The sequence below is a fragment of the Cetorhinus maximus genome, chromosome 26, assembly GCF_964194155.1.
Source record: "Cetorhinus maximus chromosome 26, sCetMax3.hap1.1, whole genome shotgun sequence".
Taxonomy (NCBI): domain Eukaryota; kingdom Metazoa; phylum Chordata; class Chondrichthyes; order Lamniformes; family Cetorhinidae; genus Cetorhinus; species Cetorhinus maximus.
The window spans coordinates 15,420,245-15,543,387 of NC_135904.1; the positions used below are offsets into that span (position 1 = coordinate 15,420,245).

At 43.9% G+C, this 123,143-nt stretch overlaps 2 protein-coding genes across 2 annotated transcripts; both read left to right on the forward strand.

Moving 5' to 3' along the window:
* The first annotated feature begins 1,062 nt into the window (after nucleotides 1-1,062).
* LOC144668328 (aminopeptidase N-like) lies at nucleotides 1,063-72,401 on the forward strand. The gene is made up of 20 exons (XM_078530215.1): nucleotides 1,063-1,918; nucleotides 3,927-4,069; nucleotides 12,282-12,418; nucleotides 17,637-17,763; nucleotides 18,842-18,996; nucleotides 21,308-21,421; nucleotides 24,780-24,923; nucleotides 25,019-25,084; nucleotides 25,185-25,250; nucleotides 31,191-31,363; nucleotides 32,045-32,121; nucleotides 40,801-40,934; nucleotides 50,365-50,420; nucleotides 52,544-52,691; nucleotides 57,490-57,581; nucleotides 63,557-63,667; nucleotides 66,513-66,680; nucleotides 67,622-67,762; nucleotides 68,200-68,281; nucleotides 70,760-72,401. Exons 1-20 carry the CDS (start codon nucleotides 1,239-1,241, stop codon nucleotides 70,940-70,942), a joined length of 2,997 nt encoding a protein of 998 aa, XP_078386341.1. The 5' UTR covers nucleotides 1,063-1,238; the 3' UTR covers nucleotides 70,943-72,401.
* An 11,914-nt stretch (nucleotides 72,402-84,315) lies between these two features.
* mtfmt (mitochondrial methionyl-tRNA formyltransferase) lies at nucleotides 84,316-114,231 on the forward strand. Its single transcript, XM_078530212.1, has 9 exons — nucleotides 84,316-84,638; nucleotides 85,084-85,299; nucleotides 86,277-86,399; nucleotides 88,181-88,283; nucleotides 90,600-90,675; nucleotides 93,177-93,268; nucleotides 94,047-94,128; nucleotides 110,723-110,799; nucleotides 113,973-114,231. The coding sequence occupies exons 1-9, from the start codon at nucleotides 84,421-84,423 to the stop codon at nucleotides 114,159-114,161; spliced, it is 1,176 nt and encodes a 391-aa protein (XP_078386338.1). The 5' UTR covers nucleotides 84,316-84,420; the 3' UTR covers nucleotides 114,162-114,231.
* Nucleotides 114,232-123,143: the final 8,912 nt, after the last annotated feature.

A 123,143-nucleotide genomic window follows, 5' to 3' on the forward strand; every position in this document is an offset into this window, starting at 1 on the left:
CTTGGTGAATTCCTGCAGTGCATCTTGTAGATGGCACACACTGCTGCTACTGTGCGTCGGTGGTGGAGGGAGTGAATGTTTGTGGATGGGGACTTGGAGATGCACCTGAAATGCAGTAACCTAAAGGCTAGGAAACAAGAGCTGGAAGGTGAAATTAGATTGGACAGCACGGACACTCAGGATCGAATGGCCTTTTTCTGTGTGATAAACCTTCCCGCGTTTCCACGGGCAGGTGGAGTCTTGATGCATCGACCTCTAGTTGTAGATCAACCCATCTTGGCGATCACAAAATGTTCACTAGTCAAAGGGCAGCTGGCTGGGTAACAGACAGGGCAGCATTTCAAAGTCCAAGGTTATCTAAAAATAAGTAAAGCAAGAATTGCAGAGACTTTGGAGGCCCCACTGAGGCGATGAAAAGAAATGGGAATTTTAAGGGAGGGTGTGGGATCCTTCAACAACAAAAAAAACCTACAAAATCTGAAAAGGATTGGGATGAAAAGTTATTCCCGAAATGAGCTTTAAACGATCCCAACACCAGGATATAAAAGTTGGAGGCTGAAACTTCAATCTATCTATTCCGAGTTTGCTTCGCTCTTGTTTGAGCTTCGCTGAGGCGGGAGCTGGGAGTTTGGGGAATGGTTTTGGTTCCTGAGTGGAGGTGTCACAATAATTATTAATAAGAATTAAAGCAGGAAAGCAGGTAGTCAGACCGAGTCCCCCCACCCCCCCCCCCCACCTCTCTCTCTGGCTGCACAGGGTTGACCAGTTTGCAATGATGTGAATTCCAGGTTGTTCCTGTTGGGGGACCATTGGGGGCGGTGCAGATACAAAACATCTGGATTGTATCAAACTCTTAATATTGAAAAGTAACTCCAGCAAGTACTGAGTTTTCCAGACTCTCGTTTTAAAGAGACGGTTCCCCCTCTCATTGGGGGTTGGCGCCTGAGCCGAGCCGAGCAAGACCCCACCCCACCCCCAGGACCACCCCGGGACCACCCCACCCCCCGGGGGGGCTTTCCTCTGGCGAACTGACATTTCCGGGGACCCGTTTTCCGTTAAACTTTGTTGGCACCGAAGTGGTTCCAGATGTTTCAAAGCGTCAGCCGAGAGGAGACTGGTCGCTCCAGTTAATACTTCAACCATTAACCCGCCTGGCAATAAAAGCCGAGTCTCCGCTTGAAAAGCGCTGCGCCGCTGGATCCTGGTCCCGCTTCACCTGAGTTTCCTGAGCTGCCGACATGGCGCAAGGGTTCTTCGTCAGTAAAACGCTGGTCCTGGTGGGAGTCCTGGTCAGCGCCGCTGCCCTCGCCACTATCATCGCCCTGGCCGTGGTTTACGCTCAGGAGAAGGGGAATAATTCGGGGTGTGACCCGCCCGAAATTCCCCACACGGATTCCCCGCCGCCCAGCGCCCACCCGCCCGTCTCCCACCCGACCGTCTCCCACCCGACCAGCGCCCACCCGCCCGTCTCCCACCCGACCAGCGCCCACCCGACGCCTCCACCTCCGCCCTGGGACAAATACCGACTGCCCAAGACTCTAATTCCCGAACATTATGACCTGTTCCTCTGGCCCCGGCTGGATAAGGATCCGCAAAAGAATTATTATTTCACCGGTAATTCCACTGTTTTCTTTCACTGCGAACAAGACACGGATCTGATCCTGATTCACTGCAACAAACTGACTTTGACCAAGTTTCAGAACCAATTGGCCAAACTGCAGGCCACAGACGGTTCAACCCCCCCCCAAATAGAACAATCATGGCTAACAAATGATACCCAATATCTAGCGATCAAACTGCGCTCCAAACTGTCCACGGGTAAAAAATATTCCCTGTACACAGAATTTGAAGGCGCTTTGGCGGATGATCTCTCGGGATTTTACAGAAGCGAATACCGCAATGAAGCCGGACTTACCAGGTCAGTCAGTTTTAAAAACAACAAATAATAATATACATTTTATGTACAAAATATAAGGAAAGATTATTTTCACTGATTTGTTTTAACAATGTTCTAAAAGAAGGGAAGTACAAGGAATATAAAAACATCAGGATCTGTACAGGGAAGATTCACTCGACTGACTCCTGAAATGAAAGGATTATGACCCCGACCAGTGGAGAGTTTCCCCCCCTGATTCCCATTGACTCCAGTTTTGCTGGGGCTCCTTGATGCCACACTCGGTCAAATGTTGCCTTGATGTCAAGGGCAGTCACTCTCACCTCACTTCGGGAGTTCAACTCTTTTGCCCATTTTTGAACCAAGGCTGTAATGAGGCCAGGAGCTGAGTGGCCCTGGCGGAACCCAAACTGGGCATCAGTGAGCAGGTTATTGCTGTGCAAGTGCTGCTTGATAGCACTGTTGATGACCCCTTCCATTACTTTACTGATGATTGAGATTAGACTGATGGGGTGGTAATTGGCCGGGTTGGATTTGTTCTGCTTTTTGTGTACAGGATATACCTGGACAATTTTCCACATAGCCGGGTAGATGCCAGTGTTGTAGCTGTACTGGAACAGCTTGGCTAGGGGTGTGGCAAGTTCTGGAGCACAAGTCTTCAGTACTATTGTTGGAATATTGTCAATACCAATAGCCTTTGTTTGATTGTCAGGTTTGATAGGTCAATGAATGGTGTCCTAGATTCGTTGGACACTGCCTGGTTAGGGTTAGTTAGACTGATTAGTTATACTCTACCTTGCTTGTTTTATGCGGATGATATTTTTCCACTACTTTTTACGATAAATGGAGAATGTTCCAGTCCCCTATACAGAGCAAGCAACTGTGCCTCCTTAACCAATCAGATCCAAAGGATTGTGAAATTAACAGCTTAAAGCTGAACAGGGAAGTGTAATTTAGTGTGAATTTAATGTTAAATCAGGTACAAAAAGATAAATAAAGAGAGGGAAAGAAAGGTTTGATTGTGGGAGAGAGAAAGGACTGATGGATTTCAAAAATATTATCTCCACACAAATACTGCAACTTGATGCAATTTGATGCCTGTCAATGATGAGGCAAACAGTGAAATCCCATTTTCACAAAGATAATGGTGGAGCACTGAATCTCATATGGAGGATCTCAGGGAACAGATTTCAGATTAACCACAAACCTGTGCTGACCTGAGTTTACAGTTTGATTTGTGCATAAATAATGGACACCATTAGCCTTTCTATCATTGTGACAGAACATTACAGAGTGCACAAGCACAACAACAATGACTTGCATTTATATATGTAATCAAATGTAAAATGGGGATGGGCGGGGATCGAAGGGGTAGGGTTGGAGGCGGGGGAGGAGGAGGGGAAGGTGTGATTGAGAGAAGGGAGAAAGTCTGGAACTTGGCCTGGGGGCAGATGAAGACTGTCTCGAGTGTCTGGGTGGGTGGGGATGGGAGACTCCTGGTCCACAACCAGCTCTAAAACAGACCCTTACCTCATAGGTTATTGCATCTGGCAAAAATCTGCAAAGTTGGTGATTTGTAAACACTTAGAATAGCGTTTGGCCTGAGTAGCAATGCACAAAAGGTCCAGGTTGTCTCAGGCTATTGCAGGTTGTCCAGGAATAAAACTAGAAATTGTATTTCAACCTTGACCATCCAAGTTCAATATGGCTGAACTGCATTGCTATTAATCCCTGCTTGCCCTGGCCACCAAGGCTACACAGAATGCCAGCAACAGGCTTCCTATAGGAAATGAACCATAACCATTCAGCCGATCATCAAGCAGCTCATAAACTGCTTGGGGTCAGTTATAAAATGAGTCCTCAAACAGCCTCGTCCAGCCACTCACCCAGTGACTAACTGGTCATTCAGCAAAAATAATGAAACATTGGGGAGAAAATGATAATTGAAAATGAAGATGAATATTAAAGTGCAGCATCATCATTTTGAGTTTCTCTGTGATTACTGATGTCTGATCTGTTCCTTTGTTCTTAGAGTTATTGCAACAACTCAGATGCAGCCCACGGATGCTAGGAAGGCATTTCCATGCTTTGATGAGCCAGCAATGAAAGCAACATTCAACATAACTCTGAAATATAAAGAGGGATACAAAGCAATCTCCAACATGCCATCACTTGGTCAGTGTCACAGTTTCATTCACAAATTATTAGTGGTTTTAATCAAGTACCTCAGATAAAATTAGTATGTGGCGAGGATGAGGAGTTGTGAGGGATGGGTAGGGCACAGGCCAAGGTGGCCATTAATAGGGGCATTGAGCAGTGGGGAGGTTATGATGAACTTATATAGGACACTGGTTAGACCTCAGCTGGAGTATTGTGTACAGTTCTGGGCACCACACTATAGGAAGGATGTGAATGCATTGGATAGAGTGCAGAAGAGGTTTACAAGAATGATTTCAGGGATGAGACACTTCAGTTATGAGGAAAAATCGGAGGAGTTGGGGCTGTTTTCCCTGGAGAGGAGAAGGCTGAGAGGAAACTTGATTGAAGTTTCCAAAATCATGAGGGGTCTGGACAGAGTAGATAGGGAGAAACTGTTCCCGCTTGTAAATGGATTGAGAATCAGAGGGCACAGTTTTAAAGTGCTTTGCAAAAGAAGCAAATGTGACGTGAGAAAAGACTTTTTCACACAGCGAGTAGTTAGGGTTTGGAATGCACTGCCTGGAAGTGTGGGGGAGGCAGGTTCAATTGAGGCATTCAAGAGGGCATTGGATGATTATTTAAATAGAAACAATGTGCAGGGTTATGGGGAAAAGGCAGGAGATTGGCACTAAGTTAAAATGCTCAGAGATGGTGCAGACACGATGGGCTGAATGGCCTTCTGCACCGTAATAATTCTGTGATTCTGGATGTGGCGGGGAGAGAGGTGTTAGTGCGGGGACAGGAGAGGAAGCGGCAGGCAGGGGTGGGGCAGGTGCAGGGATAGGAGGGGGTGGAGCATTTCATGTCTGACCTCCCCCAAAACGGATTTTCTCTATTGCTGTGTTCAAAAAAAAAGGAGAGAAGGATAAACGTGCCCAGTCAGTTTAATGTCAGTGGCAGGGAAGCTTTTGAAAATGAATCCAGAAGAAAATGAACAGCTACTGGGCAAACATGGATGAATAGAGTCATAGGGTCTTAGAGTTTACAGCACAGAAACAGGCCCTTCGGCCATTGTGTCTGTGCAGGATCATCGAGCCCCTATCTATTTTAATCCCATTTTCCAGCACTTGGCCTGTAACCCTGTATGCTATGGCATTTCAAGTGCTCATCTAAATACTTCTTAAATGTTGTGAGGGTTCCTGCCTCTAACATCCCCTCAGGCAGTGAGTTCCAGATTCCAACCACTCTCTGGGTGAAAACATTTTTCCTCAAATCCCCTCTAAACCTCCTGCCCCTTACCTCAAATCAATAACAATAACTTTTCTCACAAGTCAGTTCTGTGGCACTGTATCAAATACCTTTTGAAAGTCCATGTACACCATATCAACAGCATTACCCTCATCAACCTTTTCTGTTACCTCTTCAAAAAACTCCAAGTTAGTTAAACACGAGTTCCCCTTTAGAAATTCATGCTGGCTCTTCCTTTTCAACCCATATTTTTCCATGTGACTACCAATGCTATCCCAAATAATTGTTTCTAGGATCTTGCCCACCATTGATGTTAAACTGACTGGTCTGTAATTGCTGAGCTTATCCTTACAACCTTATTTGAACAAGGGCATAATGTTTACAATTTCCAGTCCTCTGGCACCCCCCCTGAGTCTAGGGAAGACTGAAAGATTCTGGCCAGTGCCCCTGCAATTTCTACTCTCACTTCCTTCAATATCCTTGGATACATCTCATCCGGTCCCGGTGCCTTGTCAACTTTAAGTATCAACAATCTATTCAACACTACCTCCTTATCAATTTTGAACCCTTCTAGTGACAGAGTTTCCTCATCTGTCACCATGGCCTAGGTAACATCTATCTCCTTGGTAAAGACAGATGCAAAGCATTCATTTAATACCTCAACCATGGCTCCTTTGTCCGTGTGTAAATTCTCTTTTAGGTCCCTAATTGGCCCTACTCCTCTTTTTACCGCCCTTTTACTATTTATATGCTTATAGAAGACTTTGGGATTCCCCTTTATGTTGGCTGCCAGTCTTTTCTCATAATCCCTCTTAGCTTCTCTAATATGCTTTTTCACCCACCCCCACTCTGAACCTTCTGTATTCCTCTTGGTTCCCAACTGTATTTTCCACCTGACACTTGTCACAAGTACACTTTTTCTTCTTTATCTTAATTTCAATCTCCTTTTTCATCCAGGGAGCTCTGGATTTGTTTGCCCTACCTTTCCCTCTCGATGGAATATACCTTGACTGTGCCCAAACCAATTCTATTTTGAAGGTAGCCTATTGTTCAGCTATAATTTTTCCGTCAATCTTTCATTCCAGTCTATCTAGCCCAGCTCCGTTCTTGCCTCATTGAATTTGGCTCTTGTTCAGTTAATTATTTTTACTCTGGAATGCCTATCATCCTTTTCTATCATCATCCTAAAACGTACAATACAATGTTCACTGTCTCCTAAATGTTCTGCCACTGACACTTGATCTACTTGGCCCACCTCATTTCCAAGAACCAGATCCAACAGTGCGTTTTTTCTTGTTGGATTGGAAACATACTGCTGTAAAAACTTCTCCTGGACACAATCTAGGAACTTTTTCCCCCTATCCCCCCTTCACACTACCACTGACCCAATCCACGTTTGGTTAATTAAAGTCACCATTATAACGACTCTATAATGCCTGCATCTCTCTGTAATTTCCCTGCAGATTTGTTCTTGTACGTCCTTCTCACTAGTTGGTGGTCTATAGACTACACCGAGCAATGGAATTGCACCCTTTTTGTTCCTTAGCTTTAGCCAAATTGAATCTGTCCTTGAACCCTCTGGGACATCCTCTTTCTCCAGCACTGCAATGTTCTCCTTCACCAATACCGCCACCCCTCCTGCTTTCCTTCCTTTCTTAACTTTACTGAACACCTTGTGCCCGGGAATATTTAACACCCAGTTCTGCCCTTCCTTGAGCCAGGTCTCTGTTATCGCCACAACATCATATTTCCACATGGCAATCTGTGCCTGTAACTCCCCAATCTTACTTACTATACTCCATGCATTCACATACATGCACAGTAACCCTGATTTAGATTTTCTTACTTTCTCCCTCACCCCGACTTCATCTATTAACTTACTATTCTCTATACCAGTGCAATCTGTCCCTCCCAGTATTTTGTTCACCCTGTTATTCCTCTCTAATAGTTTCTTCTGGTTCCCACAGCCCTGCTGAGTTAGTTTAAAGCCCCCCCAACAGCACTAGCAAAACGCCCCCCAGGAACTCAGTCCCAGCTCTGATCAAGTGCAACCCGTCCGGCTTGTACAGGTGCCATCTCCCCCAGAGCCAGTCCCAGTGTCCCAGGAATCTAAAGCCCTCACTCCTGCACCATTTTTCCAGCCACACATTCATATGCCTTATCCTCCTATTTCTTTACTCACTGGCATGTGGCACTGGGAGTAATCTGCAGATTAATACATTAGAGGTCCTGCTTGCTAATTTTCTATGTAGCTCCCTAAATTATGATTGTAGGACTACATCCCCTTTCCTACCTAAGTCATTTGTCCCAATGTGGACCATGGCCTCTGGCTGATCACCCTCCCCCAGGAGAATGTCCTGCAGCCGCTCTGTGACATCCTTGACCCTGGCACCAGGGAGGCAACATACCATTCAGGAGTCACGTCTAAGGCCACAGAAATGCCTGTCTGCTCCCCTAACTAATGAATCCCCTATCACTATAGCTCTTCCTTTCTTCTTCCTCCCCTCCTGTACAGCTGAGCCACTTGTGGTGACACAAACTTGGCTCTGACTGCACTCCTCCGAGGAACCAGTGCCCTCACCAGCTTCCAAAACAGAAAACTGATTTGTGAGCGAGACCCCAGGGGCCTCCTGCACTTCTTGCCTACTTCTGAGGCAGCATGGATTATCAAGGACAAATCTTGTTGGACTAATTGAGTATTTTGAGGAGGTTCTGGTGTGAAGTTTATCTTGGTGTCAAATGACACCAAGATTGCAAACTGCCTGGGTCAACCTCAGTCAGTTGCCCAGGACAGGGATGGAATCGGTAAGTCGGAAACTGAGTTTGCAGGAGGGACCAGAGACAATGGAACCGGGCAAGAGCAGTTTCACCCAGCTGGACGACAGTGGAAAAGTGTTGGAGGAGGATGATTTGATCAACCGTGTCAAAGGTTGCAGAAAGATCCGGAAGGATGAGGAGGGAATGCTTACTTTTGTCGGTCACATAAGATACCTTTTGTAATTTCACTAACGGCCATTTCAGCATTGTGGCAGGGTGGAAACCTGACTGGAGGAATCAAACAAAGAATTCAAGGGGAAAATGAGCATGGATTTGGGAGGTGACATCACATTTAAGAACTTTTGAGGGGACAGGGAGGTTGGAGATGGGGAGGCAGTTTGCAAAGACCATGGCCTCAAGGATTGTTTTTTTTTTGAAGGGAGGAGCAATGAAGTCAGTTTTGAAGAAGAGAGGGATGGAACCTGAAGAGAGTTGGTAACAATAGCAGCTAACATGGTGATCAGGAGGGTTCGGGGGTCAGCACTTTAGTGGGAATAGGGTTAAGGGTGAAGGAGGTGGGTCTCATGGACAGGATAAGCTCAGAGAGGGCATGAGGAGTGATAAGGGAAAAACTAGAGAAAGATGTAAGCTAATAAAGCAGTTAACAAAGCTTATGGGCCCTGGGTTTTATAAATAATGGCACTGTTTATAAACAATGGATATAGAAATATTAACAATCTGGATCCCACTTTCAGTTTTAATGGAAGTATAGAAGTTTGACACCATCCAGGACAAAACAGCTCGCTTGATTGGCACCACATCCATAAACATTCACTCCCTCCACCACCGATACACAGTAGCAGCAGTGTGTACCATCTACAAGATGCACTGCAGAAATTCACCAAGGCTCCTTATACAGTACCTTCCAAACCCATGACCACTACCATCTAGAAGGACAAGGGCAGCAGATAGATGGGAACAACACCACCTGGAAGTTTCCCTCCAAGTCACTCACCATCCAGACTTGGAACATCACCATTCCTTCACTGTCGCTGGGTCAAAATCCTGGAACTCCCTCCCTAACAGCTCTGTGGGTGTACCTACACCACACGGACTGCAGCGGTTCAAGAAGGCAGCTCACCACCACCTTCTCAAGGGCAACTAGGGATGGTCAATAAATGCTGGCCTAGCCAGCGATATCCACATCCCATGAATGAATAATTTAAAAAAATATATTATACTTAAATGACTTCCTGGGAGTGGATTGGTAACAAGCTCTCCACTACTTGGTGGTGTTCCCATGTATCTGTTTTAAATTTGACCCTAGTCAAGGCTTTCTGAAGAAGCTGTGACGGTTGCTGAATCCAGCTCATCTGGGCTTAATCAATAGAAACATAAGAATAAAAAAGCCGGGATTTTATACTAAGCCTTTCTAAAAGACTCGCTTGGTGCCAGCTGGAGTATTGGAAGGGTGTGAAGGCTGTGGAGAGGGTAGCAAAGAGTTTTACGAGGACTGTTCACAGCAGCTGAACAACTATTTAACACTCCGAGGGATGGTAATTGGCTGAAGATGGGACTTCCGCCCCCCCCACCCCCACTCAGGTGGAAACCCTGCCTCAGAGCTGCCAGCCAACCTGATTGGCCAGCAGCTCTGTTGCCCTGGCAGCGCCAATGGCAGCAGTGGCCAGATTCTAAGTTCTGGATTCCAGGGCCAGGTAAGCGCAGGGGGTGGTCTCACGGTGGGGAGGGGAGGTCTGGTGGGGGGATTTTTATTATTCTTTCATGGGATGCAGGCATTTGTTGCCCATCCCTAACTGCCCTTGAACTGAGTGGCCTGCCATACCTTTTCAGGGGGCAGTTAACAGTTAACCACATTGCTGTGGGTCTGGAGTCACATGTAGCCCAGACTGGGTAAGCAGATTTCCTTCTCTAAAGGGCATTTGTGAACCAGATGGGAACTTATGACAAGCAACAATGGTTTCACGATCACCATCACTGAAACTATCTTTCAATTCCAGATTTGATTAATTGAATTTAAATTCCACCAGCTGCCGTGGTGAGATTGGAACCCATGTCCCCAGAACAGTAGCCTGGGACTTTAGCTAAAGGTGACATTACCAGTACACCACCGTCTCCCCAGCACTTGGGGAAATGGAGCTTGGGGGTCTTAGAGAGGCCTTGATGGTGAGGCCAGTGGGTGGGAGTAACCATGGATAGGGGGGATGAGGTGGGGAGCACTGGGGGTGCAGACCCCAGGGGTGGGAGGCTGATGTGTAAATGGGGCCTTTGAGGCCAGTGCAAACCCCCCACTTGCTGCCGGAGGGCTGAGCAGGGTGTCACGCCTGCTGCCCTCCACCCTGAACTCCAGCTTCAAAATTGAGGCCGGGCCACTCGATGTGAGGGTGGGCGGACTGCCCTAGACCTTGACCATCCCACATAAAATGGTGGACAGGTCAGGGCGAGTATCTGGAAGAGAATTTTGCCCTGCTCCACCTGCAAACCTGCCAGCAATGGACTGTAAAATTCTGCTCTGAATTGCCCACTTCAGGGTCTCAATTGTTATGGGGCTGGGAGACCGACCATGAACCTTCCCTCCCAGATTTGATTGGGCCAGGAGGCAGGAAGGTGGCAGGGCCCCCAGCTGGTACCCTCCTGCCCAATTAAATGAGCCCCAACCTCCAGGCTTGCCTTAGAAGGGGGCATTAAATTCTGCCCATTAACTCTGTTTCTCTCTCCACAGATGCTGCCAGAGTATTTCAAAGATCTTCTGTTTCATTTCAGATTTGCAGCTTCTGCTGGATTTTGCTTTAATGACATAAAGAAAAATCTTCAGATACAATGAGGGTTAGGATTTGGAAATTATTGCCTGAGTGGATGGTAGAAGCAGATTCCGTGGCAGCTTTCGGAGAGCAAATGGATAAATACTTGAAGGAGAAAAAAGTTACAGGAAAATGGAGAAAGAGCGAGGCAGTTAGACTAACCGGGCCATTCCCTGAAAGAGGCAGCACAGTCTTAATGGGTTGAATTACCTCCTCTATGCTGTACAATTCTACAAACATAAAATTGTAGCCATATAAACACTGTGGCTACAAGAGCAGGTCAGAGGCTAGGAATCCTTCAGCAATTAACTCACCTCCTGCCTCCCCAAAGCCTGTACAGCATAAAATGGCAGCAGGGCTCTCGGAGTTGGTGGGATGTGTTCCACATGGTTTACAGAAACACTTGATTTTCCTTGAACTTGAAATTCACCATAGCCATTTATTACTGCCCACACAAGTTACGAGCCTAAATATTTAATCAGACTTTATCTTCTTTTTTGTGCGATTCTTTCATGTTTGACATAAACAACAAAAACGTTAAATATGATTGCCCTAAATTTTAATTAGCAAACTATGTATTTTAATACCCAAGTCAGGAGTGTGATGCAATACTCCCCACTTGCCTGGGTGAGTGCAGCTCCCACAACACTCAAGAAGCTTGACACCGTCCATGACAAAGCAGCCCCTTGATTGTCACCACATCCACAAACATTCACTCCCTCCACCACTGACACACAGTAGCAGCAGTGTGTACCATCCACAAGATGCACTGCAGGAATTCACCAAGGCTGCTTAGACAACACCTTCTGAAACCACGACCATTACCACCTAGAAGGACAAGGGCAGCGGATAGATGGGAACACCACCACCTGGAAGTTCCCCTCCAAGCCATTCACCATCCTGACTTGGAAATATATCGCCGTTCCTTTACTGTCACTGGGTCAAAATCCTGGAACTCCCTCCCTAACAGCACTGTGGGTGTACCTACACCACATGGACTGCAACAGTTCAAGAAGGCAGCTCACCAACACCTTCTCAAGGGCAATTAGGGATGGTCAATAAATGCCGACCTAGCCAGTGACACCCACATCTCGTGAATGAATAAAAAATAATTGAGATACAAAAGATAGTGAAAATCAAATCAAATAAAACAAATTAAATGCAATTAAATGATTTGTAGGAAATTAAATATAACATTGGGAACAATATGAGCAGATTATATTAAATTGGCCAGGACTCCTTGCTCAATCAATTCCATTGAGAATGAATGTTGTTCCATCCTAGAGCTTCTGGTGGGATCTTTGTGTGTCAAATGGCTACTGCGGTACCAAACTAACAGAAGTGGTACTTCAGACTAATTCTTTAAGCATCAAGCACTTCTGAGTTTTTCTTGAGATACAATGAAGTTCTTTGTTTTATTGCAGAAAATAAAACCACAACAGAAAATAAAATCAGTTGGACAGTTACTGCATTTAGTCAAACACCCAAGATGTCTACTTATCTACTTGCTTTCATTGTTTCTGACTTTGACTTTCTGGCTGAAGAAGCAAATGGAACTTTGGTAAGAGATCAGAACTTAGTTATCCTTAAATTTGAAATTTGAAATTTCCTTTGGGTCCTCATGTGGCAGGAGTTGTTCCACCAGGATTAGTGAACTGATTACTGAGAGCCTTTGATTCTTTGATATAGGTGAGAGCAATTCTGTGTGACTTGCCCAGTGAGATTCTTCACTCTACATTGTGTGGCAAGACCAATGCTCACCATCTGGGAATCAAAGGTAGCATTTGACATGATAATCAGAAACTAAAATGGTGTCATTCTCCCAGCAGCACTCTGCAGGGAATGACAAAAAGGACAATCATGTTGTGTCATATGCTGCATGTTCAGTAGGTCTCACAAAGAGGTTCTGTCATGATTGGTTAAACATGAAGTGTTTATTGATAACACCAAACTATGTAGATATACCCAGGGTATAGTCCAAGCTAGGAGCTAACCCCATGCTGGCTTCTAAACCGGTCTCTGTCCAGTCCATAACTCTCTCTAGACTCTGGTCGTGTGTCTCTTTACATCACATTGTGGGTGGAACTGTACCCAGTCTCACATTAACCTTTACTATACCAGATACTCTTATACTACATACTTTACATAATCCCTAATCTTTGATATGCTCAAAAATGGAACATTGTCCCTCGAGTCTCATTACCTTGGGCTTTAAGTCTTGTGATGGGATAAATCCATATGTAATAGTGACCTACCCAAGGACAGGTCCTCTGCTCATTTCTCCACAATTCACGTTTTCCTCTTCAGCTGACTGCATTCCAATAGTATTTCATTGGCCGTGAAGTACTGAGTTGCCTGAGGTTGTGAAAGGTGTTACAAAATGCAAGTTCCTCATTACTCTGTCCTGTAGTAATGAGCTGCCCAAAGGCAGGTCCCCTGCTCAACTCTCCACACCTCGTTGTCCTGTGTTTTCCTCTTCAGTTGCTGCTCCCATTTTCAATTTCAATGAGCAATATGACAAAGGGAAAGAATACATGACAAAAACAAAAATAAAAATACCTGGAAAAACTCAGCAGGTCTGACAGCATCTGTGGATAGGAGTTTCGAGTCCGTATGACTAAGGAAAAAAGTTTTTTGTTTTTGTTTTTGTTTTGGATTTCCAGCATCCGCAGTTTTTTGCTTTTATAAAAGAATACATGAGTTGGTTTCCTGTTGCCTTCCTCACGCACTTAAAGGAAACACAAGTCCTCTTCCTGAAGAATCCTCCGCCTGTAAGCAGCCCACGTCCCTCGAGGTTCCAGCCATTCCACTATTTACTGTTTGCACCATTGGCCTTGACGCAAAACCCTGAGCACGGGACCCTTCCCTGGACCTGGGGTAATTGCAAAAAGGTGGGGACAACCATCGTCTGAGATCTTGCTTGAGCCAGCTACCCTACAATCCATATATCACAATGCTCAGATCCCTATGCACTGGACACTGAAGTATGGGTGCAAAACTGGGGGTTGGGAGCTGGATTCTAGCACTCGGCTTATATTAAGCAGCTGTGAGCCTGAACCCAAGAATCCAGAGCCGATGGGGCGGGGGCATTGGGGAAGCTTCACATTTCAGAACGGGACAATCTCCAACCCCCAATCCTGCTCCTTCTGACCTCACAGAGCTTCAAACAAACTGGCAGGACCTCTGCTCTGGTCCAGCAGCTCCTACTGGCTTTGAGGTGTGTGCTCTGTCAGCTGCCTGAATACCTGAGGGACAGTTTGGTTTAAACACCAATAAAATGCTATCACATATATATGCAATGCTAACATGTTAGCTAGCATTTGTTTAACTGTGTTGTATGTGGCTTCACGATCCTCTTGTCTTTTTTAGATGACTTTCCGAACACCGGATACAGAAATTGGGAAAGGGAAACAAACTAGAATAGTGAGATCACAAGCTGTGGGTAGTTTAGAAACATACAAAATAGGAGCAGGAGTAGGTCATTCAGCCCTTCGAGCCTGCTCTGCCATTCACTATGATCATGGCTGATCCTCTATCTCAATGCCGTACTCCCACACTCTTCCCATACCCCTTGAAGCCTTTAGAGTCTAGAAATCTATCTATTTCCTTCTTAAATATATTCAGTGACTTGGCCTCCACAGCCCTCTGTGGTAGAGAATTCCACAGGTTCACCACCCTCTGAGTGAAGAGGTTTCTCCTCATCTCAGACCTAAATGGTCTAGCCCGTATCCTGAGATTGTGACCCCTTGTTCTAGACCCCCCCAGCCAGAGGAAACATCATCCCTGCATCCAGTCTGTCCATCCCTTTCGGAATTTTATACGTTTCAGTGAGATCCCCTCTCGTTCTTCTAAGCTCCAGTGAAGACAGGCTTAGCTGGCCCAGTCTTTCCTCATATGACAATCCTGCCATCCCAGGAATCAGTCTGGTGAACCTTCGCTGCACTCCCTCTATGGCAAGTATATCCTTTCTTAGGTAAGGAGACCAAAATTGCACACAATACTTCAGGTGTGGTCTCTCCAAGGCCCTGTACAGCTGCAGTAAGACATCCTTGCTCCTGTACTCGAGTCCTGTCACAATGAAGGCCAATATACCATTTGCCTTCTTAACTGCTTGCTGCACCTGCATGCTTGCTTTCGGTGATTGGTGTACAAGGACACCCAGATCCCTTTGTACATCAACATTTCCCAATCTATCACCATTTAAATAATACTCTGCCATTGTTTTTCCTACCAGAGTGGATAACTTCACACTTATCCATGTTTTACTGCATCTGCCATGTTTTTGCCCACTCACTCAACCTGTTAAATTGCCTTGAAGCCTCTTAACATCCTCCTCATCGCTCACCTTCCCACCAAGTTTCATACTGTCAGCAAACTAGGAAATATTACATTTGGTTCCCTTTTCCAAATAATTGACATCTATTGTGAATAGCTGGGGCCCAAGCACTAATTCCTGCGGTACCCCACTAGTCACCACCTGCCACTCCGAAAAAGACCCATTTATTCCTACTCTCTGTTTATTGTCTGCTAACCAATTCTCAATCCATGCCAATATATTATCCCTAATCCCATGTACTTTAATTTTACACACTAACCTCTTAAGTGAGACTTTATCGAAAGCTTTCTGAAAATCCAAATATACCACATCTACTGGTTCTCCCTTATCTATTCTGCAAGTTACATCCTTAAAGAACTCCAGTAGGTTTGTCAAACAGGATTTTCCTTTCATGAATCCACGTTGACTTTGTCTAATCCTGTTGTCTAAGTGTCCAGTTATCACATCCTTTACAAAGATTCTAGCATTTTCCCTACTACTGATGTTAGGCTAACCGGTCTGTAATTCCATGTTTTCTCCTTCCCTACTTTTTTAAACAGTGGGGTTACATTTGCCATTTTCCAATCTGCTGGGACTGTTCCAGAAACTACAGAAATTTGGGAGATGACAACCAACACATTCACTATTCCTATGGCCACCTCCTTTAGTACCCTGGGATGTAGATTACCAGGCCCTTTGAATTTATCGGCCTTCAGTCCCATTAATTTCTCCAGCACTATTTTTAAAAATAATATTAATTTCCTTCAATTCCTCCTTCTCACTAGACCTTTGGTTCCCTAGCATTTCTGGGAAGTTATTTATACCTTCCTCTGTGAAGACAGAACTAAAGTAGTTGTCTAATTGCTCTGCCATATCCTTGTTCTCTATTATAAATTCTCTCGTTTCAGACACTTCTCTTCACTAATCTTTTTCTTTTTACATACTTCTAGAAGCTTTTACAGTCTGCTTTTATGTTCCTTGCAAGTTTACTCTCATACTCTGTTTTCCCCCTTAATCAATCTCTTGGTCCTCCTTTGCTGAATTCTAAACTGCTCCCAATCCTCAGGCTTGCTACTTTTTCTAGCAACTTTATATAACTTCCCTTTGGATCTAATACTACCCTTAATTTTTTTTGCTAGCCATGGTTGGGCTGCTTTTCCTGTTGTGTTTTTGCACCAGAAGGGAATGTATAACTGTTGCAATACACAAATTCGTTCCTTAAATATTAGACATTGCTTATCCACCTTTTAATGAAGTTCCCCAATCTATCTCAGCCAACTCACACCTCGTACCTTTGTAGTTTCATTTGTTAAGATTTAGGACACCAGTTTCAAATCGGACTACTTCACTTTCCATCCTAATGAAGAATTCTATTATGTTATCGTCATTGTTCCCTAAAGGACCCCACACAACAAGATTATTAATTAACCCCTTCTCATTGCACAAAACCAAATCTAGGATAGCCTGTTCCCTAGTCGGTTCCTCAACATACTGGTCTAAAAAACCATCTCGTACACACTCCAGGAATTCATCCACCACAGTATTATTGCTAATTTCGTTCGCCCGGTCTATATGTAGATTAAAGTCACCCATGATTACTGTAGCACCCTTGTTACATGCATCTCTAATTTCCTGTTTACTGCCATCCCCTACCTTATCACTACTGTTTGGAGGCCTGTAGACAACTCCCATTAATGTTTCCCACCCCTTGTTGCTTCTTAGCTCCACCCAGACTGATTCTACATCTAGATTTTCTGAGCCAATATCCTCTCTCGCTATTGCACTGATTTCATCTTCAACTAACAACACCACACCACCTCCTTTTCCTTTTTGTCTGCCTGTCCTAAATATTGAGCACCCTTGGATATTCAGTTCCATAAGATCATAAGACATAGGAGCAGAAATTAAGCCATTCGGCCCATCGAGTCTGCTCCGCCATTCAATCATGGCTGATAAGTTTCTCAACCCCATTCTCTCGCCTTCTCCCCGTAACCTTTGATCCACCTTACCAATCAAGAACCTATCTATCTTGGTCTTACACTCAATGACCTGGCCTCCACAGCCTTCTGTGGCAATGAATTCTACAGATTCACCACTCTCTGGCTAAAGAAATTTCTCCTCATCTCTGTTCTAAAAGGTCTTCCCTTTACTCTAAGGCTGTGCTCTTGGGTCCTAGTCTCTCCTACTAATGGAAACATCTTCCGCATGTGACAGTGACATTCCTAATGTAAAGCCATGACACAAGTTGTCATACTCCTTTCCTGGTAAGAGGTGAAATGTTTATCACTTCCACAGAGAGATTGTTTTGTACAGTTTGGAATGTTCTCACTATCAGGAAATGGCTTTGTACCACGATGTAAGACCAGAATTATTCTTCTGGGCTTCAGTTCCTTCCATGCAGGAGACTGTATGAAATGAACCCTTGAATTGATATAAGATTTCTAAACAATGTAATCTTTTTAAGATCCGCATTTGGGCGCGAGCACAGGCAATTGCTGAAGGACAGGGAAGCTATGCATTAAACGTTACTGGAAAAATTCTACAGTTTTTTGAAAGTTACTACAACATTACCTATCCACTTCCAAAATCAGGTCTGTTTTTTTTTGAACATTTTCTCTGATAACAGTGTTTTATTCAACTATAAATGTTTTCTGTTGTTTTCGCAATATTCAGCAATTGAGGCGATGTCGATTTTCCTTCAATATTGGTTTTCAATCTGACGTAGGAAAACTCCAGTTTTTAAACAAAATTCTCTTATGCATCAATTTCTCCAATCAGTACCGACTGTTTTAGGAGCAATTATTCTTGAAGCCTGTGTGATTATACTTTGTTATTTCCAGAATTCTCTCAGAGCCCTGGACTCAACACTGAATTTAACTATTTCACGTCGTAACCGCTGTACCCATTTGTTCAGAGCGCGGAAGGGAAACTCCAGCAGGGTGAAAGGGAAGAGAGGTTAAGTGTAGCGCTGCAGTCATTCAAGAAGGCAGCTCACCACCACCCTCTCGAGGGCAATTAGGGATGGGCAATAAATGCTGGCCCAGCCAGCAACGCCCACATCCCGAGAATGAATAAAAAGTAATGATTCTGCTCTTGTCATTTTCTGCTTCTCCAGACCCATTTTCTATTTCTTTTAATACTGCCCCCTGTCGCTTTGCACCATCATCCCTTTCACCCTTTCAGAGTGTCCCTTCTGTTCTTTCCCATCCCCCCCCCCCCCCCCCCCCCCCCCCCCCACCCAACCACCCCCTTATTTTGTACTTGTTTAAAAGCAGCTACATCTTTAACTCACCCTAGTTCTGATGAAAGGTCACTGACCTGAAACATTAACTCTGCTTCTCTCTGCAGAGAGACTTTGCTTGGCTCAAATTGAACTCCCACATCTGGGAGTGTCAGTTAGCTCCAGTTATCAACTGTTATCAAATTGGTGGCAGCTCACCACCACCTTCTCAAGGGCAACTAGGGATGGGCAATAAATGCTGGCCCAGCCAGTGATGCCCATATTCCATAAAATAATTTTTTAAAAATTGGTATTTGTAGAGTAATTGTTAATGCATCAGAGAATTTATAACTGTAGCGTCAATAACTGGACACTAATGAACACAACGTTGCCTGCGTCACCCATGGACTTTCGACAAAGATTATGATGTTCGTGTTTCATGTTTCTAGACCAGATCGCACTTCCTGATTTTAATGCTGGTGCGATGGAGAACTGGGGCCTTGTCACCTACCGTGAGACAGCACTCCTATATCACCCCGACCTGTCATCTGCTGGGAACAAGGAGAGAGTTCTAAAGGTCATTGCACATGAACTGGCCCATCAGGTACAAATATGATATTTGGTTCCATCAGACTAGATTAATCAAGTGTAAGTTTAACTCATTTGTAGCACTTATACTTCTAAGTTGGAAGGTTGTGTGTTGAATCAGAACTATCAATTTTGGCACAATTCATTGCAGCACTGAGGGAGCGCTGCACTGTCGGAGGGTCAGTACTGAGGGAGTGCTGCACTGTCGGAGGGTCAGTACTGAGGGAGTGCTGCACTGTCGGAGGGTCAGTACTGAGGGAGTGCTGCACTGTCGGAGGGTCAGTACTGAGGGAGTGCTGCACTGTCGGAGGGTCAGTACTGAGGGAGTGCTGCACTATCAGAGGGTCAGTACTGAGGGAGTGCTGCACTGTCGTAGGGTCAGTACTGAGGGAGTGCTGCACTGTCGGAGGGTCAGTACTGAGGGAGTGCTGCACTGTCGGAGGGTCAGTACTGAGGGAGTGCTGCACTGTCGTAGGGTCAGTACTGAGGGAGTGCTGCACTGTCGTAGGGTCAGTACTGAGGGAGTGCTGCACTGTCGTAGGGTCAGTACTGAGGGAGTGCTGCACTGTCGGAGGGTCAGTACTGAGGGAGTGCTGCACTGTCAGAGGGTCAGTACTGAGGGAGTGCTGCACTGTCGGAGGGTCAGTACTCAAAATACCTTTCTCCCAGCTCTTCTGCCGCCACCCTCAGTGCCTCTTCACCCCTCTTCCCCCCACCACCCACCCCCGTCTCCCATTCTCCAACGCTCCCTGTCCTTGCCTCTGCCCTCCTTTCTTACCCTAGTCCTTGGGATCTGTTCTTCTGGCTTTGTTCCTGGCTTCACTCGTGCTGAACTCGCACTGAAGTCCTGGACTCCATCTTGTGGTAGAGGTTGGTCAGTGCAGGTAGCTCTGGGACTTCAGGTGAAAACTGCACTGACCAACTTCTGCCACAAGATGGAGCCTGATCATCATAAAAGAACTGTGAAAGCAGACACTGCAGATGTGGGAGATCTAAAATAAAAACAGGGTGTACTGGAAAATTCAGCTGCCCTGGCAGCAGCTGTAGAGAGTGAAACAGAGTTAAAGCCCATATGACTCATCTTCAGAACCTGAGTTTCAAAGATGAGTCTTACAGACTCGAAATGTTAACTCTGTTTCTCTCTCCATTGACACTGCCAGACCTGCTGAGATTTCAGAGATTTTACAGCACTTTCTGTTTTTATGACTAAAGCGCAAGACCTGTATGGTGTGGTTTTTATTGTATACTGTGTTGCCTTTCTTTTCTATTTTGTGATGTATTTTATTTTATAAGTTACTTCAACTAGGAATTCACAGTGCTGAACATTTATGGTACAGAAGTTCAACTTGTATGTTGATTTTTCCAGGGCAGAAATGTCTGAAGGGACCTAACTCCAGCTTTAACATTGATTCCTATGGGGAACCATGATTCACTTAAAGTTGCTTCACTTAAAGTAGCTATTTTCAGGAACGCAGTCACAAGTTTAAGTGAGGACTTACTGTACTGAGGGAGCGCTGCACTGTCAGAGGGTCAGTGCTGAGGGAGTGCCGCACTGTCAGAAGGCAGTACTGAGGGAGCGCTGCACTGTCGGAGGGTCAGTGCTGAGGGAGCGCCGCACTTTCGGAGGGCAGTACTGAGGGAGCACTGCACTGTTGGTGGCGGTTGGGGGGGGTGGTGGTGGGTGGTGGTCAGACATTATAACAGAGCACTTAGAAAAATTCAAGGCAATCAGGCAGAATTAGAGTTTTGTGAAAGGGAAATCATGTTTAACCATTTATTGGAGTCCTTTGAAAAAGTAACATGTGCTGTGGATAAAAGGGAACCAGTGGATGTACTGTACTTAGATTTTTCAGAAGGAATTTGATAAGGGCCACATCAAAGATTATTGCAAAAATTAAAAGGTCATTATGTAGAGTGTAACATATTGGCATGGATAGAAGATTGGCTGACTAACAGGAAGCAGAGAGTTGGAATAAATGGGTGTTTCTGGTTGGCGGGATGTAATGAGGGTGTGCCACAGGGATCAGTGCTGGGATCTCAACTTTTTACAATTTATATAAATGACTTGGATGAAGGGGCCAAAGGTATGGGTGCTAAAGAAATAAAATTGATATATGCTTCTGCACTGACATTCTGGTATAGAATACTTGTTTGAAATAACAGTTTTTCTTACAGAATGAAACTGATACACTCCTGAAGTAACAGGCTGTTGTACAATGGGATAGAGAATCACCCTATTGAAATAACTCTGTTAGAGAATGAAGTATTACAGCAGTTTGCATGAGAATTGATAGTTTCTAATGTTAAACTGTGTTTCTTTGTTTCAGTGGTTTGGAAACCTGGTAACAATAAAATGGTGGAATGACCTGTGGCTGAATGAAGGATTTGCCTCTTATGTTGAATACCTGGGCGCAAATGAGGTTGAGAAAGGGTGGAATGTGGTAAGATGATCAGTCAGAATTGTAAAGGAAGGACTGGTATAATAAGTTGTTTAGAAGAAAGAAGATAAAATAAAATCAACAAGAAAGCATTCTCCTGATTTAGCTGTTTTATTGAGATCTGGGACTGATATTTCGCAAACTTATCAGTCAATATATAAATTATTTCTTTCTTCTATTGTAACTACTGGTGTGACTCATGCTAATTATTTGCTAACATTACAGTCAATAACTGAAGTTCAAGATTGATGAGTAGGAATTGTTGCCATCTAGATATCCAATAAATGGTTCACACTCTCATGTCAAATTCCTTTCATTGTTACTTTGTAATGTTAACTTGTGCATTAATTCTTATCCCTGATACTGTTCTAAAATGTTTGTCATACAGTATTGCATTCCTGTCTTCACTCTCAGTGACTGAGTCTCTAGAATAATTCCTACCATGAAATTTTTAAACCAGTGATTACATGAATGAGCCTATTAGTTTGAAGGGGTTGAGTGGTCATGCAGCTTATAGACTGCCTTCAGTGCTGGAATGTGAACTTGAAGCTATCTGCGCTGATAAGCTGAATGCCGTAATGGTGAGTCTGAAAGCACTCATCATTACTTGTGCACAAATTGGAGAGCAACTTCTGTTGAACAAAAACAACTTATAGTCACTTGATAGTGCAGAACTTGAGTATTGTTGCAAAAAGGGACTTGCTGTCTAAGATTTTCATCTTGCAATCAGCAGGACAGATACAAGAATGCCAAATTTCAAAGGGAACAACAATTTATACTGGTTGAGAATATGGTACTGATAAGGTAGCAAGTTATTGGTTGAGGTGTTGCCATGGCAAATGCACAGGGAACTTCGTCCCCAATGCTTTAGTTTGATCAAAGCCTTCTTCGAAAGCATTGGGGACAATAGTTTCCTGGTGCATTTGCCATGGCAACACCTCAACCAATCAGCACCCTTTTCTCAACCAATATAAATTGTTGCTCCCTTTGAAATTTGGTATTTTTGCATCTGTCCTGATGGGTGCAAGATGAAAAGCTTCAATGGCCTGGCTCTTTTTCAGTAAAAACCACTTTTATTTATTTAGTGCCTTTCATGTAATAAAACATCTTAAGATGCTTCACAGGATCATTATAAAACAAAATTTAACACTGAGCCACATGAGATATTATATCAGATAGGTAGGTTTTAAAGAATGTCTTAATGGAGAAAAGCAAGGTAGAGCGATGGAGAACTGTAGGGAAGCAATTCCAGAGCTCGGAGCCTAGGGACGTGTGGATAAATGTGAAAATCAGGAAGCTGCTGTCCCAGATGCAGATGTTTGGAAACTGGATCAGTGTCTGGCTTCCCATGGAAACACACTGACCAGTGTGACATTCCTATACTGGTGTTATAAGTTTAGACTAAACTTGGCACAGGATTGGACTAATTTACTCCAGTCTAAGTATCCTTTTGATGGTGTGGCAAATTCCAATTGCTACCAAACAACCTTCTCTGACTCTAAAAATCAACAAGTGTCGAGTCTGATTCCTTCATCTTTTAATTATTGTTAAAGATTTTGAGAAAATTTTAAAATCTTTTTTGTTTAAAAAAAAATGTTTCTTTATTCTCTTTTCCCTTCATCTAATATTTCTTTCCCATCCTTCATTTTGTTTTCCCTACTTGATTTGACATTGAATATTCTAACTGGTTTCGACTCTGTGCACCTCATGAATGATTGGTTAAGGAGATACAGTTGTCTACGCTGTTGTTTGCATTGTTCCCAGGCGATCTGTAGAGCATGCTGTGCTGTTTGCATGTCCCTATGACAGCAATTTGTAAATCCCTACAGAAAGCTTATGGGCAAGGACAAGTATACCATGGTCACTGCTCACAGCAAATTCTGGCCTAGGGTCCTGAGCCTGAGAAGACACAATGTAGTTCTCAGTGAATGTGAACCAGTGGCTTAAAGCTGTTCCTGTTTTATTGGTGTAACTCAGAGAAATCCATTGGATGCCTGGTAGAAAATAAAATATTCCCAGTGCTGTGGCTCTGAAGATGGTGTAAAGGGGCAAGGTTGGTAGTGAGTGTGAGTGATGCAGTTGTTCAAATGTTTCAGGTAGTGACATTTAATTCTGTTAATTTAACGGTGACATTAGGTGATTAAAATAATTAATAACAATTTCTATTTATATGGCATCTTTAATGCAATGAAACATTACAAGGCCCTTCACTGGAGCATTATAAAACCAAATATCTCATTGAGCCACATAAGGAGATATTAGGATAGGTGACCAAATGCTTGTTCCAAGAGGTAAGTTTTAAGGAATGTCTTAAAAGAGGAACGTGAGATAGAGAAGTGAGGGGATAATATTCCAGAACTTGGGGCTTAGGCAACTTGAGGCACAGCCATCAGTGGTGGAACAATTAGAATTGGGGATGCACAAGAGGCCAGAATTAAAGGAGTGCGGATATCTCCAAGGTTTAGGGGGCTGGAGGAGATTACAGGGATGGGGAGGGGGCAAAGCTACGCAGGGATTTGAAAACAAGGATGAGAAGGTTAAAATTGAGACGTTACTTGACCAGGAGCCAATGTAGGTCAGTGAGCACAGGGTGAAAAGAGAACAGGACTTGGTGTGAGTTAGGACATGGGTAGCAAAGTTTCAAATGACCTCAAGTTTACAAAAGTGGAATGTGGGAGACCAACCAGAAAGGTGTTGGACTAATCAAGTCTTGAGGCAACAAATGATGAGAGCTTCAGCAGCAGCTCAGCTGAGACTGGGCTGAAGTTGGATGATGTCACAGAGGTGGAACTGGGCGGTCCTTGTGGCGGCGAGAATATGATGTTGGAAGCTCATCTCAGGATCAAACGTAACACTGATATCGTGATCAGAATGGCTTAATCTCAGCCTATTGCCAGGGAGGGGGATGGAGTCTGTGACCAGAGAATGAGAGAGATACTTAATACTGACAAAGTACACCCTGACAATATCCTTGTTCTCAGTGTAGCACTGTAGCCTGTAGCACTAAGCAAGTTTTACTCCAGGGTCAACCTTTTCAGTTTTGGGACACATTTTGCCATTATATGGAGGGCATTCTGTGTCCCTACACTGATCTCTCTCACCAGGACCAATACAAATAGGCATTCAAAATATGAAATATTTTAAAGAAATAAAGCTTTTCTATTCTTCTCATTTGAAATATAATACATTTTCCTGAGTCAGAATGCAATTTACTAATCCTTTAAAATCATCATTTGAAACAAGTTTGTTACATAAATAATGTTTAAAGTGATCCCCAGGAATCCTCTTTTCCATTGTGCCAAGGTGACAGATACATCTGTTTTCTTATTAATTGGCTCACAATCGTTTTCCCTTTCCACAGAAAGATCTAATTGTCCTGAAAGATGTTTACAGAGTGTTTGCTATTGACGCTTTAACTTCATCTCATCCTCTTTCTTCCGATGAAAATGAGATTAACACACCTGCAGAGATCAATGAGCTTTTTGATGCAATTTCGTACAGTAAGGTAAGTGCCCGGTTGAATCTATCTTGCAGAATGTTGTAGTGTGTGTAACTTGGGCATTGTCATTCTAACAAATTTTTGAATGGTTTTCCTTGTAGGGAGCATCTGTCCTTCGCATGCTTTCTAATTTTCTCACCGAACCTGTGTTTGTCAAAGGGCTCAATGTAAGTCTGAATGTTGAATTTCATTTGATTCTGTCAATTAATCAGAGATATTTCAGTTGCTGAAGTTTCCATAATTTCTTGGCTTTTTATTTCTTTTTAGATCTACCTTCAGAAATTTTCATATCAGAACACAGTATATACAGATCTCTTTGAATGTCTACAGAAGGTGCGTATCTTAAGAGATTTAAATAAATGATTAAAACAGTGATATTTAATAATAGGTTTGACAACCTTGAACCTATTTTCAAGAATCTTTTTGCACCCTCTCTAATGCCTTCACATCCATTCTAAAGTGTGGTGTCCAAAATTGGACACAATACTCCAGTTGAGACCGAACCAGTGTTTTCTAGATAAAATATTTAAAAATTCAAATCTGCCCCCTTCTAGTTTTAATGGGGGTGGGATGAATGAGGGGTTAGGGGATGAGCAACCTGTTACGAGGAGACAGTAAAAACTCATTAGAACAAACATATTATTCTTAAAAACCACAGGACAGGCTATTGCCCATAGCTCTCACCTGCTCTGAACACAAGGAGCTGAATTTGTCCCAGGTTTGCACTAAGTGCAGTAGCGGGTGGGAAAAACAATGTTTTACTCACCGCCCACAATGGCGGCTTTTCATGCCGTATCGTCCCAAACCTACCCGCTGGTAACGCATTCCCAGAAACGCACCATTTCCCATGGTGGGCGGGCTCTCATTCACCCGCCATGCCATCATCTCGCCGCTTCATCGCGCTGGCCGCCATATTTAAATTGCAGCTGTGCGCGCACCTCTCAGCACTTCCAGACCACAACCTGCTACAAAGAAGACATGGCCCTGAAAGGCAAAAAGACTGCAACCCCCAGCTTCAATGATGCGTCCCTCAAGTGCATTTTAGATGCAATGGAGATTCGCAAACGGAGTGCAGTTGACTAACTGATTGAAGACTTGGAGTTTGGTGAGAGGGGAGCTTTAAGTGTTAATTTTGCTCTTAAATTTTGCCCTTAAAATCTGTTCTCATCTGTAATTAGCAGTAACTGGAAAGTAGTGTGTCAGCAGGCTACATTTTTTCTTGCAGTTTAGACAGGGTAAACTCACTCTCAGCTGTAGGAGCTGAGTGGTTAATGAGCTAACTGGCTGGATCTGGTTACTGTAGCTCCAGTTCAGTTTACTATAAATTCAAAGTTCTTTAGCGCAGCCTTGGAAAATGGAGTACAGTCAACTAACTGAGTGAATACTTGGAGTTTGGTGCGAGGGGAGTTTGGTGAAGGGGGAGAAGGAGGTGTTTGTTTCTGCTTTCTTCCTATCTTACCCCATAGAAATTGGTTCTTGCTCTCCTAAAGGGGAAGGAGCTAGCTGTGTGGTGAGTATCTGGTAAGTGGGTAAGTTCTATTCTGTCCCTAAGGTTTAAAATAATACACAAATTGGTGGTAAAGCTAATAAAATATATAAGAAAGCAACATAAATAACTGATTAATATAATTAAGTAATTATTTAAAACACGTTAAAGATGGCAGGACAGGTGATGTGTCAAGGCTGCAGCATGTGGGAGCTCCTGGACAACATTGTGACCCAGGGCAAACACGTCTGTAGTAAACGTTTGCAGCTTGAGGAACTTCGGCTGTGAGTCATTGAGCTGGAGGCTGAGCTGCAGACAGTGCGACACATCAGGGAGGGGGAAAGTTGCCTGGATGCTTTATACCAGGAGGCAGTCACACCACTTCAGATAGGGTCTTCTGATTTGGTCAGTGTCCAGGAACAGGAGGGTGTGACTGCGAGTGAGGTAGGTAAGGGCACCCAGAGGGCAGGAGTGCAGGAATGTCAGCCTCTGCAATTGTCCAATAGGTTTGAGGTTCTCTCAGCTTATTTGGATGAGAGTGGGGGCTGCAGGGTGGATGAGCTGACTGACCATGGCACCGTGGTACAGGAAGCCATTCAAGTAGGGGGAGCACAAAGTGGTAGAAGGGGACAGTACAGTGAGGGGGATTGACACTGTTCTCTGTAGCAAAGAGCAAGAGTCTAGAAGGCTTGTGTTACCTGCCCAGTGCCAGTGTTTGGGACATCTGCTCAGGGCTGGATAGGAACTTGCAGTGGGAGGGGGAGGATCCATTGGTCATGGTCTATATGGGTACTAATGACATAGACAGAATGAGGATGGAGGCTCTGCATAGTCAGTATGACGAGCTAGGCACCAAATTAAGAAGCATAACCTCAAAGGTAATCATTTCTGGATCATTACCTGAGCCACTTGCAAGTTGGCATAGGACAAATAAGATTAGAGAGATGAATGTGTGGCTCAAAGGCTGGTGTGGGAGAAGTGGGTTCTAGTTTGTGGGGCACTGGCACCAGTATTGGGGAAAGTGGGATCTGTACTGTTGGGACGGTCTACACCTGAACCATGCTGGGGCCGGTGTCCTCACGAGCCACATAACTAGGGAAGTAGAGAGGGTTTTAAACTGAATAGTGAGGGCAAGGGATCAAATTTGGGAAGATGTGGTAAACCAAAGAGTAGAGACAAGGCAAGAGAAACAGGTATTAATATGGGAAATGATAAACAGACCGTGACAGGAAGGGACAGAGTACAAAGCTAAGAGTAACTCAGCAGATAAAGCTAGACACCACAAAAATAATAAAAGGACAAAACTAAAGGCTCTGTATCTAAATGCACATAGCATTAAAAACAAAACAGATGAACCGATATTGTATTTATTTATTCCTATTTGTGCTTTGATAGCCATTACAGAGACATGGCTACAGTGTGACATAGAATGGGACCTGAATATTGAAGGGTACGTGACATTTAGGAAGGACAGGAAGTTAGGAAAAGGTGGATGGGTGTCTCCGTTAATTAATGATGGTGTTAGCACATTAGAGAGGGATGACCTACATTCAGTAAACCAGGATGTACAAGCGGTTTGGGTTGAAATGAGAAATGATAAAGACAAGAAGTCACTTGTGGGAGTGGTGTACAAACTCCATAATTGTAAATACATGGCAGGACAGAGTGTAAAAGAAGAGATAATGTGAGCTTGTCAAAAAGGTACAGTAATAATCATGGGTGATTTTAACCTATATATAGACTAGAAAAATCAGACGGACAAAGGTAGCTTAGATGAGGAGCTCATAGAATGCTTTTGGGATAGTTTCTTAGAACATTGCATTCTGGAGCCAACCATAGAGCAGGCTGTACTAGACCTGGTATTGAGCAACGAGATAGGATTAATTGCTAACCTCCTAGTGAAGGCACCCATAGTTAGCAGTGATCACAATATGATTGAATTTTACATTCACTTTGAGAGATAAATGAATGTGTCCAAGACTAGTATTTTAAACTTAAATAAGGGCAATTATGAGGGCATGAAAGTAGAGCTAGCTAAAGTGAACTGGCAAATGAGGTTAAGGTCAATAGAGGTTCAGTGGCAGAACTCCTCTCCCTGTAGTTGAGCAAGAACCAATTTCTATGGGGTAAGATAGGAAGAAAGCAGAAACAAACACCTCTTTCTCCCCCTTCACCAAACTCCCTTGCACCAAACTCCAAGTATTCACTCAGTTAGTTGACTGTACTGATAGTTGATAGATCCTAACTTTTATTTGTTTGTTTAGATACGTGGATAGGGGCTACTGAATAGAGTCACAGGAGTCAGCTGATTAACTTTTATCTAAAGAATAAAAAAATTATTAAACATTATTACAATGCTCCTTCACCCACAACTCTACTTTTACAGATATATACAGATTTGTAAGGATAACACCAGCTACAACAGCTAACTTTTACTCTCATGTTCACAGTACATAGCGCATGTAAACCTATGGCACCCTGTGGTCAGATGCACCACACTCTGAAACCAAGTGACAGATGCCACCTTAACCAGATGCTATGATCTCTCCTCAACTCCCCCCAGAAGCTTGTCACACCGTGAGCTAACCAGTCTCACTGAACTCCGTCTTTCACATGGGGGTTTCCAATCTCCACTCTCCAAGACCTCACCTTGGAATCTTCTCCCAAACTGACGCTTTCTCTCAGACCCCTTCTGCAAGGGTTCACCTCCAGGGTTTCGAACTCTCCTTCTGATGTTGCTCTTCCCTGGGTCACCACATGCATTCAAGCTGTCTTCCATGCACTCTCTCTCACCAACCGAGCCATCAACAGTACACTCTGCTTCACATGCCCATAGCAAAGAGTTACAGACCTTCAGCCATCTCTTTGGACCTTCTTGCCTCTTGCAAGCTGTTCTCACTTTAAACCTGCTTTCTGCAGCTTGAAGCTTTAAACTTGAAACTTGGAGCCTTTCTCTCTGCCCCCTCACTCTTAATGTCACTTAACAGGACCTTTTCCAGGCTCCTGTTCTTCCTATAATTAGAAGGTCTTCTTGCACCTTTCTCTTGTTCCACTCCCCTGGTTTTTTTGGGGTCTTTTCTTTAGCTTGGGACTAGCTATGTCCTCTTTCCAGGTTGTTTCTGTTTGGCAGCTGTCTTCCAAACCGGCTGAACTCCAACAGCTTCCAAATCAAAACTGCTGTTTCTCTTCTTGTGTGTGATATGCCTGTCTGGTCCCTTGTTGCTAGGCAACAGCCCAATTTTTCTATCCTTGTTGCTTACCTTTTCTTTAGGAGCTGTAAAACTTATTAGAAATGCAGGCACCCTTTTAAAGTGAAACTTAAACTCAATTTGACCTTAACACACAGATACAGAAACACAAATTAAACTTAAAATTAAAGCTAAAACTCATTCCTGACACCCACAAATACAAGAATAACTTACTTAAACTGTATCTATTTCCCCACATCCTCCCTTTGGAGGGGAGAAAGCTTCACAACATTGCGAGGGGCTGTGAGTGCCTGCACCAGTGACTGCTCCCAGCCAGCTTTAGCGAGGAGATTGTACAACGTGCCCAGTCGTCCAACTGTCTTGCAGTCCTCTAAAACGCACTTTAGTTAGGAGTCTGTGCCCGGGAGGTGAAAAGTTCTGGGGCGTTTGGTGGCTCTTTGATGACTCTGCGTTGCTCGAGTCGGCAGATAAGCTAGAGACCCAACTCCAATCATATCAGTGTGGCTGCGTCTGAACTGTCTCAGCTGCAGAGGAATGGTCACTTTTTATACAAGGTTTCACTAATGCATGGCCCCTTCCCTGCCCCCACCTCCACCATCCCCCACCCCGCACATGCTTGTGCACTACCCTCAACCACAGGGCAGCTCTTGCCCCCCCCAACGCGCCTCAACCTTGAAGCCCAACAGACGTCCCTTGCGAGCGCTCCACAACATTACTCATTACTGTGCACTTGCCTCCGACTTCCCCTCAAAGTGCAGCCTGCCAGAATGCCCACCTTTTATATGCTGTTGTGAAACACATTTGCATGCAGTTACACTGACGTGGGCAGACGATCCAGCAGTGTGGGATGAGTCCGGCAGGCTGGCCTTATAATGATATGCTGATGTATTACAATGAGGTCCCCGATGTCCGATAGCATCAAACGTGGCCTGCCATCGATGGGCTGAGTGGTCAATCACAAACTGGTTTCACAACATTGTGAAACTGATTTTTTGCCGTCTCGCCATATTGCCTGCTCATGCCACTGCACACCCTAGCAGGCACAGAAAATTCTGCTGAAGGTTTCGCAAATCTGTTTTAGTGATGTTGATTGAGGGATAAGTATTGGCCAGGGTACCGGGGACAACTCCTCTGCTCTTCTTCAAAATAGTGCCAAGGGATCTTTTATGACCACCTGAGAGAGTAGCTGGGGCCTCAGTTTAACATCTCATCTAAATGACAGCACCTCTGACACTGCAGTGCTCCCTCAGTACTGACCCTCCAACAGAGCAACACTCCCTCAGTACTGACCCTCCAACAGTGCGGCACACCCTCAGTACTGACCCTCCAACAGTGTGGTGCTCCCTCAGTACTGGCCCTCAGACAGTGTGGCACTCCCTCAGAACTGATCCTCTGACAGTGAGGCGCTCCTTGAGCACTGACCCTCCGACAGCGCGGCGCTCCCTCACTGCTACACTGAGGTATCAGCTTTGAGTTTTGTGCTCAAGTCCTGCAATGGGATGTGAGCCTTCTGACTGAGAGGTGAGGATGCTGCCCATTGTGTGACAGACAATACTGATCACTAATTTTCTTTATCAGGCTGTGAATGAGTCTAACTTAAAGTTACCTGAAACAATTGACAAAATTATGGGTCGATGGACGCGACAGATGGGTTTTCCAGTCGTTACTATAAATACCATATTTGGACGTGTCTCTCAAAAACACTTCCTTCTGGATCCAAATTCAATTGTGACTCGTCCTTCAAAGTATAAGTAAGTCTGTTTAGTAAATTGATGGCCAGTTAAGGCCATATTGTAATATTTTGATACCATATAATTATTTAATATAATATTGTGAATGTCTTTTTATATGAAGATTATAAATGATGGTGAAACAACAATTAGCGATTTTCTAGTAGACACTTTCTGAATGTTAAATTCACTATTAAATGGTGTTGAAAATTCTGGGATTTTTTATATTTAAGGAGTAACACAAGAACTTCTATTTATATAGACTTGACCCGCCTCTAAAACTCATTAGTTCCATTGAATTACTGTGAAGTGTGTGAACTTTGCTGTTATTTTAAGAAATGCAGCAGTCATATTGCACACAGTAAGATTTCAAATGGAGCAATGAAACAAATGAAACAGCTCCTTTGTTCTTATGTTGGCGACTCCAGTTCTTTTTGAAATAAAACCATTGGATAAATGCATCGCCCGACCAGAGAAGGTGTCAGTTTAACAAATCATCTGAAGGAAGCCAGAGGCAGTGCTGCATTCTCTCATGCATCACCTCATGCTGTACTTTGTCCACTCAATCGTCCTTTCCCTCGTGCAGACACTCCCAGGTGTATGGCTTGTGCCCCAATCAAAGATAAGAAAGAGTTGTCTTAAGAACAGAAAGCTATCCCACATTGTGTCTGTACAGTTCATTTCATTCTTTGTGTGTTTCAGTTATACATGGATTGTGCCAATTACATGGATGAAAAGAAATTCAACACAGAATACGACTTGGTTATTGGGTTCCCGAGGTATGAATTCTGAATTTTAATACTTATCACCCTGAGAGATAAATAACAGTCTGAGAAAATTGCAAAGACTTTAAGCCCTTTGGATTTTGGAATCAGGGCAATTGCAACTTGGCAATGCTGGAAAATGTCTAATAGCGATATTCCTGCCTAACTTGGGTTTCTGCAATCTCTACCCTCCCTTGCCACCACCTCTTCCTGAGCCCTGCTGGACCCCTGTCCATGTCAGGGCCCCTGTCCATGTCACAGATACCAGTTTTCAGCCAATTCAATACACTCCATGTGATACCATGTGTTACCATGTGATATTGTAACACTTGATATCACATGGTATCACTCCATACCATGTGATCCAATGCTGAAGGCACTGGATACTGCAAAGGCTATGGGCCCTGACAATATTCCGGTAATAGTACTGAAGGCTTGTGCTCCAGGACTTGCTGGGCCCTGAGCCAAGCTGTTCCAGTACAGCTACAACACTGGCATCTACCCGGCAATGTGGAAAATAGCCCAGACTTGTCCTGTCCACAAAAAACAAGACAAATCTAATCCGACCGATTACAGCCCCATCAGTCTACTCACGATCATCAGTAAATTGATGGAAAGCAGTGTCAACAGTGCTATCAAGTAGCACTTACTCAGCAATAACCTGCTCACTGATGCTCAGTTTGGGTTCCGCCAGGGTCACTCAGTTCCTGACCTCATTACAGCCTTGGTTCAAACACGGACAAAGGAGCTGAACTCCTGAGGTGAGAGTTACTGCACTTGACATCAAAGTCAAAAAATAAAATTCAGGAACTAGTGTATGAGTGAAAGCTAGCTTGAAATATAAAAATGGATAGTAAGACTTTCTACAAGTATTTAAAAAGGAAAAGAGTAACTATAGTGAGTGTTGGTGCTCTGGAGAATGACTCTGAGGAACTGATAACAGAAAACAAGGAAATGTCTGTGTCTGTCTTCACTGTAGAAGACTTAATATTTGGGCATGGACTGCTTCAGTATCTGAGGAGTTGCGAATGATGCTGAACATTGCAGAATCATCAGCGAACATCCCCACATCTGACCATATGATGGAGGGAAGGTCATTGATGTAGCAGCTGAAGATGGTTGGGCCGAGGACACTACCCTGAGGAACTCCTGCAGTGATGTCCTGGAGCTGAGATGACTGATCTCCAACAACCACAACCATCTTCCTTTGTCCTAGGCATGACTCCAACCGGTGGAAAGTTTACCTTCTGATTCCCATTGTCTTCAAGTTTCCCAGGGCTCTTTGATGCCGCACTCAGTTAAATGCTGCCTTTATGTCAAGGGCAGTAACTCTCACCTCCCCTCTTGAGTTCAGCATTTTTTGCCCATGTTTGGACCAAGGCTGTAACGAGGTCAGGAGTAGAGTGGCCCTGGCTGAACCCAAACTGAGCAGTCCATGTCCAAATGCAGCAAGACCTGAACAATATCCATATTTGGGCTGAAAAGTGGCAAGTAACATTCGCTCAACACAATTGCCTGACAATGACCATCTCCAACAAGAGAGAATCTAAACCTTGCCTCTTGACATTCAATGACATTACCATCACTGAATTCCCCCACTCTCAACATCCTGGGGGTTACCATTGACCTGAAACTGAACTGGACTAGCCATATAAATACTGTGGCTACAAGAGCAGGTCAGAGGCTTGGAACTCTGCAGCAAGTAACTCACCTCCTGACTCTCCAAAGCCTGTCCACCATCTGCAAGGCACAAGTCAGGAGTGTGATGGAATACTCACCACTTGCCTAGATGAGTGCAGCTCCAACAACACTCAAGAAGCTTGACACCATCCAGGACAAAGCAGCCCACTTGACTGGCACCTCATCCATAAACATTCACTCCCTCCACCACCAATGCACAGTAGCAGCAGTGTGTACCATCTACAAGATGCACTGTAGGAATTCACCAAGGCTCCTTTGAGAGTACCTCCCAAACCCATGACCGCCAACATCTAGAGGGATGAGAACAGCAGACGGATGGGGGAATCACCACCTGGATGTTCCCCTCGAAGCCACTCACCATCCTGACTTGGAAAGATATCATCATTCCTCCACTGCCACTGAGTCAAAATCCTGGAACCCCCTTCCTAACAGCACTGTGGGTGTACCTACACCAGATGGACTGCAGCAGTTCAAGAAGGCAGTTCGCCACCACCTTCTCAAGGGCAATTAGGAATGGGCAATAAATGCTGGCCCTGCCCAGCCAGCGAGGCCCACATTCCATGAATGAATAAAAAGAAAAAAAATGTTACCCTGTACACCAGGTGCTATTATTTTGTGTAGCCACCTTTGATGAGGTGTCTTATCAAATGTCTTCCAGAAATCCAAGTAAACCATATCTACAGGTTCCTCTTTATTGAAATCGTTTGTTACTTCCTCAAACAACCCTAATAATTAGTTAAAAATGATCTTCCTTTCACAAAGCTATGTTGACTCTGCCTGATCCCACTGTGATTTTCTCAGTATCCTGTTATAACCTCCTTAATAATGGATTCTAGCACTTAAACTAAGACAGATGTTAAGCTAACTGGCCTGTGGTTTCCTGCTTTCTGTCTCCCTCCTTTCTTGAATAAAACTTTTATATTTGCCTTTTTCCAATCTACTGGGACCCTTCCAGAATCTAAGGAGTTTTGGAAGATTATAACCATTGCATCCACTATCTCTGCAGCCACTTCTTTTAAGACCCTTGAATGCAGGTCATCTGGTCCTGGGAACTTGTCAGCTTTTAGGTCTAATAATTTTCCCAGCACCTTTTCCCTGGAGACGATGATTGTTTTAAGTTCCTCTCTCCCGTTCACCTCTTGATCTGAAGCATCTTTGAGAAGTTTTCTAAGTCTTCTAAAGTGAACAGACAGAAAATACCTGTTCAACATCTCCACCATTTCCTTGTTTTCCACTATCAGTTCCTCAGAGTCACTCTCCAGAGGACCAACACTCACTTTAGTTACTCTTTTCCTTTTTAAATATTTTTGAAACTTATCATCTGTTTTTATATTTTTAGCCAGATTTCTTTCTCTTTTTTTAGTCATTCTTTGCTGGTTCTTAAACTCCGTCTAATCTTCTGACCCACCACTAACCTTCACAGAATTGTACAGTATTTCTTTCAATTTGATACTATCCATAACTTCCTTATTTAGCCAGGGATGATGCATCCTTCTCAAAGATTCTTTCTCACTGGGATAAATCTTTGCTGAGAGTTATTAAATGTCTCCTTAAAAGTCTGCCACTGTATCTCTATTGTCCTACCTTTTAATCTAATTTCCCAGTTGACATTAGCCAACTCTTTCGTAACTCTTCTAGCTTTCATAACCTTATAATACTTCCATTTATGTTTAAAGCACTAGCCTTTGACTCATACTTCTCACCTATAAACTGAATGTGAGATTCTATCATATTATGATTGCTGTTGCCTAGAGGCTCCTTGACTTTGACGTCGTTAATTTATCCTGTCCCATTGCACATTACCAGCTCTGGAATGGCATGTTCTCTGGTTGGATGTGCAATGTGTGGCTCTAAAAAATCTATCCTGAAATCACTCTATGAACTCATCTTCTGTCATGATAACTGTAGATTGTGGTAGTGGACTCCAGTATAAGATACTATATGCTACTCTGTACTAACTAGGGATGTCACCTGACATGGGGGTTGAAGGTCAGATAGCACATTTTGGAGCCTGTCTTGACAGAGTTCAGTTACTGCAGATATGTGTTTATGTTAGGAAAATATGTCATCAATAAAGTTAGCTCAGCTACAATGTCGACGGCCTGTCTGCATCATTAAAAAAAAAGCAAGACATGATGTCAGAAGTAAGCTAAATGCAACAACGGAAGTTCTGAAATCACTGACAGAGCTCAGTTTGGAGGGAAATCTTGCCAAAACTGGAGAAGGTTTTGGCAGTGATTCGAGCTGTACCTCACAGCAATGGGCAGTGATTAAAAAAAGACCCTCAGGTACAGTCTTCCATTTTCCTTCATGTAGCAAGGGAAGCAGCCCTAGAAGTTTATAACACATTCACGTTTGGAAGTGATGAGAAATGAAATGGCTTGAAAGAAATAATGGAAAAATTTGAAGCCTACTGCAGCCCTAAGAAAAATATTGCTTATGAAAGATACCGATGTTTTACATGCCTGCAAAGCAGTGACAACATTAGTCAGTACGTAACTGAGCTGAGAAAACAAGCTATATTATGTGAATTTGGACAGCTTGATGAACCGCTCATCCAGGAAAGAATAATTTCCGGACTCGTAAATGACACTCTGAGAGAACAGCTTTTGAGGGAAGTTAACCTCACACCGGAGAAAGCAATAAATATCTGCAGAGCGGCAGAGACATCGAAATGCCAGATTAAACAGATGACCGAGGATTATAAACTGCCCATGGTCAAGCAGTTGGATACAGTTAAACAGAAACAGCCCTGGGAAAGAAAAAATAGACAGCCTGAAGGTAAAAGGAGTAAATTTGCTATCAAAACATTTAAATGCAGCCAATGTGGAACAGAACATTTACCATGTTGTCCAGCCTATGGAAAGCAGTGTAAGAACTATGATAAACTAAATCACTTCGCTAAGATGTGTAAATCAAAGAAAGTGCACACAATTGACACAGACACTGAAACTGAACTTTTCATTGGTGCAGTAACAACAAATTCCAAAGAAGACGAATGGAAGATTGATTTAAAAATTGCCAACATGATGGTGAATTTCAAGCTTGACACAGTTGCACAAGCAAATGTAATTCCCATAAGCCTGTATCGTAAGATAAGGAAAGTAAAACAACTAACTAAAACAAAAGTGAAGTTATCTACTTATATAGGTGAAAAAATTGCATGTGAAGGCCCATGCATACTTAAAATGAACTACAAAAAACAGTCTGAAGCATTTCCATTCATAGTGGTGAAAACTGATGCAAAACCCATTCTTCAAACCCGTTCCAAAGCTTGTGAAAATCTGAAGCTAATCAAGAGAATAGTGACTGTCACCAATGATGACATCCTGAGCGAGTATAAAGATGTGTCCCGGAAATTGGTTGCCTAAAAGGAGAACGCACAATCAAGATTGATGAAAATGTGATACCCAAAATACACCCACTCAGGAAAATGCCAGTAATACTGAAAGCAGAGTTGGACTGAATGGAGAAACTTTACATCATCAAGAAAATTGAAGAACTGACAAAGTGGGTTCATCCAATTGTAATTGTAGAAAAATCAGATGGGAATCTGCGAGTCTGTCTGGATCAAAGAGACCTAAATCAGGCAGTAGAAAGAGAGCATTACCAGCTACCCACAGTAGAAGCGATCACATGTAAGCTAGCTGATGCTAAATACTATTTGGTCTTGGATGTGAGTTCAGGCTTCTGACAGGTCAAGCTGGATGAATGCAGCTCCCATCTCTGTACTTTCAACACACCGTATGGGTCATACAGGTTTTTACGCTTAACTTTTGGTATTAATTCAGCTCCAGAGGTGTTCCACAGAACAGTGAAGCAGCTGTTTGAAGGGTTAGAGTGCGTGGAAACCTATGTCGATGATGTGCTGGTCTGGGGAGCCTCACAAGAAGAACACGACCACAGACTGAGGCAGGTGCTGGCCAGAGCTAGAGAAAGGAACCTCAAGTTGAAGAAGGAAAAGTGCAAAATAGGTCTCCATGAAATCAAGTACTTGGGACATGTGCTAACAAGTGAGGGACTGAAGCCAGACCCGAGTAAAATCGAAGCAGTCATGAACATGCCGACCCAGAATGTAAGAAAGATTTGGAGAGGTTTTTGGGAATGGTGACCTATCTTGGGAAATTCATTCCGCACATGTCAGACCTGACAGCACCTCTCAGAGAATTTCTACAAAATAATGTGGAATGGCACTGGGAACAAAGTCACCAGGAAACTTTGAGCAGTCTGAAGAGAACACTGACCCAGGCACCAGTGTTAAAATATTACGATGTCAGTCAGCCTGTCAAGATCTCAGTGGCCACTTCAAAGACTGGCCTGGGGGCTGTTCTCTTGTAAAATGAGGCACCAGTGTCACATGCTTCAAAGGCAATGACTGAAACACAGCAGTGGTATGCCCAAATAGAGAAAGAAATGCTAGCATTGTGTTTGGCCTAGAACGTTTCCACCAGTTTGTCTATGGCAAAGACATGGAGATAGAATCTGATCATAAGCCTTTGGAAACTATACTTAAAAAGCCCCTGAACTGTGCACCACCAAGAATCCAAAGATTACTAATGCATCTGCAGAAGTACCAGGTCAGAGTTAAGTACAAACCGGGCAAGGAAATGTACATTGCAGACACTCTGTCACATGCTTACCTACCCATTATGGAGGAAGAGGATAAACAAATGGAAGAACAGGTCCACATGCTGACAAAGAACTTAGCTGTGGCTGTAACCAAACTGGATGAGATCAGGGAAGCGACCAAGAATGAACCACCCTGAGAAAACTGCAACAGATTGTGCAAACTGGCTGGCCCACACATCGGAGCGGAGCCCCTTCTGCTGTACAAGAGTACTGGAACTTTCGTGAGGAACTTTATGAGGCAGAATGAATACTTTTCAAGGGAGAAAAGGTCATAATTCCTGCAACACTGAGGGAGAAAAAGCTGCAGCGCATATATGAAAGTCACCTCAGCATAGAAGCATACAGAAGAGCTCGAGATGTAATGTATTGGCCTGGAATGGGAAAACAAATTGAGGAAATGGTGAATGCGTGTGCAGTGTGCTAAAAGTACTGTAAGTCGCAACAAAAAGTGCCACTTCAACCACACAAGCATTCCAGAGAGGCCCTAACAGAGCATTGGACTAGACTTGTTCACATTTGACAACAGTAAGTGCCTACTAGCAGTAGATTATTACTCAAAGTTTTTTGACTCTGAGCTGCTGAGAAATGATAGTAAAAGCATCACCGTAATTATTTAAAATCAATTTTTTCTCACCAAGGCATACCTGAAGTGCTCATCTCAGATAACGGTCCACAATTCTCAGGCACTGAGCTTCTCAAATTGGCACAGGACTGGGAGTTTTGCCACACCATGTCAAGTCCCAAATATCCACAGTCCAACAGAATGGTGGAACGTACCATGCAGACCCTAAAACACCTGTTGAAGAAGGCAAAGGTGGACAGAAGAGACCCCTACCTGGCTCTGCTGGATTTCAGGAATACTCCATTAGAAGGGATTGGATTATCTCCAACACTGCTCCTGATGGGGGGAAGACTAAGAACTAAGCTCCCAACTGTTATTTCCACATGAATTTTTTTTCCAGTGAGCTACAGCGTGTAGGATCTGCTCAAACTGAGACAGCGGAAGCAGAAACAGTACTTTGACCGAGGGCCTGACCTCTGCCTGACCTGAACATGGGAGAGACAGTGAGGATTCAGCATGAAGGGATCTGGAATCCTCCTGTTGTCACGGGAATCACAGGAGAACCAATGTCTTACATAGTGCAGACCCCAAACGGACAACAGTACAGGAGAAACCGGAAATTCTTACAGAAAACAAATGAAATGCAATCCTGCCCTGAACCAGAAAGAGTAGCTGAAGATCAAAAACCAGAATGTACCGCCCTGAAAACTATCGAAGGGGTCAATAGTGACACAGAGCTGGAGAAGGCCCCTTGTCCTTTCAAAAGAAGAAGAAGAATTGTGAAAAAACCAAAGAGATACAGAGATGAGTAAAAGACAAAACAGACTGATCAAAACAGAGTGAGAAAGAATAGATAAGAGACTTTGTGTACTCGAGTTGTATAAAAGTTTTTTTTGGAAAAAAAAAAGGAAATGTCCATGATAATAGATTATTGTGGTTGTGGACTCCAGTATTAGATAGTATGCGGCACTATACAGTACTCTGTACGAGATAGGGGGTCACCTGACCTGGGAGTTGAAGGTCAGATAGCACTTGTTGGAGCCTAACAGTAGTTATATGGTAGGATGGGGTATAAGGAAGAAATAATGGGGGCTTGTGAGAAAGGTACGGCAATAATCATGGACGATTTTAATCTAGATATGGATTGAACGAATTCAGTTACTGCAGAGATATGTGTTTTTGTTAAAATGTGTTATCAATAAAGTTAACTCAGCTACAATGTCGACAGCTTGTGTGCATCATTGAACCAAAAGACAAAACATCTTCCAGGCTACCTTGCCAATCTGATTTGTTCAATCCATATGTAGATTAAAATCACTCATTATTATTGCTGTACCTTTCTCACAAGTCCCCATTATTTCTTCTTTATACCCCATCCTTTATGTATCTACTGTTAGGAGGTTTATAAACGACTCCAAAACTGACCTCTTACCTTTCCTATTTCTTATCTGTACCTAAACTATTCTGCATCTTACTCTTTCTAGCTAAGGTCATCTCTCACTATTTTATTAATGTCATCCTTAATTAACAGAGCTACCCCACTACCTTTCCTAGCTTCCTGACACTCACTCTAGTTTTTTGTTGTTGGGAAGTTGAGTATTGGACGAATGTTGTTTTTTCTGTTAGGTGTTGAGGAAGCTTTACTTGATATTTGCTGCTACCCACAGTTCCACAAGATGTGCAGATAGAATTGGTATCACGATGACATTTCATCAAATAAGTAAAAGAATGAGAATGCTTACTTTGCCCCAATTGCACATGAAGTCCTTGTCCTAATAAATTTGTTTTAAATCCAACAACAGAAACCATTCCAAGTATGAAACGTCATGGAGATGAGTGGATCTTGGCCAACATTAATGTTACAGGATATTACAGAGTGAATTATGATGAGGGAAACTGGAAAAAACTTGTGAATCATTTGTTAACAAACCACACAGTGAGTACAATCTTTACCCTTTGCTTCATTGACACCATTGTGCTTGTTATCGAAGAGTTGACAGAATGCTTGATGCCTTCAAAACTAAACTTCAGATGGGAGAAACGAGAAATTCCTTGGTTAGGTAGCTAATAGATTCAGATCTGGTCATGTTACAATAGAGATATTTAACCAGCTTGTTCTGAATTCTTCTAGAGTAAATTACCTAAGACATCAATGGGATTTCAACTTGAAGCAACTTACCAGCTTGAAACTGCTCAAGCGAGTTAGTTCCTGCTTGTCCAGGGGCAGCAACAAAATCTTCCTACAAAAGCAAAATCACGTCGATCTGAAATGTTAACTATGTTTCTGCCCACAGATGCTGCATGATCTGCTAAGCATTTCTAGCATGTTCTATTTCTATAGAAAACTCTTCTTCTTGAGAGAACTTTCCAAGGACCTCAAAGAGCTTCATCATCCCTTCCCCCTCAGGATCAGCTTAAAATGTAATGAGGGCCCCAATGACCCTGATTTGAATATTCATGAGGACCCACTGGCTTTAGACAGGTGCCTCATTTGCATGCAAAACTTGCTAGCAATATCAGGAAAGTCACAAGCAGGAAAGAAAGCCTCTCATTATTAATTATCTACCTGTCTGATTTCTGCTGTTTGGATTTGTTTAAATTTAACTGCATGGGAACATAGGAACAGGATTAGGCCATTCAGCCCATCGGGCCTGCTCCACCATTCAATTTGATCATGGCTGATCGTCTACCTCAGTGCACTTTCCCGCACTATCTCCATATCCCTTGATGTCATTGGTCTCCAGAAATCCATCGATCTCTGTCTTGAACATGCTCAATGATTGAGCTTCCATAGCCCTCTGGGGTTGAGAATTCCAAAGATTCACCACCCACTGAGTGAAGAAGTTCCTCCTCATCCCAGTCTTAAATAGCCTTCCCCTTATTCTGAGACTGTGCCCCCGGTTGTAGACTCACCAACTGGGGAAACATCCTATCCACATCCACCCTGTAAGAATTTTGTAAGTTTCAGTAAGGTCACATCTTATTCTTTGAAACTCTAGAGAATACAGGCCCAGTCTCCTCAATCCCTCCTCATAAGAGAATCCCACCATCCCAGGGATTAATCTGGTGAACCTCCATTGCACTCCTCTGTGGTGAGTACATCCTTCCAAATAAGTGGATCAAAACTACACACAATACTCCAGGTGAGGTCTCACCAAGGCTCTATACAATTGCAGCAAGACACCCTTACTCCTGTACACAAACCCCTTTGCGATGAAGGCTAATGTACCATTTGCCTTTCTAATTGCTTGCTGCACCTGCGTGCTAGCTTTTAATGACTCATGAACAAGGACGCCCAGGTCCCTTTGGACATCAACACTTCCCAACTTCTCACCATTTAAGAAATATTCTGCCTTTCTGCTTTTTTTTTCTACCAAAGTGAATAACTCCACACTTACATTATATTCCACCTGCCATGTTCTAGCCCATTCACTTAGCTTGTCCAAGTCCTCTTGAAGACCCCTTGCACCCTCCTCACAACTTACATTCCCACCCAGCTTGGTGTAATTAGTTTAATGTAGCATTGTGATACATGTTACTTGCATAAACTCAGGGTAAGAGTAAACAGGTGGAGGACTTTCATTATTTGAGCAAATTTAAAGAAAGATTTATTATGAAAGAAAGAGTGGTGATTCAGTGAAGAGCTATACCCTTGTGATGTTTCATTTTGTGAATAAATCTAAGTTCAGTAAAGGTAGACTTCTGATCTCCCCCTTCACCAAATGGCTGTTAGAAATTTAACATTGTAGCAGAGAATAGTTGCATGAAGGTCAAGGTTGGAAACTTGGACATTTTTTTCAGACAGAAGATTACAATCTGAGTAGCTTTTGTGAAGAATGGCTGAAAGAAAGTGTAAATAGTCAGGATATGATTACCCGCTGATGTTCCTTATGACCAGTAGCAGGATGATGTGGATATGTGAACACGGGTTACATCCCTAACACAGAGGAAACGATGTATGGCCTTGGCATTGTCACTTGCTAACATAAATAAAATTAGAAGCAAAGAATTTTATGAGCCTTACCAGAAAGATGATCTATTGGATGCGCATGAGACATGATCAGGCTCTGATAGATTTTGAAAGATGGAAGGTCATCCCATAGATTTTAACAGACTGTGTGAAAAATTGCAGAAATGCAATATGGAGAATCCTTGTTCAGTACTTGCATTTAAATTACTGGATTGTGCTAAGGTGTCACATCCAGACAAACTCCTAATCTTAACTTGCGTTTGGTTCTGGGAAAGAGATTCCCTTTTGGAACAGGTGCCTGCTGCTTTGCAAAGATTCCTGGAGATACAGCCATTTCAAGAAGCCCTGATAGCACATTCCAAAGTGTCACAGAAGATGGAGGATTCAATGATTGTGGTCTTCCAAGATTATCCAGATACTGGACGCAAATGCTAGTACAAGGGAAGAGTTACAGACAGAAGGAATGAGGATGAAAGCACTTTTAGCAGATTTGGATACCACAGCAGATGACAGGATTGGAGCAGTAATAGTAGGAGAATGAACCCCAGGAATGTCCAAGGAAGAGTTAACCGGTGCCTCAGGTGTGACTCAAAATATTATGCGATGAACTGCCCAAGCGGAAAAGTAGTGTTCTTGAAGTGACGTGTGACACAGAATTTGGAGACTGAAGATGATGATCAGTCCGAAGGAATTGCAATTGTCACAAGCTTTAGTCTGGTGATGAGTGTATTAACTGTGCAGTGTTAGCTAGTGGGTGCACATCGACAGTGTGTGGAACAGATTGGCTAAAACGTTACCTAGATTTCATTCAGTGTTTGGATTGACATAAGGTCAGGGATTATGAAAGTTTTTTAAAAATTAATTTACAGGATGTGAGCTTTGCTGGCTGGGCCAGCATTTATTGCCCATTCCTAATTGCCCTTGAGAAGGTGGTGGTGAGCTGCTTTCTTGAACCGCTGCAGTCCATGTGGTGTAGGTACACACACAGTGCTGTTAGGGAAGGAGTTCCAGGATTTTGATCCAGTGACAGTGAAGGAACGGAGATATATTTCCAAGCCAGGATGGTGAGTGACTTGGAGGGGAGCTTCCAGGTGGTGGTGTTCCCATGTGTCTGCTGCACTTTAGAGGTCATGGGTTTGGAAGGTGCTGTCTAAGGAGCCTTGGTGAGTTTCTGCAGTGCATCTTGTATATGGTACACACTGCTGCTGCTGTGCATCGATGGTGGAGGGAGTGAATATTTGTGGATGGGGTGTCGATCAACTGGGTTGCTTTGTCCTGTATGGTGTCAAGCTTCTTGAATGTTGTTGGAGCTGCCCTCAAACAGGCAATTGGAGAGTATTCCATTGCATTCCTGACTTGTGCCTTGTAGATGGTGGGCAGGCTTTGGGGAGTGCGGAAGTGAGTTCCTAGCCTCTGACCTGCTATTGTAGCAACAGCATTTATATGACTAGTCCAGTTCAGTTTCTGATCAATGGTAACCCCCCCAGGATGTTTGTTTTGGGTTTGAGGATGACAACACACTGAGGTCACTAAAAAGAGTGGTGATTCTATGCAAAATAGCTGGAATAAGCCTCTTTATTAGTACTGATGTTGTCTCTAGTCAGATACCTTTGCTGTTAAGTAAGGCTTCCATGAAAATGCCACAAATGAAACTGGGCATGGATAATGACAAAGCAATTGGATTTGGAAAGTCGGTAGATCTGCTCACCCTTCTTGTCAAAGATTAAAAATCCTTCTAAAGCATGCATGTGTGCTTGATGAGTTTACAAAGCTCATTAAAGAGATTAGTGCAAAATGTGAAATATATAAAAGTAGCAGAAGCCACCGCCAGGTTCTGATGTCAGCCTTCCATTGGCATGTGACTTTATTGAAGTAGATGTCATGGTTCTGGAGGTATGGGACAAAGACAAAAATATTTTAATTTTACTTTTTATAGACATGGCAACGAGATTTAGTCTCTCCACAATATATGACAAGGACAAGAGGCTGATTGTCGATGAAGTCATAGAGAAATGGATAGGGATAAAACTTAGGACACTGGCTAAGTTTCTGACTGATAATGCAGGGGAATTTGCTAATGATGAGTTTAGAAATGTGTGCAAACATGAACATTGTGGTCATAAATACCTCAACAGGAAGTCCTTTCAGCGATGGGGGTGTACCTACACCACATGGACGGCAGCGGTTCAAGAAAGCAGCTCACCAACACCTTCTCAAGGGATGGGCAATAAATGCTGGCCCACCCAGTGACACTCACATCCCGTGAATGAAAAAATAATGGACTCTGTAAAAGGAATACCAAAGTGATAAATGAAAAGCAGTATCAAATCTTAGCAACTGCATTGGGCAGTTCATGCAAATAATTTTCTTGAGATGATTGGAGGATATGATCCTTATCAATTGAGAAACCCCAAATTACCTTCTGTGCTGGGTGACAGTCTCTGTGCCGTAGAGGGGATTACAATTAGTTCCATTTGTTCAGCACATGCTTTACATGCAGGGAGAAAGGCCGAGGTCTCATAAAATTTGCAGAGTTCTAGCACCTCGTTAGCAGAGCGTCTGAGAGAAAGATTTTAATTCTGGGGATATGGTGTATTATAAAAAAGAGGGTCACAGGGAACGGTAAGGTGCTAGTGAGGTGACAAGAGGAGATGGGCTGGCAGAATGGGGTAAAAGAATGAAAAGTACGAAAGTGCAGTGCGAGTTCTAGTGGTGGGTTTGAAAGTGATCGAGCATGACCGAATGAGAGGGAGACTCCGATCCTGTAGTAGTCATCCTGAAAGACATTGAACTGCATGTAGAGGCTGCAGTTCGAATAGATTACACAATGAAAGGAAGGTTACAGAACAGTGTCAAGATTGGAGGAGAAGCAGAAGTCCTAATAGCCGTGAAGTTTTGGTGGCTGGCAATAAACGAAAGGGTAAACTAACGAGAGGCAAAACGAAAGGAATTAGATAATTGGAAAGAATTTGGAGTTTATTCTGAAGTACTGGGTTGGGGACAGCCAACCTTGCGCAGAAAAGGTTCTCGCAGATGGGCCTTTATAAAGATAAAAGTGGGGCTAGTTTCTTGGGGTTTTGAAGCATGACCAGGAAATACAGATGTTAGGGTGGACTCCCCCACAGCTGGAAAACTAATCCTGAAAGTCTTTTTAGTTCTTTTGGCCACATGCTTGTGGGAGTGTAGATTAATTGACATGAAAGCCACATGTCTGCATGGTGAAGAATTTCAAAAAAGAAGTGTTTCTGGAACCACCTAAAAGAGGCAAAGCGATGCAGAAAGGAAACTATGGAAGCCAAACAAATAACTGAACAATATCTCGAGGAGTGTGGTATTATTCAATGAGATATGTCTTGCTGAAAATAGACTGTGTTCAATTAAAAGCAGATCCTGCAATGTTTTATTGACATCAAAAAAGGAAACTTTCAAGTATCTTCATGCTGCATGTTATGGGGTGGTGCTGTGGAATTTGAGAAATGTATCATTAATAAGATTAGCAGGAATTTAAGATTGCAATTCAGGCTTCAGGGGCTTTTAAATATATTGGTCTAGACTCTAAAGGGAATAGTTCGGGAATAACTTTGAATGAGCAAATCCTTTTTAGAGAGGGTTACCCCTATCTCGTTTAATCGTGCTCGGTTATTACAGAAAGATGGTGAACTGATGAAACTAGTATTAGTAAAAAAGCAGTATTGGAAAAATTAATGGAACTGGAAGTAGATTAATCCTTGGACCTGATGACCTACATCTCAGAGTGTTGAAAAAGGTGGCTGTGGAGATAGTGGATGCATTGGGAACTACAGACCTGTTAGCCTGACATCAGCAGTAGGGAACATGCTAGAATCTATAGTAAAGGATGTGATAACTGAACACTTAGAAAATAATGGTAGGATTGGGCAGTGTCAACATGGATTTATGAAAGAGAAATCATGTTTAACAAATCTGTTGGAGTTTTTTGAGGATGTAACTAGCAGAATAGATAAGGGGGAACTGGTGGATGTGGTGTATTTGGATTTTCAAAAGGCTTTCTGAATAAGGTCCTACATGAGAGGTTAGTAAGCAAAATTAGAGCATGTGGAACTGGGAGTAATAGTGTCCTGGAGTTTACAGCACGGAAAGAGGCCCTTCGGCCCATTGTGTCCATGCTGGTCATCAAGCACCTATCTATTCTAATCCCATTTTCCAGCACTTGGCCCGTAACCCTGTGTGCTATGGCATTTCAAGTGTTCAGATAAACGCTTCTTAAATATTGTGAGGGTTTCTGCCTCTAACACCTCCTCAGACAGTGTGTTCCAGATTCCAACCACCCCCTGGGTGAAAAAATTTCTCCTCAAATCCCCTCTAAACCCCCTGCCCTTTACCTTAAATCTATGACCCCTGGTTATTGATACCTCTGCTAAGGGGAAAAGTTTCTTCCTATCTATGCCCCTCATAATTTTGTACACCTCTATCAGGCCCCCCCTCAGCCTTCTCTGCTCCAAGGAAAACAACCCTAGCCTATCCAGTCTTTTCATAGCTGAAACGCTCCAGCCCAGGCAACATCCTGGTGAATCTCCTCTGCACCCTCTCCAGTGCAATCACATCCTTCCTATAGTGTGGCGACCAGAACTGCAAACAGTACTCCAGGTGTGACCTAGCTAACGCTTTATACAGCTCCATCAAAATTTCCCTGCTCTTACCTTTATTAGTCGAGGCATAGAATATAAGTGTCCATTATGCCTTCTTAACCACCTTACCTACCTGTGCTGCTGCCTTCAAGGATCTATGGACATGCACACCAAGATCCCTCTGATCCTCTGTACTTCCTAGGGTCCTGTCATTCATCGTGTACTCCCTTGCCTTGTTAGTCCTCCAAAAATGCATCACCTCCCATTTCTTGGGATTAAATTCCATTTGCCACTGTTCTGCCCATCTGACCAGACCACCTATAACGTCCTGTAGTCTAAGTCTTTCCTCCTCACTGTTTACCACACCATCAATTTTTGTGTCATCTGCGAACTTACCGATCATACATCCTACATTCACATCTAAATCATTAATGTACACTACAAACAGCAAGGGACCCAGCGCCGTACCCTGCGGTACACCACTTGTCACAGGCTAAGTGCTGCCTCAAGGAGATCGCTTCCACTTCGAAAAATATTAAAAATAGAAAAAAAAAAATTCCCCAACATGTCCCTCTCATGTGACAATAGATTCATCACTCACTCACTGAAATAATGGGGTGACTTTTAAGCTCCAAAAATGGGTGGTTTGGGGTGAGCTATAAACATTCTTTAAATCTCAAACTTGACCCCGATCCACCCCAATCTTCCAGGTTTAATGGAGTCAGCCAATCCACTCCTGATAAGGGCACTGACATTTTGAATATTATAATAAGCTGAGAGTCACACATTACTACTACTTATAGGATTCGTGCTGGTTGGCTGGGATACTAGAGCATTAAGGGAGGCGAAGATAGATTTGGGAAAAAGCAAGTGCCATACAACATTTCTTGTGGGCAAGGGGTATGACTAACCCCACTACCACTCCCTCCCCAACAGCAACTCCCCCCCCCAACCAAGCCCCCAACTCCTAGGGTGGCATTTAATGTAGGTGATGGGGGGGTGGGTCTCACCTGCTGGCTAGAGAGTCAGCGAGAGTTCCACCTCACTTATTTTAGGGACCCAAGGTATGATTGCTAAATTTGTTGATGACACAAAGATAGGTAGGAAAGTAAGTTGTGAAGAGGACATAAGGAGGCTACAAAAAGATATAGATAGGTTAAGTGAGTGGGCAAAGATCTGGCAAATGGAGTATAATGTGGGAAAATGTGAAATTGTCCACTTTGGCTGGAAGAATAAAAAAACTATAAAATTATCTAAATGGTGAGAGGTTTCATGAAAAATGCAAAGTCTGCCTGGTTGGGTCGCCTGTCCGCCAACTATAAGGTTGGACGGACCACGAAAAATCAGGGACATTTGCACCTTTAATTACTTTAATTGACCTCTTAATTGTTGGCGGGCGCACTTCCGACTCTTGCGTGTGCCCACCGACCGAAATATTGCGCGAACATGTGATGACGTTTGGACACTCGCCCAACGTCATCTTGCGCGATTTCATGTCCGATCGGGTCAGGCATGCTTCCATCTGCCAAGCTAAAAATTCTGCCCTTGATCTACTTGGCCCACCTCAATCCCGAGAACCAGCGCTAGCAGTGCCTCCTTTCTCATTGGACTGAAAACATACTGCTGTAGAAAATTCTCCTGAACACACTCTAGGATCTCTTGCCCCTCTCACCCCTTTACACTACTACTATCCCAGTCTATATTCAGATAATTTAAAATCTCCCGTTATAACTACTCCATAATTCTTGCACCTCTCTAATTTCCTTGCAAATTTGTTCCTCTGGTTGGTGGTCAATAGTCAGCACCAAGCAATGTAATAGCATTTTTTTTGTTCCTTAGCTCTAGCCAGACAGATTCTGTCCTTGACTCCTGGGGCTTGGGAGTGGTTGGTGGTGGGGATGGGAGGGAGCGGGGGTGATGGTGGTATTGTGGTAATGTCACTGCATTAGTAATCCAGAGGCCCAGGCTAATGCTCTGGGGACCTGGCTTCAAATTCCACCATCTCTTGCACTCTCTTCTGCTTCTTTTCTCCCCACTGTGCCCTCCCCTCTCCTGCTGACCTTGCAGTGACTCTCTCATTCTCTCCGCCACTCCTTTTAACCCATTTTATTTTACAGATATGTCATTATGGTCACATGTTAACATCATTGATGTCTCCATCCAATTTGTTCTATTTGGTATTCTTGAACTGACCTTTACATCTATTGCAAATACATCTTGCAATTAACACAGCAAAGTCCAAAAAAAAGCTAGATTCTGATCACAACCCACCAATAAAAGGCTAATGTTTCAAAATTCATAGAATAGCCACAACATGAACCTTCCTGTGAAGGATAGTGGTTACAGCTAAATATTTAGGGAGAATTACAGCATAACAAGCTTACTTCCCTTATAATATAAAGACAGGAGCTTATAATGAAATCTTTACTGGAAGTGCTTTCTGGTGTAAGATCTTAAATATTAAATTCACAAGGTCAAACTTGAAAGAAAACATCTATATTCTCAAATTCATTTTGGAAAACATAATATTTCTCAACCTTTGTCACAATGCATTTGCAGAATGAAACGACATAGAAAAGTAGATTTTCCAAATCTGCATCTCCCATCACTTCCTTACACCCAAAAATCATCTGGATGTACCAGCACTAGTCAAGGACTCAGAAACCATTTTTGTCACTGCTATTTGCCACTGTTCCATCCCAGTTTAACACACAATACCAGCTCTAGAGTTACAATTCAACTTTAAATGTGAAATTGCATGTGCTATATTTTAAATCTTTCTTTTATAGGATTTACCAGTCATAAACAGAGCCCAGATAATGGCCGATTCCTTCAATCTTGCAAGGTAAGTTACTGATAACTTTGATGTAAGGGACTACTTGTGTGCCAAACAGCATAAGCAGCAAGAGATAGACAGAGCTAAGCGATCCCACAACCAAACGATCAGATCTTAAGCTCTGCAGTCCTGCCACATTCAGTCGTGAATGGTGGTGGACAATTAAACAACTTGTTGGAGGAGGACACTCCATGAATATCCCCATCTCAATGATGGGGGAAACCCAGCACATCAGTGAAACAGACAAGGCTGAAGCAGTTGCAACAATCTTCAGCCAGAAGTGCCAAGTGGATGATCCATCTCGGCCTTCTCCAGAGACTCCCAGCATCACAGATGCCAATCTTCAGCCAATTCAATTCACTCCACGTGATATCAAGAAACAGTTGAAGGCACTGGATACTGCAAAGGCTATGGGCCCTGACAATATTCCAGCAATAGTGCTGAAGACTTGTGCTCCAGAACTTCTCGCACCCCTATCCAAGCTGTTCCAGTATATCTACAACACTGGTATCTACCGAGCATTGTGGAAAATTGCCCAGATATGTCCTGTACACAAAAAGCAGGACAAATCCAACCTGGCCAATTGCTGTCCCATCAGTCTCCTATCGATCATCAGTAAAGTGATGGAAGGGGTCATCAACAGTGCTATCAAGCGGCACTTGCTTAGCAATAACCTGCTCACTGTCGCTCTGTCTGGGTTCCGCCAGGGTCACTCAGCTCCTGACCTCATTACAGCCTTGGTTCAAACATGGAAAAAAGAGCTGAACCCCAGAGGTGAGGTTAGAGTGACTGCCCTTGACATCAATGGAATCAGGGGGGAAATTCTCCACTGGTTGGAGTCATACCTAGCACAAAGGAAGATGGTTGTGGTTGTTGGAGGTCAATCATCTCAGTTCCAGGACATCACTGCAGGAGTTCCTCAGGGTAGTGTCCTCGGCCCAACCATCTTCAGCTGCTTCATCAATGACCTTCCTTCCATCATAAGGTCAGAAGTGGGGATGTTTGCTGATGATTGCACAATGTTCAGCACCATTTGTGATTCCTCAGATAGTGAAGCAGTCCATGTCCAAATGCAGCAAGACCTGGACAATATTCAATGGCACTACCATCACTGAATCCCCCACTATCAACAGCCTGTGCGTTACCATTGACCAGAAGCTGAACTGGACTAGCCATATAAATACTGTGGCTACAAGAGCAGGTCCGAGGCTAGGAATCCTGTGGTGAGTAACTCACCTCCTGACTCCCCAAAGCCTGTGCACCATCTACAAGGCACAAGTCAGGAGTGTGATGGAATACTCCCCACTTGCCTGGATGAGTGAAGCTCCAACAACACTCAAGAAGCTTGACACCATCCAGGACAAAGCAGCCCACTTGATTGGCACCACATCCACAAATGTTCACTCCTTCCACCACCAACACACAGTAGCAGCAGTGTGCACCATCTACAAGATGCACTGTAGAAACTCACCAAGGCTCCTTAGACAGCACTTTCCAACCCATGACCACTACCATCTAGAAGGACAAGGGTAGCAGACACATGGGAACACCACCACCGAGAAGTTCCCTCCAAGTCACTCACCATCCTGACTCTGTTCCCTCACTGTCGCTGGGTCAATATCCTGGAACTCCCTCCCTAACAGCACTGTGGGTGTACCTACACCACATGGACTGCAGCGGTTCAAGAAGGCAGCTCACCACCACCTTCTCCGGAATGGGCAATAAATGCTGCCCTAGACACCGACACTCACATCCTGTGAAAAGAATAAAAATAAAGAATGGGCCTCTTTATTGGTTATTTATTTTATTGATTACCCTTTTCCCCTCTTTCCTTATGATTCTGTGAAACATCTTGAATGTTTAATGTATGCAAGTTTTTTTTGTAAAATGATCAACAGGAAGAGACCCATTGGCCTTCCCCACAGTGTCCCGGTGAAAGGTCAGCTTGTTTATCAGAGGGTATGCTTTTGTTTTGAATATTTTGCCTTGTTTTACAAGTAACTCCACTGGAGGTCAATTCCGTATAATTACTCCAGCAGCGATACAGTGAAAAGAATTAGAGTTAACAGCAAATTGTTTTTCAAAGGCCTTTGCTCCTCATTCAATGGACAAATGTTTTTTGTCCCTGACAGAGCCAAGTATCGTACCACCGTAAAGGCACTGGAAACAACAAAGTACCTGGTCAAAGAGTTGGAATATATTCCCTGGGAGGCAGCTCTGGAAAACTTGGCTTACTTTAAGCTCATGTTTGACCGTAATGAGGTGTTTGGACCCATGAAGGTAAGGAATATTCTGGAAAAGTAATTTATAGATGTTTTGAATTCTGTCAGTAATTGTGAGCTTTTGTCATTGGAATCTCTTTGAACAATTGCCCCTTTACCATTTGTATGAAATGGATTTATCATCACTGCAATGGAATACATTGCAGAAAAATGTGAATGTAACGAATTAAAGGAGGGGTGTGTCCCATCACTTTGCTGATGGTTGAGAATAGATTGATGGGCTGTAATTGGCCAAATTGGATTTTTGTGGACAGGACATACCGGGATAACTTTCCACTTTTTCCAAGTGGATGCCAGTGTTGTACTGGAACAGTTTGGCTAGGGGCATGGCTAGTTTTAGTACAACAGTTCAAATGTTGTTGGGGCCCATAGCCTTTGCAGTATCCAGCGCCTTCAGCCGTTTCTTGAAAATAGTGAGTGAATTCACTTGGCTGAGGACTGGTATCTGCGATGTTGCAGGTTGAGATGGATCACCATTAGGCACTTCTGGCTAAAGATGGTTGCAGCCTTATCCTTTGTACTGACAAGCTGGGCTCTCCCATCATTCAGGATGGGGATGTTTATGGAATGTCCTGCTTTTGTTGTTCAATCATCCACCGCCATTCACAACTGAATGTGATAAGATTACTGAGCTTTGATCTGATAGTTGATAGTGTGATTGCTTAGCTCTGTCTATTACTCGCTGCTTCTGCTGTTTGGCATGCAAAGTAGTCCTCTGTTGTAGCTTCATCAGGTTGACACCTCATTTTCTGGTATGCCTGGTGCTACTCCTGGCATGCCCTCCTGCACTCCCCATTGAACCAGGGTTGATCCCCTAGCTTGATGGTAATGGTAGAATGAGGGATATACTGCGCCATGAGGTTACAGATTCTGGTTGAATATAGTTCTGTTGCTGTTGATGGCCCAGAGTTCCTCATGGATGCCCAGTTTAGAGCTACTAAGATCTGTTCTGTATCTATCCTATTTATCACAGCAGTAGCGCCACAAAACAGATCGGAAAGAATCATGTGAAGACAGGACTTTGTCACCACAAGGACTGTTGTGGTCTTCAATTCCAGAAATGCTGTCGTTGACAGATACATTTACAACAGATAAATTAGCGAGGACAAGTGTTATTCTCCGCAGGCCCAGTCTGACAACCACATCCTTCAGAACTTAACCAGCTCAGTCAGTCGTGGTGCTACTGAGACACTCTTGATGATGGACATTCAAGTCCACCAGGCAAGAGTACGTTCTGTGCCCTTGCCACCTTCAGTGCTTCTTCCAAGTGGTGTTCAGCATGGAGGAGTTATGATTCATCAGCTGGGGGTGTCATGACTCACTGGGGATAGTGCGCTGTAATATCAGCCCCACTGTCCCCCGAGCCACGACAAATGTGAAAAGTTTGACCAAACCACCAGATTGCTCCAATTCTACCTGTTTACTTTAGATTAACAGAATATGAGCAACAGATTTGTGAACTTAATAAGTAAATAACTGTTTATTTAAATAATTGTCTTTAACCAGTGGCAAAAGAAAGAAATATGAACTGCTAATTTCTAACACTATAACTTAAACTCTACCCCCTTCTTAAATCCCTATACACACACACACAAACACACACACATACACATACACACACACACACGACACACACGACACATAAAATCATGGATTTTAAGGGTGGGATAAAACAGTTCAATAACACCAATTCCGGAGTACAGGATTCATTGGGTTGATTTTGATTGATGTCTTCCAAATTCCTTTGAGTTCTTGTTGATGACACGAGGTGGTCTTCCAGCACTTTCAGTATTTAGTTCAATGGTTGGGCACTTGCCTTTCAATGTCTCTAACAGTGATTTTCCCCTTTGCCTCGTGACAGGGGTTTTCAGAGAGAGAGAGCAGGTTACAGAGATATGAGAAGAAAAGCCAGCTAGCTATTATTGTGGAATTACTGGAATCTTCCACATACCGGAGAAAGAAATTTTGGGTCTTGTCCCTTTCAGGCTAGGAGCTATTCAACTGAATTCCCCTTACACAAAACCTGGTCACCTGGTTAGGAGCCAATTAAAATGCTGTTGTCAGGCAGCTCCCTTGCTCCTAGTACCCCTTTCTGGTACCATCCTGTCTTTCATGGCACACTCTGTTCCAGGACTGCAACAATGGTATATATCTCTCATCCTGTCCCAGAGGGCATGTCTCTCAAACTGCAGCCATTGTACTTTTAATCCACAGTTCAACAGAAAATAAAAATATATGTTCCTTACAACAGTCCAACAGAAATAAAAAGATATGTTCCTTACATGGGGGCGGGGTGGATAGGTGGGTAGGTGGGTGATGGTAGGTGGTAATCAGTAGGAGGTTTCCTTGCTCATGTTTGATCTGATGCCTTGAGATTTCATGGGGTCCCGATTCAATGTTGAAAATTCTCAGGACAACTCCCACCCAACTGTATGCCACTGTACCACCACCTCTAGTGGGTCTGTGCTTCTGGTGGGACAGGACATACTCAGGGATGGTGATGACATTTGAGATGTTGGCTGTGAGCTGTGATCATGTGAGTATGACCGTGTCAGGCTGTTTGACTTTTTTTTATTCATTCACGGGATGTGGGCTTCGCTGGCTGGGCCAGCATTTATTGCTGATCCCTAATTGTTCTTGAGAATGTGATGGTGAGCTGCCTTCTTGAACCGCTGCAGTCCATGTGGTGTAGGTATACCCACAGAGCTGTTGGGAAGGGAGTTCCTGGATTTTAACTCAGCGACAGTGAAGGAACGGCGATATATTTCCAAGTCAGGATAGTGAGTGGCTTGGAGGGGAACTTCCAGGTGGTGGTGTTTTCATTTATCTGCTACCCTTGTCATTCCAGATGGTAGTGATCATGGGTTTGGAAGGTGTTCTCTAAGGAGCCTTGGTGAATTCCTGCAGTGGATCTTGTAGATGGTACACACTGCTGCTACTGTGCGTTGGTGATGGAGGGAGTGAATGTTTGTAGATTTGGCGCCAATCAAGTGGACTGCTTTGTCCTGGATGGTGTCGAGCTTCTATAGTGGGAGCTGCACTCATCCAGGCAAGAGGGGAATATTCCATCAGACTCCTGACTTGTCCCTTGTAGATGGTGGACAGGTTTTGGAGATTCAGGTGTTTTACTTGCCACAGGATTCCTAGCCTCTGACCTGCTCTTGTAGCCACAATATTTATAAGGCTAGTCCAGTTCAGTTTCTGGTCAATGATAACCCCCAGGATGTTGATAGTGGGGAATTCAGGGATGGTAATGCTATTGAATGTCAAGGAGCGATGGTTAGATTCTCTCTTGTTGGAGTTGGTCATTGCCTGACACTTGTGTGGCACGAATGTTACTTGCCACTTGTCAGCCCAAGCCTGGATTTTGTTCAGGTCTTGCTGTGTTTGGACAGGGACTGCTTCAGTATCTGAGGAATCACAAATGGTGCTGAACATTGTGCAATCATCAGCAAACATCCCCACTTCTGACCTTATGATGGAAGGAAGGTCATTGATGAAGCAGCTGAAGATGGTTGGGCTGAGGACACTACTCTGAGGAACTCCTGCAGTGATGTCCTGGAGCTGAGATGACTGACCTCCAACAACCACAACCATCTTCCTTTGTGCTAGGTATGACTCCAACCAGCGGAGAGTTTTCCCCTTGATTCTCATTGACTCCAGTTTTGCTAGGGCTTCTTGATGCCACATTCAGTCAAATGTGGCCTTGATGTCAAGGGCAGTCATTCTCACCTCACCTCAGGAGTTCAGCTCTTTTGTGCATGTTTGAATCAAGGCTGTAATGAGGTCAGGAGTCGAGTGGCCCTGGCGGAACCCAAACTGGGCATCAGTGAGCAGGCTATTGCTAAGCAAGTGCCACTTGGTAGCACTGTTGATGACCTCTTCTATTGCTTTACTGATGATCAAGATTTGACTGATGGGACGTTAATTGGCCGGGTTGGATTTATCCTGCTTTTTGTGTACAGGCCACACCTGGGCGATTTTCCACATAGCCGGGTAGATGCCAGTGTTGTAGCTGTACTAGAGCAGCTTGCTGGGTGTGGCAGGTCTGGAGCACAAGTCTTCAGTACTATTAAATACTATTGTCTAGTGTCTGTGGACATCTTGACTAATAGTAGCACATGTCCCCAGATGTTAGAGTGGAGGATTTTGCAGGGTTTATGGGGCTGGATGTGCCTTCAACCTTCCCAGTGCCTAGGTCAATACTGGCTCAATACCTTCCAGTTTTATTCGGCCCATTGACCCAATGCCAGCTCTCTGCAAGAGCAAGGCCACTAATCCTACTCCTTTGTCTTTTCCCCTTAGCCTTGGATGTTTTTCTCCACTTTACATTACATTAAAGAGGCAGCTCCAAAACATAACAATTTTATAAACTTCATATTTGTAGCAATTGGGCTTCAACTTTGCTGATAAGCCTGTTTTGTGGCACTTTATCAAATGCCTTTTGGAAATTCCTCTACACAACATCATTATCCTCATTGAAAGACTTGTTCATCACTGTCATTATTTGGGAGACTTTTGTACAGGTTATCGAGATGCTTCTGGTGCAAGGTAAGTTATAATGGACTTTTTATTTGTTTGTTTGTGGGATTTGGGTGTTGCTGACAAAGTTAGTATTGATAGTCCATCGTTAATTATCCTCAAGAAGTTGGTGGTGATTCACCATCTTGAACTGCTGCAGTCTGTGTGCTACATTTATCTGAGGCATTACATTTGGTGTATCTGTGGAAGTAGCTGCCATTCGTTATGTTTGTGTATATTTTATGACTAACACTTTGTTATTGTGTGACTAATAGGGCTACATGAGGCAACAGGTGGAACATTTGTACAATCATTTCAAAACGGAGACTAAGAACTGGACATATTTTGCCGACAGTCTCATGGACCAGTGAGTATCACTTTCAGTAATTACCAAATGACCTCGACATATAGAAAGGGTCAGGATTCATTTATCCTGCAGGTACCTATAGACATTCCAAAGTCACAATGCCCTCAGCAAACATATCAGGCAGTTCAGCACAACCCTTCATCTCAGCAAGTGGGATAAGGAACCATTGAATGTTGGGGGAGAGGAATGTGTGATAGTGGCGATATATCCCGTGCATATTAACTGTCTCACTGACCTCTTCATTTACACTATTCTGATCATGGATAGTATGACTCAAGCTCAAGTGTCCTGTGTTACTCTAGCTTGTATGGAGACTCTCACTCCTTCACTCACTCGCTCAAGTCATTAGAACATTTCCAGTTTGTTTGGCGCTGGTGGGGTGGATGATTGGCCTAGACTGTCTGCCCCTCCTCTCTCCAGACTGTCTGCCCCTCCTCTCTCCAGACTGTCTGCCCCTGTTGGCATTTATTTCGAGAGGACTAGAATATAAAAGCAGGGATGTGCTGCTGAGGCTTTATAAGGCTCTGGTCAGACCACATTTAGAATATTGTGAGCAATTTTGGGCCCCGTATCTCAGGAAGGATGTGCTGGCCTTGGAGAGGGTCCAGAGGAGGTTCACGAGAATGATCCCAGGAATGAAAGGCTTAACATATGAGGAACGTTTGAGGACTCTGGGTCTATACTCGATGGAGTTTAGAAGGATGAGGGGGGATCTGATTGAAACTTACAGAATACTGAAAGGCCTGGCTAGAGTGGACGTGGGGAAGATGTTTCCATTAGTAGGAGAGACTAGGACCCGAGGGCACAGCCTCAGAGTAAAGGGAAGACCTTTTAGAACAGAGATGAGGAGAAACATCTTTAGCCAGAGAGTGGTGAATCTATGGAATTAATTGCCACAGAAGGCTGTGGAGGCCAGGTCATTGAGTGTATTTAAGACCGAGATAGATAGGTTAATGATTGGCAAGGAGATCAAAGGTTACGAGGAGAAGGCGGGAGAATGGGGTTGAGAAACTTATCAGCCATGATTGAATGGCGGAGCAGACTCGATGGGCCGAATGGCCTAATTTCTGCTCCTATGTCTTATGGTCTTATGGTCTCTCCAGACTGTCTGCCCCTCCTCTCTCCAGACTGTCTGCCCCTCCTCTCTCCAGACTGTCTGCCCCTCCTCTCTCCAGACTGTCTGCCCCTCCTCTCTCCAGACTGTCTGCCCCTCCTCTCTCCAGACTGTCTGCCCCTCCTCTCTCCAGACTGTCTGCCCCTCCTCTCTCCAGACTGTCTGCCCCTCCTCTCTCCAGACTGTCTGCCCCTCCTCTCTCCAGACTGTCTGCCCCTCCTCTCTCCAGACTGTCTGCCCCTCCTCTCTCCAGACTGTCTGCCCCTCCTCTCTCCAGACTGTCTGCCCCTCCTCTCTCCAGACTGTCTGCCCCTCCTCTCTCCAGTCTGTCTGCCCCTCCTCTCTCCACACTGTCTGCCCCTCCTCTCTCCACACTGTCTGCCCCTCCTCTCTCCACACTGTCTGCCCCTCCTCTCTCCACACTGTCTGCCCCTCCTCTCTCCAGTCTGTCTGCCCCTCCTCTCTCCAGTCTGTCTGCCCCTCCTCTCTCCACACTGTCTGCCCCTCCTCTCTCCACACTGTCTGCCCCTCCTCTCTCCACACTGTCTGCCCCTCCTCTCTCCAGACTGTCTGCCCCTCCTCTCTCCACACTGTCTGCCCCTCCTCTCTCCACACTGTCTGCCCCTCCTCTCTCCACACTGTCTGCCCCTCCTCTCTCCACACTGTCTGCCTTTCCTTGCTATTTCTGCCTGCTCATCCTCTCTCCGGACTGCCTGTCCCTCCTTGCTCCAGTTTGTCTGTCCCTCCTCTCTCCAGACTGTCTCTCCCTCCCCTCTCCAGATTGCCTGCCTCTCCCCTCTCCAGACGGTCTGCCCCTCTGCTCTCCAGGCTGCCTGTCCCTCCTCACTCCAGATTCTATGTCCCTCCTTGCTCCAGACTGCCTGCCTAACTTTCTTTACCCTTATACAGTCCAACATTACCCACATTGGCCACAGTTCACAGACCTGATGAGATTTCACGTCAGCCTGTTCTCCTCTCACTGTTTAGGGTTAGCGTTAGGGTCAGGATGATGGTTAGGGTTAGGGGTATGGTTAGGGTCAGGGTTAGGGGTACGGTTAGGGTCAGAATGAGGGTTAGGGTTAGGGTCAGGATGAGGGTAAGAGTTAGGGTTAGGACTTCCACCTTTGTAAAAGTTAAGGACCTAAAATTTTGTTCACACTCGACCTTTCCAGAGGTCTTTCCATCATCTGCACGTGGTTTCAGGTAGGATCAGATTTCTGATCTACAATATCTTCTGGTTCTGGTTATATAAGCTCAATAAATTGTGATTATGAATTTCATTGCTTGTATTTATAAAGGATTAAAGGAAGTTAAATGAGGTTTTTTATTTCAAATAATTAATTCATCAATAGACACTCAAGAACTTTATTTAATCTCAGCATGACTCCTGAGATCTGCCTGTGGTGGATATTGGGTGAGAATCTGAGGATTGTATCAAATTGAAAGAAATACTGTACAAATCTGCAAAGATTAGCAGTAGGTCAGAAGATTGATCAGATTTTAAGAACCAGCAAAGAATGACTAAAAAAAAAAATCAGAGAGAAAGCAGAGTATGAAAGAAAGCTAGCTAATAATATAAAAACAGATAGTAAGAGCTCCTACAAGTATTTAAATAGGAAAAGAATAACTGAAGCTAGTGTTGTTACTCTAGAGAGTGAGAATGGGGAATTGATAATGGAAAAGAAGAAAATGGCAGAGGTGTTGAACAGGTATTTTGTGTCTGTCTTCACTGTAGAAGACTTAGAGAACTTCCCAAAGATACTTCAAAATCAAGAGATGAATGGGAGGGAGAAACTTTAAACAATCACCTCAACCAGGGAAAGGGGACTGAGAAACAATTAGACCTAAAGGCTGACAAATTCTCAAGACCAGATGACTTGCATCCCAGGTTCTTAAAAGAAATGGCTGCAGAGTTAGTAGCTGCATTGATTATAATCTTCCAAAACTCCTTAGATTCTGGAAAAGTTCCAGTGGATTGGAAAATAGCAAATGGTAACACCTTTATTCAAGAAAGGAGGGAGACAGAAAGCAGGAAGCTACAGGCCAGTTAGCTTAACATCTGTATTGGGAAAATGCTAAAATCCATTATTAAGGAGGTTATAGAAGAATACTTAGAAAATCATAACGTGGTCAGTCAGAGTCAATATGGGTTTGTGAAAAGGAAATCAGGTGTAACTAATTTATTAGAGTTTTGTGAGAAAGTAACAAGCAAGGTGGATAAAGGGGACCTGTTGATGTGGTGTACTTGGATTTACAGAAGGCATTTAATAAGGTGTCATCAAAGGTTACTACATAAGATAAGAGTACACAGTATGAGGGTAACGTATTAGCATGGAGGCAGGGAGTAGGGATAAATGGGTCTTTTTTGGGTTGGCAAGATGTAATGAGTGGAGTGCCACAACAGTGCTGGGGCTTTAACTATTTACAATCTACATCAATGACACAAAGATAGGTAGGAAAGTAAGTTGTGAAGCGGATATAAGGAGGCTGCAAAAGATATAGGTAGGTTAATTGAGTGGGCAAAGATCTGGCAAATGGAGTATAATGTGGGAAAATGTGAAATTGTCCATTTTGCAAATTATCTAAATGGTGAGAGAATGCCGCACTCTGAGAAGCAGAGGGATCTGGGTGTCCTAGTGCATGGATCACAAAAGGTTACTATGCAGGTGCAGCAAATAATTAGGAAAGCTAATAGAATGTTATCGTTTATTGTGAGGGGAATTAAATACAAAAGTAGGGAGGTTATACAGGGCACAGTAAGACTATATCTGGAGTACTGTGTCCAGTATTGGTCTCCTTACTTAAGGAAGGATCTAAATTCATTGGAAACAGTTCAGAGAAGGTTTACCAGACTAATACCAGGAATGGGTGGGTTGTCTTATGAGGAAAGGTTGGACAGGTTTGTGTCCACTGGAATTTAGAAGAGTAAGAGGTGACTTGATTGAAACATATAGGATCCTGAGGGGTCTTGACAGGGTGGATGTGGAGAGGATGTTTCCTCTTGTGGGAGAATCTAGAACTAGGGGTCACTGTTTAAAAATAAGGGGTTGTCCATTTAAGACAAATGAGGAGAAATATTTTTCTGAGGGCTGTGAGTCTTTGGAACTCTCTTCCTCAAAGGGCTGTGGAAGCAGAGTCTTTGAATATTTTTAAGGCAGAGCTAAATAGGTTCTTGGTAAGCAAGGGGGTGAAAGGTTATCGCGGGTAGGCAGGAATGTGGGGTTGAGGTTACATTCAGATCAGCCATGAACTTATTGAATGGCGGAGCAGCCTCGAGGGGCCGAGTGGCCTATCCTGCTCCTAATTCATATGTTCAATAACTTGGATGAAGGAACCAAATGTATGGTAGCTAAATTTGCCAATGACATCAAGATAGTTAGGGTAGCAAGTTGTCAAGAGGAGGTAGAGAGTCCGCGGATGGATATTGACAGGTTAAGTGAGTGGGCAAAAATTTGGCAGATGGAGTACAAAGTGAGTAAATGTGAATTTGTCCACCTTACCAGGAAGAATAGAAAAGCAGTATACTATTTAAATGGAGAGAAATTGCAGAACTTGGTGGTACAGAGGGATCTGGGGGTCCTGGTACATGAATCACAAAAAGTTAGTATGCAAGTACAGCAAGTGATGAGGAAGGCAAATGGAATGTTGTTGTTTATTGCAAGGGGAATGAAATATAAAAGTAGGGTTGTTTTACTGCAGCTGTACAGGGCCTTGGTGAGACCACATCTGAAATACTGTGCACAGTTTTGGTCTCCTTATTTGAAAAAATATATATAATTACGTTAGAAGCAGTTCAGAGAAGGTTCACTCGACTAATTACTGGGGTGAATAGGGTTACTTTATGAAGAAAGATTGAACAGGTTGGGCCTATAGAAGAATGAGTAAGGGAAAAGATATGTTCCTGAGGGTGCTTGATAGGGTAGAAACCTGGAGGATGTTTCCTCTTGTGGGAAAGGCTAGAACCAGGGGACACAGTTTAAGAATAGGAGGTCTCCGTTTTAAGACGGAGATGAGAATTTTTTCACTGAGGGCTATTGGATGGTGGAATTCTCTTCCCCAGAAAGCAGTGGAAGCTGGGTTATTGAACTTATGCAAGGCTGAGTTAGACAGATTTTTCTTAGACAAGGGCTATGGGGGGCAGACAGGAAAGTTGAGTTGAGACCACAATCAGATCAGCCATAGTCTTATTGAATGGCAGGGCAGGTTTGAAGGGCTGAATGGCCTACTCCTGCTCCTAAGCCCTGTGTTCCTGTGAGTGGCATTGTAGGTGTAAGGGTAAAGGATGGTGGGTGGGGTGCATGGGTTGGCATGAGTTGGCCTTAAGTTGGCTTGGGGGCTATAAAGGTGCATGTTGGGCGTGAGTAGAGGGCCAAAGGTTGGCATGAAGGGTATGGAGGTGATGGGGGGCATGAAATGGCATGGGTTGGCATGGATGGGAGGTCAGGGAGTGTGAGGGGTGTTTTTTGATTTATTCATTTTTTTTATATCTTTGACAAAACTCCCGAGCACCAAGTCCGTCTTTTTGCCCAGTCCACCTCTGCGCCTGACAGTCTCTAAACTCTTTCTGGGATTGCCTGCCACAGTCCACTTTTCATTGCCCCCACCCCAGACTGAACATCCAAACCTCTGGGGCACTTTTTCCCGGGCTGGATTTGCGGAGCTGGGAATTGTCCCGACTCTGTGCTCCTGACACGGGATCGAAATTCGGGCCTTACTTTCCACCCTAAAATGTAGGGATCACCAAATTTAAATGCTTTTGAATTGCACCTTATCAATACTGTAAAAGCTGTGCAGTTTATTTGAGCTTCTGTGTAAATCGATCCCCATTCAGACTGAGTTACTGATACAAGCTGTTTTGCAGGTATAGCATGATCAATGCAGTGAGTGTCGCCTGTGGATATGGCGTCCCGGACTGTCAAGAAATGGCACAAGCATTTTTCAGAAAATGGATGAATGATTCTACGGTTAATCCGTGAGTGTTTTGCATGAAAAGGGGAATATCAAAGTGGAGTTTGATAAAATGTAATGATCATAATGTAGAGATTCACGTAACAGGCTCAAATCCTCTGGTATCCAGAACGTTGGAGATGGGATGTAAGTTGGGAGATATGTGATGGGACCCTGCAGTTGTCCTGACGCACACAAATGCCCAGGAAGTTTAAACTTCCAATAGGCTGATTTCCACTGCTTGGGACCCTCTGCGGGAGTCTCTGAGTTGGGTCAGATATGTGGGACTTACCTTTTTTATTTCTTTCATGGGACATGGGAGTCTCTGGCTGGGCCAGCATTTATATTGCCCATCCTTAATTGCCCTTGAGAAGGTGGTGGTGAGCCTGGATACTTACCCAGGAAATGTATGCTGGTCGATACCTGGTTTAACCCAGAGATTAGCCATAGTATCTGAACTGAGCACCATAACCAATCACCCCCAACCCCCATCAATCCCCTCCAACCCATAACAATAGAGTCACAGAAAGTTTAAGGCACAGAAAGAGGCCACTCAGCCCACTGTGTCAGCGCCAATTGATAAACGACCCACCCAGCCTAATCCCACTTTCCAGCATTTGGTCCATAGCCCTGCAGGTTACAGCACTTGAGGTGCATGCCCAGACACCTTTTAAATGAGTTGAGGGTTTCTGCCTCTATTACCCTGCCAGGCAGTGAGTTCCAGACTCCCTCAACCCTCTGGATGAAAAATCTTTCCTCATCTCCCCTCTTACCTTTCTACCAATCACTTTAAATCTATGCCCCCTAGTCACTGACCTCTCTGCTGAAGTAAATAAGCCCTTCCCATCCACTCTATCCAGGCCCCTCACAATTTTGCACATCTCAATCAAATCTCCCCTCAGCCTCCTCTGTTCCAAGAAGAACAACCTCAGTCTATCCAATCTTTCCTCATAGCTGCAATTTTCCAGCCCAGGCAGCATCCTCGTAAATCTCCTCCAAACCCTCTCTAGTGCGATTCATTCTTTCTGTAATGAGGTGACCAAAACTGCACACAGTACTCAAGTTGTGACCTAACTAGTGTTTTATATAGTTCCAGCATAACCTCCCTGCACTTATATCCTGTACCTCAGCTAATAAATGAAAGGATTGCAAATGCCTTCTTAACCACCTTATCGACCTGTCCTGCTATCTTCAGGGATCTGTGGACATTCACTCTGAGGTCCCTCACTTCCTATACACCTCTCCGTATTCCCCCATTTATTGTGTAATCATTGCCTTGTCTGACCTCCCCAAATGTACCACTTCACACTTCTCTGGGTTGAATTCCATTTGTCACTTTTCTGCCCACCTGACCAGTCCATTGATATCTTCCTGCAGCCTACAGCAATCCTCCTCGTTATCAACCACACGGCCAATTTTTGTCATCTGCAAATTTCTTGATCATTCCCCCTACATTTACATCCAAATCATTAATATATACCAGAAAAAGCAGAGCACCCAGTACTGAGCCCTGTGGAACCCCACTGGGAACAGCCTTCCTGTGTCACAAAAACCCCTGTCAAAAATTACCCTTTGTTTCTTGCCAGTGAGGTAATTTTGTATCCAACTTGCTACATTCACTTGGATCCCATGGGCTCTTATTTTTTTAACCAGTCTGCCAAGTGTGGGATCTTGTTAAAAGCCTTGCTAAAATCCATGTAGACCACACCAACTGTGCTACCCTCATCAACCCTCCTTGTTACTTCTCAAAGAATTCAACCAAGTTAGTCAAACACAATCTTCCATTAACAAATCCATGCTGACTGTCCTTGATTAATCTGTTCCTTTCTAAGTGACAGTTTATCCTGTGTCTCAGAATTGATTCCAATAATTTGCCCACTACTGAGGTTAGACTGTCTGGTCTGTAATTATTCGGTCTATCCCTCACTCTCTTTTTAAACAAAGGTGCAACATTAGCAGACTCCAATCCTCTGGCACCTCACCTGTATCCAGTGAGGATTGGAAAATGATGGCCAGACCCTCCGCAATTTCCTCCCTGGCTTATTTTAACAGCCTGGGGCACATTTCTTCCAGCCCTGGTGATTTATCCACTTTCAAGGATCTAATCCTGTTAATACTTTCTCTCTCCCTGTGTTTATCACAACCAATACTTAACACTCCTCCTCCTTAACTACAATATCTGCATCGTTGCCCTCTTTTATGAAGAGAGATGCAAAGTATTCATTAAGAATCATGCCCACATCCTCTGCCTCCATAAAAGACCTTTTGATCTGTTATGGGTCTTACTCTTTCCTTAGTTATCCTCTTAATCTTAATATTTCGAAAAAACATCTTCGGGTTCTCCTTGATTTTGCCCTTCGACCTGACTTGTCCCCCCACCAACTCCCCTCCACCTGACTACTTCAAGACCCAACCCGACTACCCCTCCACTTAACTACCCCCACCTGACTACTCCAAGACCCAACCTGACTACCCCACCACTTAACTACCCCAAGACCCACTCACTCAGCCACTCATCCGATCACGAACCCACTCACTTACTGAAATACTTGAGACCTTTAAAAAGTTACCTGAATACAGCAGCTGCTGTTGTAGAAGTTGGGCATGTACTCAGTTTGTCATCTTTTATTGCACTCGCTGATCTTCTCCGTGGATGTCTGTACTGACCCTCTGCTTCAGCTGGGATTGAAAGCCTTGGCTGAAAAATCGCAAAAAGGTTGGGTGGCAGAGATCTTTGCAGGCAGCATCAACACTGATCATAATATCTAGGCCATTATGTTCTAGAAACCAAATTTTGATACCTGATATACCATAAATGTTATTTATTTTCTACTCTTTGCTATTTTTGTAACTTTATTTCTAATAAATAGCATTCCTGTGAATCTGAAGTCATCAGTTTATTGCAATGCAATAGCCTTGGGGGACGAGAAGCAGTGGGACTTTGCATGGGATGTATTGCAGAGTACTACAATAGCCACAGAAGCGGACAAGCTACGATCAGCCCTGGCCTGTACCGAACAGCCCTGGCTACTCAATCGGTAAGACAAGAAAAGGAACTGAAATCATTAAACAGATTCTGAGAGTGTTGAAAACCTCTCACCAACTCTGTCAGGGACATCACCCTAAAGGTTCTGGAGGGAAACAAATCCAAATTGAGAGTAATAGCGACTGCCACTCAGAGCTGCAAAGACATGTTGTAAAGTTTGAAAGTGCATTGTACGAACCTTTTGCCTGTTTACTTTGAGCAGAAGCAAACCAAGAAGTAGTGATTGGTGATGTGGGATTAAAAAGCCTGGAGGAGGATGAGAATGCTCAGGGAGGGTGGTTTTAGGAAAGAATATGTCATGTTCCATTCCATGAGTGCTCTGTCCAAGGGCAGGTCCTTGGCTAGTTGTCTGCTGATGCTTATGCCATGTTACAGGTTGTATACTTTATGTGTTCAGTTACCAACATGGAAATGGAAGCTTTGAGTTCAATCCCAAACAGACATTCCTGTCATCCTCAGCTTTGTGCACCCCCCCACCTCCCCCTCACCATACCCCCACTGCCACATTCCCGCCCTAGCTGCATTCTGGATAATAGCTGGCACAGTCACAACATGATGATGCCATTGGCTCCGCAATGTGATATTAGTGCCGGGTGTAGGCGGGGGGGGGGGGGGCTTGCACTGTCTGTTACCATGGCAACGCAATTATGGAGTGGATGGGCCAGAAGAGACCACAGTAGGTTTTAAATAATTACATCTCTTAGAACTCCTATTGGCCCCCACCTTACCTCACATACTGTAGCCCCTGGCCGACTGCCACCCCAACAAAGCCCCCACCGTTCTGAAATTCTGGCCCCGAGAAATGAACTTTGGGATGGATGTCTGCTGTGATTTTATTTGAACAATGTTCTAACGAGCTATACTGCAGTGTATCAGGAACTCATCACCATGTAAGAATTCTATTTATTTAATGTTTTCTTTCTTATATTGTAGATATCTTGAATATACTTTGGATAGCAGTAAGATTAGAAAGCAAGATGCCACAAAAACCATTGTTGCCATTGCCAGAAATGTGATCGGTCAAAGTCTGGCATGGGACTTTATCAGGGTAAAGTGGAAGCACATCTATCAGCAGTGAGTATCTGAAATTTCTAAACAATCAGTAAATTAATTAAAATCCTCTGTGTTGTGCAGGAATTCGAGTTCAGATCACATGGGAAATTACCCATCCCGAAGATCCATTTGATTTTTTTTTATTCTTTCAGGGGATGTGGGCATCGTTGGCTAAGCCAGCATGTATTGCCCATCCCTAATTGCCCTTGTGAAGGTGGTAGGTTTGGAAGGTGCTGTTAATGGAGCCTTGGTGAGCTGCTGTAATGCATCTTGTAGATGGTACACACACTGCTGCTACTGTGCGTCGGTGGTGGAGGGAGTGAATGTTGAAAGTGGTGGATGGGGTGCCAATCAAGTGGGCTGCTTTGCCCTGAATTGTTGGAATTACATTCATCCAGGCATGTATTATAATCCCTCTGCCATAAAAGGATTAATATTTGAAATATTTCATTGTTTAGATATGGTGGTGGATCATTTTCATTCTCGTCATTGATAAAGGGAGTGACAGAACGATTTTCTTCAGAATTTGAGCTGCAACAGGTTAGTGTTAACGTTGAGCATTCTATTGTTCTAGTCTTCCTCTCTCGCTTAACTTTAGACAGTTGTTCGATATAGTTCGACCACTCTCGCTTAACGGATAAAACTCACCTCTCCTTCAAAGCAGCTTTCGCATTTACCTAAGCCATTGATCGACCGGGTTCATTCAGTTAGTTTAGCTAGTTGCCATGTAAAGCTCGGTGTTGCTTAGATCATGTAACATTCGCACCTCCCATTACACTGTTGCAAATTAGAGCAGCGGCTTCGCTCCAGTAATCTGGGATCAATATTTATCCCACAATCACCATCACAGAAATAGATTATCCAGTCATTATAATATTGCTGTTTGTGGGAGCGTGTTTTGTACAAATCAGCTAAAATGTTTGCTGCATCGCAACATTTCAAAAGCACTTTATTGGTTGTGAAGCATTTTGGGATGTGATGGGATTGTAAAGGCACTATAGAAATGAAAGTCATTCTTTTAGCCCAGAGCCTCCCTTGGTCATTTTACTATTGTCAATCTTATAAACTCTATGGGCGGAATTGTCCCACATTTGCACTAAGTGCAGTAGCGGGTGTGAAAAACGGCATTTTGCCTGTCGGCCACGCTGTATCGTGTGCTTCCTGCCTCATTAATTATCCAGCCAGAGGGAACACGCCACAGCCAGAGGGAACACGCCATCTTGCTGGTGGGCAGCCTCTGAATCGCCCGTCATGCTGTTACCTCACCAGTTCCTCAGTCCCGGTGCCATATCTAAACTGCAACCGCGCGCACAGTTCTCGATACTTATAGTCCAGGACTGAAGGCATGGCCCTGAAGGCCAAGAAGATTTCAGTGCCCTGTCACTGGAATGCCAACAATCTCACCCCTCCGGGTTGGGAGGCGGTGGCAGAGGTGGTCAGTGCCAATTCTGCACAGAAGAGGTCGGCCATCCAGTGCAGAAAGAGGATGAATGATCTCATTGTGCCGCCAGGGTAAGGCAACCATCTCGTCACTCTAAACTCACACACTCTCAAGCCCATCACACATTCACTGGCACCTCACTCGCTGCCAGCTCAAGGGGCATCACCACTCACTCTCTCACACACACACCCTCACACCTCCATCTGACCTCAACTCCTCTGGAGGCTGCCTCCTCAGCCCTCACCATCTTGAGGCCACTTGCACAGATCAACATGTGTCCCCACACACACCCTGGGATACCCCCCTTCCGCAGTACAGCCCTCGCCCTGCAGCCTCTTCCCTTTCCTGAGGCCACTTCTCCCCTTCCCCAAGCAAGCCCTAGCCCTGCATCCCTGTGGGGGGGGATATGATTCCAGTGAGCAGGGCTTTTAATGAGATGGTAAAGTATTGAAATGAGGTTCCCGATGTGTGGTGACAGGAAACGCGGCCCGACATTGACGGGTGGAGTGGATGATTGCAAACTGGTTTCATGATGGCATAAAACTGAATTTTGGCCTTCTCGCCAAACTGTCTGGTCAGGCCCACCGCCAATGGGACCTGGCGATTCTGCCCTATGTTTAAATATTAGAGAAGGTTTAAGGACTACCAGAGATTATAAACCAATGAATGAAATTTCCTTTAACAGCCAGCAATTTAACTTAACACTTTAGATGAAATGAGCAGCTTGAGAATAAAAGTGTTTTACTACCTGAGAACAGAATGGGAAAAATTCAGCTGACTTTCATGTGGGAGTCAGAACATTTGATTGACTCTAAGACTGGTGATACAGAGCCATTTTAACTAAAAGCACTTCTGTAACTTGTACTTGAAATATCTGCAGAAATTTTCATCAAACTCTCACCATTTAAACAAATGAGCATAGGAACATGGCGGGTCTCTCAGCCCCACAAGCCTCCTCCAGTATTTAATTAAATTGGATCATGGTTGATCTGCACTTCAATGCCACATACCCGTCTTTGTGCTTTACCCAATATAAAATCTATATCTCTCAGCCTTGAAAATTCCATTCGACCCACCTGTTGAGAAAAGGGTTCCTGGTTTCCGCTACACTTTCTGAAACAAAATGCTTCCTTATTTCGTTACTGAATGAACCAGCTCAAATCTGTACTTGTTCTGGATCCTCACAGCAGAGGAAAACATTGTTCTTAATCCCTTATTATTGGGTGCATTAGTAAAGAGTTTAGATTACTGGGCCAGTAATCCATTATCTGCACCCCTAGATCACTATATTTGCACCCTGAGGGTTTCTTTGTATGTGCCATTAGATCTGAGTTGCTGTATTACATGTCATTGTCATAGGTAAGAATGAGGTTTCTCTGCACTTTAAAGTTTTTAAACCTGTGAAAACAAGATGAACGATGTCCTTCTCATTTCTTAGCATGTTCCAAAGTTATTAACAACTCTATTGAGGATTAAACTTTTCTGGAAGAATGCCACTATTGCATTAGGAATATGTCCATGATTAGTTTAATCAACCTGTGGTCATTCATTTGCTTTATTACTTTCATTCTTTACAGCTCGAGCAGTTTAAAAAAGATAACCAGGAGATTGGATTTGGTTCCGGGACTCGGGCACTTGAACAAGCTTTGGAGAATACCAAGGCAAATATCAAATGGGTTGCTAAAAACAAGGGACCTGTTAAAAAATGGTTTGAGGCAGCTTTGAATCCCCAAAATTCTAAACTCAACAGTCGCTTGTAAATAGAAAATCGCTTTGAAATGTGTTCCTAAATGCAACTGAGGCCAAGAATTTTCCAATGAGAAACATCAGCAGACCTGTTCTGTTGAGGAGAATGACTTATTAGTTATGCCAAAACAACAGAGGAAATAATTTCAAGCCATATTTGAGTAATGTTCCAGAAAATAAAGAACTCAAACCATAAATGCCGTGCAAGCCAATGCATTTCGAGCCATGTCATATCACTCCAAATTGTGCAATGCTGCAATTTCAAGACTGCCGACCATAACACATTAGTACATTCTGATTGAATGCTGGAGTGTAATATTTCTTTCCAAGTTGTTGCACATCACATCATACCAAACACAAGCTGAATAATACCAAAACTCATAGTGAGAGAGAGAGAATGGAAATGGACCTTAGGCAGTTTCTATAGTCGCAGCTCCCCATTGTTGCTATTGTTGCACTGTTGGACCCTTTACCCAATGACTTTGCCTGTTTTGTTGTACTGATGAGATGCTTTTCCTATGATTTTTGTGCCACTTCCTTTCAGTGTTGCATTATTTTTATTGCTTATTGGGAATTCCTAGTTTAAACATTTTCAGTTGTTCCATTCACAATGTCACATTTTGAAATTTATATTGTTTAAAGCAAAATATGAAATAGGCTTTAGAATAGATATCTTAGTGCTGTCAGGCCAGCCTTGGGAAATGGTTAACACTATTACACAGCAGGGAAATTGATCAATTAAATAATTGTCTTCATTTGAGGAGGGGAAAGTGTCACAAGTATATGATTTGAAATAATATGAAATAATCTGATGGATTAATTCAGCTTTGAAAAAATAACTCTTGGTACATAATTATTCCTTTTAAATCAATAACTTTGATTAATAGTTACATCCTTTGTTCTGTAGGTATGTCACTCATCAGTTCCAGGAAGGGTTCAAATAGCCAGTCATTTGATAATGCTTCTAAATAGCGCCTGAGACAGTAAAATAGTTAATCAAATTAATTTTGCTAAATTTAACAGCAGAAGTCTGCATCAAGAGAAAATAGCTCAGAGAGCTGCTGCCAGCAAAATGCTGCTGGTAAATAAAACAAAACTGATGCAAGGTCTTCCAGAGCTTAATAGATTCATTTTCCTGCATGATCTGGTCCAACAGCCTAAAACACGGCATTGGAACTAAAACCAAACTGCCAGAGAAATATTCCCAGAAAGATAATCATAATTAATTGCTGAGGTTTGCAACATATAAGTACGTTGTACAGGTTATTACAGCATTGTTCCATTAAACCTGAGCCCATCCTGTACCAGGCCCTGGCAATTTTACAACAGGGAATTAAAGAATTGAATGACAGTTACAACTTTATTGCAACATTGAGGGAACCCGCGGGAAACAGTTTAAGAGTGTAACTTGCATCTATAGCACAATCTGAAATGTTTATTGTGACGTTCTGAAATAAAAGTTGACATTGAAAATCATTCGAAAACATTGTGTTTAGTTAAATCTCACTTATTCACAATGAATGTTGGTATTTTGGAGGAAGGCTGAGGTTTTTTCATGGGGATTTTCCCCGTTTTGTCTAAATTGACTCAAAACAAATTGTTCCTATTGTTTTCTGAAAACCCTATATTGCTGAGTCAGTTTCTGAGCAGTACCATGGGAATCCTGTTGGAAAAAAAAACACCCAAAATCTTTCCACTTAATAGCACTTGATTTACCAGGTTTCTACTTTCAGCATTTCTGTTTTTATTTATGAGGATTTCCTGTTGATTTGCAGGAACACAATGGAAGGGACACACTGGTGCCTGAGAAGTTGGGTTTAGTGCCAGTGCGGTGGTCTTAGTGATGTAGGATGGGCGTTGGTTACAGTGCCACCTCATGTTTATTTTCAGTGTTTTGCTGCTCTCCATACTCAGTACTCTTTGCCTCCTTCCCTTACTCAGTTGGGGAGAGTTTGTGTACCTGAATGAGCGAAAGTATTCTTCTTTTCCTGGATGGAGCCCTGAGACCACCTGGCTACTGCTGGAGCTTCAATGGAATTTCCGGAGCAGTATGATTGCTGAAGAGTGGAAGAGCCAAATCCTGAGCCTTTGGCCCCGGTGCAGGCTGACCAGCTTTTTTAAAAGGTTGCACCGAAGTTTTCAAACAGTTCAGCTGCTCTCTCCCATTTTATACTGGGGTTTGCAGCAATGAGATGCATTGCCATAGAATGTGATGGAGGCAGATTCAATTGCAGCCTTCAAAGGGGAAATTACTTAACTGCTTGAAGCGAAAATATTTGCAGGACTACAGAGAGAGGGCTGGGGATATGGGACTAACTGAATTACTGTTACAGAGAGCTGGCTAAATGTCCTCCCATCTCTGCTGAAATCATCTTATGATTCTGAATACTCCATAACTTCCCATTTTCCCCAAACTAATCTGAATACCTGTCAATTCCCATTAAAATATGATTTATTCTTGCGATGTGGTTTTGGACACAAGTTCTATGGACCATTTTCTCATCTCCGTCTCCAAACTCGGCCTCTATAACTTTTAAATCCATTGCCACAGATATTTATGCAATTCTATTTGGAGGAATCAATCCCTCTGTGGGGAAAAGGTTTATCTTTATAGTCTTAATAATATTCTCATTTATCTAGTTTTATACTCACAGTCCCAAGTTAAATATCTCCCTTAATCTACATTGCGTATATTTTTCTTAAGATTTGCATTAAATTTTTTTTGAATTTTATTTTCACTAAACAAAATAACCATAGCTATTAAATTTTTAAAAGGAGTCTGACAGCAGAAATGATCTTGTGTGTTGTTCTGACAGAGTTTGACAGGGAAACAGCAGCAGCTGGTTTGAGGGTGGGTCGGGTCAGGGGGCAGTGTGGAGGTCGTTAAGTTAGAGGTGTAACCTCCATAGTAAACCCTAGTAATGAGGCAAGATGACTTACACTGTGCTCTAATTATCACAAGGTGATTAAACTCCAGGCTCAAATGCCAGATTTATGCTTTAGCTATTACTGTGTGTTAGATTGTAACAAATTAGTTTGTTAACTGCATATTGATGTTATGGATATAACCTCCTGTCTGTAGGCTGCTGCTGTAGAAATCCAGGGCAAACATGGGGGAGTTGATAACTACAGCAACACCAAATCTTTATTGCCTGCAAGCTTTATTACTGTGCAAAGATTGTAGCAACCTACAGACAGGAGATTATATCCACAATATCACATAAGATGTAATATGTGACTTTTATAAGAGTCATATTGAAATTCCGGCAGGGCCGGAGAGGAAAGTGAGGTTGAAGTTGGGTCAATAATTTGCAAGGATGGTGGGGTCAAGGATTTTTACCTTGAGGGGAGGTGACAATGGTAGTTTAGAAGCAAAGGGGGATTGCACCCGAAAAGAGAACCATTAACAATATCAGCTCAAAGCAGAACCAGGTAAGGAAGTTGGGTGGTAAGCAGCTCGTGATAGTCCTTGTGGTGCAGTTGGGTGATGACCCTGCCTCTGAGATATTTGAGACCAGAAGCACTGGGTTCAAGAGCAGCTCCAACAACAAACAAGTGGTTCGATACCATCCAGGACAAATCGTCTGCTTGATTGGTACCCAAATCTATAATTGCAAGAGAAAAGGGCAACAGGCACATTGGAAAACTGTCAACTCCAAATTCCCACACAAGCGCCATATGATCCTGACTTGGAAATAGATCATTGTTGCTGAGTCAAAATCCTGGAATTCCCTTTCTAATATCATTGCGCTCACCACACAGACCACAACAGTTCAAGAGGCAGCTTCTTGAGGGCAATTTGGGCTGGACATCATTGCTGCTCTTGACAGCAACTCCCAGTTCTCACGAATAAAAAAAGATCATTTGACCCAACTGGGATTTCCATCTCAGAAGACTCAAAAGTGCCTCATTCCAGTACCAAATTGCTTCTTAAACAATTCCATTGTTTTCATTATCGCAGCTGACATTACACATGAAGGATACACATCCACCTGCAGACACCAAGGCTGAAAATATCACTTCTGGACCCATTGTGTAGCGGGGGAGTCGCGCTGACTCCTGACTTTAGGCTTGTGCATGGGCCTGGATGCTGGATCCTGCCTTCTGCTGGGCATTCCCTGTGGGTCATTCCCTGTGGGTCACTCCCTGTGGGTCATTCACTGTGGGTCATTCCCTGTGGTACATTCCCTGTGGGTCATTCACTGGTACATTCCCTGTGGGTCACTCCCTGTGGTACATTCCCTGTGGGTCATTCACTGGTACATTCCCTGTGGGTCACTCCCTGTGGTACATTCCCTGTGGGTCATTCACTGGTACATTCCCTGTGGGTCATTCATTGGTACATTCCCTGTGGGTCATTCATTGGTACATTCCCTGTGGGTCATTCACTGGTACATTCCCTGTGGGTCATTCATTGGTACATTCCCTGTGGGTCACTCCCTGTGGTACATTCACTGTGGGTCACTCCCTGTGGTACATTCCCTGTGGGTCATTCACTGGTACATTCCCTGTGGGTCACTCCCTGTGGTACATTCCCTGTGGTACATTCACTGTGGCACATTCCCTGTGGTACATTCCCTGTGGGTCATTTCCTGTGGGTCACTCCCTGTGGGTCACTCCCTGTGGGTCACTCCCTGCCGCAGGCTTGGATGCTGGACCCTGCGGTTCCCGTGGTGGCTGTCGGCTGGGACAGGTGCAGCCCTGCCGGCTTCAGGGTTGGAGAGTGGTTTTAGCGGACTCACGAGGGCATGGCGCCAGTGCTATGGGTAGAGCCAGGGGGACACAAAGACTGAAGTGGGGCCAGCTCAGAACAGTACAGATCAGGGGGTGAGTTCCCAACATGTTTAAATTGTTTGTAACATTTTTTTATTTAAAATGTTTGATGCCAGTGAAATAGTCACAGACCTGGAACATTCATGTGTTCAGAATGCTTCTTCTTGTGTCACAAGTGATACGATTCCATGACCCATCCCTTACTGACACAATCACAGAACAGTTGCAGCACAGAAAGAGGCAATTCCATCCATTGTGCCTGCACCAGCTCTCCATAAGCACAATTCACCTAGTGCCATTCCCCGCCTTATCCATCTAACCCTGCCCATGCTTCCTTTTCACATAATTCACAGAATCACACAGTGAAGAGGCCCTTCAGCCCATCGAGTCTGCACCGACACGTGAGAAACACCTGACCTACTTACCTAATCCCATTTACCAGCATTTGGCCCATAGCCTTCAATGTTATGACGTGCCAAGTGCTCATCCAGGCACTTTTTAAAGGATGTGAGGCAACCTGCCTCCACCACCCTCCCAGGCAGCGCATTCCAGACCGTCACCACCCTCTGGGTAAAAAAGTTTTTCCTCACATCCCCCCTAAACCTCCTGCCCCTCACCTTGAACTTATGTCCCCTCGTGACTGACCCTTCAACTAAGGGGAACAGCTGCTCCCTATCCATCCTGTCCATGCCCCTCATAATCTTGTACGCCTCGATCAGGTCGCCCCTCAATCTTCTCTGCTCCAACGAAAACAACCCAAGTCTATCCAACCTCTCTTCATAACTTAAGTGTTTCATCCCAGGCAACATCCTGGTGAACCTCCTCTGCACCCCCTCCAATGCAATCACATCCTTCCTATAATGTGGCGACCAGAACTGCACATACTACTCCAGCTGTGGCTTCACCAAGGTTCTATACAACTCCAACATGATCTCCCTACTTTTGTAATCTAGGCCTTGATTGATAAAGGCAAGTGCCCCATCTGCCTTTTTCACCACCCCACTAACATGCCCCTCCGCCTTCAGAGATCTATGGACACACACGCCAAGGTCCCTTTGTTCCTCAGAACTTCCTAGTGTCATGCCATTCATTGAATACTTCCTTGTCAAATTACTCATTCCAAAGTGTATCACCTCACACTTTTCAGGGTTGAATTCCATCTGCCACTTATCTGCCCATTTGACCATCCCATCTATATCTTCCTGTAGCCCAAGACACTCAATCTCACTGTTAACCACCTGGCCAATCTTTGTGTCATCCGCAAACTTACTAATCCTACCCCCCACATAGTCATCTATATCGTTTATATAAATGACGAATAATAGGGGACCCAGCACAGATCCCTGTGGTACACCACTGGACACTGGCTTCCAGTCACTAAATCATCCTTCTGTCATCACCCTCTGTCTCCTACAACTAAGCCAATTTTGAATTCACCTTATTGAATTACCCTGTATCCCATGTGCGTTTGCCTTCTTTATAAGTCTCCCATGTGGGACCTTGCCAAAGGCTTTGCTGAAATCCATATAAACTACATCAACTGCACTACCCTCATCTACACACCTGGTCACCTCCTCAAAAAATTCAATCAAATTTGTTAGGCATGACCTCCCTCTGACAAAGCCATGCTGACTATCCCTGATCAAACCTTGCCTCTCCAAGTGGAGATAGATTCTCTCCTTCAGAATTTTCTCCAATAGTTTCCCTACCACTGACGTGAGGCTCACTGGCCTGTAGTTCCTTGGCTTATCTCTACAACCCTTCTTAAATAGCGGAACCACATTAGCTGTTCTCCAGTCCTCTGGCACCTCCCCTGTGGCCAGAGAGGAATTAAAAATTTGGGTCAGAGCCCCTACGATCTCCTCCCTTGCCTCCCTCAGCAGTCTGGGACACAAATCATCCAGACCTGGAGATTTGTCCACTTTTAAGCCTGCCAACACCTCCAATACCTTGTCACTCCCTATATCAATTTGCTCAAGAACCTCACAGTCCCTCTCCCCAAGTTCGATATCTTCATCCTCATTCTCTTGGGTGAAGACAGATGTGAAGTATTCGTTCAACACTCTACCGATGTCCTCTGGCTCCACCCATAGATTGCCCCCTTGGTCCCTACTCTTTCCCTGGTTATCCTCTTCCCATTGATATACTTATAGAATATCTTGGGATTTTCCCTTTTACCAGCCAGAGCTTTCTCACATCCCCTCTTTGCACTCCGAATTGCTTTCTTAAGCTCCACCCTGCACTGTCTGTACTCCACTAATGCCTCTTCTGAATTGCTTCCCTTGTACCTGCTAAAAGCCACTCTTTTCCTGCTCATCGTAACCTGAATATCTCTGGTCATCCATGGTTCTCTGGGCTTGTTACTCCTTCCTATCACCCTAGAGGGAACATGTTGAGCCTGTACCCTCCCCATTTCCTTTTTGAACACCCCCCACTGTTCCTCTGTAGATTTCCCCACAAGTAACTGTTCCTAGTCTACCTTGGCCAGATCCTGCCTTATTTTACTAAAATCCGCTCTCCACCAATCCAAAACATTTTTCTGCAACTTGTCTATTTCTTTGTCCATAATAATCTTAAATTGTACCATGTTGTGGTCGCTATCACTAAAATGCTCCCCCACTGCCACCTCAGCCACCTGTCCGGCTTCATTCCCCAGAATTAGGTCCAGCACTGCGCCGTCCCTTGTTGGGCCATCTACATATTGACCTAAAAATTTCTCCTGTACACATTTCAAGAAATCCACTCCATCTAAGCCCTTAACACTATGTCTATCCCAATTAATGTTGGGAAAGTTGAAATCACCTAATATAATTACCCTATTGTTGTTTTTACGCACCTCCACAAATTGTGCACATATTTGCTCCTCAATTTCCCACTATCTGGGGGTCTATAATAAACACCTAATAATGTGGCTGCCCCTTTTTTATTCCTAAGCTCTACCCACAAAGCTTCATTTGATGCCCCCTCCAAGATATCATCTCTCCTTACTGCAGTAACTGACTCCTTAACTAATAATGCAATGCCTCCTCCTCTTTTACCCCCTCCCCTGTCTAACCTGAAGATTCTATATCCGTGAAGCAGTCTGGGAAGAGCATCCTCTGCAGTCACTGTCGCCGTGAAGCAGTCTGGGAAGAGCGTCCTCTGCAGTCACTGTCGCCGTGAAGCAGTCTGGGAAGAGCGTCCTCTGCAGTCACCGTGAAGCAGTCTGGGAAGAGTGTCCTCTGCAGTCACCGTCACCGTGAAGCAGTCTGGGAAGAGTGTCCTCTACAGTCACCGTCGCCGGGAAGCAGTCTGGGAAGAGTGTCCTCTACAGTCACCGTCGCCGTGAAGCAGTCTGGGAAGAGTGTCCTCTGCAGTCACCGTCGCCGTGAAGCAGTCTGGGAAGAGTGTCCTCCGCAGTCACCGTCACCGTGAAGCAGTCTGGGAAGAGTGTCCTCCGCAGTCACCGTCGCCGGGAAGCAGTCTGGGAAGAGTGTCCTCTGCAGTCACCGTCACCGTGAAGCAGTCTGGGAAGAGTGTCCTCTGCAGTCACCGTCACCGTGAAGCAGTCTGGGAAGAGTGTCCTCTGCAGTCACCGTCACCGTGAAGCAGTCTGGGAAGAGTGTCCTCTGCAGTCACCGTGAAGCAGTCTGGGAAGAGTGTCCTCTACAGTCACCGTCGCTGTGAAGCAGTCTGGGAAGAGCGTCCTCTGCAGTCACCTTCCCCGTGAAGCAGTCTGGGAAGAGCGTCCTCTACAGTCACTGTCGCCGGGAAGCAGTCTGGGAAGAGTGTCCTCTACAGTCACCGTCGTTGTGAAGCAGTCTGGGAAGCGCGTCCTCTACAGTCACTGTCGCCGGGAAGCAGTCTGGGAAGAGCGTCCTCTGCAGTCACCGTCACCGTGAAGCAGTCTGGGAAGAGTGTCCTCTGCAGTCACCGTTGCTGTGAAGCAGTCTGGAAAGAGCGTTCTCTGCAGTCACTGTTGCCGAGTAAAAAAAGAACAAAAAGTGACATCACAGGAAAACCGTAAGTTAATTGGTTGGTAAGTAACTGCTAGTTTGAACTACTTATTCTAAGTGGATTTCAGATTCAAGGTGACTACTGGGTCCCAGGATCGGAGGTTTAACACTTCAGCTTCAACTCAGCAGAGAGAGTGAGTTCCAGCTGATTTTAAAAAGTGTATTTTGAATCTCTATTCTAACTTGCTTTCAGATTAAAGGTAAATAGGAGAAATATTTTACAGATTGATAAACTAAAGACCAGTAGGATATTTAAAAACAAATTGAAAAACTAGTTAAATAAGATAGAGATGCAGGGCCAGGCGATGTGTTGTAGCTGCATGAAGTGGGAGCTGGTGGACCCCATTGTGGTTCCTAGTGACCACATCTGTAGCAAATGTTGGTTGCTCGAGGAACTCCGGCTCAAAGTTGATGAGCTCGAGTCTGAGCTTTGGACACTGCGACACATCAGGGAGGGGGAGAGTTCCCTGGAAGCTGTGTTTCAGGAGACAGTCACACCCCTTAGATTAATGACCTTAAATTCGGCTAGTGGTCAGGGACAGGAGGGTGTGACTATGAGTGAGGCAGGTCGAGGGATCCAGGAAGTAGCACTGCAGGAGTCTCAGCCCTTGCCCTTATCCAAAAGGTTCGAGATTGTTGTTCCCTGTGTGGACGAGAGCGGGGACTATAGGGAGGATGAGCGAACTGACCATAGCACCGTGGTACAGGGAGCCATTCAAGCGGGGGGAGAAAACAGAAATGTAGTTGTAATCAGGGATAGTATAGTTAGGGGAATGTAGCCAGGATCGAGAGTTCTGAAGACCATGTTGCCTACCTGGTGCCAGGGTTAAGAATATCTCACCTGGGCTGCAGAGGAACTTGGAGTGGGAGGGGAAAGATCCAGTTGTCGTGGTCTATGTAGATACCAACGATTTATGTAGAATGAGGAAAGAGGTTCTGCTGAGGGAATACGAACAGCTAGAGGCTAAATTAAAAAGCAGAACCAAAAAGGTAATAATCTCCGGATTACTACCTGAGCCACGTGCTAATTGGCACGGGGTCAATAAGATTAAAGAGGTAAATGCGTGGTTCAAAGATTGGTGTGGGAGAAGTGGGTTCGAGTTCATGGGACATTGGCACCAGTACTGGGGAAAGAGGGAGCTATTCCATTCGGACGGGCTCCACTTGAATCCGGCTGGGACCAGTGTCCTGGCAAATCACATAACTAGGGTTGTAGGTAGGGCTTTAAACTAAATAGTGGGGGGAGGGTTCAGTCGCATGGAAATATAAAAAATCAAAGTTTAAGGAGAGGGTAAGAGTGCAGGTTAGTGACAAGGCTGATTGTTACCAAAAAGTGACAGTAAGGGACAGAGTGCGTGAACGCCATATTGCACCAAAGAATCATATAAGAATAGGGAAAATTGACAATAGGGCAAACTTAAAGGTTTTGTATCTGAATGCGCGTAGCATTTGGAATAAAACTAATGAGTTAACAGCGCAAATAGAGATAAATAGGTATGATTTGGTGGCGATTACTGAGACGTGGTTACTGGGAGAACACATTTGGGAGTTGAATATCCAAGGGTACTCAGTGTTTTGGAAGGATAGGCAGGAAGGAAAAGGAGGTGGTGTAGCTTTGTTAGTAAAGGAAGAGATCAGTGCTATATGGAGTAATAATATAGGCACTGGAGAGCAAGACGTAGAGTCAGTCTGGGTAGAAATAAGAAATAGCAAGGGAAAGAATTCCTTAGTGGGAATAATCTGTAGGTCCCCATAACGTCTGTCATTGGGAAATTGTTGGAATCCATTATTAAGGAAGTAGTAATGGGGCATTTGGAAAGTCAAAATGCAATCCATCAGAGTCAGCATGGTTTTATGAAGAGTAAATTGTATTTGACTAATTTGCTAGAGTTCTTTGAAGATGTGACAAGCAAAGTGGATAATGGGGATTCTGTAGATGTAGTATATCTGGACTTCCAGAAGGCTTTTGATAAGGTGCCACACAAAAGATTAATACACAAGATACGATCACACGGAGTTAGGGGTAATATATTAGCTTGGATAGAGGATTGGCTAACCAACAGAAAGCAGAGAGTTGGGATAAATGGGTCTTTTTCTGGATGGCAAGCTGTAACTAGTGGGGTGCCACAGGGTTCGATCCTTGGGCCCCAACTATTTACAATCTATATTAATGACTTGGATTCAGGGATAGAAGGTACTATAGCTAAATTTGCAGATGACACCAAAATAGGTGGGAAAGTAAGTTGCAATGAATAAATAAGAAATTTACAAATGGATATGGACAGGTTAGGTGAAAGGGCCAAAATTTGGCAGGTGGAGTTTAAGTGTGAGGTTATTCATTTTGGTCGGAAGGATAAAAAGGCGACTTATTATTTAAATGGAGAGAAACTTCAGAATGCTTCAGTGCAGAGGGAACTGGGTGTCCTCATGCATGAATTGCTGAAAGCTGGTATGCAGGTACAGCAGGTAATAAGGAAGGCAAATGGAATTTTGGCATTTATTGCTAAAGGAATAGAGTATAAAAATAGGGAAGTACTGTTGTAACTGTACAAGGCATTGGTGAGTCCGCACCTGGAGTACTGTGCACAGTTTTGGTCCCTTTACTTGAGGAAGGCTGTAGTTGCATTGGAGGCGGTTCAGAGGAGGTTCACTAGATTGATTCCAGAGATGCGAGGCTTGTTTTATGAGAAGAGATTGAGCAGTTTAGGCCTATACTTGCTAGAGTTTAGAATGATGAGAGGAGATCCAATTGAGGTTTATAAGATGCTAAAGGGGATAAACAAAGTAGACATGGAGCAAATGTTTCCCCTTGTGGGGCATTCTAGAATGAGAAGCCATAGTTTTAGGCTAAGGGGTGGAGGTTTTTAATCAGAGATGAGGAGGAACTACTTTTCTCAAAGGGTCATGAATCTGTGGAATTCACTACCTCAGAGTGCAGTGGATGCCGGGACGCTGAATAAATTTAAGGAGGAGATAAGACAGATTTTTAATTAGTAACGGATTGAAAGGTTATGGGGAGAGGGCGGGAAATTGGAGTTGAGGCCGAAATGAGATCAGCCATGATCTTATTGAATGGTGGGGCAGGCTCGAGGGGCTGAATTGCCTACTCATGCTCCTAGTTTTTATGCTCTTTTATCAACTGCTGTGTCATAACAGATGTCACTTCCCACTATCGCCTGACTGATTCCTTAAAATGCCAATTACTTACAGGACCATCCTCCTCATTATAGTTAATTTCTGTTATTGTTATGGCTTCTTGCTAAGGCAAAAGGATGTTTTATGATATCTTCCTTGCCCATTTGTTTAGGATAGGGGAAATATGGCTGTCACGCCCTCAAAAATGATACCTTGAGCCCATTGTCTCAGATTTTGCCAAATTGGTGCAAGTTCCTCATTAAATCAAACCCCTATCAGTGAATGTTTTAGAGGTAATTTGCCAGGTGATGTTTTTCTCTCTGTGGTTGTTGGTACTTGGAATGAGTTACTTTACATTTAAAATAAAGGATAAAGTGGAAAAGTTGCTTATAACTTTAAAACTATGTGGGCAACAACATCCTGGGGGTTACCATTGACCAGAAACTGAACTGGACTAGCCATATAAATACTGTGACTACAAGAGCAGGTCAGAGGCTAGGGATCCTGCGACGAGTAACTCACCTCTTGACTCCCTGAAGCCTGTCCACCATCTACAAGGCACAAGTCAGGAGTGTGATGGAATACTCCCCACTAGACTGGATGAGTGCTGCTCCAACAACACACAAGAGGCTCGACACCATCCAGGACAAAGCACTTGATTGGCACCCCATTGACAAACATTCAATCCCCACAACACTAACGTACAGTAGCAGCAGTGTGTGTACCACCTACAAGGTGCACTGCAGGAACTCACCAAAGCTCCTTCGACAGCACCTTCCAAACTCACAACCACCATCATCTGGAAGGACAAGAGCAGCAGACACATGGGAACACCACCACCTGGAAGTTCCCTCCCAAGCTACTCACCAACCTGACTTGGAAATATATCGCTGTTCCTTCACTATCATTGGGTCAAAAGCCTCCCTTGTGTTCAATCCTCTCCCATCTCCATGAGTCTGTGTGCGAGCCTTACCCTCTTATGGCAAACTGACACTACCCACCCCCCCCGACTCTGCTTCCCCTCCATTTCATGTAGTTTTATTCCCATTCCCTCTCCGGCTGTGTCTGTTTTCCATGTTGGGCTCCGGGTCCCCCAACAGCCCCGGGTCCCCCCTCTGCCACCCACAGCCACAGCCACACCCCCCCCTGGCCGCAATGTTCTCTCTGCCCTGACTGAGCCCAAAGGCCAAGGCCCTCCCCGGGTAGCGGAGGGCGGCAGTGAGGGGCCCCCAATGTGCGGGGCCTCCCTGGCTTTGCAGGATTTCAGCGAGCGGCACCAGATGCTCATGTCGAGGTTGCTGCCATGAAAGTGGTGAGAGGAAAAGCTCCTCAATTGTTTTCTTGCCGGATGAGTTCTCACTGGATTTTCCGGAGGGGGAATTCCCGCCCTTTCTGTTTTTTTTAATTTTAGGTTTCCAGCATCGGCAGGATTTTGCCTCGGAACCTTCCTGTGTGGCCGAGGGGGAGCTGGGGGGACCGCTATTGGCGGGGGACCGGAAGTGGGAAGTGCCAGTACTAAAGATGGCGGCGCCCAGCGGTTAAGGGTGAATGAGGCCGAGCGGGGCTTTGGGCGCCTGTGTGCCGCGGGGATGTGGAGCTCAGTGTCGGGCCTGGCGCGGGTCGCAAGTAGGACGTCTCCTCGCAGCGGGCCGCCCGCGAGCCGCTTGTTCTGCGCGGGGAACACGGCTAATTCCCCAGGGGGAAAATCCGGTGGCCGGCGGGTCCGGGCCGCACCTCCCTGGCGGATTCTCTTCTTCGGAACGGACTCGTTTGCTCAGCGGGCGCTGGAGAAACTGCAGCTGTCCAGGTAGCCCGGGGTCAAGGGTCAGGAGCCCGGGGTCAAGGGTCAGGGAGTAGGAGCCCGGGGTCAGGAATCGGGGGTCAGGGGTCTGGGGTTGAGAGGGTTCGGGGGTAGGAGAAGGAGCTTGGGTCAGTGGACAGAGACAGGGTCAAGCACAAGGGAGGGGTCATTTGACCATTAGGAAAATGGCTCTAGTTATGATCGGAAATAATGAGGCTGAATTAACATCAGATTTTGTAATAAAAGTTCTGCCCCGTTTCTCCATCACAATGGTCCAGCCACAGTGAGCAGTCTGTTACCACATGAGTGCAGATCCCTGCTACCCCTCTGCTCCTAATATTGCTGCTAAGTGTTGCTCTTTCGAATTTTGCCTTTTCTTCTGCATCTTTTATGTAGCTGGTTTCTTGGCTTGATATAATAAATACTGACTCATTGATTTCTTCCTCTGTAGATCCTCGCAGACTGGAAAGATGCTGATAGAACAGCTGGAGGTTGTTACCTTGCCAGCCTCCAAATACAGTGAGCTCCCTGTGAGGAAATATGCCAGGATGAGTCAAATTCCAATTCATGATTGGCCTCACCTCGCTCCATGTGATCATTTTGATGTTGGAGTAATTGTATCGTTCGGGAGCCTACTCAACGACTCTCTTATTCAGCAGTTCCCACAGTGAGTGACTGTCTCCTGCCCATTGCATGTCTAGTAACAAAATAAAGGCTCCCCACATCCTATTGTCCAGAAACTGAATTCTACTGTGTGTAACCTGAGGCTTTAATGATACACACATATAACGAAAGGGGTTTGAATTTATTGGTTTGGACTCCATTGATTGTGTGTTTATATCTCATCTACTTTTCCTCTTCCCACTAGCAAACAATTTCTGTTTTTTTCCCCTCTTTTTCCAGTGCCTCTCACTGAGATTTCTCTATAATCGAAAGTGGGAAGTGTCACTTTCCCTCAACCTGTTCCTGCTGACAAAGGAGGGGTCAAATTTGGTTATCCAATCTCCAGAAAAAAAAGCAGCAAAATGATTTTCTCCTGGAATTTGGGGCCTGTCTTGAGGCAAAAGAAAAATTGACTTTTCTGACATTGTAATGACATTGGAAAGGTTTTTAAAAATTTAATTGACCAGGTGCAATTTTGGAGAATCTTCCCAATCTTTATGAAACATGCTTGTCTATAAATTGCTGGAGTCAGCTCAGTGTCATATGAGAGCTTGTAACTGAATTGGAATTGGTTGCTTCCAAAGCTATGCTAAGACATGTATCGTACCCACGTGAAATGGTGTTACTGTGCTCCCCACAGCTATGCTTCTTGGTCCCACTCCTTCTCTCACCCCCTACCCTGGTCCCGTGCTCTCTCTTTCCCCTCCTTTGACCCACTATCAACCCCACCCCTAACTCCGAACATTATTTGGAAAACAATCATCTAAATCAAATAAAAACAGAATTGATTTATTTCATCATGCAGCAGGAACCTTCTCCTGGTCTTGTTTCTTCTCTCTCCCTCTGTCTCTTGCTCTTCCCCACCCCACCGCACCTGCTATATCAATTTTTTCACTGCCCTTTTAATATAGACTTATCAAGGATGTGCATAAGCCTTTATCCAATGTCCGTTTTTTAATCTATCTTTCTCCTTGTCTCTAGTGGAATATTAAACCTACATCCCAGCCTCCTTCCCAGGTGGAGAGGTGCTGCTCCAATTTTTCACACACTGATTCATGGCGATCAGGTGACTGGGGTGACGATTATGCAGATCCGACCAGGAAGGTATCTTGACCTGTTCAGACTCATGAAACTGCAAGTAGCGTATAGTGAAAATGTTATACTATCAAGGAATGTGGAGATTCTCTTTAATGTTTCTGCATTGACAGCATTTGATCTATAATCGAGTTGAGGGTTATGAGCGGCAGACAGGAAAGTGGGGCTAAGGCTGCAAACAGATCAGCCGCGGTTGTATTGAATGATAGTGCAGGCTCGAAGAGCCGAATAGCCTACTACTCCTGTTTCTTATGTTTACTGCTAATCTCTGTCGGGCCATCCCTGGGGGGGTCACTGCGCTCGGGCCGCCGCCGTGGGTCACTGCGCTCGGGCCGCCGCCGTGGGTCACTGCACGTGCTTTGCTGAAACAGATATATCATAACCACTGTGTAATTCATAACTTTTCCCCTCACCCTTCACCATCTGCTGTAGTCCAGCTCCCTCAGCACAACTCCAACAGTGATCCATATGCGTAAATGTCACTCTTTCTGTTTGCTGCCATAATTTCAGAAGATTGTTTTCTTCAGTACCTTCTGCCTTTGTTCTTTTGCAAGTAAGTAAGATTCTATAAATAACCACTTACTAATAAGTCAAAAGCCTAGCTTCAGGTTGTGTATTGATTAATATGTTAAGCTGGTGAATGCCTTAGTTAAAATAACAGACAAAAGCGTTTCAAACAACAACATTAACATGTTTGAGATTTTGATAACTGAAAGCGTCGAATGAGGAAAATGCTCTTTCTGCCCAGCGAGCTTGTTTCTCAGTGATCGTGTTGTTTGTTCCATTATGAGGGATTGGTACCAATTCCTTTAACCCTAAGAAAAAGTCTCTATCTACAAAGGTACTTGTGGATCTCTGTGATCTTCAGCGTCAGACACAGTCTCAGCAGCACGAGTCCTGATTGGTTTTGCATCACATTGAATTATCTCTCTCGCCCAAAACCTTTCATCTCCAAACATGAGGCAGAGCTTAACACCTTCCCCCAAGGCAAGCTTGGCAGGGGGGCATTTAATTGGGTGGGAGGATGTCCTTCCCTGCCGCCGCCAATTGAGTCCCTTACTTGGGTGATTACTTCTCACTTAAAGGCCTCACCCCACCACTGCCAGCGGACTCACCGTGGGAGAGCCCGAAAGGCAAACCCTGTCATGATTGCTTGCGGCTTTCATGGGTCCTTGTTCAAAGGCACTCGATGCCTGATTGAGGGACCCAGCATTGGGGGTGGTGGGGTGTGTTTGCTGGGAGCCACCCCCTGCTCTGGCTGCCAATTGCCTCCCACCCCCTCCCCCCAAACCCTTCCCTACAATCCCCACTTTGTGACCTCCATTGCGCCATCACTCATCTGTGGCCTGGATCCCTTGGTGATCCTGGGCCTCAGGTGGGTTTCGTACTGGCAGCAGCCACTGCTCCCCAGTGATGCTGCTGAGCAATTCACAGCAGCTGGCCTCTGATTGGCCAGCAGCTCTCGGCGGGGAGTGGGCTGCAGGATTCTGTCCCTGGGGTCCTTGATCCTGCTGCTGTCCAGTTAAGTGCCTGATTGGCACATCATTTGGCGGGCCTTTCTGTAAGGACGGGAATAGGGCACTCGCCAGCTCTCCAGCCAGTGGATGAGACCCCCATCGCCTCCATGGTGTCTTAAACTCACCTGAAGACATTTATTTTAGCTGATTAACTAGATGTTCTCAGACATGAATGATGCGATTTTCAACAGAGGGATTAAAGTGAATGAGATCATGTTTGTTGGGAGTTGACCACATCAATATGTGGGTGACTTTGATATTTTGTACCTGTAGGTTTGATGTTGGCCCCATTGTAATGCAGCAAGAATGTGCTGTTCCTCCGGGATGTACAGCTGATGAATTGGGAGCGACGTTGGCAGAAATAGGTGCTGAAATGGTAAAATAAATGCACTTTGTCCACTCTGGAAAACTAGCCATGATATTGCTAAATTCCAACAGCAAGAGGAAATACAAACATTAGAATAACATGTCCTGAATTATCTTTTCAAGAAGGTTAAACTGACTGGCTTGAAGTTGCTGTGCTAGGCTAATCTTTGCATCCTTCCTTAAACAAGGGTGTAATGTTTGCAATTCTTCAGTCCTCTGGCACCATCCCTGAGTCTAAGGAAGACTGAAAAATTATAGCCAGTGCCTCTGCAATTTCCACTCCCACTTCCCTCGGTATCCTTGGATACATCTCAGTGCCTTATCAGCTTTAAGTACAGGCAGCCTATCCAATACCACCACCTTGTCAATTTTAAACCCTTCTAGTGTCTAAGCTACCTCCTCTTTCACCATGATTTGCACAACATCTTTCTTGGTAAAGATTGATGCAAAATATTCATTTAATACCTCAGTATTCGTTTAATACCTCAGCTATGCCCTCTGCCTCGATGGGTAAATCCCCCTTTTGGTCATCAATCGACCCTACACCTCTTGTTCCCACCCTTTTACTATTTATATGCCTATAGAACACTTTGGGATTCCCTTTTATGTTAGCTGCCAGTCTCTTTTTATACACTCTCTTTGCTTTCCTTATTTACTTTTTCATTTCCCCTCTGAACCTTCCATTTTCAGCCTAGTTCTCGGTTGTATTATCCACCTGACATCTGTCATAAGCACACTTTTCTTCTTCTTCTTAATCTCCTATTGCTTCTGTCATCCAGGGAGTTCTGGATTTGTTTGCCCTACCTTTCCTCTTTGAGGGAATATACCTTGGCTGTGCCTGAACTATCTCTCCTCTGAAGACAGCCTGTTTTTCAGTTACAGCTTTACCTGCCAACCTTTGATTCCAATTTATCTGGGTCAGATCTGTTGATCTGTTCCCCATTGGAAGTGGCTTCCCCCCCGCCCCACAGTTATTACTTTTACTCTGGATTTTTCTTTGTCCTTTTTCATAGTCATCCAAAACTTATGGTACAATCATCACGATCCCCTAAATGTTCTTCCACTGACACGATGCACTTGGGCCACCTCATTCCCAAAAGCCAGGTTCAGCAGTGCCTGCTTTCTCATTGGACTGGAAATATATTGCTGTTTAAAAAAAATAAATAATTCCCCGAACACACTCTAGGAACTCTTGTCTCTCTGTACCCTTTACACTACTGCTACCCTAATCTATATTCAGATAAGTTGCCTACTATGCCTACTGTATAATCCTAGCACCCCTCTATAATTTCCTTGCAAATTTGTCCATCTATATCCTTCCCACCAGTTGGTGGCTTATAGGCCACACCAAGCAATGTGATTGCACCTTTTTTGTTCCTTAGCCAAATAGATTCTGCCCTTGAGCCCTCTGCAATATCCAGCACTGCAATGCTCTCCTTAATCAATACCCATTTCCTATCTTTCCTGAACTCTTTGTATCCAGGGATACTTAATACTCAGTCCTGCTTTTCTTTGAGGCTCTGTTACAGCCATACCAACATCTTTCCACATGTCAATCTGCGACTGTTACTCACTAATCTCATTTATTACACTACCCATTTATATACAGGCACAGTAACCTAATTTTTGACTCCATCCCTTACTCTGAACCTACCTAATAAGTTGATATTTCCTACTCTAGTGCTGTCTATCTTTCCCATTATTCTGTGCACTTTGGTATTTCTCTGTTATTTCCTCCTGCTTCCACATCCCTGCCAACTTAGTTTAAACCCTCCACAACTGAAAGTTGGCATGGATACTATGAATCAAAATTGCGAAATTCGGATGGTTCCGACCGGGTTGCACCAATAGCTACCCAGAAAAAATTAAAGGACTAAAACCTCCTCTTCTAACTTCTGGGTAACTATTGTACAGGCCCAGATTGACACCCCCATGGTACCACCCCCCACCCACCCCATCCAGGGGTATCCCCCTCACCCCCTGACTACCCCACCCACGGGACTCCCCCACACCCCTGACAAGGACTCCCCCGACTTTCCGATGACCTTTCCCCATTCTCCCCAACACGATACCCAGGGGGTCTCTCCCCCCCGCCATTCCCCTGACCTGGTTCTTACCCAGCATGAGTCAGAAGGTTGGGCGAGACAAAATGGGTAAAGAATTCAGGTATGACATTGGGCACAGAGTGGTAACTCGACGCTGATTGCCATCTGAGGAACTTCAGGCCCATTGATTCTATAATCTCACCCTATTGAAAGTCAAACCAAGATCATATTGAGAAACAGGGTTTTCTCCAAATCTGCAATCATTTGAATTTTTGTTTCAGCTTCTTTCAACTTTGAAAAATCTGCCAGAATGTATCAAGAACAAAAGGGAACAACCCAAGCAGGGAATCACATTTGGTGAGTTATATAGAATTTACAGAAACAGCCCATTCAAGGCTCGATGCTAGCCACCTCAATTGTTCCATAGAAGAACATAACATAAGGAAAGGGAGCAGGAGTAGGCCATTCGGCCCCTCAAGCCTGCCCTGCCATTCAATATAATCGTGTCTGATCTGCCCCAGGCCTCATCTCCTCTTTTGTGCCAGCCCCTCATAGCCCTCAACTCCCCGATATTTCAAAAATCAATCTACCTCTTCCTTAAATCCTTTCAGTGATCTAGCCTCCGTAACTCTCTGGGGTAGAGGATTCCAGGCATTCACTACCCTCAGAGAAGAAATTCCTTCGAATTTCAGCTTTAAATGAGTGTCCCCTTATTCTGTAACTATGCCCCCTAGTTTGAGATTCCCCCTCTACTGGAAACATCTACCCTGTCAAGCCCCCTCAGAATCTTGTACTTTTCAATAAGATCACCCCTCATTGTTCTAAACTCTTAACGATTAAAGGCCTAACCTGTTTAGCCGTTCTTGATAAGTCAACCCCTTCACCCCAGGAATCGGCCTAGTGAATCTCTTTTGAACTGCCTCCAATGCCAGTATATCCTTTCTTAAATACGGGGACCAAAACTGTACACAGTACTCCAGGTGTGACCTCACTAACACCCTGTACAGTTGTAACAAGATTTCCCTATTTTTAAACTCCAACCCCTAACAATACAGGCCAAAATTCCATTTGCCTTCTTAATTACTTGCTGCATCTACATGCTAACTTTTTGTGTTTCATGCACAAGAAAATCCAGATTCCTCTGTGCTGCACTTCTTGGAGTCTCTCTCCATTTAAATAATAGTCTGCCTTTTGATGCTTCCTACCAAAGTGCATGACCTCACACTTTCCTACATTAAACTCCATCTGTCAAATTTTTGTCCACTCACTCAACCTGCATATATTCCTTATGTCCTCATCATAAGGTGCCCTCCCACCTGTTTTTGTATCATCAGCAAATTTGGATACATTACACTCTGCCCCATCCTCCAAATTATTAATATAGATAGTAAGTAATTGAGGCCCTAGGACTGATCCTAGGCAAGTTCAGTATTCTCGTCATACCTGGTTTGAGAAGTTTCTCTTGAATTCCCTATTGGATTTCTTGCTATTGTGATGACCGGGTGTGAAAGGGGCAGGGACTCCTTTTTCCCCAATCCTCAGCTGATCATAACAGGTTTTTAAAATTTAAAAGGATAAACGCGCCAATACAGTGTATGCACTTAACTGTTTATGTGCTGATTGAAAAGAACTCGGTCAGCCAGGCTTCCTTGGAACTTAAACAAGGGGCTAATTTTTATTAAAAACCCAGGCAATTAAGACATTAAAAAAGGTAAACACTTGTCCTGACTGTCACAACAAACACACACGCGCGCACACAAAAATACAAGTTGTAAGGTAGAGGAGGTTAACTTTTTGCCAAATTAAAATTCAAAGAGAAAAGGCAAAGATATAAAGAGTTCACTGATTGAGCCCTTCACTGTTGTTCGTTGCTGAGGCAGTTCTGAAGCTTTAGTCCTTGTTTCCTGCTGGAAATGCTGCAGTGGAATTCGGAGTTTTCTTAGGATTTCTTTGGCTGCTGTCCACAGTTTGATGTAAGCAAATCCAGGGTCCAATTTAGTTGAGAGAGAGAGAGATGAAGGTAAGCAGCCTTTTTGTTGCCTTCAGATGTTCCTTCTGTAGACTGCTCCAAAAAAAAAAGCAGAGTTTTGTAATAAAATACATTTCAAAATGGTGATCCTGATCACAAACCTCTCTGTCTATGACAATTGGGCATTCCACAGTTGGTAATTGATTAGCTCATCTCTGCATAGACCTTGGCTATTGAGTTATGGCCTAAGTGATTAATTTTTAATGTCCAAGCCATCACTTCTGAATGCCTCATTCTCCCATGTAATGAGCTAGGAAGAACCTATCAACACCTCCAAGGTTGTCTGCAAAATTCTCCACCTCCAGCCTGATGGAGTGGAATGTAGCTAGTGCAGCGACGCAAATGTCATTTTAAATTCCAGTTCACCTTTGAAGCAATCATTGACATTAGCATGTGTAAACTTCCAGACCTATTTGTAATCCACATTGGAAACTTTCGGAAAGGTGACCAATTTGCATTTGTAGATGGGCCAGATGATCTATGACAGCTATCTTAAGTCAGTGTCTTTGTTTAACAGTTGAAACTGCCGTTTTTAAAAAGTTCCATAACTGAGTCCAGCAATTGAAATTGAAATTTAATATTTGACATCAACACACTTCTGTAGCAGTGCTATCTTATATGGCCCCTGGTCTCCCCTATGTCGACTGTATAGATTTCTTCATTATTTTCTGAAGCATTCAACTGTTTTGTTTCCTAAAATGTAATTGGAATTACATTTGAATTAATATTATCAAACAAGTTCTTCTAGATATTTCCAGAAGGATGAAGGGAAACTCAAATGGGGCATTTATGCAAAATAATTTTAATTACGAAATGCCTGTTTTTGCAGCCCCTAAAATTACTGTTGCTTTGAGTTGGGTGAATTGGGAGGAGCAGACGTTGGAGGAGCTTGACCAGTTAAACCGAGCAATAGGATCCAGGGTAAGTGCGTAAAAGGTGTGCACAAAGCATCTGAAGAGCATCTGAGCTCTTTTTCACAGTATGATGAGTTTAGTTAATGGAAAAGATCCAAAACAAACTAAGGTATTTTGATGTTAGCTGTGCTTTAATTTTATTTAGTTTAGTGGGGAAAGGTGATTTAATTATCTTTGGTTTACGAGAGGTGTTGACAATTCCTTGTTCACTACACTCACTCCTGTTTTACCCTTGCTGCCCTTATCCTGGCTCTCCTTGGTTGAGAGATCTGGAATCTGTCCAAGCGCAATACAGCTTCACATCCTGTCAGTGCCAGTTGTAAGAACATAACATGAGAAACAGGAGTAGGCCACTCGGCCCCTCAGACCTGCTCCGCTATTCAATAAGATCATGGCTGATCTGACTGTGGCCTCAGCTCCACTTTCATGTCTAACCCCATAAACCTTAAATCTCTTGTAGATGATAAAATCTAACTCAGCCTTGCATATATTCAATGATCCAGCCTCCACTGCTCCCTTCCTTACACAATCTCTCAATTTTGATGATACTGTTGGAGCCAGTGGATTCTACCTGATTGTGAAAATTACTTTAAAGTGTTCTGGTACCTCTGAGGAACAGCATTGATGGAAACTGAGAGTTGGTTCACCTTACCAGAAGTCTAAGAAAATGAAATGGAGGGAGAAAAATATAAAGATTGGGAGAAAAACCAGAAAAGTTTAGGCTAGTGAGAAAACTAACATGCTGGTTAACGGTATGGTAATGTTAACTTCAAATGTTGTTGTAGATTCCCTTGCGAACACTGTGGATGGGTAAAACTGTGAAGCTATTGGATTTAGTGGATATGCGAAAATTCCCTGTTTCCCTGGGTAGGTTATTTAAAATGGTTATTTAAAAAATAAAGGAGTATTTTCTTTTTAAGGAAGTTTGATGCTGATGTGGCAAATAGCTCTCATTCCCTGCCTTTCCCCACTGAAGTTTAGGTTAGCAACTGACCCTGGAGGGAATCAGCTGTGGCTCAGTGGGTAGCACTCCCATTTCAGAGTCAGACACCAACTCCAGCATGATGCCAACACCAAACACATCTCCTCACCTCCCTTGTCAGCATTCCGTAGGGACTGTTCCCTTCGTGACACCCTGGTCCACTCCTCTATTGCCTCTAACACCTCGACACCTTCCCGTGCAATTGCAGAAGGTGTAACACCTGTCCCTTTACTTCCTCCCTCCTCACCGCCCAACACACACTTTCCAGGTGAAGCAGCAATTTACTTGAATTGCTTCCAATTTAGTCGTCTGCATTCGCTGCTCACAATGTGGTCTCCTGTACATTGGGGAGACTAAACACAGACTGGGTGACTGCTTTGTGGAATACCTTCACTCAGTCTGCAAGCATGACCTCGACCTTCCTGTTGTTTGCCATCTCAACTTACCATCTTGCTCTCTTGTTCACATGTCTGTCCTTGGCCTGCTGCAATGTTCCAGTGAAGCCCAACGCAAACTGGAGGAACAGCACCTCATCTTCCGATTAGGCACTTTACAGCCTTGCGGACTTAACATTGACTTCAACAGCTTCAGATCATGAACCCTGTCCTCCATTTTGATTCTTTTTCCTCCACCCCCTCCCCCCAAGTGCCAGCCAGTAACATGTTCTTGTGTTTTTGTTTTCAGAAAGCGCTGACCCTTGTTCTGTTATTGACCCATTCTGCTATCTTGCTTTCAGACAGGGTCGACCTATTATGTTGCTATTAACACCCGCTTTAGCGTTTAATACTACCATGACCACTCTCTTTGTCTTGTGTCCATGATACCTTTGTCATTCATTTCTCATGACCTCCAACCTATCACTGACCTTCTATTTTGCTCCACCTACTCCACCCTCTTTTCGACAGCACGAAACAATCAAATTTCTGCCCCTCTTCAGCTCTGAAGCAGAGTCATAAGAACGCAAAACGTTAACTCTGTTTCTCTCCACAGATGCTGCCAGACCTGCTGAGTTTTTCCAGCATTTTCTGTTTTTATTTCGCAGTCAGAAGGTATTTGCTTGTGTCCCACTCCAGAGGTTTAAGCTGTTATGATTCTTGGCCAGACCCCAAGTTGTTGGTGAGATCCAGTTCGGGACCGATAATATTTTTGTTTAAAGGAGATGAAGTTTGAGATTAAAGACACTTGGGCTAACAGAATAAAGCCACAAGATTTCACAGGTTTTGAACAAACAAAAATAAACTTTACTAGGTGAGAAAGTTGAAACAATTTACAATATCTGTTTTATACTCTAACATTCAGGGTAAATATGAGGCACATGCTTAATTAACAGGCAAATTGTGGTTGGATACACCACAGTACACAATAAATGACAGATGTGACCAAAACAGATTCCATTGATTTCTCTGCGCAGATGTTAGTCACATTGAGTCAACCAATCTCTCTGAAACTCTGTCCAATATTCACTTTTAAAGATCTCATCTTGGAATTCTTAGCAAAAGTCGTTCCAACTTGGACAGCTTCAACAACAGCCCACCTTGCAGGATTTCAATCTTGCCTTCCGAGATTCCATTCCCTTGGATTCCCAAGTACGCTTGAATACCAATTCACAAGCACAATTCCAGCTCTTCAGCCATGCGAAGCAGAATATTACTACTCCAAAGTTGGCACCTTTGTCCCAACTTTGCACCATGGAGTCGCTAACCTTCGGCTGCCTTCTTGAATGTCCAGTGCTACTCCTAAGCCGCCTTCAATTACCAGAATCGCACGGTATCAACAATTAGCCTACCTCCAGAGTTTCAATCTCACTTTCCAGGAATCCATTCCCCTGGATTTCTGAGCATACATCCAAGTGCTAAATTACAGGCCTAACTTCAGATCTTCAGTGGTGCCGAACAGGATGCAACTGCTCCAAAGGGGTACCTTTGCCTCAGTGGCCCTCTTTACTTAAAGCTTGTTCCTGCAGCCCTTACTCTAATTTGGAGCCTGTTTCTCTGCTCCTTTCTTTTAACTGAACTTAACTGGGATCTGTTTCTGCCTCTGTGTTGGGTTCCTACGACTCGAAAGGAAATTCAACACTTTCTGTTTAAAACTTTATCCTTATTGCTTTTTTAAAAAAATTTGACTTTTCTGCTGAACAAAGAAAAATGGCTGCTACAGGTCACCTGACCATAGGGCTTGCCCTTTATCTGGGAGCTATCCCCAGGATTTTCAAGAACAAAAGAGTTATTTTCTCAGCTTTTGGAATCTCACGCTTCATTATACAAACCCCTTGTAATCAGCGAAAGCAGAGGAAGTGCAGACAAACTGGCTCTTCCATCCTGGACTGTCGCAAAAGATAGAGATCAAAACTCATTATACTGGAAGAGATGCTAATAACCACCTCATCTCCCTCCTAAAGAGGAACAAGTGGAATTCTGGCCAGACGCACAGAAACTGATTGTTAAGCTGAATTTAACCATTAATCGGCCATGTCACATGACTCAAGCCTCTGGCATTTTGGACAGCTTGAACACGACATCTTTGAGTTTCACAGGCAGTCTGTTTAACATTCAACTGGTAAGCCACAAAGAAGCAGGCTGCTCCAGACAGAACAACTACCTGCCCATCTAGCCTGGCACTGCTAGAATATTTTGTACCTTTGCCTACGGAACTGAATCGGTCTCTGTGTACCCACGTCTCCTTATGGTATTGGCACTAACTGAAAAGTGAATCCTGCAATTCCGGTCTTTAGCCAGCTGAATTCAAACGCTTTTTCTGAAAGAATTCCTCATTGGACTCTGGAACTCATGTGAGCTAATATTCATTTTCTGTGGTTCTTGTACTGTAAAACTCCTTTTCTCTCCCCCCGCCACCATTACTGTGTCTGCGTACACAGTGAGCCACGGCAACCACTCCTTCCCCGGGTTTTGAATGTGAAAATAAAGTAACCTTCTGAGTTAATCCTAATTCTAGTTGACTGTGGTTTATTAGTAAATTGGATCACTAAAAAACTGAGGGGGATTGGGAAATCACGCCACTCTGTATTTTAACAAAAAATTTAAAACACCTCCTGCTTATGGACAGGTGGCAAGAAGACATCATTGCAGTTTGACTCTCATTCTGTCCGGTCTGTAGCACCTGTCTTTGCCCCTTACCAGGGCTTCCTTTTGGGACCTCACCCTGGCTCTCTCTTCCTTGTTGCTCTCGCTCCCTCTGAGACACTTCTTGGGACTTCTCCCCATCTCCCTCCCTTGTCCCATACCTCGGGCAGTTGCTGGCTATGGCGCTCTGCACCCAGTCACCTGACCTGGGTTTTATGTCCTTTTTTTCCAGGCGTGCAGGGCCTGTCCTGGGCCTGAAGACCGTGAAGATGCCAAACTGCACTTGTGCAGCCCGCCCCCAGCCTGTGCTTGCGCAGAGGTCCGAGGTTCATTGGCTCTTGGAGTCCCGACCTCCGAGGTAATTTTGGGTTTCTTAACAAGGCACAAAATCTAGGCTGACGTTTTGATGCAGTGCTACCTTTGTAAGTTGAGGACCCACCTGCCTGGTGGATGTGAAAGATCCCATGAGGCACTTTTGAAGAAGAGCAGGGGAGTTCTGCCCAGTGGCCTGGCCAATATTTACCCCTTAACCAAGATCATGAAAACAGATTATCTTTCAAGCCTGCCTTTTGGTTAAGAACTTCTCGAATGTTTGGTTTTTTTTGAATTTATCTCATAAGAAGTAGACTGGACACAGTATGTACCACGTCACCTGATCTTAACTTGCCCACCCCCATTTCTTCATAGGACCAAAGGCCAGTTTTGCTAAAGTTCAGGACCTTACATAGGAATGTTGGTACAGGAGGAGGCCATTCAGCCCCACAAATCTGTTCTACCAATCTGCAAGCTAACTCCATATACCAGGTTTTGTCCCATATTCCTTACTATGTTTGTTTAACAAAAGTCTATCAATCTCTAGAGTTAATATTTACAGTTGATCAGTTGCTGTTTGTGAAAGAAAGTTCCAAGCTTTTACCACCCTTTGTGTGTAGAAATGTTTCTTAAACTCACTCCAGTTAGGTCTGGCTCTACGTTTTAGACTATATTCCTGGTTTAAGGCTCTTCAACCAATGAAATAGTTTCTGTCTATCTACTTTTCTCCTTAATATCTTGAAAACTTTGCCAGATCACCCTTAACCCTCTAAATACCACAGCCCGAGTTTGTACAATCTCTCCAAATTTTCCCATCCTGCCCACAACGATGCCCGCCACTGGCAGGACTGGAAAATTCTGCCCTATAAAACCACTGAAAAGGAACGGGCTAGAATACTCCAGATTAAGGGAAAACTAAAAGCTGTAAAACAATGAACCAGGGGAGAGAAACAAAAAAACATGAGCAAAACATTAGAGCAGGAGGACATGCTGGGGCGTTTGGCCCAAATACACGTTACTTATACAAAAATTTATGGAGTATAAGGAACAAATTGAATGAATTGTGGACTCAAATTCAGCTTGGTGGGTACGACATGGTAGCCATCTGGCTGCAAGATAGTCAGGACCGAGAACTAAATATACCAGACTATATAGTCCATGGAATGGATTGGAGATCTGATAAAGGGGCGGTGTAGCCTTCGTGATTAGTGAGTGGTCGCCTTCAAAGCGAAGAGAGGATGTGATGAGTGGTAAGCAGACAGCACAGAGTTTGTGGGTCAAATTAAGAAATAGAACATAATTTAAGATTGTGGTGGAAGTTGATTGTAGTTGTCTAGTAGCAGCTATGAAGTGACAGATGTATTAATGTAGTAAAGGCAGAGTGATTTTAATGAGGGATTTTAACTCTCTCAAAACCTGAGGTAAGCAAACTAGCTCATGTCAGAAAGGTAGTGAATTTCTTTAGTGTGTATGGAATAGTTTTCTGCAACAATATGTCCCAGAACCAATAATGGAGCAGGCATATTAGATTTAATGAGTAATGAGCCAGATTTAGTTAACAGCTTAAACAATCACTATAAATCTGTCACTTGATGCAGGATTGCAAACTGGCACATGCATTGCATAAGCTTCAACTGTTATGTCCAAGTTGAGTAAGAGAGTGTGGAACAATAACAACCTGACTGTGAACACCAAACTGTGAGCCTACCAAGCCTGCGTCCATAGTCCACTCCCCTACATTGGTGAGACCTGGACAACATGTTAGGCAGGAGAAAAGGCTGAATAGTTTCCACCTTCGCTGTCTCCGATGTATCCTTGGCATCTCTTGGCGGGATAAGGTCATCAACTCGGAGACCCTAGAGCGTGTTTATGGCATCATGTGGTTTTGTGTTTGTCCTTCAGGCAGAGCAGGGTGTTTGTTATAATGAGGCCATGTCACGCACTTTGTTAGCAGGAGGATACCATTTGCATTGGCTTTTCCCACCCCGTTTTTCCCAATGTTTCCACTTCAGACATTGAAGTTACAGCCAACCCTGGCATTAATGTCCCCAGAAGGATGACCTTTCTTCTTTTGGGATGGCAATGAGGACTTCATCAGGTCAAAATAGAACTTTTCCTTTACATCTTCATTGGAGTCAAGGGTCAGGTCATAAGCGCTGATGATTGTGGCATATTGGTTGTGGCTGAGCTGTGGGTGAGGTGTCATGAGTTTTTCATTTATATAATTGGGGAGTTTGGTAGCACAAAACGTGAGTATTGCTGAAAAAGAGACATGCTATCGAAGCTTTTCATCTTGCACTCATCAGAACAGCTATGCAAGATAAACCTACAGTAAAGGGAACAATTTATACTGCATGAGAAGAAAGTGCTGATTGGTTGCTAAGTGGACTCTGATATAGATGTTCCCATGGAAGATGCAGCAGAGAACAGTTAACTGTTAATTCCCAAGCTTTTGTTTCAAATTAAAACCAGGCAAGTCAACTCTGGTGTTGCCATGGGGAATGAACCAGGGAATGGCTGTTCCCCAAGCTTTTGTTTAGTTGGAACCGGTCTGCAAAAGACAGGGCCCTGTGCGTGAATATATCTGGCTTTTAGCATGCGTAAGTGAGCCACACTGCGATTTTAGTATAATTCTTAGCACAGTCAGAATTGTTTAGCAAGTATTGTCCAATCAAAGAATCACATTTAATGTTGGACCCTATGTTTTGAGTTTTGCAAGCACGGGCTGGTTGGGTACAGTCAGTACTTTGCCTGTTGTGAACAGCTGAAGGGACATGCTGTTTGATATGTTGGGATGCAAGGCCTGGATACCTGGCATCACACTGGCACTGAAATTCATATACCCCGTTACTCATTTGTGTGACTCTTCAACTGTAAACAAGTATCTGGACAATGTGACTTTTTTTTCTAACTTTACATTTTACTTGGCCAAGTTTTAAGGTCTGATAGTTTTTTTTATCTTCCTTGTATACTTCAGGATTGTGTGTTGTTTTTACATTAATGGGTAGTTGGACATGGTTGTATATTTTAAACCTTCATTTCTGCAACTTTTGAGTGAGTTTCAGCAATAAAACTAACTCCTTACTTGTTAAGGGATCTTGCTGGCTTATTTTTTTTACACTGAGCTACACACAGCTAAGTATATATTGAATTGGCAACATCCGCTTTTTAAATTTAAACTATGTTCTAACCAACCCAAGAGTGGGACAAAGAGAGGAGTCGGTGCACCCCTCCTAACCTGGTGGTAACACCTGGCAGAACAACCTAACATTGCAGGGTAAGGCAGCTTTCCAATAGCTCAAGGCTGATGCCCAAAGACAAATCTAGAGAATAAAGGACAGGTGGTGGGAAGAGAAAGACCGAGAGATCCAAAACTATGCTGACCACACTATACGCAAAGCCTTGTTGTATCCACCAGGACCACCTATAGACCAAGGTCAAGTGGACAAAAGCTCCTTCGCTCACAGGATGGAGTTTCTCTTCTCAAGGATGATAATGCCATCTATCGACACTGGAAAGAACGTTTTCAACAATTCCTCAAGCATGAATCCACAGTGGCAGCTGAAATCCCCCAGTACCCTGTGATGGAATCCGTGGATGAACCTCCATTGATGGAAGAACTGCAACAAGGAATCAAACAGATGAGAAACAACAAAGCCTGTGGCCCCGATTCTATTCTAGCTGAGGTCTTCAAAGCTGACATCAAGGCTCCATGCACTCATCCTATGGATTTTGGAGCAAAAAGAACCCACACCCAACCGGACTTCAGGAATGCGACCACTGTAACTATCTTCAAGAATGGAGATGAATCCAGCTGTGGAAACTATTGAGGTATTTCCCTCTTTCCCACAGCAGGGAAAATCCTGGCACACATTCTCCTAAATCGTCTTTTTGTGTCTGAGGAAATCTTCCCACGCTTGGTCAGCCAAATATTCCAGCTGCCAGAGATGTTCAAGGAGAGACGCGGGAATATTCTTGACAGTCACTTCTCTCAAAAGACTACAGTTGATGAAGAGATCCAACATCTGATCAGCTGCGCCAGCTCAGCTTTTTACAAACTACAGGGAGTGTTTGACAGCAAAGACTTATGCAAATGAATGGAAGTCCTAGTATACAGAGCTGTTATCATCATCACGCTCCTGTACTGCAGTGAGACCTGGACTGATCATCAGCAATACATAAGAGCACTAGAGAAATTCTATCAGCAACACCTCCGCTACATCCTCCGGATCTAATGGGAGGATGGTCAAGCAAATGCGAGTGTCCTTGAAACCAGCTGCACATATTCCTGCAAAATCAACTCTGATGGACTAGAACTCCTGTCCGGACGGCCAAAAACAGTCTTCCCTGCCAGGTTCTGTTTTCTCAACTCTCAAATGGCCAAAATTCTGGGGGAGGACAAAGAAAACACTTCAAAGATGCTTTGAAGCTCTCCTTGAAGCACGATAGCATTGACGTTGACTGGGAGGAGCTTGCTTCCAATGGCGACAACTTAATCAAGTTGTATCACATTTTGAATCACAATGTCTTAATGATGAGGCAGAGCAGTGGCAGAGAGGAAAAGCAAAGTTGAGTTATGAAGATGACAGACATCAACACAGACAACTGAGAAGTGCAGTCACCGACGGCTGTGACCTCTGGAGGCTGATTGTTTGGTGAGACATTGGAAGAGGCGAGGAGAAATGGCTGGCCAAGAAGAGGACCCAGAGTAAACAAGGCCACCAATCCTTCATCTTCTCAGCCCATGGTCTTCATCTGCAGAAAATGCAGCAGGGACTGCCATGCTAGAGTGGGGCTCCTGAGCCACACCAGGCAATGCTTAACATAGAGTTGACCACCAGCAAACGATTGACCAGAGACCAGCACAGACCATTGTCTCACAAGATAGAAAGCTCACAAGTATAAAAAGTGTGAGAACACTTATCTAACGGTGATCATAGCATGATCAAGTTCAGTGTAGTTTTTGTAGATATAGATGAGGCTGACTTCAATGGGATGAAACAGTTACTGCCCACAATAAACAGGGCAAACATGTTCATGGATAAAATGTCAGAAGGTGAGTGGAAGGTGCTAGAAAAGGATGAATGTTTCACAAAACCAGTTTATACTCTAAGGGGTAAGAGCTGTTCTTGCCAACAAATAAAGCAACCGGGATGGCAAAAGAGGCAGGAGACAACATAAAAATAAAAGCATCAAAAATGGGAAAAAAATAGTACAGATTCTGGTGAATGGGAAAGACATAAAGGGTGACCAAACAGATAGTAAGAGCTACAAAAAGGAGTATGAAAAGAAATTTGCAAAGGGATATCAAAATCAACACCAAAATATGTATTTTTCGAACAGTATTCTAAAGGCAAAGATAGATTCTTGATAACCAAGGAGGTGAAAGGTTTTCGGGGGTAGGTGGAAATGTGGTGAGGTTACAATCAGATTGGCCACGATCTCATTAAATGGCAGAGCAGGCTGAGTGGGCCAAGTGGGCCTACTCCTAATTCGTATGCTTGTATGTTCGTATCTACGTATGAGATTATATTGGGGGGGGGGAATGATGTTCAGGCGAAATGTGGGCCCCTTAAAAATTGATAATGGTGATATTGTTAATGAAAAAAAGGAGTTTAGTCATCACATTGTGTCGTTATTTATAGTAGAGAGGGGGAGAGAATCTGGTCATTCCAGGGAAACTTACGTTGAATTGGGGATGGGGGCTTGCCAAAATTAAGCAAATTAACAGCTTGGGACAAAATCAATAGTCACTTAGACAGGTGTGGGATAATTAAGGAAAACCAGCATGGCTTCATTAAGAGAAAATCACGTTTAACTAACTTGCTGCAGTTTTTTGAGTTGGTAACAGAGAAGTTTGATAAGGGCAATGCTGTTGATGTGGTGTATATGGATTTTCAAAAGGCATTTGATACAGTGCCACACAACAGACCTGTGAGCAAAATTCTAGCTCATGGAATAAAAGGGAAAGTAGGCACTTGGATAAGAAATTGGCTGAGTGACAGGAAACAGAGAGTAGTGATAAATGGTTGTTTTTCAGATTGGAGGAAGGCTTGTAGTGGAGTTCCCCAAGAGTCAGTGTTGGGACCCTTGCTGGTCTTGATATATATTAATGACCTAGACTGTGATGTGCAGGGCATGATTTCAAAATTTGCGGATGATATGAAGATTGGAAGCATTGTTAACTGTGATGAGGATAGTCTTGAACTTCAAAAGGACATAGGAATATTGGTGGATTGGGCAGACAAATGGCAGATGAAGTTCAATGCAGAGAAGTGTGAGATGATTCATTTTGGCAGGAAGAATGTGGAGAGACAGTATAAAATAAAGGGGGAAACTCTAAAGGAGGTGCAGGAACAAAGGGACCTTGGTGTATATGTACATAAGTCACTGAAGATGGTAGGGCATATTGAGAGAGCAATTAACAGAGCAAATGGTATCCTAGGTTTTATTAAATGGGGGCATTGAGTACAAGAGTAAGAAGGTCATGTTAAACTTGTATAAGACACTAGTTAGGCCTCAACTGAAGTACTGCGTCCAGTTCTGGGCGCCATACTTGAGGAAGGATGTGAAGGCATTGGAGAGAGTGCAGAGGAGATTCACAAGAATGATTCCAGGAATAAAAAACTGTAGCTATGAGGATAGATTGGAGAGGTTGGGACTGTTTTCATTGGAGAAAAGGCTGAGAGGAGACTTGATAGAGGTATTCAAGGTCTGAAGCGTATGGACAGGGTAAATAGTGACAAACTGTTCCCTCTCCAGAGTACATCAAGAACTAGAGGGTACAGATTCAAAATAATGGGCAAAAGGAGTAAATGTGATGTGAGGAAAAATTTTTTCACCCAGAGGGTGGTTGGAGTCTGGAACAAACTTCCTGAAAGGGTGGTGAAGGCAGGTTTGATCGAAGTATTCGAAAGAGAATTGGATTGCTATCTGAAAAGAGAGAATGTGCAAGGATACAGGGGTAAGGGAGGGGAGTGGGATTAGGTAGATTGCTCTTTCAGCAAGCCAGTGCAGATTCAATGGGCCGCATGGCCTCCTTTTGCACTGTAAAGATTTTGTGATTCTGTGAATAGTAATGAAGGAAATAATGACACTAAAGAGTGACAAATGCTCATGACCAAATTGTTTTCATCTCAGGGTTTTGACAGAGTAGGTGAGAACATTGCAGGTGCACTAACCATGAACTTCCAAAGTTCTCTCGATTCAGAAACCATTCCCAAAGATTGGAAAGTTGCACGTGTTATAATCCCCATAGAGATCGGATTAACTTTTTAGAAGAGATGAATTTCCCAAATGACCCAATGGAAATAACCAAAGGACAAGATTTCACTTTTTAAAATTGTAACCTTCAAACCAAAATCAATATAAATCAAACATTAATTAATAGGCAATTGATACATCAAACTAAAGAAAAAGGTGAGTTTCGCAATAATTAACACACAATCAAAATATGCCTCAAAAAACATCTTTACATCAAAACACCTTTACTCCACATCACACTACTGGCAGATATGTGGCATTAAAGGTACAACCTCAAAGTCACTCCTAGCTCTCCAACAGAAGTTCACGACTCCCTGCCATGCCAGGTCGAAACTTCCAGTGTCCTCCGACTATTGTTCCACTCAGTCCAAGTTTTCTAGATGAGATTATCACCAGCAAGGGACACCTTGACAAACCTCCCTCTCCCTCAGGTCATGGCAGCCCTGACAACCCTGAATTCCAGAGATTCCTGTAACTGATCCATTTAAAAGGTTTAGTTGGCTCTGATAAAGCTGTTCCTTCCATAGAGAGTATTAATACTGCTCCCGTCATTTCCTACAGAACGAGAAGACCTCCTGGGAGAGTTCCAGTTCTTTTCTGCCTGCTTTTCAGCTGTTTTTTGTTCTGTGAGCTTCTTTGAGAGGTGCAAGAAACTGCCAGCCAACCCCTCAATGAGTTTTTATTTGACTTTCTCTCCCTTCTCAACTCTCAGCCCATGGCAACCTAAAGTCACATGGGCACTTCTCTGAACTGAGGTGATTACCATGAATTCACCAACACCCCGCCCCCACTTCAGAACTTTGTTTTACTTTTGAGTTAAGGGGATGATTTAAAACATAATTGTCTTATAAAACTCAATGTTCATGACACATGCCAGTCTGTTATTTAAGAAAGATGAGAAAGAAACTAGGGAATTATAGACCAGTTAACGTCAGCTCTGTTGTTGGGAAATTACTAGAATCTATAGCTAAGGAAGGAACGACAGAGCACTTGAAAATTTGATCAGCGAGCTAGCATCAATTTGTAAAGATATCTCATACCTGACGAACATGATTGAATTTTTTGATGAGGTGATTAAAATAGTAAATATCTATGGATGTTAATTACGTGGATTTCTAGAAGGCACTTGGTGAAGTCCCTCCTAAGAAGCTATAAGTCAAAGATGAAGCTCATGGAATGGAAGGTAAATTATTAATCTGTTTAGGAGGTTAGCTGAAAGCCAGGAAACAGAGTAGGGATCATGGACAGGTACTCTAATTGGTAGAAAGTGACTAATGAAGTCAGCAAGGGTCTGCTTTGGGGCCTCCACTGTTTTCCATTTTTATTAACCATTTAGGTGATGAAATAAAAAGCAAACTGGATACATGGCTATGGCAAATGATAGGCGGCATTGTTAGCAGTGTAGTTGGAAGCATAAAATTACAGGAGATATTGATTAGATTAGATGAATGAGCAAAAGATCAGCACGTGGAAATGAAATGCCCAATATAAGCAAGCGTGGTGCCATGCACCTCAAAGATGGAACAAAATACTTTCTGAATGGTGAAAAGCAATTAAGGTTCAAAGAGACTGACGGGCTGGGGGATGTGGTTAGTGGCCGATGTATGTAGATCATCTGTAATATATCATAGGTGGGGGGAGATAATCAAAAATGCTAAATGACCTTATATGGCCTTTACATCTTGAGGGCTATAATACAAGGGAGTAAATGCCATGCTTCATCTATACAAAGCCCTGGTTAAACCAAATCTGCAATTCTGTGAGTAGTTCTCAGAACCATATCTTAGGAAGGACACATTGGCCTTGGAGGGAATGCAGTGTATATTTACTAGAATAAAGCCTGAACTCCGAGGTTAAATTATCAGGTGAGATTACATAAACTAGGATTGTATTCCCTGGATTTTAGAAGATTCGAAGTTGATTTGAGTGAAGTTTTCAATTATGAAGAACTTATAGGGTAAATAGTGTTAAGCCATTTCTGCTGGTTGGGGAGTCTAGAGCTAGGGGACAATAGCCTAAAAATTAGAACCAGCTCTTTAAGGAATGAATTAAAGTAATATTTTAATGCACAAAGGACAGTAAAAGATTGGAACTCTAATGGGAATTAATGCTGGGTCAATGGCTCAATTGTTAATTTTAAACCTAAGATTCATATAATTCTGTTAACCAAAGGTATTAAGGGATATGGACAAAGGTGTGTAAATGGAGCTCAGGTTTGAGCTCAGTCATGATCTCGTTGAGTGATGGAACAGCCTCAAGCAGCTTAATAACCTACCACCATTTTTGTGACTAATGACACGGGATATTTTAAGCTCAGCCAAACAGGTGGACAGGGCCCTGGTTTGATGGGACCTTCATACGAACATGCGATTAGGAGCAGGAGTAGGTCATTCGCTCCCTTGAGCCTGCCCTGCCATTCAATATGATCATGGCTAATCTGACTGTGGCCGTAACTCAATATTCTACCTGCCCCCAATAACCTTTGACTCCCTTGTTAGGCAAGAATCTATCAACTTCAGCCTTAAAAAGTATTCATTGACCCTGCCTCCAACGCTTTCGGGAGAAGAGAGTTCTAAAGATTCACGACCCTCTGAGAAAAAAATTCTTCTCACTTCCACCTTAAATGGGCGATCCCTTGTTTTTAAACTGTATTGCCTAGTTCTAGTCTCTTCCACAAGGGGAAACATCCTTTCAGCATCCACCCAGTCAAGTCCCTTAGGATCTTACATATTTCAATAAGATCACCTCTCATTCTTCTAAACTCCAATGGATAGAGGCCCAGCCTGTGTAACCTTTCCTCGGAAGGTTCGATTTCTGGGACCGTTTCTGGGGGTGGTGGGACCTGTAGAAGGTGGACGGGTTGCACCTGAACCGCAATGGGACCAACATCCTTGCGGGGAGGTTTGCTAGTGCTGTTGGGGAGGGTTTAAACTAACTTGGGAGGGGGATGGGGTCCTGAGAGGAGGTTAGTCCAGATGAATGCGTGGCTGGAGAGATGGTGCAGGAGGGAGGGCTTTAGATTTCTGGGACATTGGGACCTTTTCTGGGGAAGGTGAGACCTGCACAAGGCGACAGGTTGCACCTGAACCGGAATGGGGCCGACATCCTTGCCGGGATGTTGGGGAGGGTTTAAACTAACTTGGCAGGGGGGGTGGGATCCCGAAAGGAGGTTCCGCAGGGGGAGATGAACAGCCAAAATTAGAAGAGAGAGCAAGTGAGTCTGGAAGGCGTAGAAATCATAGGCCAGTTAAGGCACAAGGGAGTTTGGCAAGGTTGGATGGTATTTATTTTAATGCAAGGAGTCTGACACAGATGAGTTGAGGGCACAAATTAACACATGGAAGTATGATGTCATTGCTGTCACAGAGACATGGTTGAGAGAGGGGCAGGATTGGCAGCTCAACATTCCAGGATATAGGATCTTCAGGCAAAACAGGGACAGAGGTAAAAGAGGAGGGGGTATCGCAATATTGATCAAGGAATCAATTACAGCAGTAGGGAGGGATGACATCTTAGAAGGCTCCTCAAATGAAGCCATATGGGTAGAATTTAAAAATGAAAAAGGAGCAATTACGTTGCTGGGAGTGTACTATAGGCCCCCAAACAGTCAGAGAAATAGAAGAGCAGATATGTAGGCAAATTTCAGAGAAGTGTAAAAATAATAAGGTAGGGGAGGGTCGGGGTGAAGTAGCCAAGACGTAGCCTCTTTATGCATAAAATTCTTGAACTCCTAATTGGCATGGTGCTTTTCTAAGCTCATTTAGGCCAAGTGAGTAAGTAACATCTTCACAAAATAGTTTAAATGTAAAAGCACAGATTTTCATATTTTTATGTCAACTTTAAGAATTAAATGTTGAGGGTCACTATAATGCCACTTTGTTTTGGTGTTGCCTCCCCCCCCCCCCACCAAATAACTGAATGCCAACCACTACCAACCCCTCCCCACCACAGACTCAATGGGCCGAAGGGCCTTTTTCTGTGCTGTAGACCTCTATGACTCTCTGACTATGACTCCAATTGCAGCATGACCTCCTTCCCGTTACTGATCCTCCAATTGGGATTCCCGTTGATTGATGTGACCTTGCCATGCATGGTTTACTCCCCTCCCCCACCAACAAATAGTGAGCCAGAAAAATCATCAGGAATGTTGATGGCCGACACTGAGGCTGCCTGTGCAAAGCTTGTTTGCTCCCTTCCTCCCCCAGTACACTGCTAGCTGTGGGGGAAAAAAAGATCCGCGTATGTATCATGGGGCCTTGGAGCCAATCCCAGGATTTTTCTGACAGAGTTTCTCTTGCATGCCTCTCATTATATTCTTGGAGCTCGTGACCCCAAAACTTTGACCTGCAGCCCCACTGAGGAGGTAGCGACCCACAGTTTGGGAACCCCTGTCCTAAATATCATGATCAAATCCTGGAATGGAACTTGAATCTGCAACATTCTAGCACTGAGGTGAGGACTCTACCAATTGAGCCAATTTAGGTTTAGGGATGTTGATGAAAGATCATCCCTGTGCTCCTTTAAAACAGTGACAGCAGTGGTCCATCTGGCTGCACTCTCGCCTCTGGGTCATGAAGTTCCAGGCTCAAATCATATTTCAGAGCTTGAGAATCAAAATCAAGGCTGACACTCTAGTGCAGCAATAAGGGAGTTCTGTACTGCTGGAGGTGCTTGTGTCGGATAAGATGTTAAACCATCAGCCTGCTCGGGTGGAATTAGAAGATCACATGGCACTATTTTGAAGAAGGGCAGGGGAGTTATGCCTGGTGTCCTCACAAATATTCTTCAGTCAACATCACAAAAAAGATTATCTGGTCATTCTCACATTGCTGTTTGTGGGAGCTTGCTATGTGCAATCTGGCTGCTGCATCTCCAACATTACAACAGTGACTACATTTTAAGCACTTCATTATCTGTAAAGTGCTTTGAGATGTCCGGTGGTTGTAAACAGTGCTATATAAATGTAAGTCTTTTTCTTTTATTCAATCATCTCTTGAGAGATTCCTGATTCTTGGACTACCTGTTGCATCTCCTCCCTTTGTTCACATCTCTCATCCCAGTTGTAATGAAAGATTTACACTGGAAATCACTAATCTCTCCTTTCTCTTTACAGATACTTTAAAAATTATTAATTCTTAGGATGTGGGTGTCATTGACCTGGCTGATATTTGTTGCTAGTTATGCTGAGAAGGCAGGGGTGAGCCATATTCTTGAACCACTATCACCCTCCCATTTCTGCGAATGCTTTTGAGGTAACTTGAGTACCTGAAAAGGCCATTAAAAGCCAACTGCACTGGTGTGAACTGGTGTCCCAGTCAAGCGCAGCAGGTTTACATCAAGCCGACAACTCCATGGTGACTTTTACTGGCCCATATTTTTCTTAATCCAGATTTGTCTGAATTGAAACTCTCAAACTGTCAGTGGTGGATTTGAACTTGTATTCCTGAATCACTGGTCTAGGCCTCTGTATTACTAGCCTAGTAACAAGACCCCTACCATATCCCTAACCAATCTGCTCATGGCTTTGTGTGTTTGCTGCATTTTTCTGTTTCCATTTTGGTGTTCCAGTATTTTTTATTTGAATGAAAGTGACATGTACCTACCCTGTTAGCTTTTTTGATGATTTACTGCAGATATTTGTCAGTTCTGAAGATCCTTTGCCTGGGTTTACACTTCCCCTTTTTTAGACCTTTTTATTGTTTTGTTTTATTTCATATTTCAAATATTCTGTATCTGGTATGACCCTTTTTCTCTTTTTAACAATAATCCCGAGAAACCTTTTGATAATTGCATTGATTTTGTTTTTTAATGTTTGCTTTTGTAGCTTTCACACAGGAACAATTAATCCCTGGAACTATCCATTTCCACAAAGAATCAGACATCCTCCTGGTGCGCTGCAAGGTAAAACTATATACATCACCGCTATGCATGAATTTATATCTGTCTTGAAGCTTTTGAATTTCCAATTGCTTCATCCACAAACATTTACATCCATTCTGAGCTAATGGTGTGCATTATGAACTGATGTGACCTGATTTCAGTCCAATTCTGTTCTACAGCAGGTAGTTGTTGTTGCTCTGCTATTTGATCAGCTACATTCCATCATCCGAGTTTCTCTATAAATAAGAACATGGTATTATCCTCTTGAAGAATGAAAACCTTGACAAAACCCCAATTTCTGATAAACTTTACATGAACACTGTTACACGCAATGAGGTAGATGCTACATTAACATCATTGAAGTCAGTGGGAATCAGGGGGAAAGCTCTCTGCTGGTTGCAGTCATACCTAGCACAAAGGAAGATGGTTGTGGTTGTTGGAGGTCAGTCATCTCAGTTCCATGTCATCACTGCAGGAGTTCCTCAGGGTAGTGTCCTCAACCCAACCATCTTCAGCTGCTTCATCAATGACCTTCCTTCCATTATAAGGTCAGATGTGGGGATGTTTGCTGATGATTGTTCAATTTTCAGCACTATATGCAACTCCTCAGATACTGAAACAGCCCGTGTCCAAATGTAGCAAGACCTGAATAACATTCAGGCTTGAGCTAATAAGTAGCAAGTAACATTCTCATCCCACAAATGCCAAGCAATGATCATCTCCAACAAGAGAGAATCTAACCATCTCCTCTTGACATTCAATGACATTACCATCACTGAATCCCGCGTTATCAACATCCTGGGGGCTATCATTGACCAGAAACTGAACTGGACTAGCCATAGAAATACTGTTGCTACAAGGGCAGGTCAGAGGCTAGGGATCCTGCGGCGAGTAACTCACTTCCTGACTCCGCAAAGCCTGTCCACCATCAAGGCACAAGTTAGGAGTGTGATGGAATATTCTTCATTTGCTTGGATGAGTGAAGCTCCGACAGCACTCAAGAAGCTCGACACTATCCAGTACAAGGCAACATATATAGAAGGACATATGTATGATGAAATCCAGCTTAATAAATTGGAAAGAAAATGATTTTGAGGGGCTGAGAATGGAACTTGGGAAAATAAATTGGGCAACAATATCAGCAAATAATGATGCTGAATGACGTTGGGACAGATTTTAAATGACTTTCAACCACGTAGAGAAAAAAAAAATTCTGCTAAAAGGAAAGAACAAGCTAAACTTTAACGGAACTCTCTGGATGAATAAAGACATAAGGGATTATCTGAAGGTTAGGAAAGAGGCAAACGTTAAATACAGCAGCAATGGGCATGATGAGAGAGAATACAAAGCGGTTAGGGGGGAAGTCAAAGAAACAGGCAAAGAGAAACTGCAAAATTAAATTATCAAGGAGCATAAAGCTAAATAGTAAAATATTTTACAAGTTTATCAATAAAAAAGGAAGGCTGTGATGGGAATAGGATTGTTACATGATAGACAGGGTAATACCACAGGTAACAAAGAGAGGTGACAGAAATATTAAATAATTATTCTGCTTTGGGTATTTACCAGCAAGATAGAACATGATGTTGAATGATGAGATGTGCAAAGAGCCAAGTGCATTTAAAATTTAAAAAGTGGGGATGCGATGAATAAATTAAACAAACTCAGAGGATAAAGCCCTTGGTTTGGATGGATTGCATCCACATTTTGAAAGAATCTAGGGAAGAGATAGCACTCCAGTGCAGACTACTTTGGGCTGCATTAGAGTGATTCAGTTGGAGTTTGGTGAGAGAGGGAGTTCACTGAAGAGGGAAGGAGGTGATCCTTTCACTTTCTACCCTTCCTCAGTAAGAAGAGTGGCAGCCTTGTTAAGTAGGACCTGGTAAGTATTTCTCCTGTCCTTAATATTCTCTAAACTAGAGGAATTCAAAGTTAAGGGAATAATTTAAGGGTAAGCCATGCAGGGCAGCTCAGCCAAATGGAATGCTCCTCCTGTGTGATGTGGGAAGTCAGGGTGACCATGTGTGCAGGAATTGTCTCCAGCTGCAGCTACTCGAAATCTGTATTTCAGAGCTGGAGCTGTGGCTGGAGTCACTGTGGAACATCTGTGAGATCTTCATGGATAGCACCGCAGGTAAAGAGTGCACAGGCAGAAAGGGAATGGGTGACCGCCAGACAGAGTAAAAGCACTTGGCAGGTAGTGCAGGAATCCCCTGGGTCCATCGCCCTCTCCAACATATTTTCCATTTTGGATACTGCTGGGGGAGATGGTTTCTCAGGGGGGGGGGGTGCAACAAGAGCCAAGTCCGTGGCACCACGAGTGGCTCAGCTGCACGGGGCGGGGGGGTGGGGGGGAAGAGTGGGAGAGCAATAGTGATAGGGGATTCTATCATAAGTGGAACAGACAGACGTTTCAGTGGCTGCAGACGTGACACCAGGACGGTACGTTGTCTCCCTGGTGCCAGGGTCAAGGATGTCACTGAGCGGCTGTAGGACATTCTGAAGCGGGAGGGTGAACAGCCAGAGGTCATGGTCCATATTGGTACCAATGACATAGGTAAAAAGAAGGATGAGGCCCTGAAAGCAGAATATAGGGAGCTAGGAAATAAACTAAAAAGCAGGACCTCCAATGTAGTAACCTCAGGATTACTCCCAGTGCCACGTGCTAGCAAGATCAGGAATAGGGGAATAGACCAGATGAATGTGTGGCTGGAGAGATGGTGTAGGAGGGAGGGATTTAGATTCCTGAGGCATTGGGACTGATTCTGGGGAAGATGGGACCTGTAGAAGCTGGACGGGTTGCACCCCAGGAGGACTGGGACCAATATCCTTGCAGGGGTATTTGTGAGTACTGTGGGGGAGGGTTTAAACTAGATGGAGCAGCTCCTTACAGAATCATCCACTTCACTTACTAGCAATTTGAAAACTGCCTTCTAGGGCCTGGACAGAGAGGCATGGCGGGCTGCATCTGGCTTGTGGGCCGGGGGTTGGACAAGCCTGGAATGGAGGGTTACAGTGATGGATCTAATTGAGGAAAGATGGGAGGAGACTCCAGTGGGGCATAAACACTGGTATCAACTGGTTGGGCTGAATGGCCTGCTTCTGTGCTGTATATCCTATATTCTCCTATGTAAAACTCTAAATCCTCTCCACTTCAGCTATAACTTGTTATTCACTAACGTGTTTCTCTCTAGAATGGCTGGGCAGGCATCAAGCTGCTGGTGCTGAAGAAGGTTCTCTCAGCTGCTGAGTTTTACAATGGATACCTCCATCCATACTTTCAAGGAGGAAGTAGAATAAACCAAAGCGTGGCAAGGTTTCAAACACACAAGCCTGAGATAAAGGCAAAAAAAACTGTCAAAAAGAAATTGTCTGTTGCTTGATGTTAAAAATGTAAATGATGTAAATGATTCCATATTGTGTAATTAAAATTCAATCCTTTTTTAAACCATTCATTTTAGACATACAGTAATATTGTGACTTGGGTGGTCCTCACACCTTGAAGCTTAAGCCAGCTGTGCCTGGCAGTACAGGAATCGAGGGTTGGGTGTGAACTCAGTGCTGGAGTGGGTCAAGAGCTGAATTTCCAGTACAATGTAACTATCATATCATTGCCTTGGTCAGAAAGGCAATTTCTGCCACCATTAAAATACTTTGAAATCATAGACAGCAATGTCAATGAAATGCCTAATGACTGTCTTTGGGATCCTGATGGCACCATGCTATGGGCAGCATCGGAATTCTGCATTTTCATGTATTTCACTAATAGTCAAAATTCAGTTCAGACAATAAGATATTAGAGACGAGCATTTATACATCTGTACCCAAATATTAGTTCTCTTCCATTGGAAATTTCCGTTGTTTTGAGTCACTAACTAATAACAACAATTTGCATTCATATAGCACTTACTATATAGAACCGCTTCCCAAGGTGCTTCACCTCTATGATCGACATAAATGGACACCAAGTCAAAGAAGGAGCTGGTAGGAGTGATCCCAAAAGTTGAGTCAGGTGGGTTTCAAGGAAGTGCTTAAAGGGGGAGAGGAAAGAGGCATAAAAATTTGAAGAAGGAATTTCAGAGCTTAGAGTCTGGACAATTGACTGCAAGTCTTAGGGAAGTGGGCATCATTGGAAGACAGCAGCTTCCTCGGACGGGTGATGGGCTGGAGCAATTACACAGATGTGAAGACGTGAGCATATGGAGGGTTTGAAACAGAAGGATGAGAATTTTAAATTTGAGGTGCTGAGGGACAGGAACCAATGTAGGTCAGCAAGCATAGAGGTAATGGGTGAATGGGACTCGGTGTGAGTTAGGATGCAACCAGCAGAATTTAGGATTATCTGAAGTTTATGGAAGGTGTGAAGTGGCAGGTTAGCAAGGAGAGCATTGGAATAGTCAAGTGTAGAGGTAACAAAAACATGGCTATGGATTCCACTCGCAGATGAGCTGAGGAAAAAATGGAGACAGGCAATATTCTGAGGTGGAAGTAGGGGGTCGGTAATGAAGTTGATATGTGGCCAGAAGCTCAGCTCAGGGACAGAGAGCCTGCTGAGTTGGAAGAGTTCAGTTCAATCTGAGATAATGACTGGGAGGGGAAAGGAATTAGCAGCAAGTGTAGAGAGTGGTGATAAGTCAAAGTGGAATGAATTCAGTACTGCCCCATGAGGCTGGACAACTGTGTCAAAGTGTGGCAGAGTGATTTGAAAAATAATAATGCAGCACAGTCACTGATGATATAATTTGTGACATTGGTTAGGGGATGGTTACTTGATTGGAGAGATTTTTTGAGGCTGGGATTGATGACAGAAGTTGAAAAGCTGGAAGCCTGCCTGACGAGAGTGTTGGTTAGTTGGGTGGTCAGCAGTTTAATGGGATTAAGGGAAGAGGAGCTGGGTCTTAATGACAAGATGAGGTCTGAGAAGTTAACTGGAGAGAGCGCAGACAAACTATAAAAACCGAGGTGAGTTCTGGGCTAGAGGAAGGAATAACCTCGATAGAGGTTTGACCTGAGGCAGGTGAATGGGTTTCTCTGTACTGGTACAACCTATGGTTCAGGAAACGAACCACGTGATTTGTTTTCTTTAAACAGCAAATGGGAGATATTTAAAGTTTTCTAATGAATAGGGATGGGCAACAAATGATGTCCTTTCCAGCAAAGCTCACTTGCCATGAAAGAATTTAAAATCCTTGGTTGTAAGAATTTCTTATTGAGATGAATTGACAAGAGGACAGTACCATTAAAATAGAAAAGAAATAAAAGTGTTTGAAATGAAAGGAAAACATAATAAAGCAGTGGCCTTTTACATTTTTTTTGCACTGATCTACTAGCACATAGTGATTTACTTGGACTCCTAAATGTCTCTGCTGCTACTCAATTCCTAGTTTCTCAACATTTATGAAATACTCCTGATTTAGTCTGATTCAGATCCAAATTGAATGACCTACACTTTCCCACATTGAACTCCCTCGGCCACAGTTTTTTCCACTCGTTGAATTCCACTCAGCATATTTTTTAAAAAAGGAGAGACAAATTTCATTACATTAGAGTAAAATTTATTTTTAGTGTTTTTAATAAACTCTGTGCCTCTGCACATGTGGCGCAGAGAACACAATGATGTAGGAGCTTTTGTTTTGTATTCTTTGAACCTCAGATTGTGTAGTAAGTTGTGGAGAAAGAGGATAACTGGAGTCGGAGAGGGCTGAGACACAAAATGCCTCCCTTTTCATGCTCATAATTTAACTTTAAAGTAAAGAAACAAGTATTTTGAAGCAAATTATCTAATGTTTTGTTGAAAATTAGAAAAGCCAAGTGCTGATTGCTTATAATGGGAGGTGGATATTTTAATTACTAACACCAGTGAGGCAAAGCCTCAGTCCTTCCGCATTTTAATCCTCATTTTTTAAGTTTAATTTTGATAGCAAACAAAGTGGCCTTGAGGGGGGAAGGGAAAACCAGGCGGTGAATGAGGAAAGTTTGGCCTTTTACCATCCCCTTGGGACTGGGTGGTGGGCTGAGTGACAGAAAAGCAAGAGAGAAGGAAAGAACAATGAAGTGAGCTGACAGTGTTAATGAGTTTGAGGGACTGAAAGAAAGAGAAGATAATGGACGGTGGTGGGTAGGGAATACAGTGGGAACATGTGGGTGGAGGAAGCATAAATGATTTAGGGAAGGGCCCCAGGTGGTTAATTTTTCCTGTAATGCTGATGAAATGCAGCCTGCAGCCAATGATGGGTCTTTTACCTGCTGTACCACCCACCAACCCCCAACCCAAAAGGAGAAAGAAAAGGGTGTTGAAGTGATTGGAGAGAGAAGCAAGCAAAAGAGATTAAAGCATAAACAATAACGCTAAAGCAAATGAAGAGACCATGTATTCTGACTTCTTGTATGCAGGAAATGGGGCATCAGCAAGTAGATCACAACATTAATGACCTCGATACTAATCCTCACCCCACAGGGGAACATGCCTCACCAGCTGCTATCTTTACAGAAGCATCCAAATGTCCTGCATGAAGAAACTAGAACTTTCATGAACAAATTTAAATTAAACTCCAGAAACATAGTCAGGGCTTGGGAACTGAGCAGTAAAGAAGATACTGGAGCTGCCAGTTCCACAAGGCAAGTTTCTATTTCAGGACCGCCTGTGTGCCAGGATGAGTATGAGTGCTCTCACCCATCCGAGAACCTCAAAGAAGATTCCACCAAGCCTCAGAGCCCTTGTGACTGCTGACCTCTCTCTCCTCCCCATTTCCAGGGACTGTTTCCAAGGGTCCTTGCTGAGAGGGCTTCTGCTCCCAACTTTTGCCTCTTGGCAACTGGCAAGGTTGTCTATTCGTCCACAAGATGCGAAAGGGAACAAATAAATTCTAACGAGGTCCTGCCAGAGTTTAACCTTATACCGGGTTCCCTCCACCACCACCACCTACCACAACCACCCCCTGCCCCCCCCTTCCACCGCCCCGACCCCACACCTTTCCCTTCCCCCAGTACCCTTCCTGCAAATGTCAGGACCATACAACCTTACACCAACTCTGCACTCCTGCCAAACCCAGTCGTGAATTGTGATGAACAATTAAACAACTCACTGGAAGAGGAGGCTCCACAAATTTCCTCATCAATGATGGGGGAGCCCAGCACATCACATCAGTGTAAAAGATAAGGCTGAAGCATTTGCTATAATCTTCAGCCAGAAGTGTTGAATGGATGATCCATCTCAGCCTCCTCCGGAGGTCCCCAGCACCACAGATGCCAGTCTTCAGCCAATTTGATTCACTCCACATAATATCGAGAAACGGTTGAAGGCACTGGATACTGCAAAGGCTATGGGCCCTGATAATATTCCGGCAATAGTACTGAAGACTTGTGCTCTTGAATTTGTCATGTCTCTAGCCAAATACAAGTACAGCTACAACACTGGCATCTACCTGGCTATGTGGAAAATTGCCCACGTATGTCCTGTATACACAAAGCAGGACAAATCCAACCTGGCCAATTAACGCACCATCAGTCTACTCTGGATCATCAGTAAAGTAATTGAAGGGGTCATCAACAGTGCTATCAAGTGGCACTTGCTTAGCAATAACCTGCCCACTGACGCTCAGTTTGGGTTCCACCAGGGCCACTCGGCTTCTGACCTCATTGCAGCCTTGGTTCAAACATGGACAAAAGAGCTGAACTCCAGAGGTGAGGTGAGAGTGACTGCCCTTGACATCAAGGCAGCATTTGACTGAGTGTGGCATCAAGGAGCCCTAGCAAAACTGGAGTCAATGGGAATCAGGGGGAAAACTCTCCAATGGTTGGAGTCATACCGAGCACAAAGGAAGATGGCAATGGTTGTTGGAGGTCAGTCATCTCAGTTCCAGGACATCACAGCAGGAGTTCCTCAAGGTAGTGTACTAGGCCCAATAATCTTCAGCTGCTTCATCAATGACCTTCCTTCCATCATAAGGTCAGAAGTGGGGATGTTCGCTGATGATTGCACAATGTTCAGCACCATTCACAACAACTCCTCTGACACTGAAGCAGTCCAAATACAGTAAAACCTGGACAATATCCAGGCTTGAGCTGACAAATGGCAAGTAACATTCACACCACAGAAGTGCCAGGCAATGGCCATCTCCAACGAGAGAGAATCTAACAATCGCCCCTTGACCTTCAATGGCATTACCATCACTGAATCCCCCACTATCAACATCCTGGGGTTACCATTGACCAGAAACTGACTCGATCAGCCATATAAATACTGTGGTTACAAGAGCAGGTCAGAGGCTGGGAATCCTGCAGCAAGTAACTCAGCTCCTCACTCCCCAAAGCCCGTCCACCATCCACAAGGCACAAGTCAGGAGTGTGATGGAATACTCCCCACTTGCCTGGATGAGTGCAGCTCCCACAACACTTAAGAAGCTTGATACCATCCAGGACAAAGCAGCCCACTTAATTGGCACCACACCCACAAACATTTACTCCCTCCACTGCTGACGCACAGTAGCAGCAGTGTGTACCATCAACAAGATGCACTGCAGGAACTCACCAAGGCTCCTTAGACAGCACCTTCCAAATCTATGGCTGCTACCATCTAGAAGGACAAGAGCAGCAGACACATGGGAAAACCTGGCAGTTCCCCTCCGAGCCACTCAGCATCCTGACTTGGAAATATATCTCCATTCCTTCACTGTCGCTGGGTCAAAATCCTGGAACTCCCTCCCTAACAGCACTGTGGGTGTACCTACACCACATGGACTGCAGCGGATCAAGAGGCAGCTCACCACCACCTTCTCAAGGGCAATTAGGGATGGGCAATAAATGCTGGCCCAGCCAGATACGCCCACATCCCATGAATGAAAGAAAAAAAATCCATGGGCAAAGACTTTTTGGCCAATTGTACCTGTGCTTCAGAAAATAGGAACAGAAGGAGGCCATTTAGCCCCTTGAATCTGTTTCACCATTCAATGAGATCATGGTTGATCTGCAATTTAACTCCATTAGTGCCTTTGCTGCCCATCCCTTATTATTTTTCGCTGACAAAAAATCTATCAATCTCAGGTATAAATTTACAATCTAGCATCAATTATCCTTTGCGGAAGAGACTCCCAAACATTTACCTCCCTCTATGTGTAGAACTGTTTCCTAATTTCACACCTGAAATTTTTGGCTCTAATTTTTAAACTATAGCCCATAATTTCCGCTGGATCGGCAATTGAGTTGGATTGCCACTGTGCGCGTAACTACTTAGTTTGAAATCCAGCAGCTTCTATCATGCCTGACCTTCCGACACAGGCCAGTCAAGATCTGTGTAGCGCAGCGGGTTCCTGAGGCCTATAGTTCAGTCGAAGGTAAGTATGTGATGTCCCCTTTCACAGCTTTAGCTGATGTAAAGGAGGTAAGTTTAAAGGTTCGACCACTGAGAAGCCAGGGAGAAGGTAAGTGTATAAGGTAAGTGGTCAGGGGCAGGTTTGGTGGCGGGGTGGGTGGGGGGTGGGGTAGTCAGTTGGGGGTCAGGCGGCCAGGTGGTCACGGGTGGGGGGGGTCAAGTGGCCAGTGGGGGAGGTGGGTTGGGTGGTCAATGGGGGGTGGGCCTGGCGGTCAGTGGGGGGTGTCAGGTGGTCTGTGGGGGGGCTGTGGGTCAAGGGATCAGTCAGTTGGGGGGGGTTGGTGCTGTCTGTGGTGGGTCAGTAAGGGGTGGGCTGTGTGTTCTGGGGGTGGCGGGGGGGCAGGGAGGAGGGGGTGGATCAGGTGGTCAGTGGGGGAATGGGTCGGGTGGGCGGGTGTAGTTGCGGGGTCCCATGTGGGTCTGTGGAGGTCAGGGGTCCCGTGGGAGTTTGGTGGGGGCGGGGGTAAGCGTGGTGTAGGTTCAGGGCTGTGCAGTGTGGGAGTGGAGGGGTAGTTGGATGTCCCGTGCTGGGTCGGGGAGGTCATTACAATAGCTACCCGGAAGCTAGAAGCGGTTTTAATTCTTCTAACTGTTTCTGGGTAACTATTGCTGTAAGACGGTCAGAACCGTCCGAAGTTGGCGATTCAAATCACATTTCCAATGGTTCCCAGTGCAGGGCAGTTGCTCATTGGAAGTTTGAACTTGTGGGGCAAATGCCGTCCAGTCCCTACCTGGGAACTTCGGGGAGGGGGACGGTTTCCCAGCACATCTTTGGGTACCCCCTCAGATCCACTACCCTGGAGCTCAGAAACCATGAGCCTCTGTCTCCTCGTCCTAGACTCCCCAATAGTGTAAATAGTTTCTCTTTAGCTACTTTATCAGTTCACTTTAATATCTTGAAAACTTCAATAAAATCACTTCCTAGACTTCCCAATTCAAGGAAATTCAACACTAGCTTCTGCAATCTTTCCTCATCATTTGACCTTTGGTGTCCAGTTATCATTCTAGTAAATCTATTCCTTTCTAAGGTGTGGTGCCCAGAACTGCTCAACGTAACTCCAGGTGTGGTCTTCCTAGGGTTTTGTATAACTGAAGCATGACTTCCACCCCCTGTGTATTCTAGTCCTCGAGATAGAAAAACCAGTATTCCATCAGCCATTTTGATTATTTTCTATACCTGTGTATGATATGTAGACCTGGACCTCCCCAAGCCTCTTTGAATCCCCACTGTTTCTCATTTTAACATTTAGAAAGTGTCCTGTTCTATGCTTTTGAGGTCCAAAGTGGATGATCTGAAATTTTCCTAAATTGAAATCCATTTGTCACAGTTTTGCCCATTCACTTAATCTATCAATATTTTTTTGGAATCTTAGACTTCCATCTACACTGTTTACATATTCCACCTATCTTTGTGTCATTGGCAAATTTGCATATGCATCTTTCTATCCCATTATCTAAGTCCTTAATATATACAGTGCATAGTTGAAGAACCAACACAGATCCTTGTGGAACACCATTAGTCATATGCTGCCAATTAGTGTACCTGCCCATTATCCCTACTCTCTATCACCTGCTGTTCAGCTAATTTCCTAATAATTTACCTTCAATTACTTGGCTTTAGCCAACAGTCTATTGATCTGTTTGGTCGATGGGATGAGGGTTTTCCTATGATGAGAGGCTGAGTAGATTGGACCTATATTCTCTGGAGTTTAGAAGAATTGAGAGGTGATCTCATTGAAACATAGAAGATGCTGAAGTAATTTGATAGGGTGAACACAGAGGTTGTTTCCATTGGTCGGGGAATCTAAAACACGGGGACACAGTCTCAGGATAAGGGGCTGATCATTTAGGGCTGAGATGAGGAGAAATTTCTTCATTCAAAGGGTTGTGAATCTTTGGAATTCTCTGCCCCAGGGGGTTGTGGATGCTTCATTGTCAAATAGATTTAAGGTTGAGATAGAGAGATTTTTGGTTTCTCATGGAATCAGGGGATATGGGGAGAGAGTGGGAAAGTAGAGTTGAAACCCAAGATCAGCCACGATCACATTGCATGCGGAGCAGGCTCAAGGGGCCCGAATAGTCTACTCCTATCTCTTGTGTTCTTACAAGGGACTTTTTATATGGACTTCCAGAAGGCATTTGATATGATATCCAGAGACATTACCCTGTCCACTACTTTAATCACTCTTCAAAAAATTCAATCTGCTTCGTTAGGCATGACCTACCCTTTAAAAATCCACGCTAGATCTCTCTGATTAGCTGAAAATTTTCAAGGTGTTCAGTCATTCTATTATTAATTATAGATTCTAGTAATTTCCTGACATCAGATGTACGGCTAACTGCTCCATAATTTTCTGTTTTTTCTCCTTCCATCATTCTGAAATAGCAGAGTGATATGCGCAATTTTTCAATCTAAAGGAACAAATCCTCAATTGAGAAAACTTTGGAAGATTATAGTTGAGGCATCTGTAACAGTCTCATATACATCCTTTGAAATCTTGGCATGACAACTAATTGATCCTGGGGATTTGGCACTCCTCAGTGGCAATCTTTTCCCCATGACTGTTAGTTTGTTTACATTAATTTTGGTGAGTCCCCTGATTCAATGTTAGTTTTCTGGAGATGTCTGGTACACTGACCTTTTCCTCTACTGTAATAGTGTCACCAAATTATTATGCAGCATGTCCTCTATTTCCTTATTTTCATTGACAATATCACTGTTATTAGTTTTCACTGGGCCCACACTGCTCCTGAGCAGCCTCTTTTTCCTAATGTAATTGTAAAATTTCTTGGGTGGATTTTGATTTCCTTGCAAGTTTCTTTTCATAATGATTACAATTAGTTCCACTCGCCTGATCTTTTCCAACAGCCTTGCAGATTTTTGCTTTTGAAGTATTTATCCAATTCCCTTTTGAAAATCTGTTGAATCTGTTTCCTCCAGTCTTTCAGGCAGCAAATTCCAGATCTCAACAATTTGTAGTGTGTAAAAAAAAAA

Coding starts and splice junctions, on each gene's coding strand:
- mtfmt (XM_078530212.1), top strand. CDS start 84,421: ATGTGGAGCTCAGTGTCGGGCCTGGCGCGGGTCGCAAGTAGGACGTCT. Junction 84,639..85,083: donor GAGAAACTGCAGCTGTCCAG/GTAGCCCGGGGT, acceptor CTTCCTCTGTAG/ATCCTCGCAGACTGGAAAGA. Junction 85,300..86,276: donor CTTATTCAGCAGTTCCCACA/GTGAGTGACTGT, acceptor CCTTGTCTCTAG/TGGAATATTAAACCTACATC.
- LOC144668328 (XM_078530215.1), top strand. CDS start 1,239: ATGGCGCAAGGGTTCTTCGTCAGTAAAACGCTGGTCCTGGTGGGAGTC. Junction 18,997..21,307: donor CACATGAACTGGCCCATCAG/GTACAAATATGA, acceptor TCTTTGTTTCAG/TGGTTTGGAAACCTGGTAAC. Junction 25,085..25,184: donor TGTTTGTCAAAGGGCTCAAT/GTAAGTCTGAAT, acceptor ATTTCTTTTTAG/ATCTACCTTCAGAAATTTTC.